Raw genomic sequence first — 129,626 nt, forward strand, 5'->3', positions numbered from 1 at the left:
ATTTCATAAAGAAGCAAGGAGGGAGGAAAACTTGACTGTTTTCTAAGACTCTTGCACATCCTCAGCACATTGAGCACGTAGGTCCTAGCACTGCACTAGTAAGGGAAGACCTCAATCAGGAGCAGATTATTCTTGATTAATTTAAACTGGGTGAGCGGGAATCACACCAGACAAAGACGTCCTTTTCACCAACATAGTTTATTTTGCCTGTCACGGCTCTACACGAAGACAGTAAAAAGGTAACAAATAAGGCAATATTCCCTCCTTCCCCTTCCCTCTCCTCCCCTCCACTTCCTTCCCCGACTCTCTCCTCCCCTATACTCCCATACATTCCCCCCACACACACTCCCCTACACTCTCCTCACCTACACTCCCCTACACACACCTCCCCTACACACTGCTCCCCTACACTCCTCTACACTCTGCTCCCCTACCCTCTTCTTCACCCAGTTCCCCTACACTCCCCTACACTCTGCTCCCCTACCCTCTTCTTCACTCAGTTCCCCTACACTCCCCTACACTCTGCTCCCCTACCCTCTTCTTCACTCAGTTCCCCTACACTCTCCTACACTCTGCTCCCCTACCCTCCCCTACATTCTGCTCCCCTACCCTCTTCTTCACTCAGTTCCCCTACACTCCCCTACACACACCTCCCCTACCTTCCCCTTCACTCTGTTCCCCTACACTCCCCTTCCCTACACTCCCCTCCACTCTCCTCTCCTACACTCCCCTATACTCTCCTCCCCTACGCTCCCCTACACTCTCCTCACCAAACAATCCCCTCCCCTACACTACCCTACACTACCATACACTACCCTACACTCCACTACACTCTGCTCCCCTGCCCTCCCCTGCCCTCCCGTGCCCTCCCCTGCCCTCCCCAGAACTCCCCTGCCCTCCCCTGCCCTTCCCTCCCCTCCCATTCTCGTTTTTACCCTTCCCTCCCCTCCCTCCCGTTCTCTTCATTCCCTCCCCTTCCCTCCCGTCTTCTCCTTTCTTCTTCTCCTCTCTTCTCCTTTCTTTCACAAATTGCAATGGAGAACAGGGAGAAGCATCACTTCCAGTCACTTCCGTCGTTCTCGTAGCTTGTGTCACTGCCTGATTCGTGGCAATCCATCAGCAGTATCCAGAAGCGTTCCAGCTGCTGTGCTACTAGGTGAGCAGCAGTCTCCAAGGGGCAATCACGGACTTCTTGCTGTGGCTCGGACACGGCACTTTCAAGTCCACCCTGGCTTGGCCATGTCCTCTTGCTACGTCCCCACCTACATTACAGTTCTGCTTAGAAGCCGAAGCACGGTGCTGAAGTAGTTCCACTCCTTCCATTTGCAATGATTGAGTTTGTCTAGCCAAGTGGTTTCTGTCCATAGAACACAAGAAAGAGGTTTTGCTTAGAAACAACGCAAGGAGGACTTCTTTTCCACATGGGCAAGGAATAGTCACGCTTTTCTAATGGAGACTCTAGTGGAAGAGAGAATGACAGATCATTCCGAGAGCTTTGAAATATCCCTTGGGGATGCTTAGTGCAGATGACCAGAGGAAAGCTGTCCAAAGGACACCAGAGAATCACTCTGAATTACTTCCTCACAGACACATGTCCTTACTATGTCTGATATGGCTTCATGTCTGATATGGCTTCAGCTGGTTTCAGGGTTCTTGTTCACCTAAAACCTAAATTCGGAGTTGTAAATGAAGATGGAAAGATTGACAAATGTATAAATCACTGATGGGGAAAAAAAAAAAAGAAAAAAAAGTGCTTTGAGAACTTTGGCCATTAGCCCTGGAAAGCATCAAAGTACTGTCCTCTGAAGCAAATGCCTTCTTCTCTTGATACCTAAAGAGGTAAATCAATCCAATGTTGTAACATTAGAAAAGCAAACACTAAACACAAGCAAAGGAGAAGAACACAAGTAAGCAATTGCAATGCCTATGGGGCTATTGCAGGGTTAGGCAAAGAACTATTGTACCATGAAATCTTGGGATAGAAGAAATATTATGTGCATTTTTTACTGTTTCATTTGTTGAGCTAATTTAGAAGTGGATATAAAATTGTTTTCTTTTTTTTTTTTTTTCCTCTTGAGTTCACTCCTTTTTATAGGATTTCATAATAGAATAGATATATACAAAAAAAAAAAAAAAAAAAAAAAAAAAAGATTCCAAGCAGGTAATCATATTCACAATTATTTTTTCAATCCAGAAACAATAGCAAGGATGAGCTGAAAAGTATTTCTATGCCATTAGAGTGTCAAGGTGTGTCCCATACGTTAGTAACAGTCAGAGGATTCATTTTGGAGAACAAAAGATATCTTGAAAGAAGTAAAGACAGAAGTAAATATGTATGCATGTACATCTCTCTCTCTCTACAGAAACCTAAGAAACTCGTATGCAGGTTAGCTTCTTGTGCTCTCTTCTCAAAGTTCTAGTGAATACAGCATCAGTGTGTGTTCCAAACATTACCCTCAGTCCAGCACGGATACACACGAGAGGTCAGTCTGCAGGTTGCGCAGGCCAAGAAACTGCTCTGGCTTGATGGGAAGAGCCAAGGCAGAAGTTGCTGTCAGAGAAAAGATGCTGTCAAAGCGTGTCACGTCCATGCTAGAGCCTCTCTCCCACCATCTAGCTCTACTGCATCTAGATGCATCTATACTAGAGCGTCGCTACTTAGCCAGTCTGGGGGATCTTAGGAGCCTTCTGAAGACCCAGAGGAGGGGCTCTTTGTCCTTTCTGTTTTAACAGCCAGTGAAAACTCTTAGCGTTTGACACAGAGTGGCTGAAAAACACAAAGTGGACTTGCAATCTTCACAGCTTCGAAGCAAGTGGAGATTGTGGAGGTTGTGGAGTAACCAAGGAAACTGTTGATCTAGAAGCAGCCTACAGATTGTGTTTAGCCAGGGTCTTGTATTGCCCTTCTGGCTGATCTGCCAGCAATTCAAGAAAGTCTCCCTGGCAAGCCAGCCCTGGAGTCACCCAAAACTTGGTGAAACCCATGAGATTAGAAAGGAGACAGTTGCACTCCATAAACTGCAGGTTTCTGTGCTTTTTGATTGCTTGCTTGCTTGCTTGTTTTCCAGGCTGAATTGGATTAGCTGGACAAGTTGGCAGCTGCCTACAGACAAATACCTTATCAGGAGTCTAAACTACGGGATTGCTCTAACTGAGAACAATGAATTGGACTTGACGTTCTTAGGAAGTCTTTCCAGCTACGCTTTCTACCACTACAGAAATGCACCTGATTCTTTCACAAAGCTTACGGGTGCTGACTGCAAATAGTCCTCATCATTCTCCATTGCCTTCCTCATCTCCATTCTCTTTTGGTGAAGCTTTTCCGAGCAGAGATGAAGAGCAGCTCTAATACGCAGTCTGGGATTCTGCAAAGGAAAAGAAGAATCCTCCTGAAAACTCTTTGCAACCTCACCCACCATCCCCAAAGCAAAGAAGAGCAAAAGAACACCGCTTGATCACAGCAAGCATCAACTCGAGCATAGGTCTCCTGCAAGTGTAGCGGGGTTCAACAGCTGCCGAACAAGCTTAAGGAGCACACCCAGAATCAAGTCCATCAAACCGTGTCTTCAAACAGGTGCTTGAAAGAGTTAGGTTTTCTTAGGCGTGAGGAATGAAAAAGAAAGCAAGAACTGACAACTTACCAGCACACAGTTTCCCTCGAGCTTGCTTGGCTTCATTCCGCACCTGAGGCTGGGCTCCCAAGCAGGATTGAGCAGCATTGTGCAGAAATGCCAAAGCCTCCCCAGCTGTGCTGGATCTTCAGCCCGAAGGGCTTTGGCTCTGTTGCCTCCTCAGCAACATGGGCAATTGCCCAGGCAAGCCGGTGTCCAGCAGCTTGACTCAGGAAGCACAGCCCCCCCTTGCCACCGCTTGCCGCTCACACCAGGAGCCCCCGCGGTGGTGGCAGCCGTTGCGCGGCGCTTGGTGCAGTGCGGTGCGTTGCGGGCAGAGGGCTGCGGGCTCCTTCTCCTCGGGGGCGGCTCTGCCATGGGGCGTCCGCCACGGGGCTGCTGAGGCGGCGGGGGGCTCCATGGGGGAGTGGAGGGCGACGTGCGCTGGGGCTGGGATGGGCCTGGGGCTGGGGCACCGCGCCGCCGCCACCATGCCAAGCAGCACTCCTGGCATCTGTGCTGCAGAGCCAGCCAGTGTGATGCCTTGGCGTTTGTGACTTCACAGAATCACAGAATGTCTACGTTGGAAGAGACCTCAAGACCATCGAGTGCCAAACAAAGGCAACTCTGCATTTCCTTCTTAAACACCCGGTTTCTTCAGAAAAACAAAACAAAACAAAACAAAACAAAAACAAAACAAAAAACACAGAACTTCATCCCTCACACGGGATTCCCGAAGTGAGCCTGCAGGGGCTGCCAAAGGCAGCAGCTCCTCAAGCACTGCTCCCACATGGCTCCCTACCACGGGCTCCATCCATCCCCCAGGAGCAAACTTGGTCAAACTAAGCCCCTTTGGAGATATTGGATGGCAGGCCTTACCAAATGCCGGACAAAGGAGAAGATCTAACCCATTTCGGAAACCAATATTTGCAACAACATCTTACAGTTTGGTGCAAGCAACTAGAACAAATCAATGTTTTAGGCACTAGACCTTTTATTTGCCTCCCAAGGGGAAGGATGCACTTTAATCAATATTAGTTGCTGTATGTGTGTAAATGAGGCAGGAGGAATTGAGACTGAGCACGAAAACATTTGGGGAAAGACTACGGTAATAAGGTGATTAGTCTAAGGTGATTACATAAGGTAATTCAAGATGACACCTCCTGGGGTTTTCGAGAATTATGCAACAAAATCACCTTTTTGGTTACCCAACTTTTCTTGGCTTAAGCAATCGTTTAGAGGAATCCTGATCTTCTTTTTAAGAGTAGTAGTCTTGACTTGTGTAGTGGTACAATGTGCATTTTGGTGCTGTATGAAGGACTAGATTATGATACCTGGTAACTGAAGCAAGCACCAAGTCAAAACTGGTAAGAATTTAATGAAAACTTTTAATCAAGAAGGATTGTAATAAGCCAAAGAATTTGCTTAGGCTCAAGAAAAGGGGGGACTTGAGACAGGGAACAAGATAAAGACTGGTTATTCCTAGGTCTGAGCTAGCACCATTGTATGTTAAGGACCCGAAAGACGAGGAAGTAAAAGACTGTGTCTTTTACTTTCCGCTGGCTCTTTGCTTGTAATACAAGCTTCACCATTCTAATTTGCAATTTAGGCAATCTTAAAACAACTGAACCATGACAGTAAAATATGAAATTCTTCGTATTTTCAAAAGTAGTCTGCAATTTCAGTAGCAGAACACACAAAACATAGTCTTTGAATGTGACTTTAATGTACACAGGGATTTTTGTTATTTTTAAAGCTCATCACTTTTTTATTACATTGTATTATGCCCCAAAATATATTCAGAGGAAAGATAACTAAAGGTAATTATACAAAAATACTGAGCGCTTCTTACAAACGTTACAAACATATGGATTTGAAAAAGTTAGAAATTCACAGGGACATTCACCCTTCTACATTTCGCTACAGTTTGGCTGCGATGGATGTTTCCTCACAGCAAAACATGTCCTGGACTACATGCTTCTTTGTGTATTAGACACAGAATAATCTTCCCCATGCTCATTTACAGTCCAACCTGTGCAATATTCATGTTCACACCGTCACAGCATACTTTCGACTAATGAACCTCTAGGCTTATTATCCTGCCTGGAGAGCTAAACCTCAATTCACTCTGGTAGCAACAGATGCATATGTGACCAGCATCTACGTGTTACAAAGACATGGCACTACCTCAAGTGTGACGAAATAGAACCATCAGTTAAGAGGAAGAATGAGTCACGCTGAGCCTTAAGACGAAACACGGGGCCAAGAAGGCTGCACTGTGCGTGTGGTGGTGGCAGTGTGAGGTGTAAGACAACCAAGATAATGACAATGATTAAACCATTTTTGCTTCTACACTAGAACTACTTCATTTTAAGTTTGAGTTGTGGTTAGTAGGACCTGGAACAATCAAAAAAACTTTTCATAGTTGTTTGTTGGTCCTTTTTTTTTTTTTTTTTTTTTTTTTTTTTTTTTTTTTTTGGTCAAAGCATAGATCACATTAGGAAGCTTATCTTCTTACTACAAATATCTAGGTCTTTTAACCTTAATAAAGAATGATTTTAGTTAACTGGAAGTATGGACCTCCTCATTGACAATCTTCCAAGAAATAACTTCTATGAAATCAAGTGCTGGCAGCAAAATCAAGTTGATTGTTTAAAATACTGGCATCTAAAAGCATAGCATATTACACATTTGTTAATTATAATGCCATTCAGAGTCTTTCAGATCATAAAATACCGTTTTCTCAACCACAACAGTGTGAGACTGTAGCTTCTGAAATTATGCTCGAATCCACAGAAAACCAAACACGAATTTAGAACAGTGTTATACCACTGCCTCTATTACAAACTGATGTTGTCTCTCCTTTGCAAGTGTGGGGAGATGTAGTACCTTCCTGGATAAGAGTTAGTTCAGTAAAAATATGAGTTTTATGTCTATCTGATATACTTCTGTCTGTTTGCTACCCCTCAAATGATCTACTGACAAACACAAAAGCATTTTAAGATCATGTACTTACATTTAGTAGGTGCCATTAGTTGATGGGGTGACTCTCCAAAAAAGCCCTTCAATTTCTTCTTCAGCTCTCTGCTGGTTTTCTCTAGAATAAAAGAAGTCTTTTTCCAGTTGCTGGACTTTTACTTCATACTCTTTCAAGGTTTCTGCAATACCTTCACCATCTTGTTCTAGGGCAAGTAAAACTAGTATGAGAATCAAATCTTCACTTCACTTCTCTGTGCCAAAATCAAGATGCCCAGCTAGAGAATGTCCTGTATTTTGCTGACACTCTGCTTTCATGGTGTACATTTAAACTAGTATGACAGAGGAGCAAAAAGCCCATGCCAACCCCAATTCTCCATTTTAATAGGAGCATTTAGAGGATAAAGATCAAGGGGATTGCTATCTTTCACCTTTCCAATGTCAACAAATTGAATATAAAAATGTGACAATTCTGACCGTTTTTTAAAAATGGTCAGCTTTTTTCTTTTATACAAGCACCTTGTGTCTGTTCATCAGCTTCCTACACGACATCAGAATTAGTAACAGCCAAAATGTTATCTTTCTACCTCATATCTTCTTTTTTCTTTCATATGAAACACAGTATTTCTCAACAGTGACTAAAGATAATATCTGCTGTACAATTCCCCTTGGAAAACAAACAAGCACCCTTGAAATGATGCAGTATCAACTGTAGTTTTTTCTCATGTTCTCTGTGTTGTAGCATCAGCTGCCTGTCACACTGCAACTTGATGTGCTCAAGTGCAGATTCCAATTCACGTTTTATATTTTCCTGGTCTATGACCTTCATCTCCTGTTCTTCAGTCTGCAGTTGTAATTTACGTTCAGACTCTCGCAGGCCAACAATCTAAGACAATCTAATACACTTCTATCAAACCATTTCAACAAATGCTTTTACAGTTCTGCTTAATAGATGAATGGATACAAAAGCAATTGTCTGTATAAGCTGTAAGCTTATACTGGAAACAGATTTGCCTGCTGACACGAGTTCACACTTCAGAATTGAGCTCTGTAGATTTTGATCACATGGACTAGTGGATTTTTTAATGCCCTGTGCAGAACTTAAACTGATACAAGAGTTTTTTTCCTGTTTCTGGAAAACTGCCAATTTGTGTACCACAGACAACTTGTTCACAAAATCACCCAAGGTTCACCCATGGGCAAAGAGAGACACCAAGTCCTAATGCATTTCTTTTTTATGTTTCCAGGTGTCATTACGATTCTTCAGTATATGGTGGTAAGCGCTTGTTTGCAGAAAGATTTTATAATGGATTTGGAAAAAAGAAATACTATCCTGAGGTTAATAAAGACTGCAGGTGGGAAGAATTTCGATACGACACCACTGTTTAAATATGTTGCTACTTGAGAAGTTAGCAGCATAAAGCAGTGGAAAGGAGCAAGGAAATTTCCAGAGTTGCAACACCTTTTAAGCTAATGACACCAAAACAAGATACAAACAAGTAATAGAAAAGCATCCTTTTTTATGTTGATGTCAAGATGCAAAATATCCAAATTAACAACAGATGTGAGTAACCTAAGCAGGCTTTCAAGGAAAGTGGATTAAATTGACTTTACTTCTTGACACTATTTCATTTAACTATTTAGTGCAATAACAGGTAATAGGATAAAATATTGATCATTAGCCAAAGCAAACCTTGTTAAAGTATTTGAAGAGGATAGCTCTGAGCTCATCAGCAGACAAGGAAACTAGTTTTCCTATTGCATTATCCTCACTCTGTGAAAGGATCTGTGAAGAGGATCTAAGCAAGTACTGGCGACTCTGAATACTTTCATTCTTGTAATTAATAGCAGCCTCCAGGGCTTCAATTCCTTCTTCCAGCTGCAAAAGGACATGTTCTTCCTACACAGAAACACAGGAGTGAGATTGTAAAAAAAGTACAAAACAAACCTTTGTGTGCATAAGACATTAACTTCATTCTCAAAGGTGAATCTAAATTGAAGAGCAAGACTAACTAGTAGTAGTACAGAGAATGGAATGGGAAAAATAAGAGGAAGAGTACAAATCTAGAACCTGTTTGGAGCAAGCAGGAAATGTCTTGATATCCCTTCCACAGACCAGAGTTCAAACAAATGGTTCATCACCACAAAAGCCTACATTCTATTCTTCCTCCATTTTCCCCTCCCCACAATTTGATGACTTCTATTACTTTTTCAGTTGAACTAGTTTTCTAATTAGCGATTAATGAACCAATCAGATCTGTAAGCAGTTTGGTGACCATTATCTGTGCAGGAAGGTGGCAGAAATTCATGCCCTGAAGTATTGCAGAAGATTCTGTGGAGTGAAGCAAATAGGATTCTTTCTGGCATGCTATCAGCTCAGTAATAGGCCCCAACTGCTGCTTCTCAAGACCTAAAACAAATCTGTGTATTTTACATCAATTTATTCAATCTTCAACTTAATTATACTGATCAATTCAAGTGTGTAACATCCACAATATGGCTTATTTTCATTGTAACTATATGGAGGCCTTCAGGTGAGGTTTGGTCTTTCACAAAAGCCTATGAAAAAAAAAATCAAGGGACATCACTATTAGAGTACTTCACCTTGTTCTATGTCCTGATAGGAAAATAGCTGCCTAAGATAAATTGATGGACATCCTGTTTCATTATTTCTAATTATAGAATTGTTAGGCCAGCGACATTTGTCCGGACTCTAGCTAAAGTAAGTAAGTTCCTCTGAAAGTATATGTTGTTCACTGTTATGGAAGTAGTGCCATTATAGCAGTATTTTCATGTCGGCTGTTAACAAAAACACCCAACCTCAGTTCCTTGATTCTCTACTGTCTAATACTGGGAGACATTTTAGGTCATGATTGGAATACTTTATTATACAACATTGCCTAAAACTTTGATGTATCTCAGAGATAGTTACTTACTTCAGCTGACAACACTTTTCAGTTACCCTCTTTCAGTTTCTCATCCACACTATTTCTTCTTCTGAGTAGCTGATCCCTTTCCTTCTGAAGAACCTGAATTTTTTCCAGAATGTCTGTCTTATCTTCAGTAGTGCTGTCCTGAAGCTGCATACCTTTATCACACAATTCCTGGTCCAGCATACTTAAGCGAGTAGACAATTTCATACTATCTTTGTTTAAAGCCTTTAAAAAAAGAAAAAAAAGAGAGAGAGAGAGAGAAAGAAATAAGAGGAAGAATGAAAGAAACCGTAAATATAAAACTCCTTCCCCATAAACATGTACATGAGACTGTCGCATCCTAAAGTGGAAGACCTGTCTACTTCTTGTAAAGGGACGCCATTTAGGCTAAGTAGACAGCTACCATAAAATTTACTATTTAATCAAAAGATGAAAGAAAACAAAGAAAAGCAATGTGCAGTTTTCTACATATCTTACATGAGTTAGTCATTACGGTGACAATGACATTTCAATTTCTGTTTCTCAGTAGCCAAAGTAAATAATACAGAATGTTTCTCTGCCATGTTCTCTACTTTGCAGGCATTGAGCAATTTTTTAGATATTGTTATTTAATGTGCTGCAATAACAGAACTTTGGAAGTCAGATTTTGTTTTGTTGTTAGAATTTTGGGGATATCATGTAAATAAAGGTTATTACATTCTATTATTCATGTTTAAAATGTTCATTTGATCAAGCCACACAATAATGTAATGGCAGCGCTAGAGATACAAGTCGCATGGCTTAAACCTCTTCTGTTATCCGGCTGCCCTCCTCCCATAGTCTTTTCAGGCAGCTCTACAATTGTGTTAAATTTCTTTCTTTCTTTCTTTCTTTTTTTTCTTAAATCACCTGGCTAGATCTCAGTTTCTTGATTTCTAGGAGGCTCTTCTCTTGCAATAATGCTTCTTTTTTAGCTACAATGGCTTCTCTTTTCTTTAAATCTTCTTCTAGTTCCGCTAACTGTTGGTGCTGTTGAAGAATTCTTTCCATTTCTTCATCCAGCCATTTCTTTTGCTCTTCTAACTTCTACAATTTAAACAGAGATCCAGAGAGCATTAACGAGGACTATTTGGGTCAGAATTTTATGACTATGTTTTTCCTCTTTTAGAGTAACTGATAAAACGTGAGAAATCAACATTTCAATTCTTAACATTAAGTGTTCAACAGAATCCTGATTCAGGATAATACAGAAATAGGACTGACTTAAGGAGAGGCTCAGCAATGTTATATTACTACATCTTATGCAAACAATTTTATCAGATGCTTTTAAGGAAATGTATTATTTTCCTAAAAACAGTTATAGAAATAGATGTCATATATAGAATGACAACAACTAAGTTTGAAAGGTACCACAAGAAATCAGCTAGCCCATCCTCATTGCATGATTCTTGCCCAAGACCAAGATTTGTGGAAAAACACATCGTGATGAGAAACTGTGATGCTGAAAGAAAGAAAAAATGGGAGTTCTGATCCTGCTAGCAGAGTCTATTATAAGTCTCTTCTGAAGCAATGGTTTATCAGTGGGCATATTGCTGGTATGGCTAAGAAGTTGCTTTTATTTCGTTTTTTAAATTGATTTTCACCTCTAAAGACTTTGGTTAACTCATGAAACTCTCATGTTCCAATGTCTAGTTCTGAAATCATGCAGGTAGCACTGTTGCACAGGAAACCTACTATTCTAACACTGTCATGAACAACCAAAACCATAGCCGTCTGTCATATTTGTCAGATGGGAAAAGAAATAAACAAACAAACCGTGCAACATTTATAACAGAGCTCATCAGAATCACCTTCAAGCCTACCAGACAACCAAACTCGTTGAATTTCCAGCTATCTGAATTACTACCTTTGACAAGTCATAGAAAAAACAAAGACATTACAGCCCTCTCCTTTCGTTCATTCAAAACCAGTTAAAGAGCTTCTTGACTTGTCTCAGTTTTTGCTACAAAAAAAAAAAAAAAAAAAAAAAAAACAATTTAAAAAAAAAACAGGGGAGGGAGGACGGAATACTCTTCTTCCAAACGCTTTACAAAGATGACACGGGGTGAATAAAGACACCTTTCTTTTCAGTGTCCACACAGATTTGGAATAGATTAGCTACCTCTGATTTCTGTAAAGTCCACACCGAGTTATTTTTCTTCTTTTTAAATGCAGCAATCTCTCTGTCTTTAAGAATCTTCTGTTGCTGTTCCATCTTAAGCTGAAGTTCCTCTAAACAAAAACAAACAAAACTTTCTTTCTGCCTCAGTCAGTGTGTTTTTCAAACACATTTAATGACAGAATCTACACAATCATGAAATCAGAAATATTGAACTAATTTACATGCAAAATTGCAACTCAGGGCTAGACATCACATAATAACATTCAAAAAAATAGCTGAAGAGAAAGGAAGAATGAAGATTTCTGTGAAAATACTTATACACAATTTCTTCAGTGTCAAGTAAGCAATTACTTAAAAGGACAAAATCTGGTAGTATAGTACATTGCCTTTGGGAAAACAAAGGTCAAACTGGTTGATCTTATTCTTTGTCATAAGGAAACAGAAAGAATCCTACTTTAATTTGTAGCTGGTCCCGCTGAAGCTCTGCTTCTAGTTGCTTCTTTTTTTTCACTCTCCTCACGCAGTCTTTTCTCTAGCAGGGTCTGCTGATGCTTCATCTGAGCCACGTTCTGTTCAAGTTCTATTGCTCGTTTTTCACTTTGGTTAGATAGAGAAGCCAGATTCTTAGTGTCTTGCTTCTTCTTCTGTAAGGCCTGAATGTTCATGGAAAATTTCAGCTTAACAACAGGAAAACTTAAAACTAAAACCCGACTCAGGTTAATTCTCTATTTCACTGAGTTAGGACAGTGAGCAAGACTTGCTACATTTTGCCACAACAATCACACATTATCTCTAAGGTCTCTGAGCCTTTGTAAAATCATCAAAGACAGAACTATCTAACTACTTAGTTGTTAAATAGTAGTGGGTATAACTGTGTGAAGGTTCTCATTGGCTACTTCAATCCAACTAGCTTCAATTGTGTGAAGCTGGTGAGAGTTTCACAAGCAGAGTGTACGGATGATAGTGTCTCAGGTGATGCTGAGACAGGAATTTGCAAATCCTAATGGTCATATTGGAAATACCTGCACTTTCAGCTTAGCTGCATCCATCTTCTTTCAGAACTCTCTTTGCAGCTTGGCTTTCTCAGGAAGCTCTCTCAGCTCCTTATTCTCCAGCTCCTGAAGCTGTTTTTGAGTTTCGGCCAGTTCCATTTTGGCCTGCTCGGATTCTTGCACCGGTTTAGTTATCTTCAAAGAATATTGCCTGCTTACACACTCTGCATCCTTACCTTAAAGACATCATATCCAAATAGTTTTAAAACAGCAAGCTAATAATTTGCAATGTATCACTTAAACCTGTAATTGAATCGTTACTTACTTCATCCTGATTAAACCAAAAATTTCTGAGACATTTTCCAAACCTAAACAAACAGCTCCCTTATAACACTGAAATATAGATGAACAAAGGAATTTTAAATCTGAACTCTTCATAAACCATCTGATGTCACCAAAGAAAGTAACACCTGAGTGCCACATCAAGTGAAAATTTTCTGCCTACTGCAGTCCTTGACAAAATAGCTTGCCTGTATTATTATGTTTTTTGTTGTTTGTTTGTATGTTTGTTTGTTTGTTCCCCAGAAGAATATGCTACATATTTCTCAGCTTTCAACTTGGTAATCAGCAAAAAACTCTCGATTGTGTTTCTACTGATTTGCCCTGTTCGGGCAATCTGATTTGCTCTGTTTGGGATTCCGTAAGTACTGTTACTGGGGGCGCACAATGTTTCTCAATGCCAAAAGACTGCCTCAGGAGAATATGTACACACTAGAAGAGTGTGATTGAAACAGGTAAGCACAGATCTTTAGGGTCATCACAATGATAAGTTTCTGGCAAGCATATATGTATCAGGACAGGTGTGTAATGATATAGGCTAACAGGGACACTGACCTTTTCCCTCATCCACTTCTGACTCCTGCTTCTCTACTGCTATGATGGCAATGCAAGCATTCCCAGCACAGTGTCGTATCTTCTCTCCTATCCCAGACACTGGGTGACAAACACATGTCCATGAAGAGATCAGTTGCACTAAGCATACATGAAAAATTACACTATAGGTGGATAAACACAATAAGCTACAAAACACAAAAAAATATTTAACAAACAAATCTGCAGATCACAGCTGAGTAGGACACAATAAAAATTTGCAGCCTTCAATGCACTCATAGCAAGTAATTCATAGAAGTTAGGAAACTGTAAGTTACCAGAAGTATTCCCGCAGAAGAAAATTACCCAAAAACTAAGATATGCAGGTCTTCAGAAGTTTTGTGTCTTTTTTCTTGCTTATTTCTGAATGTCTTCATTTCAATTTTTCAGTCACTTACCTGTTCTTACTAATTCCTTAATAAGTTCTTCTTTCATTTTGATGTTAAGTGCAAGTTCTCCCATTTTTTGCTTGGCCTCAGTGAGTCTCAACTCTGAATTCTTTAACTTCTGCATGTTAAAAACATGACTTTTCTGGAGGCAGTCGATTTCTTCACCTTGAAAGAAAACAAAACAATGTGGAGACCAAAAAAAAAAGGAATAAAAAAGGAATAAAAGGAATACACTCTTTAGCCAAAAGACAGTGATCTGAAATATAGTATGTATAGAATTCTTACAAATGAAGCGAAAGAGCCAAAAGGAGAGAGTATTGCAAAGAGTCTTTTCCCTGCCGTCTAAATATGGAAATGACAGCATGCATTAGCATTTCAAGAATGCTAATGAATGCTAATCTGAGAGAGAAAAAACATATTTAATTTAAGCATTTTCAGTGCATCTCTGATGAAATAATAGCATGTTTCCTTTTCTTGAACTAGTACTAGATTTGTAGGTCAAGTGCTTTCTCGCTAGTAAGTAGTACTCAAACATTAAGGTCACTGATGTCAATTTCAGAAAAGGGAAAAGGAAAATAATTAAAAAATAAATTTATGTTGAGCTATAATGAAAAAAGTATTTGTAGCAAATAAAGACATTTTGATGAGAAAAATAATTACATGTGATAAAGACATTATTGCATATTCTAGTATTATATCTAACACAATTTACTCTCATGACTTCCATTTTACCTGTGGCTGTATCAGTCTGTGGCACAGATTTGTCACATAAGCTGGACTTGTCAACTTGACATTTCATGTCACTTTGCTCAAAGGGAAAGCACAGAGAAGCCTGTTTTCGTGTCCATTTTTGGTTTATTGAATGCCTAAGAAAGAATGGAAAACATGATACATTCTAAACACAAAGGGATTTTTTTTTCTTTTAACTTTATATAAAGTACATGATATTAAAGAGAAGAGTGCCAAACTGAGAAAGCTTACATAAGCATTTGCACCTTCTTCTTCCCATGCTTGATCTTGTTGGATGATGTCCCCAAAAAAAAGATCATGCAATCTTTATCGCATCAAAAAAATGTGGTTTTTAAACTAGTTTCATAATATGCCTAGTTGGTCCTGCAAATTTATTTTAAGTAGTATCACAAATGGCCTCACATTACAGTAGGATTAGGCAGTAATATTGTATTTGCTATATATTTATCTGTAACAAAAGTTAAAGAAAAAATTACCTAAATGAGAAAAAAAAAATAAATTACTTTTGACTGTCTGTATTTTCTTTCTCTTCATCACTCTGATAGAGAGGTGGCAGTGAAGGACTTCATCTTGATCTTCTATGTAGCTCAGTATCATCTGGCTACGAGCACGGAATCCTGCCATCATCCGAGCCAGGGAAAAAGCAGGGGGACTGGTATACACCTGCCAAAAAGCACCAAAAAAACACTTGGAATAGTTCAGTAATTCTTTATTGATATTCCAATAGTATTTCAGTTTAAAAGTCTTTCACTACCTGACCTTGTATGCAGAATTGCAGGTGTTTAAATAATATTTCTGAGTACCTGTGTACCAGAAGGTTTTGCAAGAGAAGGTTCTGCTTAGAACACTTGTCCCAAGTGCAAAAGAAGGTACTGTTACCAACTTATTACCCAAAATGTTCAGTTTATCAGTACAGAATAATCATTCATTTTGGGAATGCTTCCTATCTGAACTGTTAAACATTGCACAAAAAGATCACTAAAGACTACAGCTTTATGACTGTGATAAATTCTGTGTTTTAAGTCAATTTGTATGGGGCTTTGAGCAACCTGATCTAGTGAAAGGTGTCTCTGTCCATGGCAGAGTTGGACTAGATGATTTTTAAAGGTCCCTTCAAACTCCAGCCATTCTGGGATTCAAAATGTAAACCCATAGATTTTGGACAACTGGGACATAGCGTGTGTCGCAAGACATTCGAAAGTACTTTTTCAGTCTTCAATGCTAAAATGCTTCAAAGCCAAACAGCAGCTGACAATAGGTCACCATAATTTGTCACGCCCAATAGAATTATTGAACGATAACTGTTAAAAAAAATGTAATGCTTAGGTAGACCTTACCTTTCGTGTCTCTGTCCCTGAAGATGGGTAAAGGGAGTGTAGCAGACTCTTTGTGAGTGGGACACTGTATGGCCTTCTTGCAGATGCCGTAACAGCAGGCCCATCTCCACAAGCACTTGAGAAGTCCCAAGTTTTCACAACCATAAACTTCTCTAATTTTTCTTTTAGCTGATCAATAAGGATTTGCTGTTCCACCATTTTTTCATTCTCATATGAAAAAAACAAAAACAAAAACAAAAACGGTTGCTGATCATCAGGTTTGCATCATACCTTTCTAAATTCATTATAAAGGTCAGTCTTCTTGTATATCATTCACCAACTCTAAATTCTTCTGCAGTGCACAGGCAAATTCTGCAACAAACTGAAAATTCTCTGGCATGACAGGTAGAATCTTACCTCTCCCCAAACTCCAATCATTTTTTTTTTGAGACATTTTTGTCTCTAAAGGACCTGTCCTATATAAATTATGTCAGCTAGATTTAGACATCTAGTGAGAAGTAGATGACATATTTATCAGCCCTTGCTTGCCTTATTTGTGTGTTCATGGATAAATAAAACGGTAATTCAAGAAAAATGTTCAAATGAAGCACATGGTCTGAGTTTAAAGAATGAAATGTACATACATGTAGGCTTCCTCTTCCTCTTGGAGTGGTCCAACTTGAAAGATTATTTTTATTAATTAACATTCATAAAATTGGACGTGACCCCAGGATCCCCTGTATCAACCGTTACTTTCTTTTCTACCCAGCCTCAAATTTGTCGGTAATGCTAGTTTGAAGAACTTACTTGCCTTTCCTACAGCAATCTCTGTGCATTGTTCAAAATTACATATCTTCACTGAACTGATTTATCCATAAGGCCAAGACCATACAATTTTCAGTCTTCTCTGTTCCTTTCAGAATACATCGAAAATCTTGCCTACCAACAGGAAATTTGAATAACAGCTAGAGATAGTTAACTAAAGTATGCATTCTCCTACTTTGAATCATATATTTTTTATTTATTCTTTTTTTCTCATCTTCTTAGACTGCAAGTCCTTTCCCCATACATAGACAATGCCCCACAAATTGACATTTTGTTGGAATACAATACATAATATTTCTGTGTCATAGCAAAAAGAATATATATGTCAATACCATACATTTTATGATTGTGGAAGTAGTAATGGGCAACTCCACCTTACAACTTTTTTTTTTTTTTAATCCCTATAAGACTCTGTCCCTTATGCCCTTGTACATACAACCCCATAGTGCATAACCTGTTACATAAATACATGGGTACAAACATTTACATGCTACTTTTACAGTTCTTATTCTATCATGTATCATTGAAACGACACTTTCCTGTGCATACAACTTTAAGCCATTTGACACAAGCATTTGATTTAATTATTATACTGATTTTTCTGTTTTTAAGTAAAAGTGAGAGCTGCGATCTTTTGCCTACAGTACAACTGTTTCTGTTCATAACATCTGCCTCGTATCCTCCATAGGATACAATTATAAGCATAATCGTATATAAGCATCTATGTGTATTAGAAGCATGGATTGTTTCAGTCTAATAAGCTGACAATATGCAGTATGGGTTAAAAAAGGAAAACACACAAAAAAAGCCTATCCAGAGATGACAGAACAGAAAAAAAGTTACAGAGGGAAGGAAAAGATGGTGACCAGTGTACTTACCTTTCATTCATTGACTCTCCCCAAGCCATCAGCAAAGAAGAGGAAAAAGGAGGATAAGGAGGAAAAGGAGAGTAAGGAGGAAAAGGAGAATAAGGAGAATAAGGAGAATAAGGAAAAAAAGGAGAAAAAGGAGAAGAGTACTAACTAGCCATGTTTATGCTGTTCCCTTTAAAAAAGGTCAGATCTATCATCCTATAAAGTTAGATCTATCAACTATCCTATATATGGTCTCCTGGATCTTGAAATGCTATTCACTTACTACCCATTACAATTTCATTAGCATATACAAGATCTAGAGAGGGAAGGAGGCAAGCAGTGTTTCCACTGTGTCACTCAGCTTCTTGTAATAGTAAACTCTCAGAATACTAGGATGAAATTCTGTCTTAAAAAGTCAAAAGGCAACAATACTTTACTCTCACACTGAATAAAGATATAACAAAGCATGTTTCTACACAGCCTTTCAATTAAAGCATTCTGTAGGAACTTGATGGTCTTTTTGAGATTCTAAACAATCTTTTAAAGCCTTTCAAGTCCTAAATCATGAATTGTCCTGAAACAACTTAGCAACAACACAGATCTGGAGGAAGGCAGGAAGCAAAGAGAGGGTGAATGAATCACTTAATATCATACAGGAAGGCTGTGGCAGTTAGGCTGATACACAAACTTCAGGAATCACAGTACTGTGATTCACCCACTAGATGATCTCAGCTCATTAGGGAATACAGCTCTAATTCAAACAAGGTGCTTGTAAGACTGGTAGGTGTTTACATCCAAAAAAATTCTGAAGGATCTGTCTTGAAATCATGAGTACATTCCTATAGTGGACGGATGGTTTGATATAGATATATGTAATATATGCCAGAGGAAAAATACCTGTAATCTATGTCTTTCTTCAGCCTTCTTTAAAGATTCCAGTTGCTCTTCATTTTCCTGTATTAATGTCTTTATCTGATTCTGCAATATCTTCAATTCATGATCCTTCTGGCTGAATACTTCTTCATCCATAGCTAGAGCCTGCTAGATAATAAAAGGAAAATTCAGCCAGTGGAAAAGCAGGCATTGTTATTCTTGAAGTTGGAAAATTAAATACATACATACATTTATTTGTTGTTCAAAGATGTGAGTGGAACTGCAAAGTTGTGACGTATATATGGCAAATTCTCCCACCATGGAATCACAGAACAGCTGAGGCTGGAAAGGACCTCTGGAGGTCACCTGGTTTAACCCCTGGCTCAAGCAAGGCCACCTTGAGCAGGTTGCCCAGGACCATGTCCAGGTGGCTTTTGCAGGTCTCAGAGGATGACTCCACTTCTTTGGGCAACTTGTTCCAGTGCACAGCCACGGCCACCACACAGTACACAAGTGCTTCCAGATGTTTGCCTAGAAGCTCTTGTGTTCCAGTATATGCCCACTGCCTTTTGTCCTGGCTGCACGTTCACTGCACCTTCCCTTCAGGTATTTGTAAGACATTGCTAAAATCCCCCACTGAGCCTCCTCTTCTCCAAACTGAACAGTCCCATCTCTCTCAGCCTTTCCTCATTGGAGAGGTGCTCCAGTCCCTTAAGCATCTTTGTGGCCCTCTGCTGCACTTTTTCCATTATGTCCCTGAATCTCTTGCATGGGGGAGCCCGGAACTGAACAGAATCAAGCAGAATGCAGTAGAGAAGTTGGAAAGGACCTACAAAGATCATCAAGTCCAACTGGCTGACCACTTCAGGACTAACCTAAAGTTACAGTATGTTATTGCGGGCAGTGCCCAAACGCCTCCTGAATACTGACAGGCATGGGGCACCAAACAGCTCGCTAGGAAGCCGGTGCCAGTGTCTGACCATCCTCATGGTACAGAAATTTTCCCTGATGTCCAGCGTGAACTGGACATCCCCCACAGCTTTGTGCCATTCCCATGCATTCTTCCCTCAGTTACCAGCAGCACAGACCAGCACCTTCCCTCCTCAGCAAGTTGCTGAGAGCCATGAGGTCGCCTCTTGGCCTCCTATTCTTCAGACTGGACAACACAAGTGTTCTCAGTCTCTCCTCATAGGACCTGCCTTCCAGCCCTTCTACCAGCTTTGTTGCCTTCCTCTTCACACTTTCAATTATCTTCACATCCTTTTTCAACTGGGGTGCCCCTGAGCACACGATACTCAAGGTGAGGCCACATCAATGCTAAATATGGTGGGAGACTCCTCTTTTGACTGGCTGCTTATGCTGTGTATAACGCACCACAAAATACAGTTTGCAACTGCAACTGGACACACTACTCCAGCTGTGGCCTCACTGAGCGGAAGGATCACATCTGTTGACCTGTTAGTGACACTTTGCCTAGTGCAGCCAACAAAACCACTAGCCTTCTTAGGAGGAAGGGCACATGGCTGACTCATGTTCAACTTGGTGGCCACCAGGATGCCCAGCTCCTTTTCTGCAGGGCTGCTTTCCAGCAGGGTGGCCCCCGGCATGCACTAGTGCCTGCAGTTGTTCCTCTTCAGGTGCAGGACTCTGAACTTGCCCTTGCTGAACTTCATGAGGTTCTTGTCAGCCCACCTTTCTAGGCTGTCAAGGTCCCTGTGGCTATGGCAGCATGGCCCTCTGGGGAATCAGCTGCTCCCTTCAAAAGTGGTTTCCACCAGTCGTTTCTTTACTTCTGTTTCTCATCTATTGATTTTGTTTTGACAAGTTTCTTTCTCCCAAAGGAAATAATGGACCCATAACCAACACTACCTTACAAAGTGGGTATTTAAATCCAATTACTTTCTTCGGTGTGCTGTGAGATTTGGCTGTAAAATCTCAGCATCAATCATAATATTAATACACTTCTCAAACAAAAAAATAAGGATGGCCCTCCTCATTTTTCATCTCAAAGAAGAGCCTAAAGATTAAAGAAATTATAATGTTATTTTTTTTCAGATGTTTTTCTGGGCAAGTGATCCAATAGTGATTGAAGGTTACTTCCAAATGTAGTTGGCCTTCCAGAAAACCTTTAGGAGCCAAATGCAAAGTATAGACACACTATGTCTTACCATTCTAAAGACAGATACTTCTGTACAACTGTATCTTTTCTGTACAACCTATATCTTTCAAGTAAATACAACTCTTAAGAGCTGCTCAAGAGCCTTTATTGCCCTGTTTATTTTAGCATCTCCCTAACCATCTCCTCCGAGCTGTGGATGGCATGCTTACCTGGGTATCTTTCAGTTTAAACCCAGCTCTTACACTGTTTTGAACCTGGGAAGCAGAGCTTTACAATAAGCCAGAGAAAAAAAATGAAGAATAAATAACAGAGCTGTAATTTAGGATGATGAGAACCAAGAAAAGCCAGAATTTGTGTATGCGATTGCGAGGTAACAATCTACAGGCTTACCAGAATTCAGTGTGAAAAATGAAAATAGGTTGATTTTATAAAATTCTAACTTGTTGGAACTCTATCTCCTCCTCCTACGAGACAGACACATTAGCTTTCCTGATTTGTTCATAGGTACCTAAACAATCAACTTAGAATGAAATACCTGGCAGTTCTTTAGTTCTCTCCTCAGCTGAAGAATTGTGATATGATGGGGCTCTTGCATGGTGCCAGTTCCAGTGTCAATTTGCTGCACGGTGAGAGCTTCCTGCTTTTTAAGCTAACATCATCATTCAAATCAACCAGGAATGGGAAGGCTTCATCCAAACAGTTTCTGTAGCTGAAACACTGAGCTTGAAGCTGGGTGAGCTGTTCTTCTAGCAAACTGATTCGGGTTCTTTCTTGATTTAAGTCATGTCAACACTGATTACCAACTTGTTGGTTCTGCAAAGCTTCTCGGAGCAATCTGATTTCAAGTTCCATTTCATCAATCCGGTCTTGATCAGGGTTGTAGTTGACAACTGGTTTATTTCTAATGTTTTTGGCTCTGTTTGCATATTTGAGCGAATTTACAGATTCATCAAAGTCTGATGAGGATGGACTTATACATGTTATCATGACAGTCTTGGCGTTCCCTCCTAGGGAGTCTTTCAGAATGCGAGTGATTTTAGCATCCCTGTATGGAATATGTACGCTTTTCCTTTTTGGGTCTCCAAGCGCACTGATGACATTTCCCAAGGCCAACAAACCACTATTGATTTGAATTGATTCTTTGAATCCTTCACTGGTATTTCCAGTCTTTGTCACCCTCTCTGATCCTGCCAAATCCACAAAATGGAACTTTGAAGCAATCATCTGGACTGATTTCCAAGATGAATCCTGTGGATCACTATTTTTTTTGAGACTCTGCAGATTGTTTCTGACAAATACTGATAGTAAAAATGGCATGTGATCGACTAGAGTGTTCGTTCATTTGTGTTGTGCCTGCGTGACGAGCTGCATTGCCACTTTCCAACAGGCTCATCACTTCATCTGCACATTCTACTTGGAATTCCTTAGCACCAACAATCACTTCAAACACCAAAAGAAAATCAGAATAATTACATTAATTTTAAACTTTTCAGTAAAAGCTTACTGCAATTATGAAGAGTCAATCTATAAACACAAATCACACAAGCATACAAGCCTGCATTATTATAAGGTCGTAGCACATAGCTAAATAAAATAAAACAGTATGTGGAAAGCACGAAGTACAGCACATCTGAAACCTGCAGAAATAGAATATATGGGTGTATTTTGTCACACCATTTGAAACAGTATTGTAAACAGAATACACAGAATACACTTAGGTGTTTACACATCGTCTTATGCAATTTGCAACCTAGTGCTATCTAGAAAAAAAGTATGAGCAAACCTAGCTCAAAGCTTACTTTGTCAGTTAAAAAAAAAAAAAAAGACAGAAATTTTGAAAGTTTGTAGTAAAAGTGACTCCCACCCTATGTTAAGAACATAGTTCTTAGTGGAATGGAAGCAGATATTTACAGCATAAGTAGCTTAACAAATATAACTTTGAAGTGAGAAGCAAAGGCTTAATCTTAAAGCATTCATTCAACTGAATAATCATGCACAATTGTGTTTCTATGCTGAATTTGCAGAAACAGTAACAGTACTACCTTACCACCTGATGCTGCTTCTGGAGGAACATTGATATTGTTCATAGGAATCTCAAATGAAGGCTGCTTCAGATCAGCTAAACTGAATTGATATTTTGAAAACGTGACTTCGTCTAGTATTAGTCATCGGTAAGCTCTCTTTTCAAGAGATGGAAACAATAATTTGTGCACACAACAGAAATCAAATGCACGAAGTTCTAGAGCTGAAATCCTACCTGTATTTCCGTTTTCATCTTCTCAGATATGTAAATCTTTCACAGAGGTCTCCAACTCCAATAAATCTCAAAGTTCTTCCTCGTAAACCTCTATATAAGATACCTTCACTCGGAAATCGATGTTATGGTTTTCAGAAATATGCTGAAATAACTCCTGAATAGCCCGTGGGATTATGCCTTTTTCATCCTCTGAAACTGATGCTAAAATAGAAACACAGATGTCACAGACACTTGCAGTCATTCTGTCACACAAATTACAAAGACTAAAACTAAAGAGAAGTCTGCGAGGTTTATCACTCAATATAATAAGGAATAGGAAGAGCTCAGTTTTCCCAAGTTTTCATGTAAAGATTTGCTTTTCTGTTGATCAGAAATGCATGGAAATGATACAGAACTTTACTACTTTCTGCGGGTACGAGACTACAAGAAAATTAAATTAGTAAAAAATCACGCTAGAAGAAAAAAATATTTTGAACTTGCTAATGAATTAATGATAAAACTTCAAATCCTTTATGCAAAAAGAACGAATTTCAGGGTTTCAAATTCAGAATCAAGGACCAAGAAAAATCCAGATAGTCTTCTAATTCCTGCTACTCCACTTCTTCTCTCTTATTCAGCAGAACAGACAAACAAATTGTGACTTCTCGATACGGAAGGGAAGATAACCAGAGCTGGTGATACACGATTTCAGGGAAAGTCAGAAAGCAAAATTGTATACATGCAGAAGCTGAAGAATTCTTCTGCGAACTAATACAGAAAAATAGTAGTTTCCAGTCTCAGGTGTTTGAGAAACACTGACTTGGAAATACCAAGTAAGTCGAATAGTAGAGTTTCAGATATCTGCCTTTAAAAAAGCAAAATTTGAATTCCACATAAAGTTCAACAAGGCCAATATGCAAGGTTCTGCACTTGTGCTGGAACAGTTACAAGCACAACTACAGTCTGGACAGAAAACAGATTGAGAGCAGCCTTGAGGAGAAGGACCTGGCGGTGTTGGTTGATCAGAATCTCCACCTGAGCCAGCAATGTGTGCTTCCAGCCCAGAAAGCCAACCATATCCTGGGCTGCATCAAAAGCAGCATGGCCAGCAGGGGGAGGGAAGTGATTGTCCCCCTCTGCTCTGCTCTCGTGAGACCCCACCTGGAGCTCTGGGTCCCCCAGCACGAGGACGTGGAAGTATTTGAGAGAGTCCAGGAGGGCCACAGGGATACTTAGAGAGATGGAGCACCTCTCTTACGAAGACAGGCTGAGGGAGTTGGAGTTGTGCAGCCTGGAGAAGAGGCTTTAGGCACAGCAGCCTGCCAGTGCCTAAAGGGGGCCTACAGGAAAGCTGGGGAGGGACTCTGGAGGGACTCTTTGGCAGGTGGTGTAATGATAGGACAAGGAGGAATGGCTTTCCAACTAAAAGAGGGTTGATTTGGATTAGATATTCAGAAGAAATTCTTTACTCAGAGGGTGGCAAGGCACTGGCACAGGTTGCCCAAAGAAGCTGTGGATGCCCCATCCCTGGGGGTGTTCAAGGCCAGGCTGGATGGGGCCCTGGGCAACCCGGTCTAGTGGGTGACATCTTTGCCCGTGGCGGGGGGTTGCAACTGGGTGATCTTTAAGGTCCCTTCCAACCCAAATCATTCTAGGATTCTATTCCATGAAATTTATCTATGAAATCTCTTTGTCAGACTCTGAAAAAAGTCCAAGAGTGAGTTTGCTTCATACAATTACCTAAAGCAGATACTTTCTAAGTAGGATAAATGGAGCCAAAATTTCTAAAGCACTGTGTTTCAGAAAGTAGGGTAAGTTGCCTGTTAGAATAGAGAATGGGAAAGAGCACTTTAATTTTTTTTTATTTTTTTTTTCTCTCATACTTTTGGTATAGCCTAACGGACACAGAATTTGTGTTTAGAACACAACCATCACATAAACTTTGGAATATATATGTCTTTTTTTGCTATACATTTTTTCATTATCTCTTAAAAATTCTCAAGCATCATCTGTTATGTATTAAATACTTAATTTGCAGAACTACATTGTTCACACACACACAAAAAAAGACTTTTTACAACGTACCAATGTGACCACCTCCAATGGTGTAAGTCTTCCCAGAACCTGTCTGTCCGTATGCAAATACTGTAGCATTATATCCCTCAGCCAAAGACACTAGAAGAGGTTTCATGCAAACTGGATAAACTTCTTCTTGGGTTGAGTTTTTGCCAAATACAACATCAAAAGTGAAGACACGGTCTTTCCCAATGATTATTTGTTGTGTATTTGGGACTAATCTCACGCATACTTGGTGGTTATGAAGTACTTCCTTGGAAAGCAGAGGTCTGACCCTTACTGCAACTTTAACCAGGATCTCCTCCATGCCGGCCTCCATCTCTGTGCTCCCCACTCAGTATTCAGGAAGTCATTACGAGATCTGTTACAATTCCTCTGTTCACCTCATTTGCAATTTTCTGCACCTAAGAAAAAATGTTTTCCGAGTTAAAGAAGAAAGAATTAACTCCCTGCTGAAGCAGAATGTTGAAGAGTTTCCCAAAGAATACATAAGCAACATTACACCCTGGAAAGGAACTGTGATAAAAAAGCAGATATGTTAACAACTGTTAAACCAGTGCAGAAACTAATTTTGCTTCTATTACCTTCTAAGCTAGCAGACTTAACCTTTGGTCTGAAAGTGGTCAGACTTTCTGTTTGGACGTTATACTGCCGGATGAAGCAACAATATTGTAAGATCTTGTTAATGAACTCTTGATAAAGCATAGACTTACAATGAACCTTATTTTCTCACTGCTACAGTACCGATGCATAGGCAACAGAAATTATTCAAAAAAACCTTTTTATCCGGAATTAATACCTATAGACACACACGTGCTTGAAAGCCATCTTCTGCTTACAAGGGCCAAGTATTTAGAATTTCAGAAGCACAGAAAGCTGTCGTGTTGCTTACATGGTGGGTATGATTTTAAATAGTTGTGATTACTACACACCAAGCATTCCTCTGATTTTAATCCGTCTCTTTATGCCCATATGGAACTATTTTTTATTAGTTATATATTTCAGCAACCATGGTTCCTTATACTGCCCCCCATCTATTAATTCTGAAGCACAAGAAGAAGCATCGAATAGGATTTCTTTACAAATGTCTACCAGAAACACTCCAAAGCCTCGATGGGTATCAAATGCTGCCGGATCCCAAACACATCTTCTGCTCTTGCTGATTCTCAGTCAAGGAGGCTTTGCCATTGTTGTGGTTTAACCCGGCCGGCAGCTAAACACCACGCAGCCGTTCGCTCACCCTCCCCCCTCCCTCTCTGGGACGGGGGAGAGAAATGGAGAGTGAAGCCCGTGAGTTGAGATAAAGACAGTTTAATAAGACAGGAAAATAATAATAACAAAATAATAATAACAATAATAATAATAATGATACAATGGTGATAATACGAAAGTAATAGTATGTACAAACAAGTGATGCACAATGCAATTGCTCACCACTCGCTGACCGATGCCCAGCCTAACCCCGAGCAGTCCGGCCCCCTCCCCCCAGCTAGCCACCCCTATATATTGTTTAGCATGATGTCAGATGGTATGGAATACCCCTTTGGCTAGTTTGGGTCACCTGTCCTGGGTCTGTCCCCTCCCAGCTCTTACTGCACCCCCAGCCTGCCCGTTGGCAGGACAGAGCAAAAGGCTGAGATGTCCTTGGCTTAGTATAAGCACTGCTCTGCAACAATTAAAGCATCGGGGTGTTATCAGCACTCTTCTCATCCTAAGCCAAAACACAGCATTCCACCAGCTACTAGGAAGAAAATTAATTCTGTGCTAACTGAAACCAGGACATCTATCCACCCCTTATTCCATACCATTTATGTCATGCTCAGGTTACACTCTTTTCCATACATTCTAATTAGTCACCTGTAGTAATCATGGTAGTGATAACATACAGTATAATATACTATTTAACATGGTACAATTCAGTTCATGGGCTATTCTCACCCAGTATTAAATCTCCTTGAGGTACACACCGGACCTCTCCGTTCTTTTGCATCACCCACCAAGTGTATCCAGGTCCCTGAGCGAAAACAATTCCACGAATAGGTTTGCCTTTTCCTGAGGCAGGAGTAGCCCAGACTGTTTTACCCAGCATATTTTTTACATGCACTACAGGAACTTTATCCCCATCTACAGTACGTAACAGGTTTGATTGGGCAGGTCCAGCTCGGTTGGTAGATCCCCTAGTATTGACTAACCAGGTGGCCTTTGCCAAATGCGTATCCCAGTTTTTGAACGTCCCAGCGCCCATTGCTTTCAAGGTAGTCTTTAACAGGCCATTGTATCGTTCAACTTTCCCGGAGGCTGGTGCATGATAGGGGATGTGATACACCCATTCAATACCATGTTCTTTGGCCCAAGTGTCTATAAGGTTGTTTCGGAAGTGAGTCCCATTGTCTGATTCTATTCTTTCTGGGGTGCCATGTCGCCATAGGACTTGCTTTTCAAGGCCCAGGATGGTGTTCCGGGCGGTGGCATGAGGCACAGGATATGTTTCCAGCCATCCGGTGGTTGCTTCCACCATTGTAAGTACGTGGCGCTTGCCATTGCGAGTTTGAGGGAGTGTGATGTAATCAATCTGCCAGGCCTCTCCATATTTATATTTCAGCCATCGTCCTCCATACCAAAGAGGCTTTGACCGTTTGGCTTGCTTGATTGCAGCACATGTTTCACAGTCATGAATAACCTGTGCTATAGCGTCCATGGTCAAGTCCACCCCTCGATCACGAGCCCATCTGTATGTTGCGTCTCTACCTTGATGGCCTGAGGTGTCATGGGCCCATCGGGCTATAAATAATTCACCTTTATGCTGCCAATCCAAGTCCACCTGAGCTACTTCAATCTTAGCAGCCTGATCCACCTGCTGGTTGTTTTGATGTTCTTCAGTAGCCCGATTCTTGGGCACATGAGCATCTACGTGGCGTACTTTCACAGCTAGGTTCTCTACCCGAGCAGCAATATCTTGCCACAATGCAGCAGCCCAGATGGGTTTGCCCCTACGCTGCCAGTTGTTTTGCTTCCATTGCTGTAACCATCCCCACAGGGCATTTGCTACCATCCATGAATCGGTGTAGAGATAGAGAACTGGCCATTTTTCTCGTTCAGCAGTGTCTAAAGCCAGCTGAATGGCTTTCACTTCTGCAAACTGACTCGATTCACCTTCTCCCTCAGCAGCTTCTGCAACTCGTCGCGTAGAACTCCATACAGCAGCCTTCCATCTCCGATGCTTCCCCACAATACGACAGGACCCATCAGTGAACAGGGCATATTTCTTTTCATTCTCTGGCAACTGGTTGTACAGTGGGGCTTCTTCAGCACGACCCACCTCCTCCTCTGATGATATCCCAAAGTATTTGCCTTCTGGCCAGTCCATGATCACTTCCAATATTCCTGGGCGACTGGGGTTTCCTATTCGAGCCCGCTGAGTAATCAGTGCAACCCACTTGCTCCATGTAGCATCAGTTGCATGATGCGTAGAGGGGACCCTTCCCTTGAACATCCAGCCTAGTACCGGCAATCGGGGTGCTAGGAGGAGCTGCGCTTCAGTACCGACCACCTCCGAAGCAGATCGAACTCCTTCATATGCTGCCAATATCTCCTTTTCAGTTGGAGTATAGCGGGCCTCAGATCCTCTGTATCCCCGACTCCAAAACCCCAGGGGCCGACCTCGAGTTTCCCCAGGTTCTTTCTGCCAGAGGCTCCAGGTGGGGCCGTTCTCCCCGGCTGCAGTGTAGAGCACATTCTTTACATCTGGTCCTGTTCGAACTGGCCCAAGGGCTACTGCATGGACTATTTCCTGCTTGATTTGTTCAAAGGCTTGTCGTTGTTCAGGGCCCCATTCAAACTCATTCTTCTTACGGGTTACTTGGTAGAGCGGGTTTACAATCAGACTGTAATTTGGGATGTGCATTCTCCAAAACCCCACAACACCTAGGAAAGTCTGTGTTTCTTTTTTGTTAGTTGGTGGAGACATAGCTGTTATTTTGTTGATCACATCCATTGGGATTTGACGACGTCCATCTTGCCATTTTATTCCTAAAAACTGGATCTCTCGTGCAGGTCCTTTGACTTTATTCTGTTTTATGGCAAAACCGGCTTTCAGAAGGATTTGGACTATTTTCTTCCCTTTTTCGAAAACTTCCTCTGCTGTGTCACCCCACACAATAATGTCATCGATGTACTGCAGGTGTTCAGGAGCTTCCCCCTGCTCTAGCGCAGACTGGATCAGCCCATGGCAAATGGTAGGGCTGTGTTTCCACCCCTGGGGCAGCCTATTCCAAGTATATTGGACTCCCCTCCAAGTGAAGGCAAATTGTGGCCTGCACTCTGCTGCTAGAGGGATGGAGAAAAATGCATTAGCGATATCAATTGTGGCGTACCACTTGGCTGCCCTCGATTCAAGTTCATACTGAAGTTCCAGCATGTCCGGCACTGCAGCACTCAGTGGTGGCGTGACTTCGTTCAGGCCACGATAGTCCACTGTTAGTCTCCACTCGCCATTAGACTTTCGCACTGGCCATATGGGGCTATTGAAAGGTGAATGGGTCTTGCTGATCACTCCTTGGCTCTCCAATTGACGAATTAGCTTATGGATGGGAATCAGGGAGTCTCGGTTAGTGCGATATTGCCGCCGGTGCACAGTTGTGGTAGCGATTGGCACTTGCTGTTCTTCGACCCTCAGCAACCCCACAACAGAGGGGTCCTCTGAGAGACCAGGCAAGGTAGATAATTGTTTAATGCCCTCTGTCTCTAAGGCAGCTATACCAAAAGCCCACCGGAACCCTTTTGGGTCCTTGCAATATCCTCTTCTAAGATAGTCTATGCCAAGGATACATGGAGCATCCGGGCCAGTCACAATGCGGTGCTTTTCCCACTCATTCCCAGTCAGACTCACTTCAGCCTCCAATACAGTCAACTGCTGAGATCCTCCTGTCACTCCACAAATATAGATGGGCTCTGGTCCTTTATAGCTCGATGGCATTATAGTACATTGTGCACCGGTGTCTACTAAAGCCTTATACTTCTGTGCGCGTGATGTGCCAGGCCATCGAATCCACACAGTCCAATAAACTCGATTGTCCCTTTCCTCCCCCTGGCTGGAGGCAGGGCCCCCCTAATCCTGGTCAGAATCTTCTTCGTTTCTGTGTTTGAAGGATTGTCTGCTGGAAGTTGGAGCAGCAAACTTTTCGGAGAATCCTTTTTTCCTGATTGTTTTCTTTTGCAACTCACGTACCCGTGCCTCTAGGGTCGCGGTAGATTTTCCATCCCATTTTCTCATGTCCTCTCCATGGTCTCGTAAGTAAAACCACAGGGTGGCACGGGGTGAGTACCCACCATATCGTCTTCCTTGTGTGGGTGAACGCCTACCCCTGACAGCTGAGACACTGCTTTGTACAGGTGCGGAGGAGAATAATCTCTCTTCAAGTTGGTGAACCTTTTCAGAAAGTTTCTCCCAAGTGTTCTCTTTTGGTCGGTGGGCACTGGTTGGTTCAGGTGGGGAGGACAATAGATTCTCTTCAAGTTGGTGAACCTTTTCAGAAAGTTTCTCCACAGCTGAGACGCAGGCCTGTAAGGAAGAGGAGAGACTTTCTTCGTACTGCCGGAGTTGTTTAGCCGCTTCATCCACTGTGGGTTCCTCATCCTCTTTCCAGGCCATTATTGCCAATGAACTGGCATATGATGATGGTGCACTCCGTACAAACTTCCGCCACATGGGTCGTGTACACTTGACTTCATCTGGATCTTTGGATGTTTGTCTGAGGTCTGGATCCTCATAAATCACTTCCCGTACGGCTAATTCCCTCAGGTACTGGATTCCCTTCTCCATAGTGGTCCACTTGCCTGGTAGACATAAAATACCTTCCTTGAAGGGATACCTTTCCCTCACAGCTGAGAGGAGACGCCTCCAGAGGCTGGTGGATTGTGCTCCATCTGCAATTGCTTTGTCAATGCCGGCGTCTCGAGCAAGGGATCCCAACCGTCTGGCTTCCCTGCCGTCTAATTCCACACAATTGGCTCCAGAGTCCCAGCACCGGAGCAGCCAGGTGACAAGCTGCTCACCTATACAGCGACCAAAATCTTTTCGCACATCTCGTAGCTCGCGCTCGTTTAGGCTTCGGGTAGTTACTGTTGCTTTTTCGGCATCCTCATCTTCCTCCTCCTGAATCCTTGATGGCCCAGCGTCGTCATCATCTTCGTCATCTCTATACTTAGTTTTGGCAGAAGCCTTACCTGGATTGGCAGAAGACTCTCTGCGTTCTAAACGACTTGAATTTCTATACCATATTTTCACCTTCTCTACAGGGGCAGCTTGCACTGCTACTGCTCGTTTCTCTGACTTTGTTACAGGGTCTGGCACAGGGGTTGGAATGCCCTCTGCAGGGTCAACTTGCACTGCTACAGCTCGTTTCTCTGACCCCGTTACAGGGGTTGGAATACCCTCTGCAGGGTCAACCTGCACTGCTACAGCTCGTTTCCCTGACACGGCCACAGGAGCTGGAGCAGTTGCAGGAACCGGAGCTGTAGCGGCTACAGGAGCTGGAGCTGGAGCGGCTTCAGGAGCTGGAGCTGGAGCAGCTTCAGGAGCTGGGACTGGAGCAGTTGCAGGAACTGGGACTGGAGTAGCGGCAGGAGCTGGAGCTGGAGCGGTTGCAGGAGCTGGAGCTGGAGCGGCTGCAGGAGCTGGGATTGGAATAGCGGCAGGAGCTGGAGCTGGAGCGGCTGCAGGAACCGGAGCTGGAGCGGCTGCAGGAACCGGATCTGGAGTGGCTGCAGGAGCTGGGACTAGAGCGGCTGCAGGAACCGGATCTGGAGCGGCTGCAGGAACCGGATCTGGAGCGGCTGCCGAGTCCACCGTAGGGGTCACAGTGGCCGTTGGATCTGTCACAGGGCTTGGAGTGGCCGCAGGGTCTGTCACTAAGTTGATAGCAGTATCAATGGCAGCTCGATAGGCATGAGCCAGGCCCCAGCACGTTACAATGATTTGTGTTACTTTGGAACTGCCAGCATCATGACACCTTTTTTTCAAGCATTCTGCCAGTTTTTGAGAATTTTGCCATTGCTCAGGGGTGAATTTCCAACACACTGGGGGTGCCAACTGCTCTAGATGCCTGCCCATATCCACCCATACTCCCTGCCACCCACAACTATCCTGCCTCCGGGCAGATCTCCAGATGAGCTCCCCAAGTAGTTGTTTAACTTTAAGCAGAATCTGAAGTGCATTCATGAGGCAGAACAACAAGACTATGGTATTCCGAGTATCCCAATAATATTCAATATCTTGGAGAGCTATTTTGACAAGCTCAGGGGATAAGAGGGTGGTGAAGGAGGAAGGCAGATATTTTGAGGGAGAAGGCAGAGTGATCCAGGAGGATACAGGGGTGGTGAAGGAGAAAGGGAGAGTAATCAAGTAAGAAAAATTATCTTCCCCTTTTCCCTCCACAGACTGACTCTCTAATGGAGAAAAACAATAGGTATAATTGCTAATAGTTCCCAAGATACTGTTTCCAAAGTACAGAGTCCACGATGTTACTGAGTATGAATACCAAGTTAGAGTCATGACCAGATATCTTATCGTCTCATAAGCCATTGCTATAATACTCAGTACCATAATGATCTGAAACCAGGGCCCAGAGAGGATAAACAACACTACAGAGAGAAAATACGGAAAATAATGTACTATAATACTCAATTTGGAAAACAGGCGCAGCAGAGTTGAGATTAAAGCAATCAGCATCATGACAAGTGACTATTAAGCAGGTCTAATCCTTACACCAATTTTAGTTTAACACACTCTGATCAGATCTGCCGTTATCTCAACCTTTCGGGCCCCACGTTGGGCGCCAAAAAGGCTGTTGTGGTTTAACCCGGCCGGCAGCTAAACACCACGCAGCCGTTCGCTCACCCTCCCCCCTCCCTCTCTGGGACGGGGGAGAGAAATGGAAAGTGAAGCCCGTGAGTTGAGATAAAGACAGTTTAATAAGACAGGAAAATAATAATAACAAAATAATAATAACAATAATAATAATAATGATACAATGGTGATAATACGAAAGTAATAGTATGTACAAACAAGTGATGCACAATGCAATTGCTCACCACTCGCTGACCGATGCCCAGCCTAACCCCGAGCAGTCCGGCCCCCTCCCCCCAGCTAGCCACCCCTATATATTGTTTAGCATGACGTCAGATGGTATGGAATACCCCTTTGGCTAGTTTGGGTCACCTGTCCTGGGTCTGTCCCCTCCCAGCTCTTACTGCACCCCCAGCCTGCCCGTTGGCAGGACAGAGCAAAAGGCTGAGATGTCCTTGGCTTAGTATAAGCACTGCTCTGCAACAATTAAAGCATCGGGGTGTTATCAGCACTCTTCTCATCCTAAGCCAAAACACAGCATTCCACCAGCTACTAGGAAGAAAATTAATTCTGTGCTAACTGAAACCAGGACAGCCATGCAAAGGACAGTTTGCTGAACTTCCTTCTTGCTCAACTCCCACGCAGCCTTTTTTGCTCTGTTACCCAACTGGCAGAACTCACCAGCTAAGCACATCAAATTCAGCCTGCATGAAAATGCAACCAGATTGAAACACAAGTCTTCTGTGGTTGCAAAGAGAAGAGTTTTGGCATTTCACTCACACCCATTTGCATTGAGGGCTTGTCCATTCAGAGCTGAGAAACTTTGGAAGCTGACAAAAAGCCTTGTTGTACAGAACAGAGCAAAGGGAAGCCAAGAAAGAGAAGCAAGAGCCTGAAATCCTGCTCATTTCAGAAAGGGCACGGCAATCACGAGCACATGCTGAAAACTTACTGACTCCCCCCCCGCCCCCCCCTCCCAAAATGACACCCAAACCAGTCGCGGGAGGGGAGGGGCGGAGGAGGGGAGAGATCCCATCTCCTACTTCCTCAAACAAACACCAAGCAAAATGCCGGCTCAGCGGCGCTGTGGGGCGGCTCCCCCCAGCCCCAGCCCCGGCCCCGTCGCTCCCCGCTCCAAACCTGCTCCGGGCGGCGGGAGGCAGCCTCCGGGCGGGCTGAGGGGCCGGCGGGCCGCGCCTGGGCCGCCCGCGCTGCTGGTGACAGCACCTCGCTAGGCAACGTCCGCAACCTTCGGCGGCGCCGCCCCGCCGCGCACAGTGGCCCCCCGCAGCAGGAGGGCGCAGGCGGAGTGGGGGTTGAGGGGTGGGTGTGAGGGGACACCGGGGGGCAGCGGGGGGCAGCCCCCGGCCCCCAGGGACGCGCACAGCTCGCCCTCGAGTCCTGGGGAGGGTGGAGGGGGCCGTCTGCTTGTGGTCAAAGCAGGGGTGCGAAATGCGGCTTCCATCGCCGCGCTCGTCATGGAGGAGAGCGTCTCCTTATGGCTCCGGTGGAGCTCAGCGGTAAAGGCTGAGTTTTCCCTCAAACACAAGCGGTCTCCAAGTAGGCGAGCCACGCTCACAACTGCTCGCAGCTGCTGGCCCAGCAGCCGCCGGGAGTGCCCAGGCACACGTCCACACACAGACACATCTGTAGACACAATGCCGACAGAGCTCAAGGAGCAAAACGCGAACGGATTCTGTCCGATTTGTATATGAAAAACAACAGATAAGACCAAGTCGGTCCCATTCATGACATGGAACACTGCTTTAGCAATTTGTAAGTGCACAGAGCTTACTCCACCCTAAAGACTTGATAAACAAAGAGACATTTAGAAAGCTAAGCTGTGAAATGACTGAAACAAAAAGGTGTATTTCCAGCTTCAGTTCCCTAAAGCGTGTAAGTACTTCTCAGAAACATAAGACAGGACAATGTAAAGATGTAATCTGCGATTAAGTAGTTCTTCTTTCACAGGGAAAACCAAAACCAATGACTTTTCAGGGACAGCAAAAACTCTTGATGAGACAACAACCTTACTCACTGTTGAAAATATAATCCCTTTACATCATTGGCCTCACTCTGCTGATGTTCTCTCCTTTTTCTTCTTTTCTCTCCTTTCTTCACATTTATAGATCTACACCCTGAAGCTAGAGATTTACCAGCACGTCGGCCACTTCTGCCTTTTCCAGGCTCTGAATCAGTATCACTTTCCAGTTGTAGTAAGGCAAAACGAGACGCAATGGTAGGGACTGAACTGATTAGAGCAGATTCCACTGCCATGTCTGAAATTCTAGGGAGCTGGCTTCTTTTAATTATCAGTTTCCTGGGAAAGTAGCACAGAAGGTAGAATGAAAACATTGTTTGATCAAACAAGCAAAAATTCATATCATTAAACCACAGAAGTGGTTTTTTTTGGCTCAGAAAGCATAAGACAGGGCTGGAATTGGGGGAATGAGGGAGAAATCAAAAAGATACAGTATAATTTATTTATATTTTAACCGACTACACTGTATTACCTTAGGTAACTAAAGAAGAATTACATAAAATAAAAAAAAAAAAAAAACAACAATCTACCAAACACATTTTAGGCTAATACATTCGCTCTTGAGAGATTTCGTGGAAAAAAGGTGGCTCTACAAGAAGCTGGTCTTCATGTTCTGGGTGGAAATAGACACAATTAGAATAGAATAGAATAGAATAGAATAGAATAGAATAGAATAGAATAGAATAGAATAGAATAGAATAGAATAGAATAGAATAGAATAGAATAGAATAGAATAATTTAGTGCTTAAAAACTATTTCAGATGCCATCCCCAGAGCCTGACAAACACAATTTAAAAATGAAGTAGATAATACACATACGCAAGCTCCAGTTTGGGGTAAGCAGCCTTATCTCTTCTTTTACAAGAAGTTTAATTTTGTTTGCAATGCACTGGAGATTCAGCAAGCAGTTTTCTCCACAGGGAGGTGAACCCAGCATTTCAGCTGGTACCGTCCACAAACATCAAGTTCACCTGTTCTTAGAGCAAGACACAGAGGATACGTTGGGAGGAGACAGAACTAAGTAACACTTATGCCTTCTGTTGTTGCCTGTAGCTAAAAGCAACATGTACATCCCTGGGACACCATTCTAAAGATCAAATCATTTACCTAACATTAAAGCTAGATCCTGCGTATATCTATGTTTGTCCAACTGCAATTTTTCCATGCAGAGTTTGGTCAATTAGCAGAGTATTGAAAGTGATGATATCCATCTCTGATTACAAATTTCATAGAAAACAGACATCTAGATATGCTGACATATTATGACAGCGGTGTAGTGAGATAATACATACTTCTTGAAATTACTGTTCAAAAGGGATCTTTAGATTTTGAAACAAGTTCTTGAGTTATCTGCTTAGATAACCTACAAATCTGTTCCTTATTAAGTACTATTACAAAAGAACATGAGACTCTGCAGAAGTTTCCACAGGCTCTCTTTACCACTTAACTCCAGAATTTCTCCAGTCCAAAATTGTATAGGTGCTCCATATATACTCAGATATGTCAACATGCAACAATAGCATGGCAGAGACCATTCCCCAAAATAATGATTTAAAAGGAATATGTCATTTCACTTTTCAGAGATGAAAGAACCATGCTCTACTCTTAAGTTTACAGGAGACAAAAAGGTTATAGAAAAGAGCATTCTCGTCACACAAAGTTACTCAACTCCATTTCTCTCAAAAGAAGAGAAAATGAAGCTGGTCATCTTAGGAGAAAACGGCCATTGAGCTGTGAATCTACTTGATGCTGATATTCAGATTAGCTGATCAGACCACAACTATGTATCTAGAAAATACAGGTCAATCATATCTACATCATAAGTAATTCATATTTGTCACTCTTTAAATGACAGAACAGGATACATTTGGATTTTTGTGCAGACAAGACTGTGCACATATGCACACATGTGCATACATTGACAAATATTTTAATGCTAAATAACTATATAGTTAACCAGCTGAGGAAATTAGTTAAAGTTGAGAGACTTCATGCTCTTACTAGCTGGACACAAAATATGTTGAAACTTGAAGCTCAGAGAAAAGATTACAGGTGCATCTTTACAGCAAGAAAAAGCACCAGATAAAAGTGCTCAGTCATGTTCCACAAGAACTTATGATGCTGGATGTTGCTCTAAAGCAGACAACACTCAAAGTTTTGTCTGCAGACTCCCTGCTGTGCTTGGCTTAAGAAAAAAAAAAAAAGAACTATAGTATGACTCTTCAGTAAAAGCCTGGAATTTCTAGTCTCTCTCTACTGTGGTGTATTTATAGTTAATGTAAACAGTACAACGGCACAACAGTCTTTATTTGTACAGTGGCAGCAGTGGCTAATGCTGCCAAATCCTTCTTTTTGCACATACAATCTGAAAACAATTACACGTAGCTGAACCTCTACACAGGTACATAAAGTGGCTGCAAACTCCCTTCTTTCGTCTATAAATACACCAATATAAATACACCAGTAAGTATACCTTTGCTGTCTTATCGTAGTTGGCATGCAATTAAGAGCCCAGCTGACAAGTACATTTAACAAGTACTACCCATGGAATTCTGCTGTTCCAATTCACTGAAATACTATAGTGACAACATGATATCAATTTACAAAACCTTATTCCTGAATTCGGTGTTTCTACATCATCATCATCATAATGGATGGCAATGAGTTTATAAAGTGAATTGCAAATACATGAGATTGCAGGTTATTTTCTAGTTGAGTCGCAGATAGTTGTTAACATTGCTAATTCAGTTGGTAGGACATTTCAATACTATTCATATTACAGCAGGATCAAATTATCCCACTTCTGCAACACCTAAAGACGGATCCAGTGATTCACCAAGGCCTACCACCATGCCAGGCTTCATATTTTAGCACCACACCTACAATTCTGGCAGACCCATTTTATTAAGCACCTAGCACTTCAGTTTCAAAGTATGGCTCCCATTCCCCCCTCCCTGAAAAAACAATGGGCTGATACCTCAAAAGCTTTCAGCTAATTAGAGGTGCTTGCTAGCACCCTTTCAGAGGCTGGTATAGTTCCCCCCACCTCAGGAATTATGAGCAGTGTTATTCTGTATTGCTATAGAAATAACCAGCCGTAGAAAATTAAAAACACACTGGTGTAATTGAGCTTGAGGCTGTGTTTAAGGAAGCTTTTTGATCACAGAAAGAAAGTGTTCAAATATGATTCAAAGATCGAAGCCGAAATTCCTTTAAGTGGTATAGTCTTTATTGCAGCGCTGGATGATGCACAGGGGATCTCTCCACCTATCGTGCATACCCAAGGCGGAAAGCAGTCTTGAATTTATACAATCAATCTCTCAATATTCTACAAGTGCCTATACATATTCCTTACCTATCCCCGCCTTCCCTCGCTTCTCATGCTAATTAGCCTTTTGGCACCTTGCACCTGCGTAGAGCCTCCCAAGAATTGTGGGCAGGGGTCTTTGGGAGGAAGACCCCGAGTCTTCCTCACAGTGTACTTTTCACCTTTGGTCAGGAATCTGCTGAGTTGGCATGTTTCTTAATTGCAAGCGCTGGTTGTTGCTAATTCTTCCATTTGTTGTATCTTTATAATGAATTCCAATGTCCAGTTTTGAGATTTATAGTCCTTCCATTTGTTTCTCTGTCTGTCTACCGCTTCCTTATCATGAGTTGCAGCGTCTTGTTTCGAGATATACAGTCCTTGTCTGGGGATTGTCCTTGCCTCCCCAATGCCTCCCCAATGCCTCCTTAATCAAATACCACAAGGAGTTTCATAATTCCACAGATCAAACTATGACCTGAAGCATCATTTCAACTTCTACAGTAGTTTTCAAGGAAGAGTTTTGAAGTGCGGTAAAATATTGGAAGTAAATAACAGCCTGTTGCCCAAACCCTATTTATCTGAAAACAATATTCCCTACTACATAGGCTACAGGAAAAATCCGCATGAAGGTAAAAGGAAGCAAAGCCTGCTAGCAAGTATTTGAAATTGTTTCCATTTGTGTTATGTATTAGCAAGAGCCATAGTCTTGAGAGAAGGCTTTCACTAATGTGTCAAGGAAGTAAGTAACCCCGTTACAAAAAGATCCCTCAATAATCCAACTTGCAACACCATCATGGCATGGATTGACAGCTCCCATAAATGACCCAGTTCCCAAACGTTCTGATCTGCATATCACTAGCAGGCTGTTAGTGCAACTCTCTGTGCAGTCTGCTCCAAGCAGTAAGAGTTGTGAACACAGCTCCTGCAGCCAAAAGTACCTGTTACTCAGATTCATGCATCACCAACAGAAGATGAGCATTATATACATGTACCATATAATTTTAAGGCAACATTATAGCAATGGTTATTTCTAGCAAGTAGTAATTTATTTATTTATTTATTTAGTGCTTTACTCATTTGTAGGTCATGCTTTTCTACAAACCATGTCAGAATACGTGAATGGATTATTTCAGATTTTTATATTAAAACAACAGATAAGACCAAGTCGGTCCTACTAATGACATGGAACACTGCTTTAGCATGTCTGATGCAGCAATTTGTAAGTACACAGAGCTTACTCCACCCTAAAGACTTGATAAACAAAGAGACATTTAGAAAGCTAAACTGTGAAATGACTGAAACAAAAGGGTGTATTTCTAGCTTCAGTTCCCTAAAGCATTTAAGTACTTCTCAGAAACAGAAGACAGGACAATGCCCTGAAGAGCTTCAGTCTAGTTTTAGACATGATGTAACAAAGCAAACTATGATAAAAGTAACATATCCAGTGTTTCAGTAACACCGAATCCCTTTTCTATGTTACCCACCTTAACCCACACTGCAGGTCAAATAGCTCTACTGTAAGCACTGCTGTAAGCCCCCAACACACATGTTAAGAGGAGCGTAATGCACACCCAGAAACTCAGTTGGAGCATCAGCAGCTTCCTGGTCTGCGTACAGCTTTGTATACATGCATGAATTTACAGTTAACTGGCAAATGTTCAAACACCACAAAGAAATGAGCAGCACATCACAATTTAGGACTCTAGGCTGACGTTAGGAGCAGACTTTCAAGCATTTGTGGAATAACCACATAGCTTTAAATACGGTGATCTACTGTTTCAAGGAAAATACGCTGAATAGCCCAAAAACACAACTCAGTTCCTCTTGAACCACTTCCATCTTCAACTAAACTAATAAAGCCACAGATTTCCAAGAACTTTGAAAAGAGCATCTTCCCACACGCTGTCTCCTTGTGTCTATTACTAACATGCTTATTTGCCACCATCTATCATCGAAACACGTGCTCAGCTAACACCTAAAGTACTGACTGTACTAACTCACCACTGTGTCTCTTATTTTTTTCCTTCATCTTCTGAGATTTGATTTCCTCAAGTGTTTTTATTCCAAAATTCAGATTTCCCTCTGAAAATAGGAAACAGTTCATGAGACTGGCTTAGAGGCACTCACTGAGGACCACAGCTCCTCAGGCTTCTTAGCGCTCAGCAACTTTCTGAAGTATTTAGAATAAAGCCTGTCAACACTCCTCACAAGTGAAAGAGCCAGAGAACCAAGGGCATTTTGCCCCTCCTTTCATCCTTCAGGCTTAAAAATGTAGTTTTAATTTTAATCCATTTACACGATATTAGATCCCTCTATCGTTAGATATGGCTTATCAACAGTGGTTGCAAGGCTGCACATGCAGCCATTTCAACTCCATGCTGTGGCCCTGTTTTGTTCTCCAAAAGTAAAGAAAAGGAGTTCACCTTTCTGACCCAATTGGCACATGATGGTATTCATGGCAGAAATGAGATCATGGAAATAACCGAGTCCATTCAGCACCCCTACATTTTGTTGTGTTTTTACACCACACTGCTTTTGAGTTAACTGTCAAGTTCTTCTGATTTATCCTACTAAGGTGCTGGAATACCTTGTTTAGTAGCAGTAGAACTGCCTTTGCGAGTGGAAATCACCTGTAATCCATTTTTGCCTTCCACAGCTGGTTGCTGGACAGGAGTTTTAGTTTCTTCTTCCTCAGAAAGTTGGTCTGAAGGGGAAAAATCTATTCAGTTATGCATAGACCAGATTGTTCATGATTAAGTAGCTCATGCAGTGACACTTCAGCCCATGCTTCATATAAAAAACTTTGTTGCTCTTTTGTTTTGTTTTGTTTTTTAAAGAGCTACATTGACCTGATGAACTCCTAAGTAGAATACACTAGGACAAAACATCTAGGACTCTAGATTCTCTCTGCAGCTTTAACTACTACACAACACATTGCTCTTCAGACAGAAAAAAGAAATTTCCTTCCTAGTTTCACATAGAACTTTACACAACAGACCAGCTAAAGCCAGGAGTGGTTCTAAGCTTTCCTCCAACGTTTCAGGTTCTGTCCACTGACTGCCGGACAAAGCCACCAGTGACCTGGCCACACTGCCTGCCCTATCGCTAGTCAGACCTCAGGTCATCTGTGATTTCTACATTCCTTTACAGCACAGATTCCTTCAAGAACCAAAGATTTACACAATCATTTACAGCACAAATTCCTTCCAAGAACCAAAACATGCTCACCATCATCATCTTCATCATCATCTGCAGCATTGATTACAACTGGAGGGTGTGTAGGGCTTGGGACATTTTCAGAGTTTTCCACTTTCATCACCCCCTTAGCTGTGGAGAGGGATTTGACTGGACAGAAAGTTTGTTTTGCTGCAGTGACATCTGAGCCACTTTCAAATCATCGTCCGCGGACTCAGGCGGACTTGGCAGTGTAGCTAGAGGAAGAGGATGATCATCGGTAATATGGCAGTTTAAAACTTTGACCACAATTTAGCAAAGAGGTGGTAGGAAAGGCAGATAACCCGCACAGACAATGAATTCATCATCTCCTTTTGCCCATCCCATCACTGTTTACACCGTCAACAAAGACTTCCCTTCGAACAACAACACATCTCCCTACCACCCAGCAAAAGATGAAACAACAGGAAGCAAACTGCAAGGCAAACATCACACAAAGCCAAGAGAAGCTGAGCACGAAAGCAGAAAACAAACACCAGCAGTACACTCCGTGCAGTACACCTATGACTGCAGACCTTTTCCTGTACTCACAAATGAACAGTTACCTGATGCCCCCTACAGGATTGGCACCCACTAAGTAATACTCCAAATTAAGTCTTCAGCACTTCAAGAAAAAGGACCTAAACTCACTCTTGCTTGGTGGGAAGAATTGTCCATCGATGTAACGTCCCTTTGCATGATGAAAAGCACAGTTGGCTTTCTGACAGCCTCCCGGCTGCTTCTCCCAGTAGCAAGGAATCTCACTGCACTTTTTCTGAAGACAGAAAGAAAGAAAAGCTCGTGATAACATGCACCTGAGGCTTGCAAAGAGATGCGCAGCTCCAGATCATGACAGCTGTCACAACACAGTGCTGAAACATCATTCCAAAGGTCAGTTTCTCAGTTAAGTGGAGTATTTCTGGGCATATTCACAAAGTTTGCATAAGCTGGAACCACTATGCACATTTAGATTTGTCATCATTCAGTTAGAGAAGACAGGCACTCTCAGACACCAGTTGAGGGTGGGTTAAACTAATACACCTAGGATTATACTAGCATTATTCAGAGGGAAAAAGAACATCTGAAATTGCCTAGGTTAACCCTGTCTAGAACTACTTCTTGGAGACTTAGTTCTTCTGCACCTTTAACTTTCCCCACTTCCTACCCCAGGCAGCGAGAACAGCGTTATCGGAAGGACTGTGGGTCAGAAGAGACCTGAGAGTTCATTATCAAGCCTGCTCCCATGACGATAGAACAGCCTGTTTATTACCCCCCTGCTCCAGCAGGTTTTAGCAGTCTATTTAACAGCTATTCTGCATCTGTTGAGAAAACTGTCAGCATCTAATAAAAATATATATATCTTGCTAAGACATACCTAAGGCATTGATTTTATTTTCCTCTGCTTCCTCCCACCCCCTCTCTTGGTAACAGAAACCAGTATGATTTTGAAGCAAACAAATCTATCCTGCAAAAGCACAATCAGTACACCTACGGCACTGAAAAATGCTTTTGTTGATTGATTTTGAGAACACATCGTTAGGCACTCACGTCAATTTCCATGTGTCTGAATCGGCAGACGTTCCTGAAACAACGACCCTCCTGCCACAGCTTGCAGACCGTCTCATTGCCCAGAGCAGCTTCGCAGTGGCGGTAGGCACATTTGTCTCCCTGGAACCAAAAGGAAACCAACGAGGAAAATAGAGTACAGCCTCAAAAATGGCCATGCTGCTGCCTAATGTTGCTACAACTGAATTCAGAATCTATCTGGTTCTCAAGTTAACCAAAGACCAGCGTGCTTCCTCCTCCTAATCTACTCCTTCCTGAAAAAAAATGGGGAAAAAAAAGCAAAGCAAAGGAAAGCCAGCCATACCTTGGTACAGGTAGAATAGAAATAGAAGTAGCAATCGTCTCCTTGTTTAGACATGCCGACGAGTTCTGCTAACAAGCTCGGCTTCTCTCCACAGGGCCTTCCTCTGCTCTTGGAGAGAGCTGTCTTCACCCTTGCTTGGGCTGAAAGTCTTCTACTGGCTTGTGAGCAGGGAAATCTTCTTTTGAAAAGTAACCCTAAAGAAAGTAACAAGTGAAAAATAATGAGGAACCAACATTTTTCCAGCTTTCTTCAGTTCATCAAATCAAGTTATCAGTCTCTCGAAGAGAGCAAAGCCTTGAAATCAGCTGCTACATGAACTAACTAAATATGAAAGTTCCGTAAAGCTGCCAGGAGCTTTGTCAGCAAGCGTTCTCTTCCACATCCTCAATAAGATGACTTGGAGCACATCTGGAAGCCTGAAAACGGAGTCACTCCTTAAAAAACCACCTGATCATACATGCAAGTCAATAATCAACTCTGGCTACAAATAACTTCTCTAGAACACAGTTAGGACGCATTAAACAGCACGTTCCAGGCACTGTGGGTCTTCCATTTCACCTACCTAGACAACCTCAGCAAAGTTATCGATCTTCAAAGACTTCCAGTTAACTTCTCCTGTAGGCCAAACCAAGACTGAATCCGTGAATTAAAAATAAAGGGGTAGGAAGAATTTTCCTCCTCACTTTGCCAAGGGAACCTCTCATCCACAATTCAAACATAGGATGTGCTTTTAAACAGCTTATAACTAATAGAGGAAGCAAGTCCATTTGAATGCTCTCTCAGACTGGAGACAGCCAGGGATAGTTAGCTCTTCAAAAAAATAAAAAACAAAAAACAAAACAAAACAAAAACAAAAAACCCAGCGCATTTAGAGATGAACTCATGATTCAAAGTGGCTGCAAAAATGAGGCTCCATCTTCCACAGCCGGACAATTTAACTTTTTTTTTTTTTTTTTAATTTAAAATTCAGTATGTTCCAATCTCTGGTCTTCAAGATTTCTTCACCTATTAAGAAAACACAAAAACCTTTCCCCGTCTTTATTACCTGTACAGCAAAAAACATACCAGTGCATATAAATCCACAGATGTGCATACGCATACACACATCTGTGTTTATACACACACGAGGAGGGAGTGAGAGAAAGTTAGCGAGAGCAACAGTGAAAATCAGAATTTTTGCCTTTTCGACACAGAGAGCGCGTAAAAATTCTCTCATTTTGAGGGAACTAGAAAAAAATGGAGGCTCTACAAAAGATTTTGATGAGTATGCCTTCGAGGCCGATGCTTTGTAACATGAGTGATCTGGGGGCCAGCACACAAATATGCAGACGTATGTACATGCATACAGGATAAACAGATCTATACACACAAGCGTGCACAGTATATGTTGTATGATCTCCATAGCGAGAACAACTCGTAGCCCTGATCAGACACGTAGAGTTGCAATCAATTAACAGCAGGAAGACAGCAGATCAAGGGTACAGCAAGCTTTGAGAGGCAGGGGAATGCTCACTTTGCCAGTGGCATGACTGCATGATGCCAAGGATTTTGAATTAGTCGGATTTTTTGGAAGCAATTGGGTTTTTCTTTCTGCGCTGTAGCAAATACCACAGGTTTGCCACCACGTGCTGTTCCCTAATCCATATATCCATCCTCATCCATTGCTGCAGGATCATGAAAGGTTAGAGAAGACGACTTAGGTCCAATTTAACAGCCAATGATTTTTCGATGAGCAGAGCTGCAACAGATTTTATTTAGCCACAAGCATTTTTTTTTCTTTTTTCTGAGATGAAGTCAGAAATTTTAATTATTATTTTTTTAAAAGACACTAAACACAAAACCTGCAACCAGACCAGATAAAGTTCAAATTAGAGTGATTCTGAAACCTTTCATTAAAACGCTGCACATTTCTGTGCAAATTATTTCTGACTCTTCTGGACAAAAGTGGATGAAATAGTTCTTACAAATTAATAATCAAAGGTTGAAACCTTTTACTCACACAAACACTAGTGAATTTTCCAGGAAATATTTTTTTGGCAGGGAATTTTCCCAAATCTAAAATAAAGAGAGGAAAAGTTGGCTTCTCATATTAGTTACTGCTTTTGACTGCTGGGCAAAGGGAATAAAAACAGTAGTTAAGTGCAAGCTTTCCTTCTCTTCTTTACTATGGATAGGAATCGTCACTTCGCACCTTTAGCACCTTCAGAAACACACCCAGTGCCATGCAGGTTCCTCTGCATCTACTTCTAACAATTACTGGTGCTCCTTAGCATGGAAGTTTGACTCAAAACACTCTCCAGATTTAGCTCTTTTGACTGCCCAAGGAGCTCATCATTTTGCTTGTTGCCTTCCAGTTTCCTGAACAGACCGGGAACGCTGTTCAGAATCTGAATGGATCTGGTCTAAGGAATGGGAAGAAAGCAAAACCAAGCATACCTCGCAGCCCTAAATTCCAAAAAAGCAGTCTCATTTTAAAAAGGACCTCAAAAGCTTTTTTTTTTTTAAACTGACACCTGCTAACACGGCAATCCGGGCGCTAAACCAACTGAAGTTGCCCCTGAAAGCCTGAATAAAAATGAGTAACTCTGGTGCACTCAGCAGGTCTGTAATAGAAGTTGGTAAGATTTTTAGATTTCTTTTTTTTGCTCCAGGGTGCTGGTAAAATGTTTGCATTAAGAGATTTTGAACCTTTTGTACCAAAGAATTAGAGATGCGCTACAGTGCCAGTAGCTGGGGGTCTGGAAATACACACCAACAAGTGTCATAAGCTTTGCCTTTGCTGAAGGAAGATGAATAGTACCAAGAAAATCTGTCTAGTTTGTTTTACAGGCTTGTCTTTCTCAGTATGGAACAAACTGACCTCCCTGGTCTAACTTTGCAGTTGCCTATTCTGCCTTTGTCCTGGAGAGAAGAGCAAGAAAGGAACAAATCTATTTTTGCACTCCAAAAACGCATTAGAGGAGGATTATCACACCCACCTAAGGGTACTTCCTTGTTTGTTTATAAAGCACCAAGTATTTCTCTTGGACAGTCTCTGTAGCTGGTCTGTTTTGTGCCTTCCATTTATAATAAAGATATTAAGATGCTTACCCCTTGTTTTTTGTTTTTTGTTTTTGTTTTTGTTTTTTTTCTAACGAACAGTGGAAGTGGAGAGTCGGATGACAAGCAAGAACAAACACTAGAAACTCCTTGTTCTGCCCCTGCTTTTTAATCACCCAGCATCAACCCGGCTGCAAAACAGCCTCTGCTGATTTACCTGCTTGTTAAAGCACCCCACAGGCTGCAAGTGCGGTGTGCTAGGTGTCAAGTTCTATTTAACGGTGCACAGGTAACCATTCATCTTCCCACAGTCGAAGCACAGAACAGCCTCTTGCTAACAGAACTCATCCCTGCTGCTGCAAGAAACCTCATGGCCTGCAGGAAAACCTCAAGCTAAGAGTTCCAAAGCAAAAGCAGAAAACGCATGATTTGTACTCTTTATATTTGAGTGAATTCTAGCTGCTAAACGCTGCCTACATCTGAGGGCACGTGCTGAGGCTGGGGGGAAGGACACTCAACACCCACTGACAGCAGGAGTGCAAAGATGACAGCCAAGAAGGCAAAGGTTAGAGCTGAACGCTGCCTCAGCTTCCTCCAGCAGCCAGCTGGGGGTCACCTTTCACCACGCTCTCTGAGACTCTGAGCCCCGAGTTACCGCAGCCGCCAGGTACAGCTGCTCCTTGCTGGCCCAAACTATTGGAAGAGTCTTCAAACTTCAGGGACCTGTTTTATGACAGCCTCGAGATCCAATTAATCTGTTCCTGAAGGCGCTGATCGTCCTGGTGTTTCTGGAGCTGTCCAAGAACAATCCTGAACTGAGGCACTCGTCTGATCAGACAGTGCTTTGGCACAGATTTGTCTTTAGCTTGACACATCAAGGTAAAGAGGAATCGATTCTTGCAAGCAACCTCTCAAGCAGGGATCTAATAAGGTGAGCAAAACAACAGATCTGTTGTGCAGATCTGAGCACGTCCCTCTGCAGGGAATCACTTTCAAGCCTAAGATGTTTCACCCATCTCCCTGCCCCAGAGCGACACAAGTAAAGCTCTTAAGCAATTGCTAACCTGTTCTCAGTGCTCACGAGTCCCAAATCACTCATTTTACAATCTATAAACCATGGCAGCTGGCACCTAGTTGGCACACGGTGACACTGCACACGTTGGCAGTGTCGTCAGGAGCTGCAAAGTCAGGGCTGAGGGGGTTAAGGGAAAACCACACATCAGTTTAGCAACTTGGCTCCCGTAGGATACTTCCTACGGCAGGAGTTTCAGCAAAGCCACTCAGAAGGACCTGCTGGCTAATTCAAACGGGACTTCTGCTGGAGCAGTCAGAAGGCAGCAGGAGATATCCAGTGGGCATCGCTGTCAGTCTGTGGCAGTTTGGGGTCCAGGTATCAGTGGTTAGGTGGGGTTTTCTCTGCTTCACTTTCTCCAAAGCTGTGAAAAAATATTTCTTTTAAAGCACTGTACAGTCCCACGTTAAGGATGGAACCAGCTGCATCAACTTCCAGTACGACGGTGTTGGAAAAAGGTGCCTTTGGTGGTCAGGAGCACAACAGCTCTGCTGATGTGTTATTTAAGTGTGTTCTTACATCTGAGTTTCCTCACAGCAGTATGTAGCTGAGGGGGTCCTACTTTCCTAGGGAAGATTTATGGTTTTTCTCCTACCAAGCACCAGCTCAGTATACAAAGCTCTGTTAATAACACCCAAGCATGTAGATGGAATGCAATTGTTTTCCTTACAACCCCCCAGTTATTTCCATGTCTGTTCTGGACCTTGGGATCTCTTTTGGGAGCTACATTACGCAGAGCAATACAATAAGGCTGAGATCACCGCTGCCTCAATGTAATGCAAAGGTGAAGGCCTTTATGACAGGCAGTTTGGAAATGAATGCAGCCCCATCTTGTCAGCATCAGAGCAGAGCCAGCTCCAGATGGCTCCAAAAAGGAGCTGCTGCTGGCCAGAGCCGAGGCAGGGAGTGCTGCTGGGTGGGCTTCGGGGGAGCAGATTTAAGGAAGGGGGGAAAATACTGCTGTGCAACAGCAGCTGGGAGAGAGGATTGTGAAAGCGTGAGAGAAGCAGCCCTGCAGCCCCCCAGGTGAGCGCCGCAGGAGGGCAGGAGGTGCTGCAGGCAGGCAGCAGCAGTTCCCCTGCGGGCTGTGCAGGGAGAGGCCCCTGGTGGAGCAGGCTGTCCCCCTGCACCCATGGGTCCCACATGGAGCAGATCTCCACGCTGCAGCCCCCCCATGGGTGGAGGAGCCCCCGGTGGAGCAGGTGGATGTGGCCTGGAGGAGGCTGCGGCCCATGGAGAGCCCCCGCAGGAGCAGGCCCCGGGCCGGAGCTGCAGCCCGTGGACAGGAGCCCACGTGGAGCAGGGGCAAAGAGGGACCGAGAAGGAGTGGTGGAGATGAAGTGCTACAGACTGACCACAACCCCCAGTCCAGTCCCCCTGTTCCCCTGCGCTGCACGGGGGGAGGAGCTGGAAGAGCTCAGATGGGGGGAAGGAAGGTGTTTTTGGTTTCTTTCCTTTGGTTCTCACTTGTCTAGCCTGGTAGTAGTAGTAGTTAGGCAGGAAATCTTACTGTCTCCCTATGCTGAGTCTGCTTTGCCCATCACGATCCTTGTTGAGCGATCTCCCTGTCCTTGTCTCAACCCTTGAGCCCTTTGCATCGTATTTTCTCTCCCTTTTCTTTGAGGAGGGGGAGGGAGAGAGTGGCCGTGATGGAGCTCGGCTGCCCACCCACCGAAAAGCACTGCAGCTGCAAAGTACTGGAAAAGTTTTCAGAAGCAACAAGGTGTTTAACAAGGAAATGTATAGTTTCCTTTTTCAGGCTTCCTAAATAATTGGGCTTATTTCATATTCCCAACTCGGAGGAGGAGAATTGTTGATTTCACCTTCTTTTTTCTTCCTTGGAAATCAAAGGTGAACAGCTCTAAAAGGAAGGGGAACATATCAGAAGCAAGCTTTTTTTGGCTTGTAATCCTTTCTTAAGGAAAAGATTTCTCACACACCTTCCCCAGATGTAGGGGGGCAGAGAATAATTTTGGAACTACTCCAATTAAAGTCAGCTTGGGGAGAGTGGGACTTCTCTACTTGTTTCAGAGACATTCGCATTAGCAAGAGAGAGTGTTGTGTTGCCGCTGCCAGGGGCCTACGGTGATGACTTCAGAAACAGAATTGAATGATGTCACTGTGACACCTTGGTAACAGCTGCCTCTGAGCAAGTTTAGCGAGGAGGGACAGAGAAGTGTGCTGGATGAAACCACGTGAGGACTTGTGGATCCCACGTTGAGGTGCATCGAGAGGGCCCACCCTTCTGTAAGTGTTTGGATGCTTCATTTTAGATTTCTGTAGTTTGTGTAAAGTCCTTTCACAAGCATGAAGTTTGGTACTTTGGCTCAGGGATGTAGCTGCACAGAGTGACAGGTGCACCATGTGGCTGAGGGCCTCTGCACGTTCTCTCTTTCCCACACACGATCAAGAAAGAAGGGTAGACAAATAAGAGTGTGCTGTGGTCCTGCCATAGACCTCAAGTACTACAGCATAAACAAGAGACTTAAAAGTAGCCCATCACATTCAACTTCAGGACAGCAATGCACTTCATCAGCTGGTCTGGCCTGTTGAGTGGAGTGTCTCAGGATGGAGTGTATGAAGATGCACTCCATCTGCTTTCAGATTAGCACTTGCAGTGAGCAAGCTGCCTGGCCTTAACATTTTTCATTTCATTTTTCACCCGACTTTTGCTGGTTCTTCTTGGTCTAGAAAAAAAAAAAAAAAAAAAAAAAAAAAAAAAAAAAAAAGTGAACTCAGATCAAAATAGAAGGATTTCCTTTTCATTAATTCCATGTTCTTAACTTGACAGGTTTGGTTATTGACGTAGAAGGGACATATCTGGCCTGACTTGAGTTACTCATAATGTTTCACTTCATTGTAGATATGACTGGAAACCAGAGACAAGACTGGTAAAATCATTCCTAGAACTCTGTGTTGTTTTCCTTCAGGTACCTTGTCTCTCAAGTCGGTGAGGGCTGGGACAGAATGAGATTGGAAAAGTCAAGTGTAGTATTCATTGTTACAGAAGTAGTTGTCCTGTATCTTCTATGGCAAAAGAATTTTCCTGAATAAATATATAAATAAATAGATAAAATTCCCCTGGCAAAGATTGGAAGCTGACACTTACCTGAAAGTTACCAAAGCAACTTCCTCCCGGCAAGGTAACATAGCTCACAAATGGTGGGCCCAGGGAGCTCAGTGATTCATACACAATGATGCCTTCACTTGGGAATACGGCCTTCTGCTTCTGTTTGCTTTCCCAGAACTCCTGCAATATTGCTACGACATTCACTGTCAAAGACATAAAAATGCTGAATGTAGGATGCACACATGTCCTTGATCTTAGTGTTTTCTGTGTTACACAAGAAATGCAGACATATGAGCTTGATACATTTATTATTGATAATAAAATGTCTGTGATTATTTCTGCTGGTGTGAAAAATATGATTTTGTGGCAATTTTGGACTTTCTGGGATTGCAGGCTACTGTAGTACATAAATTGCAGGTCAGCAATATTGTACTATTAAGTCAATGTGTTGGAACTTTGATATCACAGCAGCCATTAAGCTGCTCACTTTCAAACATGAGAAAATGTTATACTCAGATTCCTCTTTTCCATTCTCAAAACAAAAACAAAAACAAAAACAAAAACAAAAACACATGGTCATGCAAGGAAAGCAGCTGACTTTTAATGCAAAACTTTATGAAGTAGCTGGAAAAAAAGGTGTTGTATATTATGATGATAATAGTTGCAGGCTAATGTGAAAATAGAAATGTGAAAACCAGAAATCCAATTGACATCATGACTATTGAGCCAGTACTCCAAAGTTTTACGTTCTGTGTTGGGGTTTTCTCAACACTTTTCGGCTTGGACTCGAAAAGAATTTTAGTATAGTTTATCTAGACTCCTTTTACAGAGCCATGTGTAGCTTAGAGATAATTTTCTTTCTTTCTGGGCATCGTTCAGCAGGTGGTGAGCAATTGCATTGTGCATCACTTGTTTTGTACACATTAGTGGTATTAATACTCTTATCATCATTATTATTATTTTCCTTTTTTTTCTTCTTCTTTTTTTTTTTTTTTCCTCTCTCCAAATAAACTGTCTTTATCTCAACCTACAGGCTTTCTTTCCTTTTTTTTTTTTTTTCTTTTTCTTTTTCCTGATTCTCTCCCCCATCCCACAGAGGGAGGGAGGAGGGTAAGCAAATGGCTGCGTGGTGCTTAGCTGCCTAATAGGTTAAACCACAACACTATGCAAAAACAAACAAATGAACAAACAAACAAAAAAAAAACAGCTGTGTATGATGTTCATCATTTCTCACTTGAAAATTTAAATTCAGAAGGTAAGAAGTATGTTTCTTAATTTGGACCTTCCAGTGGAAGTATGGAAGCCCTAGGCAGCAGTATGGGTCCTTCAGAGTACTGATACTGGTTCAGTATCAAGTGTTAGTGCATACAGGAATCAGTGGCAGAGATAATTTTCCTCATACATGTATAATTTTCCTCTTTCTTCATCTCGTCTGACCTTGTTAGTAGTGGAATAATGTAGAAGTGATCCATTTTGAGACAGTGTCACCCTGGTGGTAGCTCACATGCAATCTATGGACAGGGCATTGCTCTGTTTGCTGCAGGGTGAGCAATGTGAGCTCCAATATTGTCACCGCCTGTTTCCTGACTTCTGGCAGCTGCACTGCTCTCACAGACAACAGCTTTTCTTGGCATTTAGCCATGACAAGGGCAGACACACAGAGTGTGGTCATCACCAGTTCCCTTTTTGCTGTGCTCAAGCCATGAGGAAGTGCGGGTGGCGTGGTCTGAGCTCTGGGGAGGCGAGGCAGGGTGTTTGGAGCACACTGCTGTCTGCCACTGGATGGTGTCACGGATGCAGCAGCAGTGTTGGCTCCTACCAGTTCTGGCATTTTGGGCATTTAAAGCTGCAGAACTCTCATGGCATTGGAATATTGCTTCACCGTAAAGAAGAAAGCTATCTGAATAAATTTTGTATTTGTAACAGGAAACACGTTGGGATAACCACTGTCTCAGTGCAGCTGTGAGAAAAAACTGAAATATTGAGGAACTCTTAACCACAGAAACTGACTTCTGCTTTTCTAAATGATGATGAATGTGGGAGAAAAACTGGTCTACTAGCCAGGGAAACTGCTACCGGTACGGACTCCAAATGGTAATCCACCTTCAGAAATTGGTCTCTGGCTGAATACCTCACTGATGTAAACATCTGAGTGGTTTTTTTTTCTTCTTTTTTTTTTTTCTTTTTTATGAGACCTTCTGCTCCACAGAGCATGCACACATTGGGTAACAATCTAATTTTAAACCCATTAAGTGAAAACTGATATTTGAACATAAAATTCATGAATGTAAAATTTCCAAGTTTAAACATGACAATTCAGTAGGAGCTGTTGCTTCAGTGTGAGAATGGTATTGGTGACATTCAGTCCTTTACTGGTATTGAAATAGATAGCAACAGAAAGTATCAGCTTTAAGAATATCACTGATTTAGGATGTTTCCATAAAGTGCTTTGGTTTTTGAAACAACTGTTGTCCAAGAGTGCAGTCCTTAAAAACAATAATGCAAAGTCCACAGGAATAATGAATTTGGTGGTGTAGGTAACCCACAGTACTCTTTCTGGTCTCATCATTCAGCCTGTATGATACAACTTTTGGTAAAACAATAAATAAATAAATTTTAATAAAGCTTGATTTCTCCCACATCATGATGAGATCGATTATTCTGTAGGTAATAAACTGTTGAGTCTTCTAAGAAGATGTACAATGCAATTGGCAAAGCTGCACAGGGAAATCCCAAGCATGATCATTTTTTGTCCAGTCCAAGTCCCTAGATTTTAGTATCCTAAGCCCCTCATTGATGGAGGGGAAACTACCCATAAATATCATGCGTGCTTTTGCTTACCAAGAGGAAATTATACTGGTATAGTGGTCTATAAAAGAAACAGGTATTTAAACTGTTTAGTATCAATGATAGCAATAAGTGACCTAAATTGCTGTGTGTCTGATCCTTGCTTCTCTTCTGTTGTTAGTTTTACAGAAATTAAGAGTTCAGAGTGTAAAATTTCTGTTTTAATTTCCATTCTTGTTCATGAGTCCTTTCGATGGTAATTCAGCATTTAGACAGCCTGCATCTCTCACTTGGCTGAAAGTTTCCACTCTGAAAACTAATATTCAAAAGACTTTTTAGAGCTATAGAGAGGTATCTACTTTCACTGCAATACACCAACAGAAATATATTTCCCTTCTTTTCCTGAAATCCTGAAACATGCTTTAAGCTGTCTCAAATTTTACAGATAAAGCAATATTTTACCAGAGGACTAGTAAGCAGTGAGTAGCTGCTACAGATTAAACTAATACGTGTATGACTAACACAGAAACAGTAGCTGAGCAGCATCATTTTTATTCTGTTTAGAATTTCTGTCAAATGAAAGCTATGTGCCTATCCCACAGTGCAGCTGGATATCTCTGTAATTAAGTAATTAAAAGTGCCTGGGTTTGTACTGAATTGGATAAACATAAAACCTGGCTTAGCTGTGAGGATGGTAGCAGGAAATACTTGGTGGTATATATGTAGTGGCAGCATCAAATTATCACTGCAGTTTTTGCTGTGATTTTTTCAATCCTAGCCAAAACTAGCACCTCAAAACAGTGATGAACATGAAGATGCATCAGGTTAAACTACAGAATGCAGCCATGATATCAAAGCCTCAAACTTTTTTTTCCCCAAGAATTCTTTATGTTTTGATTTAATTAATTTTATTTTACTCAACTGTTTAGCTTGAATCAGTATGTTTATCATCATTAAATTAAAACAGCATATCAATTTCAAATATATAATTAAAACAATTTCAGCTAAACTTGTAAAAATTCGGTGTGTGTGAAAACAGTTCTCTACTAAAAAAAAAAAAAAAGATTTTATTTATGCCTAACAGCCACTACAGCCACTATTATTTTTTTTTCCTTCATTATGTATCACATGGATTTGTAGTAGTTTAGGAAGATGTGAAAAATGTATACATATGATCAGATGCACAATCAAATATACTAAGTTACTATTCTAAGATAGTAACTAATGATTACTAATATGATGATTACTAATGTTGTATTAAGATCTCTCAATATTCATTTTTCCTGCAATCACATGCATTGTTTGCCTTCATTTCTAAACATTCCAGGCAGAATGTTGTTCAGTCTCTATGCTGTATATCGGTATTTGGAATCCAACTGGCTTAAGTCTAAAAATGCAGTATGGAAAACAATGAGAATTTTCAGAAGTACATAAATGAAACAACAAGATTCATGGTTTAATGCAGCAAAATACTGTAATTTACGTCTCATTTTGAAAGGACATTCTCATTGTAATTGACTTTCGTATTTTGAAAGATGCCTATGATGTGGTTGAGTTTTTAAGATAATGCTTATAGTATTTGTATGCAATGACAAACAATTTTCTTCAGGATTAAATCATCCATGCTTTAAAACAATTTATTTTGTACACTGTCATTTGCTGAATTAGTTAACAGTATTGATTTTGTTGTAGGCAATGCCAAGACCCCATTCAGACAATATTTTATCCACTTTATACCTCAGATCTTTCTCAGTTAGAGTTTCATAGTAGTACGTGCATCACCAAGTTCAAGAGCAAGAATTCCATATACCCTCCTTTAGTACTCTCCCATCTGTGAATATTAATGGTTCCACAACAGTCTATTTGAAGCTGGCTGTAATGCCTAGTTACGAGGTGAGAAGATGATTTTTCTTCTCTACTTTGCTTTTTACTCAGCTGGAAAAGCCTCTTGCCCAGGGGCTGAGCATTGTACCAAATGAAGCTGTCCCCAAGTGCAAATCCTGGTAGAGTTCTTGAAGTTTTCCTAGACTCTAAGGACTTTTTATTATTTATTTATTTATATATATATATATATTTGAATTTAGGACAGGCTGCGAGTTCTGTGGAACAACAAATATGTGGGTTATACAGCTGCATTTACCCTAAATGAACCCTGAGCTCTTTTGAGAGTTCAGAAATACAGTTTGATGTGAACTGTGTTTGAAAGAGGATTAAATGATAACACATTTATTATAACACAACATTGTTTTCCAGACAATTTCTCACCTTTCAGTAGCAACTGTCTTGCCTCTGCTCAAGGAAGTCTGTGAGTCAAATTAAATATCATTCTAAGTGGGAAACAGAACTCTCCAACTTGGATTATGTCAGTAAGTTTGCACTGCATTGATGCCAGAAAAAAAATAGCTCCAGGTTTCTGTGAATTACTGCTAAAAATACTGGCTAGGCATTCACCTCAACCAAGGCAAACAAACAATGCCATAAACAGGAGGCTGGCCAACTGGGAGGGGGGTGTTTTGGCCAAGACTGGAAGGGCAAATCGGAGTGGGAGCCAAGTGACTCTGCCACTGAAGTGGAATGGAGTCATATACTTGACAACGTCTCACTGCCGAGAGAGTGGAGTATAAAGAACACACACACAAGATAACCACCTACTTTGTCATTTTAAAACTTAAAACAGCTGTTTCTAAAAGTCCTTTTAACTGCCTTCGTGGATTTAATTTAATACGTGAATGCAGAAGAAAAATACAAGCTTTTTGAATGAAAGAAATATGTAATATGAAATCTATTAAAGAAGATTCTTCAGTGAGAGGCTAGTAAAGTTCCCTTACATGTCTTAAATCAAGCCATGGCACATAATCAGTAAAACTATATCGTTTAAACAAAGTTCATAAGTTACAAGTGCACCCTTCCCCAGCTGCAGCCTATTAAGGCTTGTAACTTAATGCATACATCTTAGGGAAGCTGTTAAATTGGGCTCAGGCTAGCAAAGAGATACTGTTTAAATCTCTAGAAAAAAAAAAAAAAAAAAAAGGCAGCAACTGGAGTGGGATCCAGCTGTTTTGAGGGAAGGTTTTATTGCTTCTCTTTTGATTTATTTTGCATATTTTTAAACATATAAATAATAGCTTTAGGAAAAAAAAAGGTACAAATGTGAGTAGGCAATATCAATTAATTTTCCCATGATCTTACTATGCATTTATCATATATATTATGTTATGTATTAGCATGTTAGCAGTGATTTTGTTAGGATATTCTGGTCCATATGCTATACTATTCTGTTCTCCATGTATATGTACAAAAATAAAAAGCCCCATATCCTTACTAAACCTAATGAAATTAGGTATATTGTTAAATATATATAAAAACATTATCAAGTATCATGTACTGGGACACCAACAATATGCTGAGAGGACTTCAGGGGCATTTTTCCTTCTCCATGATGGATTTGGATGCTATATGAGTGAGCTGATCTAGCAGTGGACTACTAGGTGATTCTGTCTAAAACCCTTAAAAAGCACAAAAAGTAGCAAGATGTTGTTTCAGGAAAAGAAGATCTGATTGTGGGGTGAGATTCCACTTGTGAGAAGCAACATCTTTAATTGGCAATGGCTACCTTAAATCCAGCACTGACTGACAGTTCCTAGACTTCAAGGATTTGGAAAAAGAACAAAATAAAATTAAATAAATGAACTGGATGGCCTCCTCAAGAGCCATTCTGAACATGTTACCAAGTAAAGGAAGAAAGAAGAAGATGTTGGAGGCAAGCAGCTCAGAGAATGGTGTAGGCTTTGTGAACCATTGGTATGTTTGTAGTCACAGCAGATTTAGATGCAGCTAGGGAAAGGAAGGGTAGAGACTGGGAGGGTTTCACTGACACCACCGTTGGACTGAGGCAAAAAGTCAATCCCTGCAGCATTATGAATTGAGTAAGCAGGTTATCACTTGGAACAGAATGAGTAGACATACTAAAGTCAGGTGTTTTTAAGCTGATAGTCTGAAGACAACTGTTAATCATTGCCGAAGAGCTTGGCTTGGTCTACATTCTTATGTAGCATTACATGGGAAAATGATAAGAACCTTGGTATAATTTCAGCATCTGAATATAGCAATAAAGAATTATAAATTGGTCAATCTCCTGTGATAATCAGAAGTATAACTGATTCGCACAGGAATAGTATAGTAATAATAACATTAATCTAGAAAGGAAAAGACTTTGTTTGATAAAACTTTTAATCTTGTAATATTTCTCCAAGGCAACTGACTTACTCTGGCTATAGTGCACTTCAATTTAAAAGCTTGTATCAGAGAGCTAGTATGGTACCCACTGACAAATCTATTTCAATGTTAAATGAAGAAAAGTGAGCTGGGCTGATTCTACCAAAAATTATGGGCAGATCCCCATAAGTTAACATACTTTCTTATTAAAAACTCTACAGTCTAACCTGTCCATCTATTGCTGACCTGAAATCTTTGCTGGCAAAACGTGCAAAGGAAAATGTGCGATTTGTTGCTACCAGTAAAAAGAAATGGAGACACAGTGCTGTTCAGCTGATGTAAAATCACTTTGCTAAATGTTCACAAACCAACCAAGTAGCAATCCATCTAGGAACCATGAATTCAAGTCAGGGCTTAAAAAGACTTTCTGGAAGTACTTAGCTTTTTTCCAAGCTTTATCGTAACTCCTACCTGATACCATAATATTTTTTGATATGAAAACGAAGTTGTAATAAGGTCAGCATATGGATTAGACCAGTGCTGGGGTTAATTAGGTCTGCATGGTAGAAAGCATTATCTTTTTATCATGTTATCTGGGATGGAAGCTACATACAGCGCACAGTTCAGGGAAACACACACACCAAAAAGCAAACACAACTCTTGCAGTAGCATGGGTTGAGCACTGGGCTCCTTCTTCTTGCCTTCCTCCTCCATGTCTTTGCCTGTCCCATTCTTGCTGGAGCTGCCAGCCCCTCTGCAGCCCACTGTTCCCCGTCCCCCATCGGTGGGCTGGTGACAGGCCTGCACCACGGGGCCTTGCTCAGACCCCTGCTCTCTGCCAAAGATTGTTTACCACTATAAGGATAAAGCATTCTCATGGCAGGGAGGAACTTGTGAGAAACAAATTATCCCTGCTGTCTTGTTGCCAGGGCACCCAGCCATGATCTTGCATCTTTCCCAAATCCTATCATCTCTGCCTCTGCTGGGCAGATGCTAGCCCAGAAGGAGCACTGCTGCAGCAGGCACAGCACCACTCACTGTATTTGCTCCTGCAAGCTGCACCCAGGAGGGCAGGGACTTTTGAACATCTTGTCTCTCCCTGCTGCTGTTGAAGAAAGCCCTCTGTGAGACATTCCCAACAGAACAAAGTGTTGGGACAGTGCAAGCCAAGACCTCTAGGTTGGAATGGGAACAAAAAGTGTATGTGGTGCTGAGCAGTGATGAGCAGACTTGCTCTGACATCTTGCCCTAGCAAAACTCAGTCCTGTTGACATACTGAGTCACACCACATTGTGAAAAGGGTAGATGCTGCTGCAACAAAGTAGATCCTGAATGGACTTCATTCTTACTTTGTTCTTTCCAATAAGGTCTGAAAGTAATGCGTTTGTAAGAGATGTGGACGTGGTCCCATGGGGAAACATGAGACACTATGTTCTTTCTAGTCTAATACTTGCTTGCTGTATTTAAATCTGATTAAAAGTCAGAGATGGACACCACCTAGATCTAAAGATGACTTTTTGCTGAAGATAAAAAGAATGCATGTAAATTCTCATCTGACTTACAGACAAAGCACTATGAATGTCTGTCACCAGTCAGAATTAGTGGCACACACTCACAGCAACTTCAAGCCTGTATAGGTTAAATTTATATTAGAATGCCTTCAAAATTCTTTTCATACCTCAGAAAATCTAAAGTAGAAAAAAAAAAAACAAAACTACACGAATCCACTCGCACTTTTGTTTCTATTTAATCATCTCTCCCTCCCTTAGATCTGTGGGTGGTTACAAATGCATTGTCCAAGCAGCTTGTACATACACTTTCAATAAAAGCCTTGTCAGTAGACCTGCAGGAACTGGTTACCAGTGGAAACTTATGAAAGGGAATGCCCCTCTCCTCGAGCCCACCCCCCACACTGCACCCCGATCAAATTCTTTGTTCCTGTGATGTGTGTACATTCACAGACTGCTCCACGAGGTCCCAAGACTGCAACAGTAATACAAACCTACCCAGCAGCATACAAACCTCCTGCAGGGTGGCCTGAGAAACAGATGTCAGACTCCTAAGCTCTGGGACAGATCCTTATGCTACATTCACACAAGAGTAGCATCCTTCTACAAGAGTAAATCCAACTTAGTCCCAGGGAACTACTGGGTCAGCCTCTGACTTTTCAGTGTGGCTATGAGCATAAGAATCTGGCAAGTGGAGTTGTTTAATGCAGATGTACATGGGTTTTTCCCCTAGGTCCATCACTAGCCATGTCTTTAAGTCTTTATTCCTTTTACAGCAAGTTTAGAAGGCAACAGTTGAGGTCATCAGTATGAGACTGATTTTATTAACTCTAACAGAGCTGTTGACAAAAGAATGAAGTGGAGATTAAATAAATGTCTCTGCAGTGTGCCTCAGGTCACACGGGAGATTACAATTAGAAGTGAATGTTAAATAAATAAATAAATAAAACTCCCTTCTAAAAATCTAACATTGTTCCAGCATTGTTTGCATGTTAAATGATTGACTAGGTGATTCAGACTGAAATGACACCCAGCAAAATACTAATTTTACAATCAAATTGTTTATGTAGGACCAGATTTGGGGGCATGACATCAAGAGATCTCATTCACCTGTGAAGAAAACTGAGAACAATGGAATTTAACTATTGTTTCATTTGATCTGTTGAAGAGGGTTTTTTCCATTGTATGAAATCTGTGGATGTATTTTCTAAGAAATTACTAATTAAATAGCACTTTGTTCCATGCATAGCCCCACTCAAATCATAAATTCAAATTTAAATACTCTTATTTCCGTGATGTGAGTTGCATTGAACTCTGTTTCAAGGGATGCATCAGGCCAGTTTATTATGTGCCATCTACTGAAAGGTACTTCAGAACATTTCACAAGGGATAGTTTGTAAAATGAGAGAGAAAGAGAGAATAAAGTGTTTTGGCCAGGTTTAAAAAGTGCATCCATAGTCAAGTCTGATATGGGGGGGGGGGGGAGGGAAATCACATTCCATATACTTGCAGGAAAACATCTTATGTTTTAAGATTGCAATATTTGATATTTTGCAGTACTACAGTCAAGAAAGGTAATTTATAGGACAAACTAACCACAGAAAGAGAGTTGGCATAAAGTTTTCCAAAATTGTCAAGCAGTAAAGTTTTTACCATGTTATTAGAATGTAATTAAATATCCTAGGTAAAAGTTGTGAATCAGTTTTCTGAAATGCAAACTTAAAAAATAAGCAGCAACACTGCCTTCAAATAGGCAAGATAAAATAATGATAGTTTGTGGTATGCACACGAATACATGTACAAGCATGTTAATTACTTCTCTCTCTTAATTTGTTGGGTACAACAGACATTTGAATTAAATACACTCACTATCAGGGAAATAAAATCATTATCTTTGGTACTTACAGTCTTTAAAAACCAGGGCAGGGTCTCGATGAGGCAGAACTTGGGCAATTACAAGTTGCAGAGACTCCAAGGTTCTATCCATCTCTGCTCTGCTTTTCCAGAAAGCAGCCACAAGCTGCCCTCATGCCTGAGTCAGGCAAGTCCTGTACCAACTCTGGATTCCTGAGGAATCTCCCCACGTCTCCCAATCAGGCATTGCCTCAAACCCCACGACCCTCCGCAGGGTCCACCTCCCCGGACTGCTTATCTTTGCTGTATGCTGAGCTAATTAGCTGCAAAGGCAGGCTGACAGGCGCATTCCTACTCCTTCCTTCTGTTAAACACACCCACCTACAGGCCAGGGAGAGAAGCTAATCACCAGAAAGAAGTTTGTTTCATCGGTTTATTGGCGATGTGCTGAGGCAAAGACCTCTCTGGTTCATACCAAATGAATAAAGAGACTCTCTTGCTCACCCAAACCCTCAAATTATGGAAAAGATTGCAAATATAAGGAAATACTTATGTAAAGCTATACTAAACGTGATAGCCTGAAAGCAGCATGCAGGCTCTTGTTTGAAAACAACAAATTCGATAAAAAGTATGGTGTTTTTTTTTTTCTTCCTGTAACTATGTAACTGGAGAAGAAGGATATTAATGGCAAATAGAAAATTAATCCGATTAGCAAAATTAAACTTGTGATATATTAGGTTAACCCAATTTGAATCTGGTTTCCTGAAAAGCAGTTTCCTTACTCCCTATACAATAAATGTATTAAAATACCAGTGAATTAAACTTTTTACATCTAAAAGGACGTGTGGGATATGCAGAGGTCTGAAGAGGCACTCCAATCAAGGCAAACACAGATGCAGTGGCAAAAGCTTGAAGCACGAATGTAAATACATTGCTGTCACACACATTTGTGTAAGAGTCATAAACTGTACAAAATAGTTGCTTTGCTCAGCTTACTTTTATTTCAATTCCAGTAAAGTCTTCTTTTTGATTTGGAAAAAATCCCAAAGTAAGGATGTGTGTTCTTTAATTACTGTACAGTCTTTCCCAAAGAAAAATTATTTTTTTCTTTTTTTCTTTTTAAAGATGCAGCAGTGGAAAACTGCTGGGCAACCTTTTATCTCCATCACTTGCAAGTTTCAGTACATACTGTTTCATTTATAGAGTGTGCGTTGCACAAGGTGTATCTACTCTTTATCTTCATGTTTTGTTTACAAATTAATGAACTAACATTGTGTTTGTTTACTAAAACATTTAAAACCCATTTTGTTATTACCCGCACATTCCTTGCTAGGTGAATTCGCTAAGATAATCAATAATGCTATTGTCTTAACCTCTGCATTTTCCCAAGTTCACTCTAAGAGAACTCTAAACTTCATCCCATGTGTAAACTTTGTGGCGACCTTTGATGACTTCAGATATTTCAGGAATTCTGCTGCTTTGAAAAAAAAAAAAAAAAAAAAAGGCTTAATAAAGATATATTAAGCTGTAACTCCCTCACTTACTCTACTCTCTGAAAAGTCTCGTCTGGCAGAGTAAATGAAAATGATAACTTACAGCCATCCATTAGAATACCTTTAAAAGAGTTAATGGATGCTTTAAAGGAACGTTTTGAAAATAAACAGCATGGATTTCCATCATTCCATCCTTTCTATTCTCATGGAGCACAATAAAACGGGACAGGCTTTGTATATTTTTGGAACCCATTACCAAGACAGACTTCAGGTCATGCACCAGAAAGAACTCACCCACTGTGAAAAGCTCTAAATTAGAAGCCAAAAAGTGTGTGCACATCTTATGCAAAGAGCTTCAACTGAAATCTCATTAAGCAGTCACTGAAACAACCCCTTAACAGATAAGAGTGTAGAAACATAAAAGTATGTTTTTTCCCTTTACATTTAAAATGGAAATAAAATTAAATTCAATTAGGCTGCTTTTCTGCCCGTGCTAAAAAGAGCTATTTGCATCAGGAAACAGCCCTACATACCTTGATAACAATCACATTTAAGATTTAATTGGACTTCCTTACTTCTGTCACCAGACCTTCCTGCAGCTTTGATGCTAAAAGAAACACTTATCTATTACATCTCTGCTCCGGCCTGCCATGCTTTTAAGAATGTATACCGCTGCTAGCTAAGACTAGTTTTTTTATTGTAAAAGCAAAAAGACAGAAGTTGAAAACTTTCAAAGCAGAGCATGCTGCAAGACAGGACAGAGGCTGTAATTCTCAATAGACTAAAAGCTGATTTTCAGTTAGGGTAAAGTAGAATATAGATAGTATCAGGTGTGAGTAAAAAATCAACCTCAAATCCAAACTTCCTCATTTCCCCAGCCAAGTAAAAGATTTAAAACGTTGCAAACTATGGGTTGATGACAAACTTTACCATGTCATACGTCTCTAGGAAGGCTCTTCACCTAAATCACAGATACATCAAGATACTTGTTTTTCTAGGTCTTCAGAGACCCAAAATAACATAAAAAAAACCATGGTAATATTTTTTAAAAAGAGAAGTTCAGAATGCTCACCACTTTATGTAAATTGTTAAATGAATTAGATTTATTGGTAACTGCACAGCCAAATTCAAAACCTGAGTGACTGCCAGATCTCTACAGCACTGACTTATTCCTTTTCTCTTATCTATAGATCTTTTCAAGATCTATACAAGATCCTGGAGTGAAAGGAAAAACAAGTAAGAATTGCTTGGTTCAAAGAATGTACATTATCATGTTGTTTGATGATCCTTGTACAGGTTCAAAAGAAATTTTAGAGTGTTAAAAGCTATCAGTTTTTATTTCCTTTTGATTTTTAATTAAATCAAACAAATATCTGTTTGTAACCTGAGGGCAGAATTTCACATTTAAATTTTATGTTGTAGGAACAAAGGAAAATTTTTAAAGAGGAATCCTCTGCACATCAGAAGATTCTTAATCTATACAAAAACAGTAAAATTGACCTAAAACAAGATACTGTTGGAAATACTGTACTTAAATGATCGTACCTAGTACTACTAATTTATTTTAAATCACAGTCGATATTTTTAACTAGGAACACAAAATAAAATCATGCAAACAAAACCAGAGGAACCAGCGTGATGTTTATTAGTTTCCAAAAATACACGGTATCGTTAAGAACTTTTTCCTCCACTGTATAAAAGGATGCTTGGTTATTAGGTAACTGTTTTAGCTGTATGTACTGTGAGTTTTCTCATGTTCGGTGGCAGCTATGATAAATTATCCCCAGAAACTAGCTGCATCCAAGCTTGACTTAATGTTGTGCATATTTTCTCGACGTTGTTTGGTATAAACGTTTGCCTCTCCTTTCTGTAGTCGTCGCCTCAGAGCAGACTTCTGCTGTTTTGTCAGCTGACGTTTTATCTTCCTTTTCACCAGTTCCTACAAATAAATAAACAATTCAGTATCAGAAGTTTTTGAACATCATTTAGTACTAACATTACCATAATGATACTGTATTCTCAGTACTAACATGAACACGTGGTAGTGAACCTGTCGAGAAGACCACCATGCGCTGAGCAGCTGGTGATCCACACCAGGGTTAACTCGAGTTTGCCCAGGCCTGCCCTGTGCTGTGCTGCCCATACTGTGTGGCCCCAGAACCCCCTGTGGGGCTGCACAAATCCCTTGGCCTGGGGCAAACTCAGCCAGCTTCTTGGGACAGAGGAGCCTGCAGGCAGCTTCCGCCTGGTTCCAGTGATTACCACTGCTCTGTGGTCTTGCCTTTATCTAACAGAGCAGAAAGAAGTTATAATAAGAACTTCACCTCTTCTCAACAGCAGAAATTGAGCAAGCAGAGTTGTTTCTTTGTAAGAAAATCATGTAATTATCTCAACTGAGTGAAAGGGGAGAACCTCTGCTACAGACAAGGTCTACAGTATAGCTATGTGGTTTGGAGTCAGGGTCAGGGCTCTAGCATTTGAAGGGGTGTACGATCACCTGTGCTATTTTTTTTTTCTTTTAGCGTTAGCTCTAATAAAAAGCATCTTAGGTGATATCTTGCAGAGTTTAGGTGCCTTTCATTCAGGAATCATAATGAACCAGTACTTTTCAGTGCAAAACATATGCCTTCAGCAAAAATGATAATGTCCTGTGCTTGGAGATTTGACAAACATCTTGTAAGTAGAAAAAGGACCAAGAGAGTTTGCTCCAGCACAAGGAGAGATCTCCTTGTCCTTATCACAACCCATGAATATTTTTTACATCATCATGTTTTCTCCCCCTTTTTCCACCTGAGGACAGGGCTAAGAGAAGCATGGAGGAGCTGAGGTACCTGCTGGTGCAAAATTACCCCACAATCTAGTAACATTTCTTTTGCATTTACCCCAATTTCTCTTGCCTTGTTTTTTGTTTATGATACTGTCAGCACATTAAGTAGTAAGTTGGTAGTTAAGTCAGGAACCAGAAAGAATTCTTTTGGCACTGTTTAAAAACTGCTGTGACTAATACAACTAAATTATGCAAATACAAGGTAGTAAATAAATCCAGGTACCCAATGCTGATTTCAGTAAGAATGCTGTAGTAATTACATAGTATTCACCTGAATAGTAGTTTCCTAAGCTTTACCACATGCAGGTTGACTATCAAAAATGTGAATAAAAAGAGTAGTATAAGATCTGTCTTTCTTTCCTCGGAAGCTTAGCAGAACTCAGTATTTAAACAAGAGCATTTTGGAAATTAAATCTGTGAATGCTCTTTAAAAATATTCCAGAAGAAATTCCTGAGGAAAGCTGGTAAGAACTAGTTTAAACTGGGCCACTGATGTTTTTCTTCTGTCAGTAAGACAATTGTCATCCTCTGCTTTTTATAGGCAGAGCTCTGAAAGAAGGCTTCTCTACTTCTCCCACTTCAGTGGACAGATGACTTCCTTCACAGTTCATACAAGGCTCGCTAGAAGAAACTTTGCAATACAAATACCAGATATTTTCACTATGCAAAAATGTAAATTCACAAAATACTACTGCTCAACCACAGCATGCAAGTCTCACTAGTCTCTCCATCATCCTAAGCCTGACTGTAAGCAAAATGAATAAACAAATCTATCATTTATTATTTAAATTTTTGCATAGTTTGCATTATTTCCTATAATTAAATTGCAGCAGTCCCTACAAAGATTTGTACAAGCACAACAAGACATTTTATTTTGTCTGGAATAGCTTATTGTCTGTAACTCATAAGGCTTTCTTTTTGGCACAGTCACCCAGCTATGACTGCACCTACTGCTATTACTGCTATTGTTTATACATGCCCATATGAATTCCTTCTGTGTGTTTAATCTGGAAACCTGCTTATGTTTTAATGTGTTTCTTCATTGAGAAAGCTATATAAACAACAGAGAAGTGCTAGAAGCAGTAACAGGCATTGGCTCTAAGCAGCTCAGTGGGTCTTACTGCAGTGCCTTTTGTGTTTTTCGTTTTGCAATCACGTTCTGATGTTACAAATAGCTCATCATGCATATCCTTTCTTTAGTTCTAGTATTCAAAAGTTCAAATAAGATTTAACAATGGGCAGAAACATTTTACTTAGCGTAAGAGCATATAAATGGAAAGATTACACAAAGTAAATTGACACAGGATGTTTATGTGGCTGAATCTCTTGAAAGCTGCTTCTGCTTTTATCTTTCTTTTAGAACAGAATATTAGGTACTTAAATGCCATTTGAATATTTTAACAAGTTCGATGTGTCTGCCTACAGAAAAAACATGTGTTCGCTAAACAATCAGGAAGGTTTCTACAGTGAGTGACCACTGCTACCACCTACTGGTGTACAGAAATATAATTTCAAATAGGGATCTATAGGCGATTCCAAAAGAAATCCTACACATTTAGGTTAGCAAACTGAAAGGGAAAAAATATGTATCGCATGGATCAGAAGCCAGGCGATTCCTAGCATTTATCCTAGCATTTATCCTAGCTCTTCTTTACTTCATTTCATAATTCAAGGCTAATTCTTTTTCTCCTTAATAAGGCACAAGGCCATGTCCTACAGTAAGAACAGGGATGACTAACAAAAGTCTCTCTTTCCTTCACACGAAGTCCTGTAAAAGTCTTACACAACTTGCAAACATGCTGTTCCCTAACACATTTTTTTATGCATAAAACTGGCCTTTCTTCCATTTAAAATTTAGACACACTCTTTAAAATGTGATAGAGGTAGCCATACTGGATAGTATACTGAGTAGGGATGAAGAAAGATGTAAAATTCTGCCACAAAGTATTGATTTATGTAATGCTGAAAGTCAAATTCATATTGCCAAAGACACCATGACTACAATGAATTCATATCTATGTTTCAGAAATGTGGTAAGAGATGTGTTAAAAAGACAGATGAAAAAAGGCCAAGTTAAATCTTTACTCACGCATGCAAATTTAAAATACAAAAACATTAATTATGGGCAACAGAATTGATTTCTAGCAACAGAAATGAAATTAAAGTTGCTAATGCCGGAGTAGAGCTTTTGTGAAAGAGCAAAGAACAACACATGAAGTACAGCACTGGATATAATTCACTTGTAAACATGTAGAAAGCATCAGACCTATTTTCTGTGAACATGGAACTACAAACCAAAGATGTACATAGTAGTAATCAATTAAAGACAGTTACTGCTAACTACGTATTTGTAAAAATATCTTCAACAGCTACGTCCTAAGATGGTATCAGAGTAAACTAGACAGTAGCAGTAATAATTACCGGTGGAATGGTTGAACAGCTCCCAACACTGCTGGTTGACGTACTTTTAGTTCTTGTTCTGTGCTCCGCAATATGAACCATACTGTCTTCATTTCTAAAATATGTAAATTAATGTTTTATTCCATTCAGTGAGCATCATGTTTCAGTCATTTTTTTGATATACAATCAAAAGTGCTAGCAGAACATTTGAGTACTACAGAAAGAACATTTACATTTGAAATATTAACACTAGTTCAAAAAACACATTTTATGACAGGAAGGATTATAGTGCAATAGCCACATACATACTACACAAAGTAGTGTAAGAAAAAGAAGCTTCAGAACACTAAAAAGATTAATTCAGATTCTGTACATTGCCTAGGCGTAGAATTTCACGAAAAAGGAAAAATTGAAAAAGAAAACAGGGTATATGAACTTTATATATGCATTCAGGTACATGGGGAGCTTGCAAACTAATAGTTTGAATTTTATATAAGAAGGGGTTAGCTTAAAGGTAAGAAGGAATTTCCAAGTGTGTCAGTAAAGGCATTAAAAGCCACATGGTATGACGTTCAGTAAAATATATTTGAATAATATATTCCAAAGAGCTTGTTCTTGCTAATTTCAGCCGAATGAGGGGCAGAGGCTGAGAAAGAGCACTCTAATTATAAACTCACTTGTCAAAGCTACTTAGCAGCAGCAGCGTTTTAATATAAAAAAAACCTTTTACTCACATTATTACTAGAAATAAAGAAAAAAGAAGAAAATTTCACCACACCACTAGACAGTAAATATAAGTATTTACCTGTAAGGTCTCAATTCCTTATTTAAAGTTGACAAGTCAACCAGATCAGGGCATTCATCGTTGTCCTTATCACTGCTGCCCTCTGTCTGATTTTCAGCAGCATTGTCAGGTATTCTTTTGTGCTCAGAAAAACCAAGTGCACAACTCTCTGCATCTTCACTGGACTTCGAAAGCACAGGCTGCCCTTCAACCTTTTCTAAGGCTGAACTCAACTCTGACATACTCAGTCCTTGTGAATTTTCACTACTTTCTGTGGCTTCAGCATCTTCACTGTGATAACAAGTCTTCAGAGGTTCTGCTTTCAGAAACCACTTCATATATGAAGTCTGCATTGTTTTCTTTATCTTGGCTGAGGAAGTTGGCGTTACTTTCAGCATCTTCTACAAATTCCCTCTCCTCTGTTGTATGATCATCCTCATCAGAGCACTCTGGGAAAAGCAGCTCATCATCTTCCTGCATTTCCTTTGTATAACCACTGGCAGCAATCTCTATGTCAAGAGAACTCTCTCTCCTGAAAGAAATAGAAGTGAGCTTTCTTTTAATATATCAAATCATTATGCTGTATTTTGGATTAAAAATACTATCCAGTTAGACTATAATTACCATGCTATTAACAAAAAGAGTATACTCCATTGGAACATAGGTAACATATTACAGTGCAGGGCTTTGGGTAGTTAGCAGAATGTAGCCTGACAGAACCAGACTTTCATACAAGATGATTCCATCTTCATAATCAGCACTTACTGAAAGCAAACAATTTGATTTTAACAAATATAATACTTAAATTATGCTTGTGCAAACAGAACGATGAAGGACATGTTGACACACACACAGACAATTCCCCTTTGAGAAAGGGCTCAGAGTGATATAAAACCCTTTTAACTGAATCAGCTTTGCTCTTAAAATATGTGAGAAAATTGTTTGCTTTTCAAAAGGGACAAGCTACAGTAGGAAAATTTTGAAGATAATATTTGAAGAGGCGGTCACCACATGTACTAGCATTTTTGAAAATTAAATTTAAAATTAAAAACTAAGTTAATACTTGATCCCCCAGGACTGTTAAATATGGTTTTAAGAGTCAGAGAAACTAATTCTGCGTCACCGTAACATTTACGGCATTTGGATGTATCTCCTTCCCCTAGCTGCAAGAGGTAAGACGAAGGAGACAGCAGATTTTAAGACGTGCTTCAGTTTTTGGAAACCACTTTTAGTAACTGCCAGTGAAGAAAGTATGTATCCTTTTTACTGTAAGAATGACAAAAATATTTCAAATTGGCTCTTTTTCCCCCTGTTCACTTCTAAAATCATCTCTCAGAGGCATCCATTTTTCTCAGAAAACCAACGTAACTACCATAACATGGGGGAATTACGAGTCAGCTGGCATTTTTTACCTGATATCTTGGAATGATGGGAAGAGCTCACTCTCATAGTTGAAGCATTTCTTAAAAAACTCCTTAATGCAGTTAACATCCCTGTCAAAATACCTGTTTAAAAAATACAGAATTGTAAAAATGCAATAATCAAGGAAATTAAGTCTACTGGTATGACAAACTTTTACTCTACTTTCTTGCCTTTTATTTGAATATTAATAACCATCAGTGACTCGAAGTGAGAAAGTACACGTGTAGGTATACATACATAAATGCAGATTATTTCTATTCATTTCTTAATTGAAAGAAATAATATTAACTGAGAAGCAATTAATTACACATTTATCCTAAGGAGATTTCTACTCATTCATGAAACAAATTGCATTTGTAATGTATGGTGAAAACAGTAGAAAAAGAATTTGAAGCAGGCTTATGAAAACAAATCATGGTTGACTATTTGTTGTTATCAGCACTTAACTGGTTTATTTTGCATACATCATTTGTACGTACCATTCAGCATTTGGATGTGATGTTGATATCATCTGAGGGAAATCAATCATAGTGACATGATCATCATTATCCAGTATGAGATTAAATTCATTGAAATCCCCATGAATCAAACCATGATTGCCAAGTTTTACAATTAGATCCATTAATTCACTGTAGACAGCGGCAGGGTCTTCGATGTGGTGTACTTGGCATCTGGAAAGTTAAATAAAAAAGAAAATATCCTGAACCCTGAAGGAATTAATTTAAAAATATAGACAAGGCATATGAGTTACATCTGAGAGAATGACAGGGTCACAATTTGAGTCGTAAGGGATCTCCAGAGGTTACTAGTCCAATACTCTGCTCATAGCTATGTCAATTCTGAGATTAGATGAGACTAATCAGAGCTCTACCAATGCGGGCTTGAAAGTTTCCAGGGATGGAAACATACTGTGCAATCTCCACCACACTGCCCTCATGGGGAGAAAGCTTCTCCTATCTCCAGGTTAAATCCCTCGTTTTAACTAAAGCCCTTTGTCTCTTGTACTCCTATCAAACACGATGGTTATGCTGCCTAATTTAAACAATGGATCAGCGAATTTTTATGTCTGGATTGTTTTAGGTAACTTAGGTCTTCTTGTATTCAAATGCCATTCAAATGTCTCACAAAAAAGTGTTTTCAAGACTAAGCTGGGGATAAGGCAAAGCCAAAAAAAAAAAAAAAAAAAAGCTTAAAGCACTCCAGAATATACTCCAGCATAAACTCCAGAATAAAAGCAAAGTATATGTTTTGCCCCAAAAGTGCGCAGAATAGACATCACCTTATTTTTACAAGCAGAATAAATAGGCAGCTGTCTTATTATACCAGGAGCTGTCAAGAAGCCGTCATTTACAGCTAATTTGTGATATATTTTGGCCTGAATGCAACACTGTAGTGTTATGAGAACATATCAGTTGCACATACAAACAAAACACAATGGAATTCAAGCAGCTCTGTAATAGGCTGCTGTTGAATATTTTCATATTAACAGCAAAATTAATTGGTGACATTTCTTATAGCCAGAGGTCTGTATCATAAAATATATCATTTGTTCTTTGAATTTGGAAGTCATCTAAACTGGTATCTTCTGAGATGCTGATCACCTGAAATAATTTCTCATCTAGTACAGCATCTCCTTCAGGAAATGCTTAGTTAAAATTGCAGAACTGGGATAGCATGGTAAGCCTCACCTGCAATGCCCACATGTAACTTTAAAGCTTTCTGTCTACAGGACAGATGTGGAACTATTTAACAAAGGCGGGGAAACGGGATAGAATAAAGTCTTAAAAGGCACTTCTTCAATGTAACTCTTCAACTGTATACTTTGGGATTAATTACACTGAACCTTTGTTACTGTACATTATACAGAGTATCAAATAGCTATTTTGCATTCTGCTATGGAAACAAAACAAGCCATTCATTCACATACAAAATTCAACATTTTTTCATGTTTCTGGATGTTGAAAAACTGAAGAAAAGTAATCTTCCTTGAGCAAAAAACAGCGTTCAATGCACACAAATACATAAAATAAAAAATAAAACAAACAAAAAACAAACACCCCCCAAAAAAATCAACACAGAAGTTCTACAATGGCAACTGTACAAGTTGTAATCCTACCTGAATCTTTACCACAACATGGATCATGAACTGGAGCTCAGAACGTGGAGGATACACAACTCAATACTGAATATTTGATATACTGAATATATCAATATTGAATATCATTGAATAGATAACATATAGAACATAAAATTTCTGTGTAGAAAATGGTTGTAGCACTAACCTCTGTATCACATTGCTCCTCTGATGTATTCCGTACTTAAAAAAAAAAAAAAAGTCTATTTCCACCAGTCTTTTTGGACAAAGAGAGTATGTTTTTAGTTTTCCTTCTCTCACCAATTTCTCCAAATATAATGAAGCAGAACCCTAGCTGTTCTGGGCCTGACTTTATTCATGCTTTATTCAGCATGATCAGAACTGACTCACACGATAAGGAAAAACGTCATCCCTGCTGTCTTACTGAACCTATCGTTGTTAGGGTTTCTGTAAAACAGACTTCAAGCTTCCAAACTTACTAAGGGTAGCCATCAAGGAGTTCCATAATAACTGCATGCCTGTTGTAGTCTACAGGTTTTGGAACAGGAAATCCTCTGTCATACAAAGCCTGGAAAGAGACAACATATTGAAAAAATAAAAGATAACCATTAAGAAAACATTACATACCTGACAAACTACAAATATAAGATAAGCAGTTAAGCACCATTGCGGAAGCAGCATCCTACACATTATTCAACTGCTAACTGTAAAAGTCAAATCATGTGCTTAAGGAGGAAGAGCAATCTGAATTTTCACTACTAACTATGCTTCTGTATTTTCCAGAGTTTAGTTATCCTGCAGGTGGCAGGAAAACACAACAGGATAGAAAAACAGCAGAATCGTATCTGGTCTGTTAGCTTAAGAAACCACCAGCAGATAATTGGGAATAGGGTGTTAGAAAAAGGGTCAACAGTTCTTGTAAATACAGTTTGGCCTGGTCAGGTAATCCACACTCAGTCTCAGTAAGGCAAAAGTTTCTTCTTAAATATTAATATCCAGTATTACACTACATTAAAGATTAACTAAAGGTAGGCCATAGTATTTTGTAGCTCTGTTAGCTTGCTCTAACCATATTTACCAAATCATTCACTTGATTCACAGAATGGCTCAGGTTGGAAGGAACCTTAAAGACCACCTGGTTCCACCCCTTCTGCCATGGGCAGGGACACCTCCACTAGACCAGGCTGCTGAAAGCCCCATCCATCCTGGCCTTGAACACCTCCAGGGATGGGGCATCCACAGCTTCTCTGGGCAGCCTATGCCAGTGCCTCACCATCTTGAGCACAGAATTTCCTCCTAGTATCTAATCTCAATCTACCATTATTTTAATTTAAAACTGTTACTCCTTGTCCTATCACAACACTCCCTGAAAGAGTCCCTCCCCAGCTTACCAGTAGGCCCCCTTAAGTACTGCAGGCTGCTATTAGCATTCCCTTAAGCCTTCTCTTCTCCAAGCTAAATAACCCTGACTCTCAGCTTTTCTTCACAGGAGAGGTGCTTCACCCCTCTGATCACCTTTGTGGTCCTCCTCTGGGCCCACTCTAACAGCTCCACATACTTCTTGTGCTGGGGGCCCCAAACCTGGATGCAGCACTCCAAGTGGGGCCTCACAAGGGCAGAGCAGAGGGAGACAATCACCTCTCTCCACCTGCTGGCCACTCCTCTGTTGATGCAGCTCAGGAGGCTGCTGGCCTTCAGGGATGCAAACAAATACTTCTGGCTTATGTCAAGCTTTTCATCCACCAGAACATCCAAGTCCTTCTCTGCAGGGCTGCTCTCAGTGTGCTCTCCTCCCAGTTTGAAACTCATCGCTTACAGACCTAACAAATACTCTGTAATTATGTTTGTGGAAGTGATCCAAATTGACAAGACTAAAATACTAGTAGATACTTCACGAATTTTCCCTAGCATATAGTCTTTCCTAAGACAAGGTTAAGTGAAATGGCGATAGTTTATTCACTGCCTTTATTAAGACTCAGATGACTGGACAGCTTCACCTGAAATTTTATGGAAATTGCTTCAGTTCCATACGACTTCCATGGCAAAGTTTGATTTTGTCACTTGAAAGTATACAAAATGCATCAGCACTGTCATTCTCTGAAATGTATACTTTAAGTCCACTAAAAAAAACAAATAAAAAGCATACATCCTAACATATACTGCAAATATGAAGTGATGAGAAGATAATCTGAGAAGTACATTCCAGACTATTACATCGTTGTTAATATGGTGCAAACAACCACCTACCTTCATGTAGGCAAACTCTTTCATTGCTGCTAGCCGGGATAAATACAGCCATGACATTTTGTGCCTGTGCTTATGGTAGTCACGCTTATTTTTCAGGCTGCGAAAGGAAGTTCTTCCAAGCCTGTGCAATTTCATTGCAAACTGCTGCTCGTCTTCATTTGCAACAATATAAATATCTAGGAGAAAAAACAGCAGCACAGATCTGAGAAATAAATGGTATCTGACAGGTATATAATGCAACAGTGCAGTGAGAAATCGGTTACTTGACTTCTTGTAACTGCTATTTCTGGAATAGCAAAGTCTACTACACTTCTTTTAACAGAAAAGACAACCAAATTTGTATATTATGTATTACAAATCTGAACAAGAAGAAGTCATTGGTGAAGAGATTATGCTGCTCCACTAGTAGAATATCATAGAATCATTACGGTTGGAAAAGACCTCCAAGATCATCTGGTTGAACCATCCATCTGATCTGAAACATATTTCAGACTAGGGGATAAGAAGTAACTTAATGGCACACTAGAAAAGACTTCTCCTGACTGGACAGAAAACTCAAGGTACCTCTTACTTTAAAACAGTGTTAGCAATTGGCTATGTTTCATTTTTACCATTTGTCCCCAATAATCCTCTTTTTTTTTTTTCGTCATTTTTTAATGACAAAAGACATGCTGTGCCAAATTACAATCAACATATGAGCATGAGAAACCAAGATAGCACTCCAATAGTTTGGACTGTATATTACTTTTTTTTTTTTTTTAGGTGGGATGAAACATTTGATGTTAATCTTTTTGACAGAAGGCTTCAAAATTCTTTGCAAGTCACAAGACAACTGTCACCTGTTTGCAAAATACCTTTTAAGGAACCATCCAAGAATTGTACAAAATGGTCAAAGTGGAACAACACTTGTGAAAAAAATCAGATGTAGTCAAGACTCACACAGAACTTGAAGTGACCATAAATTTTGGTGTTTGACAGATTAACTGATATGACTATCCAAAGGTAAATTCACCAAGTTTCCAACAAATTAACAAAAATACAGACCCATTTCTTCTAAAAAAAAAAATTATATACTGAAAACACTTTTTTAAATTACCTGATTCTTTGCCAACACCCATCTGGTTTCCAACAGAACTGATGACTTGCCGGGAAGACAGAGTTCTCAAGGCAAGGTAATCATATCCTGCCTTAGTTAACCGATAGCCCTGGACAGCTAGGAAAAAATAAATTACACAACATTTCATTCCATATTATGCATGTGTTTCTTTTAAAAGAAGTTTCATTTTGGTCTCTCTTTTTTTTTTTTCCTGCTTATGGTACACAACACTCAAATAGTATTTTCACTGTTGGCTAGTATCAACCCAACTTGACAGTAAGTTTAAATTCGTGCAAGCCTTTTGAAAACTAACTGGATAAAAAGTAGACATTTTGTTAGCCCCTTGGTAACGCAGGCAGTGACAATGGTTCAAGTTGCATAGGATTACTTTGAAAGATGATTACTTAGGAGACACGGCAAGGATTCAGGATTGTTTCAAAGACCTAAACCAAACCTTAATGGTCTGAAAAACGGAGACAAAAAGGAGATGAATTTCATGAAGACTCCCACATTGTGCTTGCAAAGCCAGATGCAAGTGCAAGACTAAAGGAAATCCAACGCTACTAACAGAATGGGACAGAATAAATACTACTTTAGTGATCGTTCCTGACCGGCTGAAGGTATAAGGCTTTTGCAGTCCGCTCCAGTTTGTCTGCTGTAAGACTGTAACACATTTGGGCTGATCCCTATGTGAACTTAAATACTACCTTAGCTAACAATTATTTATTTTATCCACGAATTTGGACGAACGAATCCATGAATTTCAGAAATCACCAACACCATTTGTTGCTGAAGGAGTTCACATTCCCCAGCTAGCCCCAAGGCGAGACGGGGCTCACAAACGCCCCGGATACCCGAATGACCAAGCTACCGCACTTCTGTGGCGCTGAAGAACCGGGAGGGCCGGGAGGAGGCTCCCAGCGCAGGCCCCACACTCACTTTTGGTCCGCTCGTAGGCCAGGAGCTTGTGCTTGGCCAGCTCCCGCAGCACCTTGTTGCAGCCGCCGTGCTTCAGGCTGGCGATGGGCGCCACCAGGCTGCCAGGCACGATCTCGTGGTTCTTCATGCCCATCTCCACCTGCCGGGGGGCGAGAGGGAACGGTCGGCGGCATCAGCGGGGAGGGGACGGGAGGGGAGGGGGGGGGGGGGGAGCTGCGCCTTCCCTTCCCTTCCCTTCCCTTCCCTTCCCTTCCCTTCCCTTCCCTTCCCTTCCCTTCCCTTCCCTTCCCTTCCCTTCCCTTCCCTTCCCCTGTCCCCGTCCCGTCCCGTCTCACCGCGGTGAGCACCCTGAAGTGCTGCCCGCTGAGGTACCGCAGCACGGCCACGTTCAGCTTCCCCATGGCGGCCGCGCCCGCACCCCCCTCACAGGGCTGGCCGGCCTCACGCGGACGCACCGCGCATGCGCACGCCCCCCTCTCCCCTACCTCGCCCTACCGGCGGAGCTTGTTTTGGGTCCTGGCAGCTACATAGAGACGCGTGTCCTCCGATGTATCTTCGCATACCGAGCCGGTAGCAAAGTCACTTACAACTCAAAATAGAGACAAAACAAGCCTCTACGAATCGAGACAGAATAAGCCTTAAGGTGATGGCTTAACCCCTCGCTCTACTCTAAAAGAGTTAATGGGGTTGCATGTGTATCTGCCCAGACCGATCCAGTGGGAACACCACCCACGGCACCAGACACCCAGAGCGCTGCCCCCCGGCTGCAACTGCGCATGCGCGGCCACCGCCCACGGCCATGAGGGTGTGTGGGGGGGGGGGTGGAGGCTCCCAGTGCGCATGCGCCTGGCAGCCCCGCTCGGTGCGCACGCAGAGGGCAGTGGGGCGGGGCGGGGCGGTTCCAGACCCGGGGGTTGCGGGTTCGAGTCCCGGGGCGGACACGTTTCTTCGCCGTGACACCCCGTTATTGCCATAACTAATACCGGGGCCCAAAGAGGCAGAAATACAGCTGCAGCCATCCCATCCGTGTGTGGTTAGGTAGCAATACCTGGGAACAAATCATGTCTAACCTGCGGTGTGATGTTGCTCACGGAGGCTGGTTTTCCATTATATGTTATCACGGTTACCTCTGTCTGCACCGGTTAACGCGAAAACGCCCAGCAATGTTTCTCATGCGCTCAAATTTTGCTCGAATTTTGCAAATTTTAGCTGACAGAGCTGCAGCTCGCGAACCGCTGCCTCTGGGGGGCGGCAGTGTTTTAGAGATGAAACTGAAGTGTTTTTTGGTGGTGGTTCCTTCCCCCTCCGTCCTGCAAGATGGCATGGCAGAGAAATTATTTTCTGGTTTCTCATGTAGGTCCTCGTGTAGTCCTTCTTATAAGCTGCCTATATGGACTAGTCTATAAAGTATTTCTGCTAGAAACATGAGGAATATGTGACTGCAACGTGAGTATCCAAATGAGGTAACTCCATGCAAAAAAAGGGGATGTTAACTCCCTGTATAATCAGCTAATTAAGAGGCTGGCTGTTTCAATATATGCATAATATAGTGGACAGTAAGGCTATCCAGAATTTAATTCTTGGCTCTTAAGGCATCTGGAAAGTTGAATTTGTGAAATCAGATCTTAAATTTCAGCATGAACAGACGAACAGTTCAAACAAACAAAAAAGCAAAAAACAAAATGTGATCTTAAAGTCAGAAGTTTAACCATGAAACTTCTCTAGAAGTCTGTACTGATGTAACTGTTAATAAGCACTGTAAAAAATACTGTTATTTTTGACTGGTCAGTATACTTCTAAGGACCTGGCTGACATCATGAAGAATACACATAAGTACATTCAAATTTTTGTATTTTTAAGCATTATAGGTTTCACCCATTTTATATGCATGCATGTATATGTGTATGTACATGAATGATCATTGTGGTGTCAGAAAAAACTCAGTGTTTATAAAGTTTTTCTAATGAATAGCAGAATCCATGCCAAGTGTACAAATGCTGCACATTCTCTTCTGCAAGGAGTTTTATAAATCCCCAAAAGCTGTAGGTTAGTGTAAGGTTTGAACAGTGCAGTTCATATAGTGGGCTCTTTCATAGTAGTTTTAGGAAACTACTGTTCTCAAGATAGATATGAATGCTTAGCAGTTTTATTGCTTCAGGTGTTCCGTTTCAAATGAAAATTAGTAATAAACCTAAAGGGAATAGATTGTGGGAGCGTTAAAGTTTATAGTTTAGGTAATTGCTAAGGTGTGTGAATTAGTAAAAAAAAAAAAAAAAAAAAAAAAAAAAAAGTAATTGCTGTATGTATAAAGAGCCCACAGTGGTGGCTCTATGTTACCTACATGTTTATATCTGGAATTTTAGATCAGCATTTGGCACTTGTCAAGGAAGTGTTTAGTCACTTCATGAGCCTTAGTTGGTGGTCAGACAGCTCCGTTTGCATTGGAGTTGAGGCTTGTCTGATACGTGTGAGGTCTAGCTGGGGTCTATTCCCCCATCGTAGCTGAAAACAGCCTCCAAAAGGCTGTAAAGCAGGGTAGTGGATATTTTTAGAGTGGATAACATGGGAACCTTTCAGCTTTAATTCAGTGATACAGAATATTTAACACTTAAGTCTTTCCTAAAATACTTACTAATTCAGCTTTTCAGATTCTTTTATTTGTTAAAAACTATAGGGCTTGCAAAGCACACCATTATTTTAATGCTCATGTTGAGCAGTATGTAAAGCTTAGTGCTCGTGCAGTACATTAGTGAGGTTTCTTTCCACACATGCAGGCTTCTCAGCTCTGCCTCATCGTGGTGGTACTGCTCTCATTAGTAGGGATAAACATAAAGTCTGAAAGGTTGGCTCGTTTGCTAAGCTAGTTAAGTTTCTTATGTTTGGTGAGAGACTTCCAACAAGTTCTATACACGGTAGTGTGTTTTTTAGACATTAAACATTTAACATTAAAGGCAGGTAACAGCCCCTTCCTGCAGACTGAGTGGTGCTAACTTAAGGTGTGTGGCAGTCAGAGGTGGGTACAAGTTGATGCCATGTGGTAAAATTGTATACATGTATATGCCATTGGCAGTTCTTCTGACTGGTTACTAAGGTTCTGTAAGCCAAATTCTATAATCATCAATCATCTGTTGTTTGCAAATGTCTTAAGGAGGGCAGTCATTTTTCTTTGTCATTGTGATAACTGCTTAGTTTTCAAAAAAGGAAGGAAAGACAGAGAGCTTTATTATTATTATTATTATTATTATTATTATTATTATTATTATTTGAATTTGAATTGCTGTCCAGCCAGAGACATGGGTGCAGAGGGAGTTTGTCTGTCAGATGCCATTTAGAGAGCTCTGGTACATAAATTAGAGTGGAGAGATCAGAATGAGCCTCGATACTACTTCATTTATTTGATCACAGTGTGGGGAGAATTGAGACTTTGAAGCCAGTTTCTATGTGTTCAGATGGAGAATAAAACCATGAGAAGAAAAAGAGTAGAGCTCTCTCCTGGGCATAGAAAACTGGCAGGCTGTGACAAAGCGAGAGCTCTCAAAACCTTCCTATCAAACCTCAAACTTGGACCTGTCATTTTCTGGATGGCCAGTTTCCTGCCAGCCCACCTATTAGGTCATTAGAGATTGGAGGTATGTCCCTTCTAGGCCCTGGGTAGACTACCAGAGGGGCAGTGTCTAGCATCAAATGAACCTAGCTGCTCATTTTTGAAGTAGTAAGGACCTAGTGTCAGAAACTGGTTTTGTTATTTGAGCCAGGTTCTACTGACTGCATATGATTGACTCCAAGCCTGGACAGATATTCTCTCCACTTGAATACGTCTTTTACCAGAGCATAACAATCAATTAACAATCAATTAACAATCGACCTCATCGCAGTCTACAACTTCCTAGTAAGGGGGTGTCGAGAGGAAGGAGACCTTTTCTCCATTAACACCAGCAACAGGACCCGCGGGAACGGGGTTAAGCTGAGGCAGGGGAAGTTTAGGCTTGACATCAGGAGGGGGTTCTTCACAGAGAGGGTGGTTGCACACTGGAACAGGCTCCCCAGGGAAGTGGTCACTGCACCGAGCCTGATTGAATTTAAGAAGAGATTGGACTGTGCACTTAGTCACATGGTCTGAACTTTTGGGTAGACCTGTGCGGTGTCAAGAGTTGGACTTGATGATCCTTAAGGGTCCCTTCCAACTCAGGATATTCTATGATTCTATGAATTTACGCTGACATACTTCTCAATTTTTATGTTTTTCCACCTGTAGATTGCATCTCACTGTAGGTTGCATTTTAGTCTCCTAATTTATTCCCTGATTTTTATTTTTATTTTTGTACCACCTCATTAGTGAATGTAGAAGAAAATGCATACTAGCTGGGCTGCATCCGGAAGTGCAAACCAAAGTGCTATAGATAGCATGAATGTAGGAAAAACACACTTTATTGTCTTAATGAAGAAAAATAAGCTTTAAACTGACTTTAAATATGTCATAAGACTTCATGGTATTAGAAAACATGCTAAAACAGGCTGAAAAAACTATTATGAATCTCTCGTTTTCCAATACATTCTTAGACCAAATCCTTTGAGATTCAGAGCTATTGTCCTCACTTTAATGTGACCTTCTTTAATGCAACCTCATAATACCTTGAATATACATCTCTATGAGCCTGTGATAATATTAAACAATCATAAAGTCAATTGTTTTATAACTATTACATTATGAATTCTTTGTGTTTGTGGTACACTGAAAATTTGTTCATTGATCTTTTGCTTAATTCTACAGATACTTTTCTTACTACAGCCTGCATACAGAATGTTCTTTAAATGAGCACAGAATGTGCTTCAGGTAATTTAAAGGCTTCCTGGCTATCTTAAAAATTATATTGATTTTCACCTTGAATATTCACCTGTCCTTTATTTTTAGAGATATACAGGGAATGTGGGAGGGGAAGTGCGCCTTTTCCCCTTTTTTTTTTTTGTCACTCAGCACAAGGACAGTTATTGCCCAGCAATAACAGTATGTTCCATTTAGAGTCCAAAGCACTAATATCATTACTTTTTCTCTAGCTTTGATGTAAAAAAGATCCTGATTGTGGTTACAGAATCATAATCCTTCAGTATTTATTTTGAGGAGCTGTGAAGCCAACTTTTAACTGCCTTTGTATTCTACAGCTTTTTGTTTACAGCCTTTCTTCCTCTCTTTTTTCAATCTTATTTTTAGAAAAAATATAATAATGTTGCTGATAAGAGAAATGTAGCAGTCTTTCAGGCAAGTAAGAATAACCAGTATTAAACAAAAGGTAGAAAATCAGAAAACTATTGGCTAAAAGCTGCTATCTTGAAATGAGACTTGTTTGTTTTCAATAAGTAATTTTCTTATTTCTCTTCAAGAATGAAAGATTCTCAGTGAAAGCTAGTAGTTAAAATTAATATCCACTTGATGTGAAAATGGAACAAACATCAGAAGGACCAAGCATTTTGCTTGGCTAAAGAAACTGCAGTTCTCAAGGTAGGATAATAATTCTAAGTGAAAAATTTTCGTTTTTAAATACTTTTAATATTTCACTTTTAGAATTTGCATTTGCTTTCAAAAAGCAAATGTGGTTGGATTAGAAGGGTGTAAACTTGTACGTTCTCGTTTATTTTTAAAAGTGTTAACTTAGGATTTTTTTATTTTTATTTTTGAACAGAGGAGGAATTTATCTACGTTGGGAATTTGTTAATAGATAATTGATGTATACAATGGATATGCATATACCATTTGGATTTTTTTTCTACTGTAGCTTCACGCAATTTTTGGCATTGTAATCTTTCAAGATGTCAATGCTTCTTTATACATTTCATGCGCTTATATGTAAAGTATGTTTAAATAAGCCACTGTTTTCAGTAGATCCTGCTTTTTCAGTGAAACTCGCGTTTTGAATATTGTGGTTGTCAGAATTCTGAAGCAGCAATGCAATAAAAGAAGTTGTATAAGATCTTTTATATACAGAAACCTAGATGTACACTTTGCATATATGTATAAGTGCTTTTCTCTGGTTACAGTGTTTGCAGTCTAGTGCTAGTAATCTTTACTATGAAAGGACTTTCTATTTTTAATCCTTTAGATAATTTTTCTTTATAAAGAAATATAATTAAAAGTGACTTTATTGCGAACAGTTTTGAAGTGCTGAAATTACACATGCTGCCTATTTTTCAAAGCCTGTTACTGCTAATGAGTTTTTTATCATTATTCTGCAAAGAATGGTGATGTTATGAATTGGTATGTTATATTGTCAACAAGCATTGTTTTTGAAGAAAAGGTTTGAAGATATTCAAAACTATCACTGTTGCAACAAATCTATTGCTTTCTTTTAAATAGTTGCGCCATCCATTACAGTCCTTTGAATTCTGACAGTAATTCAGGCAAACAGGAGGAACCAAAGACCAGATGATGCTTGTGTAGCAGGCATTTTTCTGTTCATTGCCAAGTGCACAGTTCACTGTTCGGTCACCTGTGTCGGCTGGTTTAGTGCCTTTAATGCAGTTCTCTGCATGCTCCCTATTCTATAAAGCTTACTTGGGGACTTCAGACATGGCCTGTCTTATTATTCCCTAAGGAAGGGTAAGGCCTTTACTGTCCAGCTGGAAGGATCACTAATTAGAGCCCTTGCTTTGGCACAGAGTGTGTCAAGCCTGCAAGCCTTCCTGCTGGGATCAATGGCATTCATGTTTGCTTTCATGAATGCACAATGGACAGGGATCTTGGCAAAGAACTGCCTATTTAGCTTGTGCTGAGAAGCTGAGTCTTCACAACATTTTAAAGTAATTGTAGAGGTAGAAAGGGAGCTATAAGAATACACCCTTATTATTCTGCTCAAAAAAAAAAAAAAAAAAAAAGAAGAAAAGTATTCTCTCTAACGAGAATCCAATCCGCAGTCAAAACCCAGCATATATTTTTGCCCACGTAATGCTCGTAAAGAAATTTAGAGTCATTACTCCTCTATGCTTGCAACTTTCTGAGAATTTAGGATACATTTGTATTTTAACCATCTATAAAAATTTAAAACTTACCTTGCAGTAAATGCAAACTCTGTAAGCAATATGATTAATTCAGACTATGTGTGAGGTGTTGCCATTAATAAATAATGGTTATTGGCAGGGCAAATGCTTCATTTAATTCTTTCTTTTTTTCCTCTTTCCCTTTAGAGACAGGTATGTTTCTGCAAAGGGGGTAAGATTTTTAAAATGAGCTTGTTTTGGCATGTATTTTTCATGGAAATACAGACTTGGGTCTGTATTCTGGAGTGTCTCTTCAGGGGTCACCCAAATACACCATGAATATTATTTACCAGTAAAACAGCTTGACCGTGGCAACTGCCAGGTGCCCACCTAGCCTCCTCCAGCCTCCCACACCCTGTCCTTGACAGGGCAGGGTGGAAAAGCTCCTAACCTGTGATAAGAACATGGAAATCACCAATTACCATCATGGCCAAAAAACCCTTGACTAGGGGAAATTTATTATAGTTTATTGTCAAGTAAAAATAGAGAAGCGTGGTGAGAAACAAAACAAAAACAGCTGCCCCTCACCTGCTCCTTCTTCCCAGGCTCAACTTCACTCCCAACTCTTCCACCTCAGCACCCTGAGCCCTGAATGGTGTGAGAAGCTGGCAGTGGAGGTTGTGGTCTCTTCGTAACAGGTAGCCTCTGTCACTCCTTCCTCCTAACAAGTTCCCCTTTCTCCCTGGCTGCCATTCTTCAAGAACGCTCCAGTGGGGTGCAGTCCTCCAGCAGCAGACTGCTCAGGCATGGGCCCAACTTGGGCCACAGTTCTGCCAAAAAAACACCTGTGTGGGCTCTCCATGGGCAGCAGCATTTTTCAGAGCACAACCAACTGCTGCAGGGGCCTCCGTGGTCTGCAGGAGGACTGTTTCACTGTGGTCTTCTCCACAGTCTGGAGGGCAATCTCTGCCAAAACCTTGCCTCATAAACCCAACACAGTGTGGTAGATACTGGATGCCTTCACTTTATGTTCTTTTATCATTAGAAATAATGGATTTTTTAAAATAAACTTTAGAATAAAAATTTGAGCATGATGTTAATATAATAAAGGATGCTAGCCCCAGTAAATGAAATGTTATCTAATTGTATTTCACAGAATCACAGAATTTCTAGGTTGGAAGAGACCTCAAGATCATCGAGTCCAACCTCTAACCTAACACTAACAGTCCCCACTAAACCATATCCCTAAGCTCTTCATCTAAACGTCTTTTGAAGACTTCCAGGGATGGTGACTCCACCACCTCCCTGGGCAGCCCGTTCCAGTGCCTAACAACCCTTTCAGTAAAGAAATTCTTCCTAACATCTAACCTAAAACTCCCCTGGTGTAACTTTAGCCCATTCCCCCTCGTCCTGTCACCAGGCACATGGGAGAACAGGCCAACCCCCACATTGCTACAGCCTCCTTTAATGTACTTATACAGAGCGATAAGGTCACCCCTGAGCCTCCTCTTCTCTAGGCTGAACAAGCCCAGCTCCTTCAGCCGCTCCTCATAGGACTTGCTCTCCAGGCCCCTCACCAGCTTCGTCGCCCTTCTTTGGACCCGCTCAAGCACCTCGATGTCCTTCTTGTAGCGAGGGGCCCAAAACTGAACACAGTACTCGAGGTGCGGCCTCACCAGAGCCGAGTACAGGGGGACGATCACCTCCCTAGCCCTGCTGGTCACAGTGTTTCTGATACAAGCCAGGATGCCGTTGGCCTTCTTGGCCACCTGAGCACACTGCTGGCTCATATTCAGCCGACTGTCCACCATCACTCCCAGGTCCTTCTCTGCCTGGCAGCTCTCCAACCATTCCTCTCCCAGCCTGTAGTTCTGCTTGGGGTTATTGCGCCCCAGGTGCAGGACCCGGCACTTGGCCTTGTTGAACTTCATACAGTTGACCTCAGCCCATCGGTGCAGCCTATCCAGATCCTCCTGCAGAGCCTTCCTACCCTCGAGCAGATCGACACACGCACCTAGCTTGGTGTCATCTGCAAACTTACTGAGGGTGCACTCAGTGCCGTCATCCAGATCATTGATGAAGATGTTAAAGAGGACCGGCCCCAGCACCGAGCCCTGGGGGACGCCACTAGTGACTGGCCTCCAACTGGACTGGGCTCCATTTACCACAACTCTTTGGGCCCGGCTATCCAGCCAGTTTCTAACCCAACGAAGCATGCGCCAGTCCAAGCCAAGAGCAGCCAGTTTCTTGAGGAGAATGCTGTGGGAGACGGTGTCAAAAGCCTTGCTGAAGTCAAGGTAGACCACATCCACAGCCTTTCCCTCATCCACCCAGCGCGTCACTTTGTCGTAGAAGGAGATCAGGTTCGTCAAGCAGGACCTGCCTTCCATAAACCCATGCTGGCTGGGCCTGATCGCCTGCTTGCCCTTCAAGTGCCGCATGATGACTCCCAAGAGGATCTGCTCCATGAGCTTCCCTGGTACTGAGGTCAAACTGACCGGCCTGTAGTTCCCCGGGTCTGCCCTCCGGCCCTTCTTGTAGATGGGCGTCACATTTGCTAGTCGCCTGTTGAGGGATTTCTTGAAACAGCAAAAATCCCATGGCTTGCTGTAGCTGAGCAAACCAAGCTACCAGGGCAACTATGGGAAGTTCCCATGACAGTGTTCCCACATCGCCCAATTGAGGAACTCAGAAAAATATTGTTACCAGTAGCTGGCTTCAAGGACAAGGTCTATGTGACTGCTAATCACAAGGGGGTTGTTTTCTCGCAGGTGGGGTTGTTTTCTTGCAGTTGTTTGTCTGAGTGCTTTTGACCAATAATCTTGTGTGAAACACTGTCCACCCCTGTTAAGTTCTCTATAAAAGTTAGGCTATTCGGGCAATAAAATGGAGCATGATCTGACTCTACTGTGTGTCTGTCGTGCTTTCGGCCGTGCTTCCTGCAACAGTCGCCAGTCAGCTGGGACCTCCCCCGATAGCCAGGACTGCTGATAAATGATGGATAGGGGCTTGGCCAGCTCCTCTGCCAGTTCTCTCAGTACCCTTGGGTGGATCCCATCCGGCCCCATCGATTTGTGGACATCCAAGTGCCGTAGCAGGTCACCAACCAGTTCTTCGTGGATGGTGAGGGCCACATCCTGCTCCCCGTCCCCTTCCACCAGTTCTGGGTACTGGGTATCCAGAGAGCAACCAGTTTTGCCGCTAAAGACTGAGGCAAAGAAGGCATTGAGCACCTCCGCCTTTTCCTCATCTCTTGTAACTAAGTTTCCCCCTGCATCCAGTAAAGGATGGAGATTCTTCCTAGTCCTCCTTTTGGTGTTGATGTATTTATAAAAGCGTTTTTTGTTATCTTTAACAGCAGTAGCCAGATTGAGCTCCAGATGAGCTTTGGCCTTCCTAATCTTGTCCCTGCACAGCCTCGCTACATCCTTATAGTCCTCCTTAGTGGCCTGCCCAATTTTCCAAAGATTATAAACCCTCTTTTTTTTCCTAAGCTCAAGCCACAATTCTCTGTTGAGCCAGGCTGGTCTTCTTCCCCGCTGGCTCATCTTTGGGCGCATGGGAATAGACCGCTCCTGCGCCATTAGGATTTGCCTCTTAAAGAGCGCCCAGCCTTTCTGGACCCCTCTGCCCTTCAGAACCGCCTCCCATGGGACTCCACCAACTAGTGTCCTGAGCAGCCCAAAGTCAGCCCTCCGAAAGTCCAATACAGTGGTTTTACTGGTTCCCTTCCTGGCCCCGCCAAGAATAGTGAACTCCACCATTTCGTGGTCACTCTGCCCAAGACTGTTCCCGACAATCACATCCTCCACCAGTCCTTCTCTGTTTGTGAAGAGAAGGTCTAGCAGGGCACCACCCCTGGTAGGTTCACTAATCAGCTGCGTCAGGAAGCTATCTTCCACTTTCTCCAGAAACCTCCTAGACTGCTTCCTCTGGGCTGTGTTGTGCTTCCAGGATATGTCAGGGAAGTTGAAGTCCCCCACGAGTACAAGCGCCGACGATTTCACAACTTCTGTCAGCTGCCTGTAGAACTCCTCATCCGTCTCCTCATCCTGGTTCGGCGGTCTATAGCAGACCCCGACCAGGACACTAGCCTTGTTGTCCCTGCCGATCCTAACCCAAAGGGACTCGATCTTGTCATTCCTAGCCTCGAGTTCTACAACATCGAAAGACTCTCTAATATAGAGAGCCACACCACCACCCCTTCTGTGCTGCCTGTCCCTTCTGAAGAGCCTATAGCCAGGCATCACAGCACTCCAGTCATGAGACTGGTCCCACCACGTTTCCGTGATGGCAACCAAGTCGTAGCCTGCCCGCTGCACGATGGCTTCCAGCTCCTCCTGTTTGTTACCCATGCTGCGTGCATTGGTGTAGATGCACTTCAGCTGGGCCTTTACCTTATCCTCCGGCCTTGCCATTGCTCCCCCTGGCACAGCCCCAACAGTCCTTGCTTCAGCCCCATCCCCCTTCTTACCTAGTTTAAAGCCCTATCAATGAGCCCCGCCAGCTCCTGGCCCAGGATCCTTTTTCCCCTAAAGGATAGGGACCCGTCTACGGCCATCAGACCAGGTGCTGAGTAAACTGCCCCATGGTCAAAAAAAACAAGATTTCTGCGTAGGCACTGTAATACATACACCATAGATGTTTGTTCATTGTCTTTTGTATTATAAAACAAAGAGTCTTGTTTGAGGAGCGAGAGTTGCAAAGGTTTCCTGCTGAAGTAAGGAGCTGTATAATGCTTAGCTAGACACTATGAAAATTCCATTGCTTAATGTAACAAAAAAGAGAATCCTCTCCCCTTCCCTCCTTCTGCATCTCAGTAGCCTCTTTTGTTCAGAAAACACAGCTGCAAAGTTCATGTAACCATGTTCTGATAAGTTGTTAAACTAGTGTATCAACACCCTGCCTTCCTGTCTCACGCTGGGCCAACATGACCAAATAAAGAAAGAAGTTGAACCACAACGCCGAGGAAGACTACGGCCTTCATCTTCACGACCACCAGAGGGACAGAGACGACCCCCTAGCAACAGTGCGCGCAGTCGCAGAGTACACCAAGATGTGCTGCGTAATCCTGAAATCACCAAGATATAAAAAGGGACCCTGGGGGGGGTAAGGTGCGCGCCGTTGGCAGAGCCGAGACTCCCCGGCCGCCCAGCGCTGTTTTGCTTGCTGTTGCTTACTCAATAAATTCCTTTCTATTATTAAAAGCAATGCTCTCTGAAAATTAATTAAGAGGGAGCTTATAACAAATTTGGTGCCGTGACTCGGATGAAGGCAATCTGATTGAAAGACCTTCGGAGGGGGCGCCCCGCTGATTTCAGCGGCCTTCGCTAGGACTACTTTCATTCAAATCCTTCACCAACGAACCCTAAATTCGACAGCAAGCAAATAAAGCCGGCAACCCCTAGTAATCTTTGTGCACGAAGACCGAACGAAGACTCAGGAGTGAGTAAGTATAGGCCGGTGATCCGTTCGGTTGGGGTTGGGTATCCTGGAGCGTAGCGTTGTGAGACGTCCAATTGCGGACGAAGCGAGTGCGGACCCCTCGGTAGTGCGGTTCCCACATCCCGCGAGGGACTGGGCCACGAAAAGGGGGAAGCGATTTGTGTGTGTGTGTGTGAAGGCGCTCCAGAAGATGGGACAGAAGAAGAGTAAGCCTTCTGGTCCCATGGGCGGGGTAACGACAGATGTTAGGTTACCCCCTATTCCTCCAGACAGTCCTTTAGGATTAATGATCAAAAATTGGGATGATTCCCCTTTTAGGCGGGGAAAAAGTAAAGTAAAAATGATACATTATTGCATTGAAATTTGGGGTGGTAAACAGATTCGAGACCACCTTTACTGGCCGGTATTTGGGTCCTTTGACGATTGGGTTTGCCAGGCCCTAAATATTTATGTGAACTCAAAGGAACCCTTTAGTTTAGAAGAGAGTGAGTATGCACATTTGTGGATCAGTTCAGAAACTCAGACCAAATTATACCCTCTAAAAGAAAAAGGAGGGGACGGGAGGCGTAAGAAAAACCAAGAATTAGAGATCCCAGCCTCACCGCCTCCCTATGTTTCACCAACCCCACCTGCAGCCCCTCCGACTCCCGGGCCTCTTAATCCGCAGCCCCAGGGAGATGCTGACAGCGACTCTGACTCTAGTGTTCAGGGACCAATAACTAGGAGTCAGGCCAGAAGACAGCAGCTTAGAAACAAAGAAGGGTTGTATCCACTAAGGGAAATAGCAATGGGAGGACCACAACCCGGTATGGGATATGTGGCCATCCCTATGAACTCTGGAGATGTCCGAGATTTTAAGAAAGAAATGGGAAACCTATTGGAGGACCCCTTAGGGGTGGCAGAACGAGTAGATCAGTTCTTAGGACCCAATATCTACACCTGGGAAGAAATGCAATCTATTTTAGGGATATTATTTACATCGGAAGAAAGAGGAATGATTAGAAAAGCTGGAATGCGAATTTGGGATCAGCAACACCAGCAAGGTCCTGCAGCAGACGTTAAATGGCCATTACAGAAACCCAGTTGGGATAATCAAGACCCCATACATCGTGGCCACATGCAGGACCTTAGAACCATTATCATTCAGGGAATTAGGGAATCAGTCCCAAGAGGGCAAAACATTAATAAGGCCTTTAATGAGCAACAAAAGAAAGATGAAACTCCGACAGAATGGTTGGAGAGACTACGCAAAAGCTTGCAACTATACTCGGGATTAGATCCAGGAACCCCTGTGGGAGAGGCTTTGCTAAAAACTCAGTTTGTAGCAAAGTCTTGGATAGACATTAGGAAAAAATTAGAGAAAATAGAAGATTGGCAAGACAGAGGTCTAGACGAATTGCTACGGGAGGCACAGAAAGTGTATGTAAGGAGGGAGGATGAAAAGGAGAAGAAGCAAGCACGAATAATGATGGCCGTGATGCGGGAGGGGCAGAGAAGAGGCGAATACAGAAAAGATTTGAAGGTGGTTCGCCAAAAACTAGAGGGAGAAGGGAAAGTGACAGGAGGATTGAGGAATGTGACTTGTTTTTACTGCAATAAGAAAGGTCATAAGAAGAAGCAGTGTCGACTGAGAATGGAGGATGAGAAGATGTTTAAGGAAGACTAGGGGTGTCAGGGGCTCTATCTGCTGGGGACCCGAAAGAAAACTGAGCCCTTGATAAAGTTAAAAGTCGGTCCCCAGCGTGAGGAAATTGAGTTCCTCATAGATACAGGGGCTGAAAGATCTACAGTCCAAAATTTGCCTTTAGGATGTAAAATCTCAACAGAAAAGGTTCAAGTAATTGGAGCAAAAGGGGAACCCTTTGGGGTCCCTGTTATCAAAGAGGTGTTAATTGAATCGGACTCTAAATTAGGGGTGGGATCCTTACTCTTAGTGCCCGAGGCAGAATATAACTTGTTAGGGAGAGACTTAATAGTAGAATTAGGTATAAGTTTAGAGGTAGTAGATAGAGAGCTAAAAATTAGGTTGTGTCCTCTGAGAGCGGAGGACGAGCAAAGCATAAATCCTGAAGTCTGGTACACTCCAGAAAGTGTAGGAAAATTAAATATTAAACCCTTTAAGGTAACTATAACTAACCCAGGTGTACCAACCAGAATTAAACAATACCCCCTGTCTGAGGAAGACAGGCAAGGGTTAAAACCTGAAATTCAAAGGCTACTACAACAAGGGTTGCTAGAACCCTGTATGTCTCCGTTTAATACTCCAATATTACCAGTAAAAAAGAAAGATGGCAATTATAGGTTGGTACATGATCTAAGAGAAATTAATAAGAGAACTGTGACCAGATTTCCTGTCGTGGCAAATCCCCATACCCTATTAGGTCAATTGCACCCAGATGATCAGTGGTATAGCGTAGTGGATTTAAAGGATGCATTTTGGGCATGTCCTCTGGAGGAAGGTAGTAGGGATTATTTTGCCTTTGAATGGGAAGACCCAGATACCCACCGAAAGCAGCAATTACGGTGGACTGTGCTTCCTCAAGGATTCACTGAATCACCTAATTTATTTGGACAAGCCCTGGAGCAAATTTTACAAAACTACGACAAGCCACCAGGAATAACATTAGTACAATATGTAGATGATTTGTTATTAGCAGGGAAAGACGAAGACACTGTTAGGCAGGCCAGCATACAGCTGTTGAATTTTCTTAGCTTGCAGGGACTGAAAGTCTCGAAATCGAAGCTGCAGTTTGTAGAACAAGAGGTAAAATACTTGGGCCACCGACTAAGTGAGGGAACTAAGAAATTAGACCCAGACAGAATCAGTGGGATATTGGCTTTAACGACCCCACAAACTAAGAGGCAGGTACGACAATTATTAGGGTTAACTGGCTATTGTAGACAATGGATTGAAGATTACAGTGGCAAAGTTAAATTTCTTTATAAAAAATTGACTAAGGATGGGTTGCTAAAATGGACCAAAGAGGATGAAAAACAACTAGAAAAATTAAAAGAAGAATTAGCACGCCCTCCAGTGCTGAGTCTTCCGGATCTGAGGAGACCGTTTTTCTTATTTGTTAACAGCAATGAGGGCACTGCATATGGAGTATTAGCCCAAGAATGGGCAGGGAGTAAAAAACCTGTGGCTTACCTATCCAAATTGCTGGACCCAGTTAGTCGGGGCTGGCCAAGTTGTTTACAGGTAATAGTAGCGGCTGCCTTATTAGTAGAAGAAGCACAGAAAATTACCTTCGGAGGAGAAATCAAGGTGATATCCCCACACAATATCCGGGGAGTACTACAGCAAAAAGCAGAAAAATGGATCACAGATGCTAGGTTACTAAAATATGAAGGAATTTTAATTTCCTCCCCAAAACTAACATTAACAACAACTTCCCTGCAAAATCCTGCTCAGTTTCTTTATGGGGAACCAAGTGAGCCCTTAGAACATGATTGCCTCCAAAATATAGAAGAGCAAACAAAACTGAGACCTGATTTGGAGGAAGAAGAGTTACTTATAGGGGAACAGATATATGTGGATGGTTCTTCACGAATAGTGGAAGGGAGGCGGAAATCGGGGTACGCATTAGTGAATGGGAAAACTTTTGAAATAATTGAATCCGGACCTTTAAGTCCAAGTTGGTCTGCCCAGGCTTGCGAATTATATGCTGTACTGCGGGCCTTAAGACTGTTAAAGGGCAAAAGTGGTACAATATATACAGATTCAAAATATGCATACGGGGTAGTACATACATTTGGTAAAATATGGGAAGAGCGAGGGCTCATTAATTCACAGGGAAAGGGATTAACACACCAAGAACTGATTACCCAAGTCTTACAGGCTATCAGAGAACCTAAAGAAATTGCTGTAGTACACATTAAAGGACACGGGCGGGGCCTCACCCCTCAGATCAGAGGGAATAATTTGGCAGACCAGGAGGCTAAAAGAGCGGCACTAATGACCATGCGAATTACAAAAACAAGGGAAGACTGCTCAGACTGCGGGAATGATTTAATGAAATTTCCATGCGATGATTATGAATGGGGGGACGGGAAGAAACATACACATTGTTACCATCATAGGCCAATTTATACTCTGTTTAGCTTCACATTACAAGAAAAGAGCAAAATGATTCAAATGGGGATAAAAGAAACAGATAAAGGCAAATGGGTGCTGCCTGATGGACGGGAAATGCTTTCAAAATCCGCAGCTCTGAGGGTATTACAAAGATTTCATGAAAACACACACTGGGGAACTCAAGCATTGGTGGATCAATTTGCAATAAAGTATATGTGTATTGGAATTTATAATATAGCCAAACGAATTGTAAATGATTGTTTAACTTGCAGAAAGGTAAACGCCCAACATTTGAGGAAAAAAGTGTCGGGAGGTCGGGAATTGGCTCACCGACCTTTTGCTAAAATTCAATTGGACTTTACAGACCTTCCAAAAACAGGGAGGTACAAATATCTGTTAGTGATTGTAGATCATCTTACACATTTTGTTGAAGCCTTTCCGACGGCAAGGGCCACAGCTCAAACCGTGGTAAAAATACTACTTGAAAATATTATCCCTAGATATGGAATTGTAGAAACAATTGACTCTGACCGAGGCCCTCATTTTGTCTCCAAAGTGTCTCGAGAGACCATGAAAGCTCTAGGAACAAATTGGGAATACCACACTCCGTGGCATCCCCAAAGTTCTGGAAAGGTAGAGCGAATGAATGGTGAAATTAAAAAACAACTAACTAAACTAATGCTGGAAACAAAAGCCTCTTGGGTAAAATGTTTACCTCTTGCGCTGTTAAACATACAGACACAGCCCAGGACAGATGTAGGAATTTCTCCTTTTGAAATGTTATATGGTATGCCCTATGACTTGGAATTGCCACTTGATCACCCTCAGTTACAGGATGCCCAGTTAAGACCTTATTTAATACAACTCACGAGTCGACAGAGGGAGCTCCGAGCGAAAGGTTTAGTAGCACAACGCCCTCCGTTAGACATAGCAATTCACAAGATACATCCCGGGGACAAGGTTTTAATTAAGACTTGGAAAGAGACGTCTTTAACACCACGATGGGAAGGTCCCTATGTTGTTTTGCTTACCACAGAAACGGCTGTCCGGACAGCGGAGAAGGGGTGGACTCATGCCAGCCGCGTGAAAGGACCAGTCTACGAGGATAAGTGGGAAATAGCACCAGGACCTGAGGACCTGAAACTGACACTGAAACGGACTCGATAAGTATTGTGTGCCGGCTGTGTATTGTGGGAGTGGGAGGAAACCCTATTTATCATCTCTTTGAAACAGGTGTGGACAATTCCTCAGATTCCCCTGAAGAATACTGCTGCTGCCGAGAAGAATCGATACCTCGTAGTTCGCTGCAACCGAACTGACGAGCGAGGCAGAGGAGTAAAATGGTGGGGAAGCACTAAAGAGGCTGGGCAAGGCCTGGTCAAAGCACCTTGAGAGATGGGGTTTAATCACCTCCTACAATACATGGGGGTCATTATTGCCAGCCTGATAAATCATGGATCTGCTCACCCCCATCAGCCTTACAAGTGGAGCTTAATAAGGTGGGAAGATCAAACCATCCTCGGAACAGTCACTATAGCCGGCGCACCAAGTTTCCAAACTACTCTATGTGAAATAATAACTACTGATGGTTCGTGCTGGAATGTATCAAGTTACTATTTTTGCCCAAGTTCTAACCCAGGAAGGAGCTACTGCAATTTTCCAAATGCTTACTTCTGTGCTTATTGGGGATGTGAGACCATTGCTTCAGATTGGATTCCCGGGGCTGGTCGAGACAAATTTTTGCAAGTGGAATATGGACCCTATGGATGTAAAAGGCCTAGGAATTGTAACTTTTTGTATCTTAATGTAACTAATCCAAATGACCAGGCCTGGCTACTTGGGAAAACATGGGGTGTAAGATATTACGAAAATGGGCTTGACAGGGGAGGGCTCATACTAATAAAGAAGGAGGTTGCTGATAAGCCTCAGGCGGTGGGACCAAATGAGGTATTATCAAGAAATGTTCAGAGAATCCAGCCTGCAGAAAATGCTACAGTGCCAACCTTCAGCAGCCTTTTGAGCTCAGACGTAGCTGAAAATGATAACATAGCTGAGAGTAACATATGGGAGGTCATGAATGCCAGCTACCAACTATTAAACAAAACAAACCCAAATATGACAGAGCATTGCTGGTTATGTTTTAGTATAAGGCCCCCATATTATGATGCTATAGGGGACCTTGGGGAGCTCACCCGCACAAACGAGAGCAACCCTCTACAATGCAACTGGGGTAAAGAGATAGGGGTAACACTAACACAAGTCACTGGGAGTGGTAGATGTGTGGGCACGGTTCCTGGGGGGAAGCGCCACCTATGTAATATCACGGAAAATGGAAAACAATCAGCTGAATGGTTAATCCCGGCTAGCAACGCCAGGTGGGTTTGCTCATCAGTAGGTGTGACTCCTTGTCTATCGCTAAAAGTCTTTAATGCGTCTCATGATTTCTGTGTACAGGTAATAATTATACCAAGGATTTTATACCATTCTGAGGATTATATGTATGATCAGCACACGGCAGCAAATTATCATTTGGAAAAAAGGGAACCAATCACAGCTTTAACTCTGGCCACTTTAATAATCTTGGGAGGGGCAGGGGTCAGTACTGGAGTTGCTTCATTGGTCAAGCAAAATCAAGAGTTCACCTCTTTACGCATTGCTGTGGATGAGGACCTGACCCGGATTGAACAATCTATCTCAGCCCTGGAAAAATCTGTCAGGTCACTCTCAGAGGTAGTGCTACAAAATCGTAGAGGATTAGATTTGGTATTTCTACAACAGGGCGGGTTGTGTGTAACCCTGAAAGAAGAATGTTGCATGTATGCTGACCATACTGGAGTGGTAAGGGATACCATGGCGAAGCTCAGGGAAGGATTGGAGAAGAGAAAACGGGAATATGAAGACCAGCAGAACTGGTATGAATCTTGGTTTAATTATTCACCTTGGCTTACTACCTTACTGTCAACTATAGCAGGACCTTTATTGTTGTTAATAGCAGCGCTAACTTTCGGGCCATGTATTTTTAATAAACTGATTGCAATTGTAAAAGGTCGTTTAGAAGCGGCACATCTAATGCTTATACGTGCCAAATATGAGCCAGTAAGTACTAACGAAGAAATAGAGGAAACATTAGTTCTTAGTAGCCAAGCATTGCAGAGATTCAATGAACAAAATGAGTAACTAAAAGAAAAAGGAGGGATTGTAATACATACACCATAGATGTTTGTTCATTGTCTTTTGTATTATAAAACAAAGAGTCTTGTTTGAGGAGCGAGAGTTGCAAAGGTTTCCTGCTGAAGTAAGGAGCTGTATAATGCTTAGCTAGACACTATGAAAATTCCATTGCTTAATGTAACAAAAAAGAGAATCCTCTCCCCTTCCCTCCTTCTGCATCTCAGTAGCCTCTTTTGTTCAGAAAACACAGCTGCAAAGTTCATGTAACCATGTTCTGATAAGTTGTTAAACTAGTGTATCAACACCCTGCCTTCCTGTCTCACGCTGGGCCAACATGACCAAATAAAGAAAGAAGTTGAACCACAACGCCGAGGAAGACTACGGCCTTCATCTTCACGACCACCAGAGGGACAGAGACGACCCCCTAGCAACAGTGCGCGCAGTCGCAGAGTACACCAAGATGTGCTGCGTAATCCTGAAATCACCAAGATATAAAAAGGGACCCTGGGGGGGGTAAGGTGCGCGCCGTTGGCAGAGCCGAGACTCCCCGGCCGCCCAGCGCTGTTTTGCTTGCTGTTGCTTACTCAATAAATTCCTTTCTATTATTAAAAGCAATGCTCTCTGAAAATTAATTAAGAGGGAGCTTATAACAGGCACCAGCCCCGGAGCCATGTGTTTAACAGGTGGGCTTTCCTTGTCCTCTCCGTACCCCTCCCTGTCAACGTAGGGATGGACGAAAATACTACCTGCACTCCTGCTCCGTCCACTAACCGTCCCAGCCCCCTAAAGTCTCTTTTGATAGCCTTCAGGCTTCTGTCATCAATGTCATCACTGCCCGCCTGGACTATCAGGAGAGGATAATAATCAGAGGGGCGTACCAGGTTGGGGAGCTTCCTGGCAACATCCCTGACCCTGGCCCCAGGGAGGCAGCAGACTTCCCTACGGGTAGGGTCAGGCCGACAAATAGGGCCCTCTGTCCCCCTAAGGATAGAGTCTCCCACGACAATCACCCTTCTTTCTTTCTTGGTGGAGGCAGTCCTGATGCGTGGAGTCGACCTCCTCACCCTAGGCATCCTCCTGGGAACACTTTCTATCTCTTCCTCAGTTGCTGGTCTCTCAATCTCCAGGGCCTCAAACCTGTTTTGTAAGGGCACCTGGGAAGGTGGGGCCGGAAGGGGAGGGCATCGCCTGCCATGTCGCGCAGGGACCTGTCTCCACTCCTCCTCAACTCCCAGATCCCCTCCCTCTGCCCGACGGCGACAGGGCAGGGGGTCCACCCCCATTTGGGGTGTCTCACCCCGGTACCTCTCCTTGAGGCCCTGCAGGGAGTTGCTCCAGAAGTCTATCTCCCGCTCACATTCCCTGATGGCCCTCAGCCTCTCCACCTCCTCCTTGAGCTCCGCCACCATGCGGATCAGGTCATCCACTTGCTCACATCTCACGCACGCAGTGTCTCTGCCTCCCGCCGACGGCAGCAGCAGGCTCTGACACTCCCTGCATCCGGTGACCTGAACCGCTGCATTCTTTAACGGGCAGTCGGTCTGGGTGTGTACCGACCTCCTGCAGAGCGCTCCGTGCCTTGTGGAGACCATTATCGCCTAGCTAAAGACCGTCGTTAAGAGGCGTTCGTGTGGGCGGGGGTTGCTCTCCTCCCTTCCTGCTCGCCCTGCCTGCGCGACCTGTTTGATTTCACAGTGGAGAAGATTTTAAAAATGACTAATCTAAGAAGAACAAAAGGCAGGCTGCAGCAGGGAAAAGGTAAAGTTGCTTTTGTACTTTGCAAGATGTGGTAAAGTATCAGCCTTTTAAGGCCAATAATAATTCAATTCTCTGATTAAAAAATGAAAGAGGTGAGAGGAAATATGTGAATGAAAGGATTATGGATAATGTTGAGTTCTGCTGTGCTTCTGTTTTTAAAAGGCAACCAAAGTGCAATATCTTGTTACATTTCATGTGTGCTGGAAATGAAACAATACATTCTGGGATAGCTCAAGTTTCATATGAGAGAGAGATTTTTAATTTTAATTTTTATTATTATTATATATTTTTTGAGATAAAGGGGCTACATGAAACATTGTCAGGTTGTCAGGACTTGCATTTTAAAACAGAAGTGCATCAAGATTCTGTTCTGGGTCTTCTATGTTTTCTCTGAACTGTGAAGCGATAGACTAAGCAGTTCTCTTAATGCAGTAAAATTTAGTTTTGCATTGCATTTTGTGGATGCAAATGTAGTACTTTAGCACTGGCAGGTAATTGGTGAAAGAGACAGCTGCTGTCTTTCTCCTAACTTTGCTCTCCAATTTAAAATGCACTAGGTGAGTGGGTGAGTCATTTTTTTTTAAATAATTACTAACTTTTGACTCTGTTTTTAAAACCTTAAATATTCTCTCCTGTCTTTGGTAAGATTGTGGTTTTATTGTTGATATTGCTGATCATAGGACACCTGTGCTATTGCTACTATATATTTTTGCTCCACTGTGATGAAATTCTTGTTTGTACACGAAAGTAGCGTGTGAAGAGTTCCTCTTTCACTTGTGTGTGTGTTAGCTCCCTGTCAGATTTAACCCCCCCACCTTCCAAACCAGTAATTTGCCTTTCATGCCAAATGCTATGTGAAGTTACAGTGTTTGAGTGGTGATCACTCATGTGGGTAACATTGCCTGATTTTTCCTAATATGAGAAAATATCTGGATGCTATAATGTGCTGATTTTTAAAAGAGACACCAGAGAAGAGACCTTGTGCTCTGTATCTCTGTTGTGCTCTCATGCCATCATTGGGTGTGCACCCCTTCCCCCGTGTGCCCTCTGTTACGCACTCTCTTCATTTTACCTCTTGCTCACGTGCTGTCTCTCATTGTCTTGGCTCTTGCCTTTTCACTTGCTGTTCGTCAGTCTTCTGTATGCTCCTTTGTGTTCAGTCATGGGCACGTGCTCTCTTGCTCTGTCTTTCTCACACGTGCTTCTTCATGCTTAGTCTTGTGTGCTTGCCCAAGTCTTTTTCTTACACAGTCACATTGTCCCTCTTCATCTCTCATACCGTCTTGTGCTCTGGCTCACTCTACTTTATTGCTTCTTCCAAATTTCTCATTCACTTATACACTACGTACATCAGGTACGGAGGCATACACTACATCAGTTGTTTATTCTAAATAGTGGATATGTTGAACCCTTCTTTGTAACATGTTGCATGTTTTATGGCTAATCTGATGATCCATCAGTGAATGACAAACTGCTCCATTAATTGGATCATTAATACTAATCCAATATTAATGCTTGGTTTTGTTTACTTCCACTACTTTATTAATATTATTCTCATTTTGTTTTAGAAACTCCAAGTGGAAAATAAAAAATCAAGTATTAGAGAATTTAAGGTCTTTGGGATTTGCTAAATTCAGTTAAGAACTGATTTCATTATTAATTCCAATGTCCAATAAAAATTGAATCTCACTGGGCAGGGTTTAAAATTCTGGCAAGGGTATTATCCATACAACAGCCTAGTCTGTCAGTGGCTAAGCATGTTGCAGTGGAAAAACTGAAGTCATAGCTTCAGGTAGTACTGTAGTCCAGCAGAAGGAATTTAAAAAAAAATAAAAATTAGGACTGTAGGCCTACTGCTAGCTAATATTTATCGACCCTAGCCTTGGTTAAATGATGCAAACACTAAGCAAATGTTTTCAGTAATATGGTCTATCAGAATTCATTGGAACTTAGAACTGAAACGTAATTAAAGTCAAATATAAATTATTGAGAGCAAATAGTTTCAGGTTAAGGAGTTGAACAAAGATAAGCTAGTAACTACTTTCCTCCATGAGAAGGGATGATGTATGAAGAAATTACATATTTCCATTAACTTTTTGTGTGTTGCCTGCAGTCTGCTTTGGAGAACATACCAGTTCCTCAACCTGAACTTATATATCAAATTCCAGGTGTCAAACCAACAAGTAGATGTGTCAAAATGTTTGATTCCTGGGTTCTCAGTTAGAGGTTCTGAACCCTCTACAAAGAAAAATGGGCAGAAATAAATGGGTCATCTTGAAGTTGGGGACTAATAATGATGGAGAAGAAAAAGAAATTTAAGTAAGCAGAAAATGTGACAAAAAGAAGTGGCTATCTCTGAGAGAAAAACAAAACAAAACAAACAAAAAAAAAACAGGAATCTGTAGGTGCTGCTAAAAGACTTCATGTAGACCTTCACTCAGCTTGATGCAGAAAGTGGGCTTGTCCTACACATGTATGGAAGACTGGTGACACTGACTGTGTAGCTTTGTGTCAAGGAAGCTGCAACATAGTCCTGACTGTATGTGATCGTCTCTAGCACAGAACACAATTATCAGATTCAGTTCAAAGAGAAATTCCAGACTTTGGTCAAACATACATTGAAGGTCAGCTTATGATTTTTTAATTATGTATTTTGTTTCCTAGAGATCATTATCATTATAGATGAAATGGCAAAAATTTTTATCAGTTTACTGAAAGCACAAGTAATACAGTTGTAGAGGCTAGTAATAACGTGAAAGAATGCAAAATTATTACACAAGTTTATATTTCAAAGAATCATTCCTGATTCCGTTTCTTATACAGGAATATCAAAGAATGGCATTCATTCAATTGAAATGAGAGTGCACTATAGCAGTTTCCAAATATTAAGATTGCTGGAGGGAACTCCTGTAACAATAAGTATATATCTTCCAACATACTTAGGTATGCACAGCAGAAACCGATGCCATTTACAACAAAGTGTATTGGTTCTTTTCTTTGTAATCGTCTGTCACTTCTTGTCTGGTAGTAACATGCATTATTCATTGATAATAATTTATATTTGTTATAGTTTTTGAATTTTATAGAGGTTTTCCTCATTATTGAAACATTATGTACACAGATTTTGTTAAACTTGGAACTTAGAAAATGGAAAGAAGTGGTTTCAAGTAGAGTATTTGGAAGATCATAAGAATGTGGATGAAGAACTTCATGCTTCTTGTCATCTTAAATGAATTTTATTATTTAAGTTCCTCTTTGGCTGTATATAATTGCTTTATAAATATTAAAGTGTCTAATAATCACTAATATTGAAACTGTGAAGGTTTACAGATATCTTCAAGGCAAAAATGGCAGGGAGAGTAACATTTTTAGCTAGACCAATACAGTTAAAAAAAAAACAGGCAAACTTTTGGATATGAAGCCATTTTCTGGCACCTACGCAAAAAGACACTTAAATAAGGCATGAAATAAATTCTCTTATGTTCCTGCAAGATTGAGAACTGTTGCAAAACTTTCATAACGAGTTATAATGTAGTTCAGAAACATCTGTCAGTGCTGTTGGTCTAAATTTCTTGATACTTTTAACATCCATTAATAACTTTTTTCCATTTAATAACTTTTTTTTTCTCTCTAGATTTATAGTTTAAAGAAAAAAAATAGCCTATCACACAGAAATAGTTTCCTATTAAAACTTTATTAACAATATATCTTCTTATTAACACTCTTATTTAAAGAAAAGCAAACAGACACTATATATATATATGTTTATATATATATATATATATATATATAAACAGTAATGACAAAAGAGCCTCACAACATTTACATCCATATCTTTGTTTTTTTCTTCTTCCTCTTCTTCTGAATGTTTGTGTAGAGTCTGCTTCCAAAGAAAAAATGTTGATGGCTTTATTTCCTCTTTCACATAAAAGGAATATTTAATGCAAGAGGCTATCACTGAAAATTGCAGGTTCTGACCATCTCCTAAATTCCTGGTTTTATGCGTGTCTGAGTATTAAAAAGAGTAGCCACTGGGTGGCTGCTGTGGTTGAGAGAATAATGAAATTCTTTGTAATGGTTATAGCATGACATTCTCTTTCAGAGTAAAGAGTGCTGTAGTGGATGAAGATCTTCATTTTCTTCTATTATGGATTGTCCTATCATATAAAAGAATGCGTTTTATGTGATATAAAAGTATCTTTAAAAATGTATTGGAACTCTGAGAACCCACTTGCAAGAATCTAAATGATTTTCACTTCATTCTTGAACACGGCTAAGTGCTTTAGTTGTTATTACTGAATATGATTTCATCCTGTAATTAAGTAATTCAGTGTGAGGCTAATAAAAGTTGTGTTTTGCAATTTGTGCATAAGAACAACAGAAAATATCATGAGAATCACCTTGACTAATTTTAAATTAATGAAATAACATTATCTTTAATGCTTTCCTGAAAGCAATTTGCAAATTATGTTAAAAAAACAAACAAACAAACAAAAACATAATGGGAAAGAGTAGTTTGGGGGTTAAATAGTAATTAGTAAGATTAGAATAGTAAGACGGAAATAAAGGATCAGTGCCTTAAAAGATGTCAGGGTAAAAACTTCCATTCTCTAGAAGGACATTCTTTCACTTAAAAAGAAAATTTTGGGTGTCTAGTATGGAGGGGGACGGTAAGCTGGTAACAATGTCACTACTAGCAAAGACTGGTACTTGGAACAAATGACAATTATTTGCTGTAACGAGTAATTGCCCAAGATTAGGAAAGGTGCTGGGGCTATATGGGTGAAATTATTTTAATCCCCTTAATAAATAAATAAATAAATAAAAGTTAAAAAAGAAACAAAAATCACTTCAAGATTCATTTAGAATACCTGACTACAAGGTAACATTCAACGAAATCAAGCTCTTCATGATGGATAGATTCCACTGCAATAGTGTAATCTTCAAATTGAGAGTGGAAAAATAGTAAAAGAAAGTGTCAAAAATGAGACTTCGGAAGAAGTAATGAATTCTTTTAAACTAACTTAGTACTTAAGAAGAATTAAAAAAAGAAAATGGCAAATGTAGTAAAAATAGCAAAAGAGTAATAGGAGAAGTGGCAAGGGAAAAAGGAAGATATAAATACTGATAATAGGGATAACCAGATATGTAACTCCATTGAAGAATGGATTTGATTATTAATTAGTTGTGGTTAGCATGCCACTATAGAGGTGTTCGTGTGGAATGGGGGAAGTCTCATAGACATAGGAACATATGTCTAGACATAGGAACTTGATCTGCTTGAACCCCAGCTCTATAGGTTAACTAACGAAAGTAATTACAAAAATTAAGATGATGTTCAGAGAAAATAGAAAGGAAGCTAAGATGTGTGGTCAATAACATTGTTTCTTGAGTCAGTGAAGTCTGGAAGAGATACTAAGGAATTTCTGATGAGGTAGTTTTTGGAAACTGTAGATCTCTCTAACAGTATTAAAGGGAAAAAAGTAGATAGGAGTGTTCACTCTAGTCATATATGACATTTTAGCTTTCTAAATATGGATTATGGGGAAAAAAATGGTAGTAATAATCCAAGAGCCTAGGTACTGACATTCAACCAGTATCTTCATTGATTTCTTTGCCATGACAAATCTGATATTGAGGATTAAGAAAAATTTTAGGAAAAAACAAAAGAACTTTAGATCCTATGATTCTTCATTGATTTGCTTTAACTTAAATGGGTAAACAGGAAGAGATCTTTAATGCCCTTGGTTTTTAAAGGGCAAACTCAGAGAAATTAAATATTTACAAATACAACACTGAGGAGCCCAAATACTCAAAAGTGAGACATAAATTCAACATGAAAATTTGTTTTTGTTCCCAGAAATGTAGGTTGAAAGAGGGCCTGCAGCTGTCTGAAGAGTACTGACTTCCAAAAGGGTAGTAAGGAAAGAGGATGTGAGAATCCCAGAATCATAGAATGGTTTGGTTTGGAAGGTACCTTAAAGATAATTGAGTTCCAAGCCCCCTGACAAGGGCAGGGACACCTCCCTGGTGCCCAAGGACCAGGTTGCCCAAGGACCCATCCAGCCTGGCCTTGAATACTTCCAGGGATGGGGAAGTGTTCCACATCTTCTCTGTGGGTAAGTGCATCCACAGCTTCTCTGGGCAACCTGTTGCTGTACCTCTCCACCCTCAGAGCAAATAATTTCTTCTTTATATCTAAACTAAGCCTCCCCTCTTTAGGTTACTCCTTGCCTGTAAAGCAATTCCGTGTTTCTCTTAGATAAACATTATTTTACCTAAAGTTACTTAGTAATGCACCAGGAATTTATTCAAAATAGTATATTGCTTTTTGTGTGTACTAATATTTCTAAATAATTTAAAATTTATGTACTTCCTTGCAGTAAACTTACGTTTTGTCTTCTAATCTTTTCTAAATGAAACATATTTGGTAAGGTGTCACTCTCAGCTCTGTTTCCAAGCAAGTGTTGGAAATAGGTGGAGAATTCATTCAAAATTTTAGTAAACTGCACCAATTTTGTGATTCTGGAGATGAATGAGGTTAACATTATTTAAGAGAGAACATGGTGAAAGCAGTATTGGACCATTTGCATGGAATTGCTGAAGTGCCTAAATTCTCCATACAGATAAGAATGTTTGAAATTGAATGGTTTTCACACATGCCAAATAGTGTATGCATGACTTCCCTGCTTAAATGCTTTATGCTTCCTGAAATTTGGTGACTTGTTGCCTCTTCAGGTGTAGGTAGAATATGTGTTGTTCTAAGACATTAGAAAACAAGAAGAGAAATTATTTTTGTGCCCTTATTTCCTTTGTTGGGGAAAGGGGCATAGGCCAGTAAGATTCTGAACAACTGAAATGTTAAAGCTTGTGGGCGTTGCAAAAAAATGACTACATATATAAGTCTTTGCAACTGTTTGGAGCTGCTTTTATGAAAATGGTAATATACAATGAGAAGTAGTCCATGGAAACTAGTGCCTAGAACAAAAAGCCAATGTATTTTTTCTTTATTATATAATGTTCAATTATATGTGCCTGATAGCCATCCTGTGCAAAGAACATATCAAGAGCTTTAAACAAAATCTGATTATAGTTATATTCAAAGCTATTAGAATTGATTTCAGAAAAGCTCTCCATAACATTTACAGAGCCATTTGCAATTCTGGCTATAGCGGTGGGGGGGGCGAGGGGACAAAGAGATTGTGGTCTCCTAGAGTACACAAACCTTTACAAAATCTTTTCTTACTCTTTGCTCCTATGAATCTCTGTGGTCAGTAATTCTGAGAAATTCCTTTGTTACTATTAAGATGGCCAATCCTTTCAGTTCTCTGAAGTACACTTGTCTAAAGCTAAACCCATAAGTATAGACTATGTTAGAGGGAGGACTGCCATTTGTCTGGAAAATAGGAATTAAACCTGTGTTATCCTCATTGCGTTCTGTTAGGGTTTCTAGAAAAGATAGAAACTGCAAACAATTCAGCTTGATTTCCATATCTGTGTGGACATACAACAGGTCAGGTGCTTGGTAATTCCTTATTTTGTAGCTCAACCGTGCATACGAGAGAAACTGACTTCTTACCAAGAGACACAAATGCATGATGTATCTAACTTCAAAACTGCTCACTCAGAATTAATTTGCTGTTTGCTAAGAAATGTGCAGATGCATATGGAGTTCTTTGTCTTTTTTTTTTCCTTTCAGTGCCATGAGCACTAGGTTAATTGAGGTGCTGGGTACTATCATTTAAATGTTAAAATTGCATTGTGGTTATCTTCTTCAACAAAGATATGTGCCTTGATGTAATAAACTTGGCATGATATTTAATTGTTTGTAATAAGTGTGGTAAAATCACGGTCATTCATATTTTACAAAATCACAGAATCATCTAGGTTGGAAGAGGACTCCAGTATCACCTATTCCAACCTCTGACCTAACACTAACAAGTCCTCCACTAAACCATATCACTAAGCTCTACATCTAAACGTCATTTAAAGATTTGTTACAGAAAATGTCCAGTGCCAATCCATTAAAAAAAAAAAAAAAGTAATAAAAAGGTGTGCTTGTATATATATGTAATTAATAGTGGAATTTTAATTTGCAAGTGTAATTATGCAAATACCCAAAATATATTTGAAGGCTTTAAACTTATGCTGGCTTCGTATTTTTATAGCAAACTTTAATCTGAAAATAGACACAGCTCACAGCCTGTTAATAAAAATATATCAGTAATATCAGTATTAATTTATCTTCAATCCATCCATGATTCTTTTTAATTTTATTGTCCACTTCCCATCCCACAGTTAGAAAGACATAGTCTAGAAATGAAAAATTGAAAACAAGTGGTCTGGAAATTAAAAGTTGTGCTTAGATTGATCATAGCAACTATTAAAGAAGTTTCCTATTATTGTTTTTAAGACGTTCATGAAAATTTTAACTTCCATGTTTAAGGTTTCCATGATTTGTCTACTGTAGCATGCAGTAGGCAAGCAAGCATATTGTCCTTATCATTCTGCTTTCTCCTGAATAGGCAGAAGGCACGGTACAAAAACATACCTGGTACAAAAGGCTTGACAAGCAGAGATAAAACAAGGCACTTACAAAGTTATAAGTTGAGAAAAGTGGTATTGCAGTAAACTGACTGCTCCACCTGATCCTCCTGTGCACATCGGATTACTTGCAAACTAGCTGGATGCAGACGTTCTGTGTCTGAAGAAACAGATTGTTCTACCATTCTCTGAATTTGTATTGACCATGTCTTTCATCTTCATTTTATGACGAGATCAGTTGACTGGACTTAAAAAGGTCTAGGAGCTAATGATTTACCTTGAAGGCTTTCCATCATAGCTGTTTTTTTCCTGGTGGCTACAGCCTGTTGCCTTTTTTTTTTTTTTTTTTACTGCTTATAGTGAATTGAGCGTCCCGCCCTAGAAGTGAAGAATGGGAGATAGTTAGAGAAAGAATGAAGTGATAAACTGTTCCCTCCTTGTCACATTCATCCTGGTTTCCTAATAAGGGACTTTTTAAAATTGAGCCTTGCGCTACTGTGCATCAGGAAGAGATCTAAGCAACCAAGAGGTGACATACATAGAAGTTTGCTGTGGTAAGTGGAAAGTTTAAATTCGTGATTTAAACTTTCTGGCTCAGCTCTGGCCAGCAGCCAGAACCTTTTGGAGCCGGCCGGAGCTAGCTCTGCTCTGACATGAGGCAGTTGCTGGGCTCTGCTCACCCCTGCAGCCAAACCTTTACCATGTGTACCCAGTACACAAAGCTTGGCTGGAATGCTACAGTACAGTTCCAACAATTCATAGAATCACAGAATGGTTTGGATTGGAAGGGCCCTTAAAACCACCTGGTTCCACCCCTTCTGCCATGGGCAGGGACACCTCCCACCAGACCAGGTTGCTCAAAGTCCCATCCAGCCTGGCCTTGGGCACTGCCAGGGATGGGGCACCCACAGCTCCTCTGGGCAGCCTGTGCCACTGCCTCACCACCCTCATAGTGGGTGAAATTTGTTTAATGCACTTCTTCACAGATTTAGTCTTAATTTCTGACTCTGGGATTAAAGCTACAGCTGCCTAGAGGAGCCTGCTAAAAATTGATCAAGGGAACTGTCATCATCTTTCTTTTTCTCTTATGAAGTATGTATTTCTGTATGGACACCATTGGCACACAGAGATGAGGTAGGAATGGAGCACAGATGTGTTAAAACTTCAATTAAAAGCAAATTTCAAGCCTTAGGAGAGGTGATACTTTGGGATAGGGTGCGTGTGTTTTTCTTTCTTTGTTTTTCATGAAAAGCAGATAAAAACACTCATATCCTTATGGACAGTACTTAATAAGTTTATCTTTTTATTTGACGTGAGGGTATGGAACTGGATTTAAGTTTTTTTTTGACCCATACAAGTGACTGGAAATTTTGGTACAGTTGCCAGAGACAACATCTGATTTTTTCACTGGTCTCTATTGCAAATTATATTTCCATCAGAGTACTTTTCATGACGAATTGTTCATGAAAATGATTTCAGGAGGTAGAGCACCTGCTGAAGTCCTGCATTGCATATTAATGTAAAGGCGACAGGTCTTGCAATTCTTGTGTGATGTTCAACTCTGGCAACATGCAAACTGCTTTTTGTTAATGAATTGTGCTAAGTAATGCTTTACTCTTTTATGTATGTAATTATTAATATGTAAATTACCAATGCAGGTTGGCAGTTTGGCAGAGCAAGACCTTTTTATAGTTTGTCTTGTTTAGACTGAAGAAAATCAGAGGCAGTTATGGAAAAAAAAGGAAAATGGCTGAAATATATAGTTGCAATAGTTGTAAGCTGTGAGTAGGCATGAAACATTAGTTAAAATACATTAAATGTTTACTTAGTCAAATAGTGACTTCAGTCATGCAACAGAATGGTTCCCTGCTAGTTCAATAAATCTAATGAGGCAAAGCAGTACCTTTCCTGATGTTACTGGTTTACAGCCATTCAAAGGATACTACAGTGAGCAAATGGCTACTTCATTTCTTGATGCCAAGGACATTTAGCATAGCTAATGAGGGACCAAGACAAAAAAAGCTGTAAATTATTTTTGACGATTGGAGCTCCTGGATTAGTGAAAAACTAAGAGTTAAATCTCGGTGTCTGTTGCAGGAAATCTGTGCTTTTGGGTCTGTTCTTGTTTTAAATATTTATTGCCATATGAAATCAGGCTATGTCTAGCAAAAACATTGGAAGACTTGCAGAGAAGCAGGATCCAGAAAGATTAAAAATTTGGGCAAGTGCTTGGGTTATTGAAAGACCAAAGCAAATTTTGTCTGTAGACTTTCAGACTTTGGAAAGAGTTCAGTTACTTTTTGTTTGTGATTGCTATTTTCTGTCTCTTAATGAAATAAAATAGAAATCCATGTGTTCATATGAGATGTTAATTTGCATGTAATTATGAGAAATAATGATTCAGAACACTTCGAATCAAAAACAGTGATAGGATTCAAGTTTCCATAAAAATATCATCTTTAAGTGGTAGTTTTAATTCCAGGTTCTTTGCATTTCAATATGAAATATAAGACTTTACATCAGAGATTTTACATTACTTTACAAGCTATGTAATAAGTTGTAATAAAAACTTCCCATTTAAAAAAAAAAAAAAAGAAAGAAAAAAAAGAAAAAATAAAGATAACCAGCTGATGCATTGCCTGAGTACATATTTTCTCAGCCATTTGCCTCATTTTATGTACAGCTTAATATGTATTTTCTCTCTACTTTGTCTATAAATATATATTTTCATATCCATAAGAATATACTCATGTTCTTAGTAAATGAAGGCATGCTTTCAATAAATTGAATGTCCAGCTGGCTGAAGATTTAAACAGAAAAAGGATACAAGAAGATATTTGGTAGATAAACATGTTCTTGTTTAGTCTTTTTTGATACTGATTGTTTAGAACTCTGAGTGCTTGCTTATGCTAGCTTTGGGCTGTTCTTCAAAAAGTCAATCAGCACAGTCTAGATGGTGGCTTTGATCTTTGTTTTTATATTTGTTTTAAGAGACTAAAAGACACGAAATTTGTGATTACATGGTTTGTGAGATCATCCCCCCCTCCACACATTATCCACAGATGGTTTAAGGGGACTAAAGAAAGGCTGCCCGCCTGAGGTTTTGACATCTTCATTATAGTCCCAGCAGGCTACTTTATAAACATCAGCATTTTTGCAGTTGTTCTTGCAGGTGCTTAAAGGAGATTGTGGCCTTTCACCTAGCATAATCAGCTTCCTTTTATTTCACAACATTTACTATTCCTTTGCATAGCCTTATTGTTTTTACACAGTGCTCTTAAAGGAAAACTTAACGAATTATTCCAACACCTGCTTGCCACAAGGCAAACACTGATCTTCATGTTAGTCCTATGAGAGCTTACCACAGCCTCCCTAAGGCACATTTATCATGCAACTAGACGTCATCAGTCTCTGAAGGAATGTGATAGTGACTTGCTTACTTTCACATCGTGTGTCATCTGCACTGTGCAAAATTTACATTTCTAAACTTTGTATTTTATAGTTCAGTAAATAATAAAACCAAATTTTACAGACTTTTGGCAGAATATTTCTTAGGTCCAAATCCTTACATTTTAAATCACCTAAATTATGCTTGCTGCATTTGTCTGTTGCTTTTATGCATATCATTTTCCCATGTTTCTAGTTATGCTTCTCTATGCTTTGGATAAGTGGATAAGTATGATAATCAAAGTTTGTTTGTAATTTAAAATATTTATCAGCATGAAGAGTGATGCAATCCATTTTTTCCAGATGTGCCAACCTATGCAAAATAATTCTGTTGATCAGTGAGGATTCCTGATTATGTTCAGTGAAGGAAGATAAATGAGAAAATGCTGATTCTTGGATCACTTCTGATTCAGAGATAATAAAAGACTTTTGAAACTTTTTTGTCTGTATAGCGACTGATTCATAGGCAGCCCTGTAATAAAACAGCAAGACCTTACCATCTCATGGGTGGGTTTTTTTTAGCTGTATAGTTGAAATATGCTTATGTGGTTTCAAATGAATAGGCAATTGTCTCCACTAGAACTTGCAATGACTTGAACCTCTCTGTAGAGTCTCAGTAGGGAAGACAGATTTTGAAACGTAAATAATCAAGCAGGAGATCGGGTTTGATTTCACAAGCCAGTATTGTGGTCTCTGTGTTTGTAAGTAGTGTATTTGTTAAATGGTAAAATTAAATGCTTGGTTAGTTTGTTTTGTTGTATTAGAGAGCATGAACAGAACAACTGAGGCAGGTTTTGCTCTGTTTCTGCGTATGAGACAATTATAGCAATTTGTAAGAAATGTCAAGCTTGAAAGTGTTTGCTTACTTGTTAATAGCAGGTGATGCTCGTAAGTTATGCATCGTAGAAAAGGTGGATAACACTGTTGCACACTGTATTGGGGGGTGGGGTGAGAGAGTGGTTGTGGTGTTTGGCTGCCTAGCACAGTAGAACCACCACACACACACACAGATTTAAGGTTGCACGATAAAGTGGGCTTCTTTATCTAGCTGTCTCTGAGCATACATATTTTAACACATAAACATGCTTTTCCATGAGAGTCATCAGGGGTTACAGGTGATTTCAAGGAACTCAGAAATGTGCTGTATGAGAATAACGCCAGAGGGATCATTCTGTTCAGAGAAAATTTAAGAGCAGGAGGTCTAGAATTTAATCCCTAACTAGAAAGTAGAAAATAAAACATTAGATACTGCAGACTGTAGGTCAACTTTTGTACAGCAAGAACAAGAAAGGTGGATGGCTTGAGAACTTCATTTTTAGCGACAGACTTGTCTAATCAAGAAGTCAACAAAGTGACAAAAACAGGAAAAATAGAACAAATGGAATGTACTTAAAATAACATGATTTTGTGAACAGCAACAACAACAACCAAAAAAAAAAAAAACACAAAACACAAAAATGTGAAAGAAATTATTTAATTGCCAGTGCTAGAATAATATACAAGAATTAGATTTGTTTATTTATCTGCTTAATAACAAACTAACTAGAGAAAAAAACTAACTGAGAGAAGGAATGTTTAGCAAATTTGTTTCTCTGATGAATGAACAGGGCTATAGCCCTGGTAATGGAAGTGCTCAAAGTTCAAAGTTCAGCTTTGAATTTTAACTGAATTACTCTGGCCAAGCCCCCAGATAGTTGATCCCCAGTGTCTCAAAAGCTACAAATGAACATGATCAGAGATCTAGAAATCTTTATCTGCTAGGTACAAGTGAATGAATTGCAGCTGCTTAGTCCAAGAAGTTTAGAAAAACTCTGAATATTTAGAAACATAGATATTTGACCATAAAAAAGTCTGCTACACAGAGAAAGGTGTCCATTTCAGATTTGGGCAATGTATTTTAAGATATGTAACAGATATAAACTGAAAGAAAGAACTTCAGACAACACTTCAGGAGAAAAAAAAATATATATATAAAAGTAATGGAATCATACAGGAATGGGCTACATGTGTCCATGAGTTTTTAGAGTTTTTCCTACCAGAATTCTAGAAATATCATTGTCAGGACTATCTAGAGATACAGCTTTTCCTGTCATAGTGCTGAGAAATGAAGCATGTGAAATGCTGAGGTCTCTTTTAGTGTAATGTGAATAAGTAAGTGGCCTAAACCAGAATGTTTTCTAACTAGAAAAACTTTTTTTTTTCCCTTGAAACAAAATTGTTTCCATCTTTGTGAAGCCATAGGAATAATAATAATAATAATAATAAACGAAAAAAAATCAAAAATTCAAAAAATTCAAAAGTTCAAATTGTAGTATACCAATATTGGATGTGTAATTCCCCAAACTCAGTCATATCATTTGAACCCAGGACAGTGTAGCAAACTAAGTGAGTTGATTCTTGTGAATTGTTTGTTCATTGTTTGATTTGTTGGTTATTTTTTAAAATGACTTCAAGCTTTGGAAGTCAAGATTAGAGTCTTGGTTAAGTTATGAAAACAGGTTTCAAAAGTGATTTGAGAGGAAGTGTGGTCATGACAAGTTGCAAATTTTATTTTTATTTTTATTTTTATTTTTATTTTTTATTCATCTTGCTTTATTAAATGTTTCATTTTCTTGCTTGAATTCATGTCTGTGTGCAATAATATCACAACATAATTCAGTTTTAAATTTAAGTAGTTTCATGTTACTGCTGTCCTTGTATTTTATGTAACAACTCCCTCTTTGCTAAGAAGGTTGTTGAATTAAAAACATTAACAACAGAGAAATGACACACCTCCACATTGCAAAAAGTAAAGAATATCTGTAGAAATCCTGAACTTGAGTTGTTTGTCCTGTACCCATACCATGAGTGACAAAAGAAAATATGCCATTCAATATGCAGAATTCAAGAATGGCTGACCCTTTGTGTAAATAGGACCTCTTTATTCAGGCCTCCAGAAATGTAAATACACTTAACCATGAGCAGAAAATAGATTTGCTATTCTGAAGTTTGAAGTGGCCCTTAGCATATCGCTCACATTGTTGAATTTTAGTTATTAGCTATAAAATTTAAGCTTTGTAGCATGATTAATACAAAAGGTGCCATCTACTGCAAGGCATAAAACTAATTCCTAGTTGCTGCCATGATAGAATAAGGGATGATAGAATAAGGGATTGATCAGTGAGATTCTTGAAGACAAGTACTGTGGGAAGAATTATTTTTTCATGCATATACGTGTTTGTACATGCACACACACACAAATTTATCATGAAAGGATGCTTATATTTTCTGAAGCAAAGGATTGTTTGGAAGTATTTATTTTCTCTTAAAAAAAAAGCTCAATATGAATTTGAAATGGCTGTATAACTGGCATAATTCAGCAGTAGTCTCAGTTTTAAGAGAATATAATTCTTGCCTTTAAGAATATAATTACATTTTCAGTCAAAATAAAACTGAGTGCATGTGTAGAGTTTAGAAACAAACAATTTTGTTTTAAAATCTTTATTATGAAAGCTTTGTTAGCAGTTTCCTGGTTGAAATTGTAGCAATATTTTCAATTAAAACAGGATTCAAATCTTACTGTTTCGTGCTTCAATGACATTTGACAGGAAATCCAAAGTTCCAACATGCTAGATCTTCAGAAGTGTAATGTATTTTCCTGTTAAATTTATTTTTAGTAAACTATTTTCTCTATTAGAAGAAAAAAAATTCTTCTGTAGAAGTTCACAGTGAACTCACTTGTGGATTTGTGGAGGTCTGGCATAAAATCTCATGCATATCCGTATTCATGTATTTCAGGTAATCACAAAACAAGCTATAACCACATTAATAAGCCAGTAGCCATTACTTTGCATGTGCAGAACCTTTTAGAAAGGTCTTTGGAGAAAGGTGTTGCTAAGGCCTTCCCTTCTGCCCACTGCCAGGACCACAGCTGCAGAGATGTCTCAGATGGTTTCCAGGAGGCTGGCCCTGGAACAGTGCTCTCCTGCTTTTGCAGGATGCTCTTTTCTAAGCCAATTTAAAATGTGGCTACAACCTTTTCTGCTGAGAGTTCGAGACATCATCCTCTTTTGCTTCTTAGTCTCTTATACCAGGTAGCCTATAATTCCCTGGAAATGGGAGTAATAACTCTCTTCATGGCAGACTAGCTGAGATTTACTCAGACCCTGCTGTTTGAACAGCTACTGAGGCCTCCCACAGTGTGAAAAGTGCATCTCTGCTTGCACAGTGTGTGACTGCCATTTGTGTTTCCATCCATGTTTTATCCTCTTCTTCCTTCACTTATGGCCTCTGTTGCTTTACAGACTTGGGAGAAGATGGCAAGAATAGTTAAAAGAAGGGAATTTCAGGCAAGGTAAGTTGTATTTATTAACTCAGAGGAATGCTGCGTTTCTTAAAAGAAGAGCATTAGTTACTGCTTTCACAAGGGATGGCCTAGCAATTGCACCAGCGTCCTATGCCAGGCAATAAGACCTTCAGAAAGGATAGTTTCTGAGACAAATTGGGAGGTGTAGGAAGACACTAGCTCAGTATTTGTAAATCGTTGTACTCAGACTAGTTGTTCACTGGGGAAAATACTGAGTAGAACCGAAAGACAAGGATTAGATTGCCTTCTGCTTCCAAGACTGCAAGTAATAATGTCATTAAATGGACTTGTGAGGAAAAGTTGATGTTAAGTTACATAACAAGGTTCAGGTAAAGCTTTCCACAAGAAGTTTATAGAAAAGAATATGCTAAGCAGATGCTGTTAGTATGAAGTATTAGTTGTGGTGGTGATGGGTGAAGATTCGTGAAGAATGACTGAGAGAAATGAAGCAGAAACAAAGCTTATTTTTATATTGATGACTACAAATATTTAATGATTGTTATTCCATTCCTTCCCCAAAATGTTTTCAAAAAACTAAAGCAAGCTATGGTTCTCAGTTTCTTCTAGATGATGATGATGATTTGATGAGGAGAGCCAAAACTTTTAAGATTTTGACTTTAAATCAAAGATCAAGAAACTTCCTGGAAATGAAGAAAAAGGAGGAGGAAAACTAAGAGATATTAAGAGACACAAAATGCAACAGGGAAAGATATATTGAATTTTCTGTGCAAGCATAAATTCTTCCTAATTAACGTAAATGTATTAGAAAACGCACTAAGCAACAGTATTTGTATAATAAATACTGCTATTCTTAAGCATTTTTGTTAATAACAGAAGTAAAACAAAATTCTGTGGTAACAGAGTAGAAGAAATGAAGCTACAGAAATAATAAATTTCCCTTTTAATTAGTTATACATGTATTGGTGTGGAGTAAAGAAGAGAGCATTGCAAGTTGGATTTTTTTTTCCCATAACTTTATCATTTCTGTTTATAACTGAAGGCATATGTCCTTTACGCACCGGCTTCCTCTTTTGTGTGTTCTGTGTTACTATGTTGCTGTTTTTAAAATGAAGGTATGTTTATCTGGAAATGCTTGAAAAGTAACAGTACATTTGAATAAAATTGAGTAGTATATTCCAGGGGAATTTTCTTCAACAGTACAAAGAGACTGTTTCCAGCAAAAAAAAGTTGAGAAATGAGATTGAACTATCATGTCAGTTGATGTCTGTGCAGAGTGAATCTGCTTATTCTGTGTAAATGACTGCAGAGGTAAGGTTTTCCAAGTTAGGACAGCATGATAGAATCAAACTCTTTTCAGCTGATGGGGTAATATAAAAACAAAAGCCTACCTCATTCAGATTAGTTTTAAAAGATAAAGCTTGAAGTGCACAATTGTAGAGCAGATTCTCACTGTCTAATTCCGTGGTGAAATCACAAGACTAGCATGTTGGGACTTCCCAATTATCTTTCCACATGCACCTTGTCATGGCCAGCCTAGGTGGCAGTTCCATGAGCAACTCTGCCTTTGGAGCCAGCTGGGGAAGTGTCCTGAGAAGGGACTGTGCAGATAAGATGCTTCATCTTCTGGCATGCTGTGGTACAGAGTTTCCTGTTACACATTCACCATACATGCTCAGTGCATACTGTTAACAAGATTTAGAGATTTCAGTACCTACAAAGTGCCTACACTTTATTTTATGTAATAAATTTATCTAGCAATAGCTCTGATTTGGTAAAGTGTTTATATTTAATTAGTATTAATTAATATAAACTAGATTATTTTTAAAATGTACATTATAATTGAAGTAGATGGGAAAGTATGTAACAGTGAAATCTTGTGACATTCTCTTGACAGAGCAGTGAACTTTTTCATGATTTGCTGAATCATTGTATTTTCAGTTCTGTCCTGACACAGCAATATTCTGAGGCTGATTATCATTACAGCTACTGCTGGTAAGCACAGACTTGGAACTTGTGGTTCTGTGGCATAGATGACTGCGGGAGTGATATGAAGGACCTGTTCCCTTTTTGTTGCTCATTTCTAGTAATTATGGCTCAAAAAAAATTCTGTTCTTTCCGACAGGAAAAAAGACAGATGTACCCTTCATTCCTTTTCATTCCTTTTTAGTGATATCTAAAAAGAAATTCAGTACTCTGCAGTAAAGTGACTGTGGACTGTTACTGTTTTGTCAAGTTCTAGTAATTCTTTGGCTTGACCCTTTCAAATATTCATAATAAGTGTTTTTGTTTGTTTGTTTGGTAGTTATTATTTTGCATATACATGTATGTTGATGTTTTATTTTTTAAATATCAGGAAAGCATATAAGTTTTTGGTCGTATTCCTGTTTCAGCTTTTTGCATTTTACAAGGTGAAGGTGAAACTTTAGTAAGGTAGAACACACTTTGATTTAGAAGATATCTAGGTTCTACAAAATGCATAGTGTCTGTTTATTGAAAGATGGAGTGTAAGCCTTCATTTTGCTTCCAGCTGTCTTATGATGAGACTGTCTTCAAAACAGTGATTTGCTGGCTGAGCTGACAGGAGACATAAACATGCATAATTATTAATGAATAATTAATAGAGATAAATGCACACATAATTATCTGTAATCTGTTCTTTGAACATGGATCCTGCTTATAACTGAAAATAACCACCCACCTTCCCTAGAGTGTCATAATCAGTTATTTATGGTGCTAGTAGAGAAGGACATACAGTGCCTTGGGTTATAGTAACACTTATAGTGGGTGGCTGTGATATAATATTTATTAGTACCTTGTGATTTTCACTGTGACAGAGAGGAAATTCAAATGGGTCTCTTAATACTTTCTGGATTACCCAATATTCCAGAGGTAGTGGGGATGGAGAGGTGTCATAAAATATGATTATTCCTATCCAGGTTACTCTACAAGCTGTATCATATAGCTCTGTTGTTAACATTTTATCAGCTACTGTGGCCTTAAAACTAAAAATTCACATCAAAGCACTGGTTGCATATACTATCTCCTGTGAATTTTTATTTAACTTTTTTTGTTGCTATTGGCTTGATGGCTTATGTTTATACCAAAGTGTTACTGCTATAGGTGTCAAACAGCACACTGCAGTTGGCCCTTTCTAACACAAGAGAGTATGCTGGCTTCTTCTTCAGAAGAAGCGTTTCCATGAAGCAAGTGGGTCCCTTCCAACTCAAGATATTCTATGATTCTATGATTCTAAGTCAGTAAATGTCCATATCAGAACTTTGCCCTCTTGCTAATTGTGCATACAGACTTATCCATCCAGACCAGTTTACGTAGCAATTTTCAAAGATTTCTGCTGGTTTCTTTTAGTTACAGATTTTATTTTCATTGTAGCTGATTATTCTAATCATAAAAACTTCCTATTGCTTTTTCTCCATACACATATTCAGTCTGAAACATAATGCTTTTTCCATATTAATGCATTAATTTCTATATTAATGCATAAATGTCTCGAACAGCTGAATATATAAATAAAAAAAAAAAACATTTTTTTTTTTTCTCCCTAAGAATGACTTTGGAAATGAAAAAGTGACTAATACTCAGATTCAAGATTGCCAGCTAAAGAAAGCTCAATTATCTCTACCTCTCTGACAGAAGCCATTTTAAACTGATCAGTGTGAATGCCGACATCCAAATGTACTCATTTAAAACATCTACTTGTTCATCCTAAAACTATATTTAAACTTTTTGTTTTGTGTATTATACTAGTAGTTCTAGTGATCTTACAGATTTTTGTTTGTTTGTTTATTTACTTTTTTGCTCCTCAGCTGTATGTGTATTAAATATCTGGAATTGTCAGACAAAATTTTCCGATTAAATTCAATGCAAAGACTAAGCAAGTAGGATCACAATTTAGTGTTTTTATCTCTAAAACAAAGAAACTTTCTCCTCTGTAAATATGTAAGTATAATGATTCATATGGGAATGACATCCATTATCTTAGTCAACATTTCACATATGACAGAAGAACAAAATTATTATCAAGGCTAATTGCTTTTTATTTAAAGAGATACACCTAAATATTTATATCAGTACTTACCTCCTGATTCTCTGCTGTTGTTTTATAAATGTATGTAGTTATGAAAACAACAAATAAAGCTGTTTTCTAGAATATATACAATCATAAGTGCGTAATTCCCAGTATACTATAAGGTCTTTTAATTTTGTTTTATTGTTGTCAAATACCACATATGTTTTGAAATCCAATAGCAGAAATGTCAAATTCTAAAGCAACTTTGCAAATTCATGGTTTCACTTTTGGTTTGTTTTACTGGGGTACCCTAATATTTCTTTTAACTAAATGAAGAATCTATTTATCAAAATACATACACTAGCTGAAGGATACCTTACATAAATACTAATGGCATCTGAGAGGGCTTTTTTTTTTTGCCTATGTTATTGTTGCTTTGTTTAAATTAGTCAGAGCTATTTAAATTATTTTGAACTGGTAGTAGCATAAAATAGGCCATAACTTGAACGAGTGTGTGCTATGGCAAAATCACAGCCTTTGAAGACTGTGACACATTTTTTCAGCATATACATCCATCTGGAAAACTGGGGTCAATCCTTTATGAATTATAAATGAAAGCAGCTTTAAGTTTGTACAAGATCTACAGCTGTACTGAACGGAAGTTAAATCACTCTCACTGATCTGAAGGAGCCTTGCAGATGGTTTATGCCATCCTGCTATAAACAAAATCTTGTTTTTCATCCAGGAGGAAAAAAGTCAAGCTGTTTTCTTTGTAAACAGATGGAATCAGTTCAGTAAGGTTGGAAGCAACCAACCGCTTAGTTCCACCTCTGCAACAGAAGATTGGAAAAGAAAAAAATTGTAATCTAGGCTTCTCAACAAATAGGCATGTACTTAAACTTTTTCTTTAAAACAAATCTGCTAAATTTAGGTGTAAATGTAAGGAGAAAATAGTTTCTAATGTTCAATATTCAAAATCTTCTGTGCCTGCCATAGCTGTCGATAATATGTCTTAGAACCTTTTAAGCTTATGTACAGGTCACACACAATTAATTATAACAGTGCAAAATGAATCCTGAGTAAAGGATATTAAACTTTTGAAATGTGCTTCTTTGAAACTGTACCTGAAGCAGGTGCTGCTTGTAAAGCTATGTGTAGTATCACAGGTGAATGATCAGTTGTGGGACTGAAATTTACCAATTTCAGCATTAGTTTAGGCAGCCAGGCCTTTTGTAAATTCTACTTTCCAATGTTTTGGGGTACTTTGTGCCGCTTAAAAATCAGAACCATCTGTCATTTAGTTCCTTTGTCTGTGATCTCTGTAAATTGTTAGTGGTTTCTTTCTTAATGATGAAGATGAAAACCAAAAAAATCCTCTTTCATATAGTCATGCAAATGCTTATTCTGGTCATAGACAGTGATAGGAGAAAGCCACAAAAACACCTACAAAGCCAACACCTACAAGCTATTGTCTGTTGCCTTAGTGCACAGTTGATCACTTATAGTAAACAGTTACTTTGATCTCTCTGACAAATAGAAGATTATCCAAAATTCCTGCCAAATTGGACTTATTTTTTTCTTCTCTACTTTATCTCACATCTCATAGAGTTGCAGACTATTTTAGTTTGGAAGTGACCTCTAGCAGTCATCTTGTCCAACCTGCTGTTCAAGCAGTGCCGGCCACAGCAGGCTGCCCAGGACCATGCCCAGTCAGCTTTTGAAGATCTCCAAGGAAGGAGACCCCACAATCTCTCAGGACAACCTGTGCCAGTGCTCTGTCACCTGTACAGCAGAGGGGGAATATTACTTTTGGTCTGCACCAGCCTTGTCCCTAAGTTTGACTGTTTTGCTCTGAAAATTAGTGTGTCATTCAAAAATATATAACTTGCTTCATTTACAGTGACAGTCAGTAGATAGAGAACACGTGATGCTGAACAGAAAGTAAAGAAGCAACAGCATGTAGGTATTATGTCAGTGTCACAAGGGAGCAGATAATGCAGGAAACTGGGAGGACAGTGTACAAAGAATTTTCCATGCAGATTTTTTTCTGTATACCTGGGCAGCTGGTTTGCGGACCCTTCCAAAAAATTGGCTAGGTCCATGCAAAATGGAACCTCAAAACAGTAATCAATACACAGGTTGTCCGTGTTTTCTAAAATGTGTATGAAGGTTTGAAAGCTTGCAGTAAAATAGCCATCTTGATGGGGTTATTTATGGTTTTAAGCACAGCTTCAGATGTAGCTGAGGGAAGGAGATAAGGTGGTGTGAATTTTATATCCACCCTGAAGCTGAGTGCAAACCTTTGCAGAGAAAATTTTGTAGAAAATAGAGGGAGAACAGCGGCATAAATTTTAAAGCCCTTTTAAAATCAACTGGATAATCCATTATGTTTGTATGGGTACTGAGCCAGGACATGGCCTTTCTGTTTCAGAATAATTGGCTCTATTTTTCCGTAGTGTTTTGAGAGATATATAAATACATTTTTGGAAGTGAATGCAGCTGAGGGGAACCTTCATCTTCTCTACTCAAACTATAGCAGGAACTTGGCAGCGCATGCTCCAGATGCTGTGCATCAGTATCACTTGTAACATCAAGGAATAAGTGAACCCTTGATGCCCATCACTTCTATTTTCTGACAGTGTCTGTTCTTTTTTTTTTTTTTATGCATGTGTAGCACTTGATTTTATTTTGTTTTACAATTGTTATGGCTGCTCTGCAATGTACTGTAGCTGGCTAGTAATCAATCATATACATGTAATCTTCTGTTTTCTTTCCAGCAGCAGTTCAGCAGGTTTTTTTTTTTGTTGTTGTTTTGATTTTTTTTTTTTTAACTATTTCCTTTCAACTACGTGTGCAGTTTCTGTTAGCAAAAATAAATCAAAGTAGGCCTCAACACTTCCAACTTCAAAGGCAAGAACTATATTTATTAGACTGGCTTTCTGATCTCTGTCTATGAACCCCTGGAAATGTGTTTGATATGCAAGCTAATAGGGTAGTGTTGATTGCCGAGTTCAAAGCTCATGTTTATGATTGCCAAGGGTTGGCTCATATATTTTGTCTTTCCAGCTGAAGGAAGAGTGTATATTTAGTTGTAGTTTGTACCACTGGAAGATCATCTGAGTTGCTTCTCGAACAGATCTGTTTTTATCTTGTCATTGGCTTCTCATTGTGCTGAGCTGAGACAAGTATCAACAGCCAGTGCTTATCAGTTGTGATCAGATAGAATAGGCTGGCTTCAAAACGGAGTTTGTGGTAGTAAGAGGAAGAGTTGTGGGCGTGGTAGAGGCTAGAGATGGACATAATAGGAAAGAAGTGATGAAGATGGCTTTGTGAAATATAGTCGTAACATTTTTGGTGAGCACAAGCTGAAAGGCCATTTTGTATCCAGTCTCACCTGCTATTCTGTGATTCAAGGATCATTGTTCCATTGAGATTACATGGACATTTTTGAGAACTGAAGATAGATGCTATGATACATCTGAGGCTAAGACCATTGATGACAGAATGATTCCATCTGAAGAAAATTCCTATTGCATCATTTTGAAATATTACATGATGCAGGGCAAAGTCAAGTGCTTTAGGCCAGTGTCATCTCCTTCCTTCTCTACCCATGGAAAAGAATAAATTAATTTTTGTTTGGGATACAGCAGATAAAATATCTTAAAATCCATGTTGTATCAAATTCTGTGCAGGAGTAGAGAAAAATGATGCATTTTGAAAATGAAGAGAGGAAATAATATCTATCCAAACATCATATGTTAGAATACAAAAGCACTGAGAACTGCCTTTAAATACTGTTAGAAGTCTTCAACTCTTCAGAGTCTGTCCCTGTGGTCTTGCTGTAACACCAATTCAAGGCACAATACAGGAACTTCTATATTTCCATCACATCAATATGTGTGCTCCTACAGTCCATTTCCATAGTACCAAACCTGTAAGTGGAAAAAATTATGTCTTTGCTGGGAATGTTTGCTTGGACTTGTACAAAACAGAAATCAGAAGTATATAATTTGGTCTCTGAAAGACATCTTGTTAACTGTCATATTCAAAGCCAGATCAGTTTAGATTGGCTTGTTAAGTGAATTGTCCAGTCAAGTTTTAATATCTCCAGGGATGGACATATCATGAATATATGGTTGCTCAGAGCGGTTGACTCTTTTTCCAGTTGTTGTTATCTGAGTTGAAAATGATGATTACCAAATATACATATAGCCAGTGGAAGCTGCTATTGTGACTGTCCCAAATTAAAATACTAATTTGTCACATTCCATAGCAGGGCTAGTAGTGTAGAAGTATACAGTTGTATTAGCAGAGATTAAGACAGCTAGCAGGCAAGAATCCGTGAAGACTTCAAGTATTTTAACGTATTTTCCACAATTTGGAAAGGGTTTTCAGTTATCTGAAAGGTTAGTGACTGCAGCATAAGTGCACTGATAATTTTCAATAAAATTTATTTATTTTTTCTGTATTCTGCCCCAAACCAAAGATTGCACTAGCCCCTTTAGAAGGTTAGCTGGGAAGCTCAGATGCAATCATTTGATCATGTTAAATACCATTATTTTGACCACCTTCTGCTGTCAGTCTTTTGAGAAGAGGAAAAATTGAAACAGAATATGAGTTTATGACGTTTCATATTCTGCTGTTTAAGTCTAGCCTGGCAAATATCCACACAGTCCATATTGGACATTGAGAGTCAGCAAACAATCTACTTTGGTTGTGAAGGTGAGGCTGAATTCTTATGTGCTTCATCTTTTTTTATTCCTGTTATACAAAGGATGAACTTACACAAGAAATCAGTAGAAGAATCAATCAAGTCATTGGTTCTGTATCCAAAAGATTTCAACAGGTAAAAAGTCTGTAAAATGAAATCTTTGTCAAAGGCTGAGGGTGGAAAAACTTGTTAGATGCTCTAAAATGATATGGGGCTGCTTATTGTTGAATGTAACAAAACTGCACTCCAATCTGTTCTTCTGTACTCTGAAGATTTAGAACAGTAATTTATTTCTGTAGGATAAAATACCTCATAATCTGCATAGACCAATATGAAACCTGGTGCCACAGGCCTGTATCTTAGCCAAGTTTGCTCTTCTACAGTGGAGGTCTAGGGTAGATACTGTCCTCAATCTACTTGCATAGATTATCTATCAGAAAACAATCCAGGTCACTTCATTGCACACGTTACATTTTGTTTTGTTTTGTTTTGCTTCTTAATAAAAGTAGTTGGTAACTAATTACTCATGAAATAGACAGGCAGGTAAATTAATTTTTGAAGTCAGAATGACTTCAGTGTGCTGAAGTGCACTAGAAAATCGAGGTACCAGCTTGTTTAAATGAAGCAAACACTGACAAATAGAAAAACCTTTTTAAGTATGGGTAGGACTAAGGGAAGATTCTTTCAAGAAACATGCTTAAAAATGATTGCAAAAACAAACAAACAACAACAAAAAAGCAAACAACAAAAAACCCATCCTGTTCACAATTTTATGTTTGACTTTTACACATCATTAAAAATTTTCCACTTGAAAGATGAGAAGTGTCAAATTAAACCATAACAGTCTGCAAGTACATAAATACTGAATCCGTATGTGCAGATACAACAAATACATTAAAAAATACACAACTTCAGAAACTTGTAAAATCTGTGGTTGTTTTTGTTTTTATGGCCCAGGCTTAGTTTGTACGGGAAAGGAGAAGCCATTTTTCTCTGTCCATTATTTACCTCCTAAAAGAAAGAGAAGAGATACATGGTTTGGGGGTACTGTAAATACGGTAAGAAATTACTACATTCTAAACAAATCAAACGGCTTCTGTGCAGAACTAACTCACTAATCTGACTAGTCCTGTGAGGTGCCTCAAAATAGCAAAGCCTTTTCAGCCTGTTTCATTTTCATGACAGATTTTGTGCTTCAAATACCTTCCTATACTTCACACTTCACAGATTTTGCAGAACTTTGCACCTTCTTCAGGCATTGAAGAAGCAGGTACAATTCGTTCCCTTTTAGATATTTCTTGGCTTTAACTAGTTATTGAAGACAGATTCTGTAAACAGTGTGGGCATGAAGAAGGAAAGGGCTTAAAGAAGGCAGGGCAGGGAGGAAGAGAGTAATGGTTCTGGAAATGCTTCCTTGTATGATGACAGCAGCTTCCTTTCTGTAACTGCCATATTAATCATAAGATTTAATTTAATAAAGCCTTGATAGTATATGTGGAAAAATAAGGATTACATCATAACTTTTATTGCGGCACAAGAAGCAAGAACCTTAGCTTAGCTGGAAGGAGGGAGAGCAAAGTCTTGCTCTTCTTCTTTTGAAAGAAGAAAAAAAAAAGATTCTGGAGGTGAAAAGCCCTACTCTGTTTTAAGATAACACCTAAATTTGGAACTTTTCACATAGTATAATAGTGGTAGATTCAGATCCTGAACAGAGGAAGATTTAGGAACAGCTTAAAAACCAGCTTGTTAGAATGTTCTGATGCACACCACAGACTGCTTTTCTGACAGGGTTGCAGACTGTTACTTCACTACCAGCAGTTTTCTAAAGCTGCAAAAAAAATTTGGCTTTTGAATTGGCCAAATTCCATTTAATGTGAGTAACTCACACAGAAAATGGAATACCAGACATTTTTATTCATTAATTAAATGAAAGACTTAATCAAAAAAATCTTATGTTATCTGCCTTGAAACATCGGAACTGTAGCAAGACGGTTAATACCAGTACTGGTGACAGTGTGATGTGTCACTGGTTCCTTTTTAGGGTAATTTTGACAAAATAAAGAAATCAGAATTATTAGAAGATTGGAAATTATTTTTTTCTCTCCCTTCAGGGGGAATAAATTGAATCACTCTGCCAGCAGTTCTCATTTAATTTCTAAAAAGATTTGATGCCCTAAATTTTGTTGGTGAGCTGTGAATAATTTATGAACCTTATTTATCCTGTGCTTTCTCATGTAAATGGCCATCCAGAATCACAGAATCACAGAATTTCTAGGTTGGAAGAGACCTCAAGATCATCGAGTCCAACCTCTAACCTAACACTAACAGTCCCCACTAAACCATATCCCTAAGCTCTACAATTTTTTTTTTTTTTTTTTGATTTTCTTTTAATTTCTAAAAGGTCTCCCTATGTATCTTTCTTGTACAGCCATAGCCACTGAAAAAGTAAGCTTTTACATGCTTAGAAGTGTGTTTTTTTTGTAGGAACACGAGTTTAAGAAAATACTGCATACACAATGTTCACAGCCTTCTATTACGGGCTTCCAAAGAAGTTACTTATTTGCAAAGTCAGCACGTGGGGAAAAAAAAAAAAAACAACAAAAAACAAAAATTACCAACAGTTTCTACTTTAAGGCAACCTCAAGCTGTGTCTTAGGAGTGCATTTTGCCTCACATACTGCAGAGGACCTACAGATGTTCTCGTTTGAGGTGTGTCAAAGTTTGGAATCTGTCAATATACAGTTTACTTGGATGATATATATAATTTTTTTTTTTTTTTAAGGCCTCATATGCCTGTTTTTGGTTTCTTTTTAAATAAAAATATTGCATTTCCTCAAAATCAAAATGCAAAGTGTGAGATAAAGATGTAGTGAAAAATTCTTGCATTTGTTTAAACAGAGCAAGGAACTAACCTGGCACACCACGGAGCTGAAACAGTTTCACTAGTTCTTCAGTGGTTCCCAGCTACACCAAGTAATTGCTTTCAAGTTATAGAGTTGTGCTAGATGACCACAAACACCTGCCCAGTTTCCATGAAGCCCTCATTTTTTCTAGTGTCTCTAAGAAGTTGATCAGAAGCAAGTTTGCACTTGCAGGAAATGGATGCATATCATTAAATACACCTGAGATTTTGAATCTTGTATTCAGTAAAAACTGACTAAAAGTTTCAGATACTAGGAGTCAGAGTCTCTAAAGCTTGTTCTGTGAACTGTACAGAAACAACAGGACACAGCTGACACAGCTTCACCTAGTAAAGAGACTTTTTTTTTTTTTTTCGAATAAGGCATTAAGTTAGTTTTTATGATCCCTTCTACCATGTTACAAACTTTGTCACCTCTTATCTCCCACTCGTTTCTAATTTCTGCACACCTCCAGTTCTGTTTGCTGCCAGTTCGCTCTGGCAGAACGCATTGATAGTTTCCAGGCTTCCTACAGACACAGTTTTGTAACTATTTAGGCACATCCAATAATGCCATTACACAGCTCAAGGATCCTTAGCACACAAGGATCCGCCCACAGTTTCCTCTGAATTGGATTCTAACCAGATTATCCTTGTTCTTTCTAATTTATTGAGCTAGCATGTAATGTATTTATATAAAATTAGTAATTTAACCACTTCCTTGATGAAAAACATAGCTGCTGTAATTTAATTATGAGTTTTAATCAGGGGAAAAAAGAACGACCTTTCTAAAGGCTAAGGAGCTAGTTTTATTCCTTAGTATCTTTGTAAGATTACAAATCAATTTGATTTAATTAAGCCATATGTTGGAAATATGTTGTTGATCACTAAGTATTTATTTTCTAAAACCTTAAAAGAGCATTTAATAAATTAATTTTCAAAACAAAAAGGTTGTTTTCTTTGAGTAAATTTTGTTGGAAAGCTTAGCATCTGTTTCACAGAAAAAAAAAAAAAAGGTTGGCTTTTTCTTTTGAAACATAGCTTCGTTGTTATTGTTGTTTAATATTTTTTAAAACCTCTGCAGGAGTGATATTTACTTTTTTAGCCATGTTAATGAGATAGCACAAAGCTTCTAGTCTTATGGAAATTTGTTGTAATATTCTAACAACCACCTTTTTATGGCACCCAGAAGTCTGTCACGTGAAGGTTGTTCTTTCATAGGATCTGAATTAATTTCAGGGTAAAGTGCTATCTTGTTTATTGCTCCTTTATTTATTCCTTCCCACCTCCTCCTAACTCTTACAGGACTATGCTTAGATTCAGAGTCACTGCAGCTAAAGTGAAATGGCAAGAAAGACTGTTCAAAGGGTTTTTTTGTTTGGTTGGTTTTGGTTTTTTTTGTTTGTTTGTCTCGCTGTCTGTTTGTTTGTTTGTTCCCATATTCTCCTAGTGAATTTAGGAGCCAAACTCAACGCTTAAGAGTATTAGTTAAGGGGTTAAATTTTCCACCTGTCTTATCAACATAGAATGGTTTGTATTGGAAGGGACCTTAAAGATCATCATGTTTGATCCCCTACCATGGGCTGGGATACCCTCTGCTGGACTAGGTTGCTCAAAGCCCCATCCAACCTGGTCTTGGGCACTTCCAGGGGCATCCCATCCACAGCTTCTTAGAGCAACCTGTTCCAGTGCCTCACCACCATTAGAATAAATAATTTCTTCCTAGTACCTAATCTAAATGTACCTTTTTTTTAAATTTGAAACCATTACCCCGTGTCCCCTTCACTGTACACTGCCTGATAAAGAGTCTCTTCCCAGCTTTACTGTAGGCCCCATTTAGGTAATGGAAGGCCACTGTAAGGTCCCCCCAGACCCTTCTCTTCTTTAGGCTCAACAACCCCAACTCCCTCAGCCTGTCTTCATAGGAGAGGTGCTTCCTGCTCAGGGCTGTTCCCAACACATTCTCAGAGAAGGACTAGTGTGTTTACAAAATAATGTATTTAATTTGTAAAGTTAGTAATAGCAATTAAAAATAATGATGCTAACAACTGATTGAGTAATACCAATTAAAAATTTCAGAAAAACTGAGGAAATGTCTCCCTTCCCTCTTTCTGTTTCCATTTTTGCAGGCCTCTTCCTCACTTTTTTGTTTGTTTGTTTGTTTGTCTGGCACAGGAACTCTGTTGCATTCTCAGAAATTTTAATATTAACACTTCAAAGGACTGTGCCTGCTGCAGAGCACTGGAGGTTCTTTTTTTTTCTTTGTTGCCATTGCTAGGCAACATGCTAATGACTAATCATGCTCTATTTTGTTAGTAACGAATGAACAAGACTCCCACAAATGTCAGAAATGAATAAACAAATTTCCTCTATATCATTTTTAATAGGAAGAGTTGATGAGAATGGGTCAAAAACCTTGCTGAAAAAGAATAAAAAGGGGAAGAGCTATTCATACAGGCAGGCAACTGGACAGCTGACATCTTACTCATGCCTATGAAATTTGTAGATTATGTACTTCTAGTAAGGCACGGATGTCAATTGCTGGTAGGCACAGAAAACTCTACTAGCTTAGTAGAGTTGTAGTTAGAGTCCAACTAATATTCAGCTCATTGTGGTTTGCATTTTTTTAAAAATGTGTGTATGTGAAAGAAAGAAAGAAAGTGAACCCTCAAAATGAACCCTACATGAGGAAAAGATGCAAGTAGTTAGGGAATTTAGAACAGAGCAAATGCAGAAGCATTAATAAATGCAGTTTGTTGTGAAGAAAAAATAAGAGCCTGGAGAATCATCAATACTACAAAGCATCTCTATAAGATAGCCTCTATTATTTCCACTCCTCAGAAGCAGTCTGGTTAGATGATCTGTCACAAACTTATAGGTGTTTATGTTTGGCTTTGGAATCACATTCCTGACCATTGTGCCTAGCAGCCTTCCCTCTTCCCATTCCCATACTTAGAGAGGCATCATTGTTCTTATTTTATGTGTGGTGTAAGTCTACAAGGTTTGGAGGAAAAAGAAAGGGTGAAATAAGCACTTCCACAGTATATGTTCCTCCCACTTCTTTGCTTTGGGATACATCTCTGCTGAAGATTCCTCGTATTTTGTCTTTTGTGTTCTGGGAATCAGCAAATTTGTTGCTCTAATTTGATGGCCCTCACCTTTTCTGTTCAGGTTTATGTGCTGGCAGCCTGAGCAAAGAAAAAATCAGGCTTCACCCCTGGATGGCTTCAGGCAAAGTACTGCTAACCTGTGGACATCAAAAGAATTTTTTCTACAGTGTCCAACAAGCCTTGGTTCAGATGAGGCAGGATCTAAAAGCTAAAGCTGTTGCTTCTTAAATTTATTCCTTATGCCAAAAGATCACTCCTCTTCTGCCTACATCCTTGGCTCCTTGAACATACTACAATATTCTTTTTTTTTTTTTCTTTGCTATTCATTATTGTTCCTTGTGTAGCTTTCTGTCTGAGAAAGTCCTCAGTAGATTGTTGTATGGCTTAGTGTGTCTGCCACTACATTTTACTGTTTCTCAAATGTTTTAGCAGATCTAGGGGGAATGGTGTATGAAATAAAATAACCAATGAAATAAACACTTCATTTGAAGTGCTTGTTAAATCATATACTGCACTACTTTGGCACTAATCCGAAGATATTTGAAGCACCACTATAGCTAGGCAGACACTGCTCGAGTTTTTTACTAAACAGATTTTTATATTTTGTTGCTTACTTTGCAGCAGTCATGAAATATTGTGCTTGTACTCAAGCTTTGTGTTGGTGCTGTGGCTTGTAATAAAATAAAACCAGAAACGTGTGACAAAAGCATGTGTGCTGAGGATTGAATTTCCATTTCTTAAAGGATTTCAGGGCACTAACGTTTGGCTTTGTGCTTATTAAGAACAAAAGAAACAAAAATTTAAGGGGAAGAATACTGGAGGAGATAAAGTATTTTTGACAGACTACGTTTAATCAAATTGGAAGCAAATGTACTTTTTCAGTATAATGTTATTCCATCCTTCATGTAATATATTATTAAAACAGGAAAAATGTCTAATCATAATCTATGTGAAGATTAAAACTCTATTAATGGATCAATACCCGTACCTTGTTCTCAAATAGCTGTCTTTGCCTT

At 40.1% G+C, this 129,626-nt stretch overlaps 1 protein-coding gene, 2 long non-coding RNA genes and 1 pseudogene across 4 annotated transcripts; 2 read left to right on the forward strand and 2 right to left on the reverse strand.

Moving 5' to 3' along the window:
• Positions 1-5,315: 5,315 nt before the first annotated feature.
• Positions 5,316-49,456, reverse strand: LOC140002702 (kinesin-like protein KIF27; annotated as a pseudogene).
• Positions 49,457-49,542: 86 nt separating this feature from the next.
• On the forward strand, positions 49,543-53,120 carry LOC140002703 (uncharacterized). Its single transcript, XR_011809959.1, has 2 exons — positions 49,543-49,655; positions 52,405-53,120. It is a non-coding gene; the product is annotated as an uncharacterized lncRNA (long non-coding RNA).
• Positions 53,121-63,956: 10,836 nt separating this feature from the next.
• LOC101800068 (serine/threonine-protein kinase RIO2) lies at positions 63,957-76,624 on the reverse strand. The gene is given in 11 exon segments (XM_072039453.1): positions 63,957-64,274; positions 67,584-67,677; positions 68,368-68,640; positions 68,642-68,878; positions 69,759-69,851; positions 70,248-70,439; positions 72,343-72,431; positions 74,111-74,286; positions 75,207-75,323; positions 76,146-76,284; positions 76,481-76,624. Coding segments are annotated over 11 exon segments (1,638 nt in total). The 5' UTR covers positions 76,547-76,624; the 3' UTR covers positions 63,957-64,112.
• Positions 76,625-77,038: 414 nt separating this feature from the next.
• On the forward strand, positions 77,039-82,453 carry LOC113840465 (uncharacterized). 2 transcript variants are annotated; one of them, XR_005261721.2, is made up of 5 exons: positions 77,039-77,183; positions 77,503-77,591; positions 80,917-80,979; positions 81,525-81,642; positions 81,824-82,453. It is a non-coding gene; the product is annotated as an uncharacterized lncRNA (long non-coding RNA). The 2 variants fall into 2 exon arrangements; XR_011809961.1 differs by having other exon boundaries at positions 77,039-77,591.
• The last annotated feature ends 47,173 nt before the right edge of the window (positions 82,454-129,626 follow it).

Source organism: Anas platyrhynchos, chromosome 5, assembly GCF_047663525.1.
Source record: "Anas platyrhynchos isolate ZD024472 breed Pekin duck chromosome 5, IASCAAS_PekinDuck_T2T, whole genome shotgun sequence".
Classification (NCBI taxonomy): Eukaryota; Metazoa; Chordata; class Aves; order Anseriformes; family Anatidae; genus Anas; species Anas platyrhynchos.